The sequence below is a fragment of the Balaenoptera physalus genome (genome assembly GCF_965194825.1).
Source record: "Balaenoptera physalus genome assembly, chromosome: 9".
Classification (NCBI taxonomy): Eukaryota; Metazoa; Chordata; class Mammalia; order Artiodactyla; family Balaenopteridae; genus Balaenoptera; species Balaenoptera physalus.
In genome coordinates, this window is record NC_138888.1 from 43,993,139 (window position 1) to 44,127,051 (window position 133,913).

The 133,913-nt window shown below is 36.9% G+C and overlaps 1 protein-coding gene and 1 long non-coding RNA gene across 2 annotated transcripts; both read right to left on the minus strand.

Annotated features, from left to right (window-relative positions):
* Positions 1 to 41,191: 41,191 nt before the first annotated feature.
* Positions 41,192 to 57,822, minus strand: LOC309667216. Its single transcript, XR_014267630.1, has 2 exons — positions 56,535 to 57,822; positions 41,192 to 56,209 (listed from the first exon to the last, which is right to left on the minus strand). It is a non-coding gene; the product is annotated as an uncharacterized lncRNA (long non-coding RNA).
* Positions 57,823 to 63,567: 5,745 nt separating this feature from the next.
* Positions 63,568 to 119,625, minus strand: RFX6 (regulatory factor X6; the record flags this gene model as incomplete). The annotated part of the gene is made up of 19 exons (XM_082475496.1): positions 63,568 to 64,391; positions 66,773 to 66,985; positions 67,847 to 68,359; positions 69,470 to 69,676; positions 70,339 to 70,461; positions 71,922 to 72,039; positions 72,995 to 73,104; positions 74,407 to 74,551; positions 75,487 to 75,646; positions 78,042 to 78,091; positions 80,247 to 80,360; positions 80,483 to 80,560; positions 84,067 to 84,174; positions 101,064 to 101,091; positions 102,205 to 102,282; positions 114,349 to 114,410; positions 116,111 to 116,234; positions 118,978 to 119,134; positions 119,403 to 119,625. The coding sequence occupies 19 exons, from the start codon at positions 119,623 to 119,625 to the stop codon at positions 64,216 to 64,218; spliced, it is 2,787 nt and encodes a 928-aa protein (XP_082331622.1). The 3' UTR covers positions 63,568 to 64,215.
* Between the last annotated feature and the right edge of the window lie 14,288 nt (positions 119,626 to 133,913).

A 133,913-nucleotide genomic window follows, 5' to 3' on the forward strand; every position in this document is an offset into this window, starting at 1 on the left:
CTAAATCGTGGAGGGATAGAGTTTGTTGAATAATGGATTCAGTGGGGGTGACCATAATCTTTTTATCTGAGCCGGTTCTCTGGATGGATTATTTACCTTTTCATTTTCTTTAAAATTTTATTTTCATCAAAGTTATTTATATGACTAGTTTAAAAGAGCAAATTGCTCTAGAAGGCTTATTACAATAAATTGTACAGCAGTTCCTGGTGCCCCCTTTCCCTACCTTTGATTCCAGCTCCCAGGCCAGTTGCCTTCTACTCTTCATTTATTCTCCTGTCATGTAAGCTTTTATGGCTATAACTTGCTAATTCACCTTTAGACACTGGTAAAGATTGGCTGGTGCTCAAATCATACTAGTTCTTCTCTTCTTCCCGAGTACATGAGAAGACTCCCAGGTCCCTTGAGGTTACATTAGGACCAAGAAAGATCTATTCATATGAGCAAGAAATGACAGAGCAAATAAATCTACTCTTTTAAAAAAATCTTTTCTGCCCCCCTTCAGGCAGGTTCCTGCTCACCAGCCTCTAGCTCCAGGCAGTATTGGCTGCTGTTCTTTAGGCTTGTCGCCTTCATCCTAGGGCTTCCTGCATCATCAGCCTAGGAATTTCCTTCACCTCTTTCCTGTGCTGGATGCCCTGATTTAAGAACCCAGTATTGTCCTCTTGAATCATTCTCTCATTTTACTAGTGAACATGCTCCAGTAGCCTCCTGAGAAAGGGGACCCATTGTCTTGGCCCTTGTAGATTTAAATACATTTTATTCTTTTGTTCTCAGCTTAGGCAGGTTTCAGAAGGAAATAGACAATATGTTTATTTGAACTGTTTTGCTCAAACAGTAAGAAGGAGACCAGTGATTTCTTTGCAATATTAAATTCAACTTTGGATAAATGTCACTTCAGTGTGGAGTGAACAAGGCATACTTAACCCTTTGGGGATATGGCCATGCTGATTTCCTCATAAACTAAGGTTCAATTTAATTCAAAAGTATTTAGCAAAATTAATGTTTTTCTTCATTTTCTTTTTTTTTTTTATTGTTTTCTAACAGCTTTATTGAGGGTTAATTGACATATAATAGCATATATTTACAGCATACACTTTGATGAGTTTTGACATACGTGTGCTCTTGTGAAACCATCAGCACAGCCAAGATAATGAACATATCCATCACCCTGAAAATTTTCTCAGTGCTCCTTTGTAATTCACTTCCCACGCCCCCCTCTCCAGGCAACCATGGATCTGCTTTCTGTCACTACAGAGTAGTTTGCATTTTCTAGAGTTTTATATAAATAGAATAATACAATATGTACTCTTTTGGTCTGGGTTCTTTCACGTAGCATAAATAATTTTTTTAAATTAATTTATTTATTTATTTTTGGCTGCATTGGGTCTTCGTTGCTGGGCGCGCGCTTTCTCTAGTTGCGGTGAGCGGGGGCCACTCTTTGTTGCGGGGCACAGGCTTCTCTCGTTGCAATTCATTTTCTAACTCAACACCAAAATTGTACTCAGCATCCTCTGCCTTCAAACCTATTCCTGCTCTCTTATTCCAATTGAGGCAGATAGCAGTCATGCATACAATCAACCAGACATCTTTGGCTCCTTCTCTCCAACCTTCCATGTTCAGAAATGCAGATTCCTCTCCATCCTACCTTTTTGCATTCGGTCCCACCTTTCTATTCTCATTGCCACCCCTAAGCTTTACTCAACCTCTTCTTGCAGCTCAGCCAGATTTCTGGGCCCTTATGTAAAAGGTAAGATGATTTTGGCATGAATGATGGCCTGAAAGTGGCGTTATCTTAATTAAATTTTTATCTTCCTAATCAAGAAAGAAGTCCAGAGGTAGGGAGTTGCTGGGGTGGTTAGTAGCTCAACAATGTCATCAAGGACCCACAGACTCTTGCTATCTTTCTGCTGTGCCATTCTCAGTGTGTAGTAAATATCTCCCTAGTAGTCACATAATGGTTGCTGCAGCACAAAACATGAATCCTTCCTAGTCTCCTGGTCCCCATTTCACTTATCTCTCCTCTGTGTTCAGAGAACGAACCACATTCTTCCTTCTGTTATATTTAATAATGGATACCTTTACTATTTAGGATCATGAGTTTCTTAGCGGCAGCAACTTATCCCTGTAGGTATCCCCACAGTGTCTTGGTCATAGGAGGTGTTCAGTAAATTTGCTTCGAGTTAAATTAATTTGAATTAAATTGTTGCGCTCAAGGTACTTGAAAAGAACTCTAACTCCAGACATTCCATCAACCTTCAAAGTGTCCTAATGAACTTATCTCTCACTGAAATGAGCTAATCTCATTCTTCTTGGAGGGATTTTACTCTGTGAAGGGTATATTGCTGTTTGGTTGGAATGCAATTTACAGATTTGGAATTCCAAGATGTTCAAAGTAAACAAAATACACCAATTGAAGCAATTTAAAACAAACAATATTAGAGACATGCTCACATTCTGAACAAAGTCAAGTGCTGAAGGAACACTTACAGAAGGTGTTGATTTCTTCCCATTCTTTTCATCCTTAGATAACTTTAACAGCTGAAAATAAGGATTTGTTCTCTCATGCTACTTTACTTTTATTGTCATTCAACTAATTTACTCATTCATTAAAAGGGCACTAAGCATATACTAACTAAAAACAATTTATAATTTTTAGTAGAGTGACATGCATACAAGTGTTGCCTACAAAATTAAAGTAAAGCAGCACTAAATTCATAGAAGATACTGATTGGATTCTGTATTTCTGTCCCATTTGAAGACATAGAGTGATATCATTAAAAACCTAGGAAATAAATAGGCTTTTCCAAACCTTTCTCCTCTCCAAAATTTTGAAGATTCTTTTGGCCGTTAATGATGGATGAAGCAAGTGTACATTATTGCTGTATTTTTAAAGCACTAATGGTATTTTTCTTTTGAAAGCTGTTAGTATTTTATACGTATAAGATCTTATGTCAACTTACCAAAAATGTAGTCAAATTTACTTTTGTTTAATCAATTAAATTTATTTTTCAGAACACCAAACTTCGTTATCAAAAATATTAAATATGCATTATTAACATTTTTGATAACGAAGTTTGGTGTTCTCTTGAAAAATACTAATATTATAATTATTGTAAAAACTCCAAATTACAGAATCCAATAGTTGAAATAATGGTCTTACTATTAGGAATCAATAGTAGAGTTTTACATTGCAAGCATCTCAAGTTTTGATATTTCTTTTCTAATTTTATTCCTGAGTTCTCTGCATTTTGAGTTTTGGTCATTTTAATAGAAACTCTTATAACAGAAGAAAGATTATTGAGCTTGTCCATTAAAAAGGAAGATATCAACTACAAGTGAAATGGAAATTTTGAGCATGAATTTTGTTCACTTAATGCAGAAAAGGGGTAGTTAGTCTTGACCATTGAAAAGAACAGGATTGTCTTTCTAAGCTAATCACATTCTTGTAAAATAGCCACTTTTGTAAACAGAAACATCAGGATTGTTTAGTTTTCTGTGAAGCAGCATGTTTGGTAAACAAATGGAGAGAATGGGAACATTTTTCGGCTTCCTGCAAAACCTTTAGATGCATGACTGCACATCATCTCTCCAAAGAGAAAATACAAATGAAAGCAACAACTTAAAATCTGTCCAAACATACACTTTTGTTATAAACACAAAAATTATGGAAATGATCTCTTGCTACTATGAATTATTATCATTCATTAGACATTGAATTTACTTTAAAGGGTAGATTTTTCTCCGTTGCTTTAAAGCTTTTTGATGTACTAATGGAAAAAATAAAGTTTAAAATTAATTTTTCTGATTTAGAGTTTAAAGATGATGTCTAGGTAACCATCTCCCAATTTTTCAACAAAACACTTATGAATATACAGAGAAAGATTAAAAAAATCATAATCAACCCATTTCCAGAATATGGTCAGAAATTTTACTTCCTTCCATAAGGGTGAAGACATAGGATTAGGAAAAAGTTGGCAACTCAACCAGTCTTCACCCATTAAAAAGAGTCACTTGCAAATAAACATAGGCATTGAAACTTTCATAACACTCCCTGATTATTGGGACCTGCTCTATCCAGTACTGTAGCCACCAGCCACATGTGACTACTGAATAATTAGTTAATATGGCTACTAGAAAATTTAAAATTACATATGTGGCTTGCATTTGTGGCTTTCTTTATATATAGACAGTGTTGGTCTATATCATGGCTCAAAAAGCCATGGTCCATACTAACTGTAAAATTGGACAGTCATATTTTCACCTGGTAGAGTTTCTGTTTGAAGTGGCTAGAGTACTTTTCTTCCCTACTCCCTATCTTCATATATCCACATAGTGACTTGGTCTCAGAAAACAAGGCAGAAATTGAAGGTGGAGTTGGGGTGATGATTAACTATTGATGGCTTATTACATCAGGAAGTTTGTGGGAAGGAATAACAAGGAAAGAGTCCTGATAGTGAAGATGTTGAAAATGGCAGTTATTCATTTATAGCATCATTGCAGCCTGTTAAAGAACAAAGTAGGGTGATAAAATAAGAGCCATACTACATAAAACACTGCTATTCAATGGAAAGTGAAGTAGAGGCTATGCCTTTCAACCTGCCTTTTAACTACAGATCTGAGAAGTGGGTTTATCAGCTCCCACATAGAGAGTAAGAACTAAAGACAGACCATGTCCTCTGCTGACAAATTCTAAGTCTAGATAAATTTCTCCTCATTCAAATATAATTAAAGAGTGGAGAAAAAAGAAAAGAAAAGAAAGAAACTACTTGGACCAATAGGAATAAAAACATGCTGTAGAAAAGGAATCAAAACATCATACCGAAGGTTTGGTGGAGGATCGTAATTAAGAAAAAAATTCAACAAGGTTTCAAATTCTCCTAAAACACTTTAAATTGCACTAGAGAGCTTCAGTAAAAAAGATTATGTGAGGACTTTAAATTTTGACCTGAAGACAAGGTAAAAAAAACTCGGAAGTTTCTACATTGGTCCTCAATGAGACCCTTCCTTCTTGTAGCCACACAGTTGATGTTGCCATGTATAAACATGGACAAATATTTGTGTACAAGGTTACGTGCTGCAGAATTTTTACTAGGGAGGTTATGAACAACTCAAATAGCAAGCCATAGGAAAATTGTTTCATAAATTTTATCCTGGTCATGTGATACAAAAATATATGAGGACATTAAAAACTTAAATTTTTAAATAATATCAATGGCATAGTTTCGATATGCTCATGAGAAAATGTTAAATAAAAAGTCAGTAAGTAATCTGTACATATACAATTTTAATTATGTAATATAGATACAGTAGATAATATATATATAATGGTTGACATGGAACAAAATTTAAAAGTTATCATTGTTTATATCAGATGGTGGTATGCTGTGGATAATTTAATTTTTCTTCTTTATGTTTGTCATATTTTTAATACAGTTGCTATTATTCCCCATAAACAATATAAATTTTAAAATTACATGGACTATTTTATTCACTGTCACGATGTTCTTTATCCTTAATTTTTCCAATATTTTAGAGTACTTTGGGTAATAACTATGGAATGAATGAATACAAAAAGGTGCTTTTCAAGTGTCTTTGGAGAGATCATTGGTGATTTATCTGTTTTTGAAACTTTTTCAGTAGTCATACTATTTTGGCTTATGCAATCTTTCTATTATTTGGTATTTATTTTTAAAATATATAGCAGCTTCTTTTCTAAAATAATTTAAGGTAGTTTACAATACAGAATATGTGCAATGTTACAAAAAGTAAATGGAAAATCAGGAGGGCTGGGGAAAAAAAGAAGCTGCAAGTAAGCTATTAATAGGCATTGCCATAACTTATGTGATTGAGCATTAGACTTGTCTGTGGCTAGCACCAAAAAACAAAACAAAACAAAAAACACACAAAAAACAAAACAACAACAAAAAACCCAAACAGAAAAAACAAACCAATGAGAGTGTCTTATTATCAGGAAGGAAATGGCATGCTTGGAGTAGGGCTTAGGAGTGGGTGGGGAATGGAACACGTATAGTTTGAAATCCTCTTTTCAAGGGTGATTATGGTTAATACTTCTCTGCCAGATGTTCTCTCACAATTAATGTGTGACCATCAGATGGGTGTTGGAAGGAAACTCTCCATGGGTGCACATGTTCCTGCATGTCCTCCAACTAGAGGTGCTTATTACCTTTATCCTTACATGGATGCTTGTGTGGCAGATAGAGGTAGATAACGTCTCCCTCCAGAGCAGAGGACAGGTTCGCTCCTTGTCCAGGATGTTACAAATAATTGCTCCCTCTGGAGCAAAAGTCACATGGGTTTGCTTACTGTCCACTACAAAAACTTAGGGTTCTCTAAGCTTGGGGTTCTTCAGCTGTGATTCAAATTCACTGTATGTGCAGCATCCATCTGACCCCCATGACACTTCCGTGGGACTTGGGAGGCAAGGAGAACCGGCAAACAAGATGCTTTTGCTGTCTGCTGTGCCATGAGTAACACAATCTTCGAGGGCTGACCTAGGACACATGTCTTCTGTTAGCACCCATGAAGCTGTGGCAGGCTAACTCACTAGCTTGCAAATAGAGTAAAAGTGCATACTTTTCAGTTTTTGACAACGATTTGCAAGAGAGGCCTTTTCTTGAAGACCCAGGACTTACAGGGGATAAGACTTTGTCTTTGAATGGATGCATCAACAGACTGATGTGAAAGTAAGAGGAAAGAGGAAATCATCGATAGCTAGTGATAGTCAAAATGGATTTGTTTAAAGCAAACTAATTGGGGCTTCCCTGGTGGCGCAGTGGTTGAGAATCTGCCTGCCAATGCAGGGGACACGGGTTCGAGCACTGGTCTGGGAAGATCCCGCATGCCGTGGAGCAACTAGGCCCGTGAGCCTCAACTAGTGAGCCTGCGCGTCTGGAGCCTGTGCTCCGCAACAAGAGAGGCCGCGACAATGAGAGGCCCGTGCACCGCGATGAAGAGTGGCCCCCGCTCGCCACAACTAGAGAAAGCCCTCACACAGAAACAAAGACCCAACACAGCCAAAAATTTAAAAATATATAAATAAATAAAAATTAAAAAAAAAAAAAACAAACTAATTACAGTGTATAGTATATGAATTAGTCAAACAAGTTAATGAGACGGGTAATAACAAACCCTAGGAATTCCTGAAGATCATTTACTATTAGATCTTAGTTGCTGAAGCAACGGCTCAAAAATTTAACTATTTTAAAATATCTTCTTATTCATGTTGAAGATATCAAGCTAGAAATATGTCTTCTTTTTGTATAGCATTTGTACATAATGACACCCATGCAAGCCATGCTTAAGTCTCCACACTTCAAAGAAATGACCTTTAAAGTCACACTTAGGGAAAGTAAGCTAAAATCAGTGGGGCGTTCCAGTTGCCAAGGACACTTGTAATCATTTCCTTAATTGTCCTTGACAATCTTATCATTAAAGATGTGGGACATTAATTAATGATGGAACATCTATTCCTGGAAAAATAGGCCTTGGAGGCACAATAGAGTGCTTCTTTTCCATACACTCTTTGTGAACGCTGCTTCTGCCATGTGGGTCATCCATGTTGCAAGCGTTGCCTGGACGGCATGTAAACATCTGGAGCACTCGATTGTATGAGGATTGGATTGAATAAAATCAATGCTGATAATGCTGAAAATATGTTCAGAACCAGCGCTCCCTAAGAAAGCTTTTATGCCTAGATTAGTATCAGTGTTTAATTGACGGACTCTTCACTTGGTTAATTACTCAGTCTATTGTGGCAGGGAGAGGGAGGAAACGACAAAAGCATTTGTGTTATGAATAGTTACCAATAAGGGAATCAAATGAGAGAGAGCTGAACACCCTGCTGTAGAATACTATCTTCCAGAAAGTCTTCCTTGTATAGGACATGATTTTATTGAATGACTGTCTTTACAAAAATGGAAATTGTTGAAATAGAGCCTGTCTTTTAAAACGAAAGTTAGAACCTTTGTGTTTTTAAGCGACTGTGGAGGGCAAACTCTGAGGTGAACAGTTTTTTTTTTGCCTTTATGTACCTTTTGCTGTAAATAAAAGGACATAAGACACTGAGATATGAAAACACATTGAGGGACTTCCCTGGTGGCTCGGTGGTTAAGAATCCGCCTGCCAATGCAGGGCACACGGATTCAAGCCCTGGTCCGGGAACATCCCACATGCTGTGGAGCAACTAGGCCTGTGCGCCACAACTACTGAGCCAGCATGCCACAACTACTGAAGCCCGCGCGCCTAGAGCCCGTGCTCCGCAACAAGAAGCCACCACAATGAGAAGCCCTCGCACTGCAACAAAGAGTAACCCCCGCTCGCCACAACTAGAGAAAGCCCGTGCACGGCAATGAAGACCCAACGCGGCCAAAAAATAAATAAATAAAATAAAAATAAATAAATTTATAAAAAACCCCCACACATTGAAGATTTATTCTTTGTACCTTTGAACTTCAGTATAAACTAAACCTTTTACACAAAAGGAAGCAGAAATTGGGATACTATGAAAACACATGCACACATTTATTCTTGATACCTTTAATTGATAATGCTATAATATATAACAGCTTTTTCCTTTCTAGAATGGAAGAATGTTATGGCAATCCATATTTCCTCTGTAATAACGTGATGACATTCAAAAGCATTGAAAACATAAATGAGTTCAGAGAAGGTGTTACTCCTAGTGCGTCTTCTTTTCTGGTACCTCCTCATCAGTCTGACCTCTGAATGTTGTTGCTCCCAAGGCTGAGTCTAATGCTTAGCTCTTGGTCCTCTGATCTTTTCCTTCTGCACATACTTCCTTGGTGACTTCAGTCTCATGGCTTTAAACATCATCTATACACTGTTGACTCCCATGATTGTATTTCCAGCCTGTACCTTCTCCCTGAACTCCACATGGATGTCTATTGGGCATCTTAAACTTAACAATTTCAAAACTAAAACCATCTTGGTCTTCTTCCATTCTGCTCTTCCCACAGTCCTCCTGTTTACTACTCCATTTTCCCCGACCATCCTATCACTCCTTCAACTGAAGAAGAGCCCAGAAACATTGTGGGCTTTTAAAAAAATCTCTCACCACTGCTACTATTACACATTTACCCTTTCTTACTTGTATGTTACTCCAGCCCCTAACTGGGACCTCATTCCCATTCTCTTCTCCTCTTTCATACTATTTTAGTTTCCTTTTTTAAAAACCTAAACACTTTACAGATGCTACATCATTTTAATCCTCATAAAAACATTCTGGCAGGGGCACGATTAGGCCCATTTTATACATACAGAACCTGAGGATCGGAGAGGTGAAGGCATTTATAAGGAGCAGAACCAGCCTTTCTGATTCGTAAGCTTATATTTTTTTCTATTAAACCACATCATGTATTACATTTAGGACTTTAAACACCTGTTAATTTAATGAAAACATTAGTCAGAACAGTCATTTGCTGTCGCCAATGAGACTGATGGACGGAAGGCTTCATTTTCGAGTACTGGTTTTGTTAGAAACAAACCTCATCTAGACTTAAATAAGCCTGTTGCTCCGTGTGGGCTGGAAGCCAAGCAAGTCACTGTCCTTTGTGGGGAGAGCAGCAGGAACATCATAGAGGGAGCCAAGGAAAAGCAGGGGAAAGAGCATGACTTGGCTCTCCAGGCAAAACTTGATCTGTGCCACAGACGCTAATTCAGATGAATTTATGGTTTTTTTAAAAAAGATCACCATTAGTGCCAAAAATCAAAGCCAAAGACTCATGCCATGATGACTGATATGAGTGACACTACAGAACTCAACCATCAGGCAAGTCCTACAGTTTTATCCCAACGTGCGTCATACTTGGATTAATATTTGTTTAGGCAAGATGTTGATACTTATCTTTTTATTTCCTTTGGGAAAAGGAATGTCTCATAAGTCATCTAATTTGTCCTCTTTAATTTAGGCCTGGATTGATGTGTCTAAATCAATGAGTATCTTATGGGGGCTTAAAGATTTCTGGGCCAGAATTATTCCCATTATCATATTCCACCAGAATGGTGGGGAGCATTACATTGATCATGTGTTGATTTTTCTGCATAAAATGATGCTACCAGCCCACTCAAGTCAGGATTAGAAAACATTTAGTGAGCACTTACTGCATGCATAGTAGGTATTATTATTCCCACTTTGCAGATAAGAAAACTGAGACTCGGAAGGGTTAAAAAACTAGCTAACATCAATGCCACTGGTTAGTTGCAAACATTCTCTTTGGGACCTACATCTGCAGCCTAGTGTTCTTTTCCTCTGAGATTATTAACATAAAAATCTAGCACAACAACAACAAAAAGTGAACACCTTGCATTTTAATGGCATTTTATTAATGTAGAAATGTAATTATTCTACTTTTGTGAACACACGATTTAATACGCAGTTGCCATCATATCACAATGTCACTTCTATGGAATCACGCCTGTGACTTTGTCCACAGATAAAATATTATTCAGATGAAACAATAATCAAAGATAATATGCTTACTTTATCTTCTGTGTATCCCCATTCAGAACATTCTTTTTAATCCCTAAAAATAACTTTATTATTACTGAAAATGGAATTTCATATCCATCACATTTAAAGTCCAGCTTAAGGGCTTGAGCCACAAGCCACTTTAATAATAGAGATATCGCAGAATATTATAGGACCAGCTAATTGTCTAAAGAATATGTTGACACCATAAAATACCTTCTTAAAAGCAATAGATGCAAACCAAACTCTTTATCTAATTTGCTGATAACACCTCTGTAATACATCATAATTTGACTCTAGGATATATTCAGATTTAAGACTTACTATGCCAAGATTGCAGTGAGATTTCCTAGATATTTATCACCAATGAGAGAAATGCCTGTAATGTCTATCCCAGAAATTCACACACAGAATTACAGTAACCTGCTGCTTATTACAGGTTAAGAGGCACGTACTTGTGGAATCCAATGCCTCAGTGACAGTTACAGTCATAATTTGACAGACACGACTGCGTTCCTTCCAGAGGCACGGTTCTTTATTTCAAAGCATGCAAAAATGATAAGGTAAAAGAAGAGAAAAAAAGATGTAGGAAAGAAGTCAAGTGAAAAAGTGATTGATAATGTTTGGTCGGTAGCAAAACCAATCACATACCAGTTCTGTAATTATTTCAAGTTACAATTTAAATATCTCAGTGGGTATTTGACTGATATGACTATAGTTGTCTATATACCCATTTGGGACCTTAATTACTTAAAGTCTAGAATTTTAATTCCTACACACACACATATACATATAACAATTAAATAAACTTCTAGACTTTGAGTCTTGAATTTTCACCTCCTGTTCACTCCTCAGTCCTTACAAACAAGCTTATTTTCTCATCTGAGGAACAGAAACTGCTGATGTCAAAATCACTGATGTTGTCCATGTTGTCAGATCCAATTGACACCTCCCTGTCCTCATCTTACTTGGTTTATTAACAGCATTCAGTACAACTGACTACTCCCTCTTGTCTCAAACACTCTCTTCTCTTAACCTGTGTGAAGCCATATGTTTCTGGTTCTAGAGATATTGTATGAGAGGCAATTTAGACTTTGATGCCAGACTGCCTGGGTTTGAATCTCAGCTCATACACTTACAGACTTCATAACCTGAACAGATTTGTTTTACTTTAGCTATAACTCACATTCCTTATATGTGCAAAATGGGATGATAATAGTATCTGTCTGATTTGGTTATAGAGACTAAATAAAGTAGTATTTATAAAGCATTTAGAAAAGTGCCTGGCATATAGTGAGCACTATAAAAATGTTAAATATTTTTAGTGTTAGCTGTTCCTGACTGCTCCTTCTTAGTCATCTTTGCTGACTCAACCCAGCCTATAAACGTTGGCATCCCCTGGTGTTGGCTCTCCACCTGTGCCCTCTTCCAGTCCCATCGCTTCACATTTCACTTATTCGTTGATGACTCTCAAATATGTGTCATCTCTCCTGTGGACTCTAGACTCTCAGATGCAACTGCTTAGCTCAAAATAGCCTAAGCCATAGACAAATATAGTAGTTCATATAACAAGTTTTAAGGTAAAGTGGTTATAAACCACTCAATTGACTGAGCAGCTCAAAGATATCATTATATCCCTAGGGCCTTTCCATTTTTTCACTTGTTCATCAGCTAGCTCTCCTGGTTACAAGATGGCCACAGCAGTCGTGGCCATCACATTTAGACCTAACAATGTCTAATGCAGGGTTTCTCAACCTTGGTAATATGGATATTTGGGACTGGATAATACTTTGCTGTGGGAACTGTCCTATGCATTGCAGGATGTTTAGTAATATCCCTGGCCTATACTCACTGGATACCAGTAGCATTCAGATAGTGCCAAATGTCCCCTGGGATACAAAATTGCTCCCAGATGGGAATCACTAGTCTAAAGTCATCAAAGGAGCTAACTCCTTCTGTGAGTCTTTTATGAACAAGGGAACCTCTCCAAGAAAACTGCCTCTCAGGTCTCATTGTCTATGTCACTTATCCTAAACCAGTCACTAGCAGGGTAAGTAAGATTACTATGATTCATTGATAGTAACCAGCATTTTCTGGGAATAGGAATAGACATTTGAATAGAACTGGCTAGGTCTTCAAGGGAGAGCGGGGTGTTGGTAGGAATACGCAGTGGCTGGGTCCCACCCACTTCATCTTTGCACTGAGACTAAAAGTTAATCCATGCCTTTCTTATCTCAGCTCTCACCACTTTCTTCATCACTCTGTATATTCCAGCCACACTGGTCTTCTTTCTATGCCTCAGGTACACATTTCTCATCCCTATTTTAAGCCCTTTGTATTTGCTAGTTGCTCTTCTTGGAATTCTCTTTCCCCAGAGCTTTTTATTAGTGATACTTTCTTGTCAATTAGGTCTCAGATCAAGTTATCACCTCCTCAGTGACTCCTAACCTAAATTAGCATCCTTCTGCCCAGTCACTTTCTATTAAAGCATCTAATTTATTTTCTACATGGTACTTACTGAAATGTACCTGTTACTTTCTGAAATGTACCTGTTCGATGGTGGCCGCCCTCCAGCAAAATGTAAACTTCTAAAAGCAGGAAATGTGTTCTTTCTTGTTTTTCATTGTATCCTCAGCACCTCTAACAGGACCTGGAATATTAGAAACTCTCAATAAATATCTCTTGTATGAATAAGTGAATCAGTGAATGAATACCTTAGAAATGTGTTCCTGAGCATATGGGAGGAAGCACTTGAAAAACTCTCAGAAACTGAGACTAGTTGGGGGACAACTTAGTGTGATAATTTTCTATACTCAGTCTGGAAAGGGCTCATTTCATAGATTTGGGAATAGAAAAGATGCATAACCTGACTTCCACTTTGGGCCAAGATGGAGTAACAGGGACAGGATTTACCCTCCCACCTTAAACAACTAGAAACCAGGCAAAATATATGAAATAATTGGACACCAGACAACACAGGGCAACAATTCCTGATAGAAGACAAGCCAATTAAAGGAGCCCTCCATGCCCCTGCTTAATTAACACCTGGAGAGTCTCCAGGCCACTTTGCAGGGAACGGGAGTCCAGGCAGATGCTGGTAGTTTCCCATATTTGAAGAGATGATGGGTTGGGAGTTTGGAGATAACAGAGAGAATTTGGGAGGTCTGCAGAAAGCACACCCCCCCCATCTATACCCGAATAGTGATCACATGCATGTAAGGAAACTATCTGAAACTTGTGAGAGAAACAACCTAAAAGGAGCAGGTAGAGCAATCCTAGGAGCTCTCCCTGGGAATAGTATTATGTCCTAACAACCAAAATGTAAAACCTTGTAATATATGTGACACAGGGTAGACTACTCTGAAGGGTATTGCCTCAGTAATGCAGAAAAACTTGCTTGAGTCTAAAGGCTGCTCTAAATGTGCGTAACAAAGCTTAAAGGCTGCATCATTTTACTCTCTCACCAGGAATGTATGAGGGTTCTGATTTCTCCACATCCTCACCAATATTTGTTATTGTTCATCTCACTGATTATAACCATCCTAATGTGTGTGAAATGGTGCTTTTGGTTTCGAATTACACTTCCCTAATGACTAATGATGCTGATGATCTTTTCATGTGCATATTTGCCATTTATAGATCTTATTTGCAGAATTGTCTATGCAAATTCTTTGCATATTTTTATGTTGAGTTGTAAGAGTTCTTTATATATTCTGGATACAGTCCCTTATCAAACATATGATTTACAAATGTTTTCTCCCTTTCTGTGGTTTGTATAAAAACTTTTTCGATGTTGTCCTTTGAAGCACATAAGTTTTTAATTTAAGTTCAGCTTACTTATGTTTTTCTCTTTTGTCACTTATGCTTTTGGTCATATCTAAGAAACCATTGCCTAATCCAAGATAAATCCAAGATCTTTTACACCTATGTTTTCTTCTAAGAGTTTTTTAAAATATAGTTTTAGCTATTATGTTTAAACCTGATCCATTTTTAAATTGTTGTAAAATACACATAACATAACATTTACCATCTTAACCATTTTAAAGTCTACAGTTCAGTAGCATTAAGTATTGATACATTAATATTGTTGTGTAGCCATCCATCTCCACAATTCTTTTCATCTTGCAAAATTGAAACTCAATACCCATTAAGCAATTAACTCCCCATCCTCCCCTCTCCCAGTCCTTGCAATGACCATTCCATTTTATAACAATATCACTTCGGTCTCTTGTGATTTTAGATTACTGTTTTTTCAAAACAGTTTTAATAAAGCTTTTAGGTTCCACTTTGAAATTTAGAAATGTCTCTTTTAGCAGGTTATTTTCTGGGGGTGATTTTAATAGAAAGCTAGTCTCATTCATTTCTGGTTGATTCTTAATGGTATGTATTTAATTTAATTTAATTATTTTTAAACAGCTTTGTTGAGTTATAATAGACATTTAGTTAAGTCATACATATTTAAAGTGCACAATTTGATAGTTTTTATATGTACAGTTGGCCCTCTGTATCTATGGGTTCTGCATCAGTGGATTCTACCAAACATGGATCAAAAATATTTGGAAAAAAACTCCAAAAAGTTTCCAAAAGCCAAACTTAAATTTGCCACACACTGGCAGCTATTTACATATCATTTACGTTTATTCACAACTATTTACATAGCATTTACATTACTTAATTGTAAGTAATTTGAGGTGATTTAAAGTATGAGAGAGGATGTACATAGGTTATATGCAAATACGACGCCATTTTATATGAGGGACTTGAGCATCTGTGGATTTTGGTATCCAAGGAGAGGTTCTAGAGCCAATCCCCTGAGAAGAATGAAACATGACTATATACACCCATAAAAACATCACAAAAATCAAGATAATAAACATATAAAACATATTTAAAAACCAAGATAATGAACATATCCATCATCGCCCAAATTCTTCATGACCTTTGTCATTCCTTCTTCCTGGTCCTCCCTGTCTTCTCATCCCTATACAACAACTGATCTGCTTTCTATTACAATAGACTTATCTGCATTTTGTAGAACTTTATATAAACAAAATAATACAATACTTGCTCTTTATTGTCTGGCTTCTTTCACTCAGTATAATTATTTTGAGATTTATCCATGTTGTTGTACATATAAAAGTTCATTCTTTTTATTGCAGAGAAGTATGCCACTGCATGGATATGCCATAATTTGATTATCCATTCACCCGTTGATGGACGTTTGGGTAGTTTCCAATTATTGGCAAATAAATTTGCAATTTTTGACAAATAAAGCTGCTATGGATACTTGCATCACACAAATCTTTATATAGTCATACGTTTTCACTTCTCTTCGATAAACACCTAGGAGTGGAATGATTGGGTTGTATATTAGATGATTGTTGAACTTTTGAAGAAACTGACAAACTTTTCCAAACTGACTGTATTGTTTTCCATTCCTGCCAGCAGTGCATGGGGTTTCTATTTCTTCCACATCCTCATCAACAGTTTCTATGTTCCATCTTTCAGTATTAGATATTTTAATATGCTGCAGGGGCATGTCATTTCAATTGGCATTTTCTTTGAATCTGTAGGTCTCTCTTCATACATTGCAGCTCTAAATAAAATATTTCAGTGGACAATTTAAAGCTACATGCTAAAGGATAAAAATGGAACTAAGGGCTGGAAACAAAGTCTATGAGAATGGTTATAATGAAGTCATAAAAAATTGATCACCCTGCCCAGTTATCTAATTCTTGAGATATTAGGGATTGTATTGAAACTCTCTTGTTTCTCAGATTATTTTTTTTTAATTTTTATTTTTTTGGGGCTGCGCGGCATGTGGGATCTTCGTTCCCCGACCAGAGATCGAACATGCACCCTTGCACTGGAACGTGAAGTCTTAACCACTGGACCACCAGGGAAGTCCCTGTTTCTCAGATATTCTGATATGAAAAATCAGGATGAAGAAAAACTGGAAACTCTCTCCCGACTTGGTTAACTACAGCATTAACATATTGAAAAGATACATGGTGGGGAGCTTTTGAAAGTTGTCTATGTGTGGGAGGTCTTTCTGACTTTTCTACAGTTTGTTTCTTAAGATTTATCCTTGCTGTAATTAAGATATTCTCTAGGAGTTAGAAAAACAGTAAGATGAATCTAGGCTTTGTGAAATTTCCTTGAGCTTTATCATACAGCATTGACAGCTTATTAGTGGAAATAAAGCAGTTTGCAATTTCAAACAGCTAACACTGTTAATTCAACCCTTTTATTAACCTTTCACTCCTTTCAGTCTCTTCAAACTTCTCTCAAGGATAAACATTTTCAAAGAACAATTAATGTTAAATATATGCTTGTATATTTATTTTTCATGATGATCATTACCAACGAAATTGTAAATCTCCATTAAGCCTGCTCTATCAGGAGTGGTTTTTTTTCTTTTTTTCCCTTTGTTTATTGCAGATTTCAACTGATTTCATTTTTACTTACTCTAATAATATATAGTTCAAATATATAATTTTTGCTCTTGTTCTATGCCGGGCACTATGCTGAGCACTTATAAACGCATTTTAAAATCTTCACAAAAATCCTCTGAATAGATATTAATTTTTTATTTTTTATTATTTGTATTATTATTAATATTATTCTAGAGTTTATCAGTACTAACATTAACAAAATGTTGAAGAAAAAACTGCTTTCACCTTCAATCGTCTTTAGGTAGATAATACGTTACCCCTCAGTATCCGTGGGAGATTGGTTTCCAGGCCCCTTGAGCCGGTGGATACCAAAATCCGCTGATGTTCAAGTCCCTTCCGATAAAGGGGCACGGCACAGTCAGGCCTCCGTTTCAAATGAGAATCGATCTGCGGTTGAGTGAATGTTTGGGTGCAGAACTCGTGGATACGCAGGACCCACTGTGTATGTGTAACTCGTTCTTAAATTCTATAGTGCTTTTCTATATTGTCTTTTTCTTATCTTAGTTTCCAGGAATTTACTTTTATCTTCTATCTTGATAATCTCAACTTTAGGATTATATCCTCCTACTTTCCACTGAAAATAGAAGTCTTTCAGGTTCTGACCTGTACCTATTTCTGTTAGTGTTCATTTCTACTGGTGTCTCTATACTCCATAATTCAGGTTTTTAAAATCCCCTCAATGTCTTGGATCTCATGTATACAAATGAGAGACAATTTTTTAAAATTATATATTTATTTATTTATGGCCGCATTGGGTCTTCGTTGCTGCACGCGGGCTTTCTCTAGTTGCAGCGAGTGGGGGCTACTCTTCATTGTGGTGCACGGGCTTCTCATTGAGGTGGCTTCTCTTGTTGTGGAGCACGGTCTCTAGGTGCGCGGGCTTCAGTAGTTGTGGCACGTGGGCTTCAGTAGTTGTGGCTCGTGGGCTCTAGAGCGCAGGCTCAGTAGTTGTGGCGCACGGGCTTAGTTGCTCCACGGCATGTGGGATCATCCCGGACCAGGGCTCGAACCCACGTCCCCTGCATTGGCAGGCAGATTCTTAACCACTGCACCACCAGGGAAGTACCGAGAGACAATTTTACATGGTCTGATCCTCAATTTCTCTGCTACAGTCTACACCCAAATATGCCATCAGGTATCTTGAACTTTTTCTATTCTTATATACAGAAACATTTCTCTTTGTCTTTCTTCTAAACTGTTCTTATCAGATTGACCACCTCTGTTTTAATCAGGTTTTGTGGGTCTTGAGGTTTATACAATTTGGGGGGAGGGGCTCTTTAAGAGAGAGCATGCAACCTTCTGATTATAAATTAGGCAAATATTCAGAATGAGAAAAGCAATGACAACAAGTTACCAATGTTGAAAAGCTGACAAATATCACAAACACTACAAAACAAAAGAAAAACAACATATTATTTTCTATTACTTTGCCCAGTGTACTTTTATACATTTTCTCCTACTTTTTTTGTCTGTCTACTTATGGATCACCTAATTATATGCCAAGCAATTTAAAAATATATCCTGTAGACAGAGTAGAAAGGTAATTCAGTCTTTCTTCTAACATGGATGATAGAACTTTGTTTTTTATTATGAATTGTTGGGACATATAAAATATGTGAATTCCCACATGTACTATTTGCAGTTTTGACAAAAGTTTATACCCTACCTCTATAATAATTCTGATAAATTCTATTTCATGAGATTCCCATCTAAAAGGAAAAAAATATGTGGTGAATTTGTAATACTCTGTGCTGCATTACTGGGCAGTAATAGCATTGTTTTCTGATGAGGTGTTAATGAGAACTGGATAAGAGGAAAAGCTTTCCATAACTAGATTCTACCTCCAAACAGTTCAAACCTTGCTACTCCTCCATCCCACACTGGGGACTGGCCTTGTAGGACACAGTCAGAGAATTGTCTCTGACAGTAAACGATTTTGATATTTTCTCTATTCCTGTCCCTCTGTGTCACAGCACCAGGTGAGTTGTCATAGTAGCAGAAGGAGTATCTAGGGCTTAGCTACACTCAAAAAGGGCTGAAAACCACATAACTGGATCTCATTAAACTGAAATTATTTCTTCAATTCAGCTTCCTGTTAGCCAGATTCCCAAAAAGCTCACAGCTACTCTACATACAATACCATCCCCAGCATGAAAGTAGGAGTGACTGAGGGAAAGTCAATGTGGAAAAGGATAGTAGTCTTATCTATTGGTGTTCAAATGTCCTCCTTTTGATAATTTTACAAAAATTGATGACATATACACATTGCTAGAGTCACTCCCAGGATCTTGGAAGGGGCCTGTACCAGGGAGGGGCCCTGAAGTTTAAGCTTATGTGGCTTTTTGTAAATCCAGCTCCAGTCCTCAGTCAAGAAGCTTTGGAATAATAATTGTCATTCATCCACGACTGCCATTCCATTGCCAAATGTTGGTGCTCTTTTCTTCAAAGCATCACACAAAACTCTTATCTTCTCCCTCACGTGATCCACCATCTTTACTGAACACTTACTGTACACTAGGCTTTGTGTTCGATTCTGGAAATACAGTGATGGATAAGGTATGCATGGTGCTTCTCACAGAGCTGGACTCAGTGGCAATTACTCACCTATCTCTAGCTAGAACACCTCAGGTTTGCAGTCAGCTGTCAGCCTTCCTAGGCCCTGTCCCACTGTGACTGATTCTTTAGGCTACATTCCACCTAAGCCTTGGACCAGATTACCACACCACAACCCAGTTCATGGGACCATTGTGACTTTCCCATCACACTGGGCTTTAAGGTCAGATTCCTTATCCTCAGTTACAAGGCCCCTATTACACACTCCTGACTGATTCAGTGGGCTCGTATCATTGTGTGTTCCCCATCCCATTACCACTGTTCAGCTCATGAGAGCTTCCTTCCGCTGTTTGCCCTTTGCATCCAAATTATCCCTCTTCTGGGTTTTTATTACCTCACCTGCCATCCTGTGCAGAATGTTCCTCTCACACAATATAACCACTTCACTCAAAGCTGCCCATCATCTGGACAAAATCCTCTCTGAATCAAGTGAGATAGTTTATTTTCTTCACTTAACACATCCTTTGGGGGGAAAAAAACCCATAAATTCCATTTTCTACATAAAATCAAATCTCTAATATTTATTTAGTCGAGCAGGAGCATGATACTATAAATTTGGTATTTTTTTTTTAAATGTGTGGTTTTAGGTAATTCTTTTAATGTTAGCTTTCAGTTAAGAAATCATTACTTTTCTAACTAGAATTTTAGAGGAAAAAGACTTAGAAGTGAAATTTGGTGGTATTCATATGCAACAACAATATTTATTGTCTGATTCAGAGTTAGAGCTCATTCAGGTGGTATTTGGCTGGCTTTGTTAGGCTTGCATCCCAAATTAGCTTTGCTTTCCAATCCAGGTGTGGATATGTGAAATGACCATCAGCCAAATGCAGAAGGATGCACAAGTTGGCTGCATTATATGGTGACCTATCTAGTGGAAAGTTGAAACTTGACAGAGACCTGGAGGTGGGCTCAAACTCCACTCTGAGATGCATAAAAATCTGGTAAGAGGCACATTTAAACCTTGAGGGGAAATGATGAACTTGAAAATGTACTAACTGAAAGGTGCAAAAAGCTCAACCCAACCTTCTTTGGAAAGGCAATCTCTGTCCTGGTGGGTTTCAAGAGTAACTCTAGTATCACTACTACAGCCTTGCTAATGACAGTTGGGGCTCACATGGACTGAGCCATAATCAATCACATGCAAATCAAATATTCCAAGTGTATAAACAATCTCTGTGAATCGATGAAATGTGTAGCCCTGAGGATGAGGGGATAACAGGTGTATAGTCGCTGTTTGCTCAGAGCTGGTCACATGAAGGAGAAAGCAGTGATGTGTGCAGCTGTATTTATATCCCGTGTTCAATCATGGAAAATGCAGCATTCGATTTCATTGTCCACCGTTGAAAGTAAGTCTTGAATAATTCTTTTGGGAATCTCACAATTCATCTGGACACAGAATTCAGCCCTTCACCACTCAGCTCTGTGGGGTTTTAAAATGCAATTCCAGTCGGTAAATGTATTTTGAACTTTGTGAAGTCAAGGTAGTTAAGACACATGTATTTTGTGAGAGTCTCTTGGAAATAGTGGCACCATCCCATCTGAGCAGGCACAATGCCTCTCTTAACAGATGGCTGGGAGAGAAGGCAGCCAAAAGACCATGTATGAACAACAAATGTGCTTGCTAAGGGCGGGAGTCCAAGTGGTGAATGTCGAAATTGTTTTCCATCCGAAGCTTGCAGTCCTGTGGCACAGGGAGTGGGGAGTCAGTTGACTCTTGCCCACTAAAGCAAAATGACCAACAGCTTCCATGACTATAGGAAAAGAGACCAGCAGACTTGGGAGTGGCAAGTACTCATCGTCCTTGTACCCTTCTGTGGAAGTCTCTTCTGTCTGTTAGTACCGGACTTTATCTTGTGTTCATTTACACAAGCTAAAACGTGAGTGTCACATGTACATAGACAGTAAATTTGGCATCTCTCGAGATAAAAAGTATTTCCACTAGAGGCATCAAGTACAAAGTTATATTGCTTAAGAAGACAAGATATTATTTATAAGAAGGAAGCTGCCTTTGATTGTTGCTACGTTTCTTATTGTGCTTTAAACAACTTTCCACCAAATAAATGTGGATATGACTAGTTGATAATCTATCTGTCTAGTTCAAGTGCTGTAGGGATGTAGCAAGACATCTCAAGTCTTGCTGGCATACGTCAAGACTTCTGAAGTAAACAAACTGCAATGTATATGAATTTTGAGGCTATATTGTTAAGTGATCATTTTTACATTAATGAGAGTTTTTCGGTATAGTCTATGGATGGAACTGAAATTTTAATAGAAACATGATTTTATTGAAATCCAATGTCAACGAGTAAAGAGGGTATGGGGGTGTTTATGTACATATGTTTATAGATGAGGATGTTTTCTATATGCAAATAACTACATATGTACAAATATGAATATGAGAAAGTGTTCATGTTACTGGACTTAGCTATATTAATTCTTCACACAACTAGATTTAGTCAGTATTCACCTGAAATGCTACCAAAATGTGATAAAGTACAGAGCACTAAGGCAGATAACAGATTCCATCGTAAAATGAGGCCTTTGATCTTTAGACTTTTATTGTGGGACTCTTTAGTTCTTGGAAGCGAGTCTACTTTTCTAAAATTATTATATATTCACAATGAGTGAAGGTAAGAGGGAAGGAAGACCCATTTGGTGTCATAAAATCTGTGTGTAAGTAAGCCTAATACTACTTCTCAAGCAGAGATGCCCAACACCCCTCCTCCCGAAGAAGATTTAGGGAATAATCACTCTCAACCTAATCTTTATCAGATGGGCTGCACTCTCTACTGCATTATAACTGGGCCCCACTCACACTAAATACAAGGTGGATATAAAGGCCGTTTAAAAATAGCATGTATTGTTATGTTTCAGATAAATGAGAATCTTTATATAAAATAGGGCTGGGTAATTGACTCAAGAATTCTCCCATCTGCTGAATCTAATTAGTGCAGCAAACATTTATTGATTATTCTGACAATAATGCAGCTTTGTGAAATACATTCCTAGGAATTCTTTCCAGATTCTCTTGTCGAGTTTTTTAGTTTGAGCCTTTAGGCTGAAAATCAGTCATGCTGACAACTCATGTTATTTAAATTAAAAAAAAATAATTTACCAAATCCAGAAATATATTCCCTAACTTTTATCAAAACCTAAATGTTATTTATTCTGGCCGCATTTCAAATTTTTTTCATCTGTAGTTTAAAATAATGTAGTTTAAAATGACCTCTCAGTATTGTTGAAATAGCTGAATTCGTTGTTTAATTTCTAAATTAATTTAAATTTTATTCAGTTATAAAATATAGTTAAAGCTTATATAGCTCTGGAACCAAAATCACAGTTTTATGAAAGCAGAATATTTAATTTAAAATGCTGAAAAAAATCTATCGGGCTAGTCCAATGAGACATCAATGAGTTTGGATTATTTAATAATTGGGGCCATGTTGCCCTCTACTGACAGTATTGGAGAACTTGCTTTATTTACTCATTACTCTCATTACCTAGCACAAAACCTGTTAATTTAGGCTTCTGTTTTCAATCCTGGTTGCATATTGGAATCACCTGAGAAGCTTGTAAAAACAATCCCCATTCCCACCACCTGATGAAGATTCTGATTTATTCACCTATGGCCTGGCATGAGTCGTTTTTATAAGCTCCCCAGGAGATTCAAATATACATCATGTTAAGAAATGCTGGTTGAGGCACAGAAATAAAGTATTCCCAATAAAAAAAAGTTGTACCCCTGCCCCAGAGCATTTAGCATACCAGTGATCACTAGTCTCTGTCATCTGTTCTGCAGTGCCATTGTCAGAGACACGGTTTCTAGTCCAAAATTTTCCCTGATTAATCATGGGCTAGGTCACCACATGGGCACAGCAGCATGTGAAACATGCATGCAGAAACACACATACATTCACAGTTGCAGGAGCCGCTCTTCCTGAGAACTTCCAACCAAAACACAGCTTCATTCCTATAACTAAGAAGGCTTTCAAACTGATGCCAACCTTCATGGGAAGAAAGGCAAACAAAACTGGGAGGATGGCGTTGAAACTGAAAACAGGAATGGGAGCTTTTTTATCACGAGGTAGGTGTGTGTGTGTGTGTCTGTGTCTCTCTGTTTGTGTCTGTGTGTCTGTGATTCCTGTCTTCCCCTTTGGAATGTAATTCCAAGAAGAAAGCGATTTTTATATGTTTTAGGGCAATGCCTGGCACGTAGTGGGCCCTTAATGGACATTGTTTAATGGGTGACAAATAAATAAATGAGTGAGTAGGCTTATATATGAGACCGAGAGAGAGTTTGATTATGAATAAATGTTCAAGGATACTCAAAAAAAACAGGCAAACCCAAGCTGGATGAAAGAGGAGACCTATCCAACTAAAAGACTGAAAACTTATATCACTGTAAAAAATGATAGAATGAGAATAATAAAAAAAACAAATTTATAATTAATTTCTGGTAACCTATGAATTGTGTCAAAACCCAACCATTCCAAGACTGGCCTTAGAGGTTATTTAAGAACACATGACTAGAAACAAGACTAATCTGTCACCTTTGGAGCATTTTAGGGAACCCAACTCATTATTTTGATAACTTGCAAATAAAGAGACTCAGTCATTTATTTTGCCTTTCCTATGCAAACTATATCACCAGATAACCAAATACAAGTATACTTCTCTAGAAGTATTCCAGTTAAATGAATAAGAAAGTATATAATTAGAATATCACAGTGAATTAATGTTTTAGGCATTGAGCATCAGTAGCTGCTAACAGGACAAAAGGAGTGACAACCAGACATTAGATGCCTCTGGATGGAAGAACACACCGCCTATGAAGCAGTATTGCTCAAAAAAAAAAAAAAAAAAAAAAAAGAACCTAAATCTGGCAAAGCTCTAGGTCCAATTACCAATATACTGAAGCCCAAACTTATGAAGCTATATCACAGAGATGCAATCAGCAAAATTCAGAATGGAGGAAATTCTATAGGACAAACAACCTGGTTTCATTAAAAATAAACTGCAGGAAAAGGAAGAGTCGGAGGAGGAATCTATTGATTAAAATACCTTAAAAGACATATCAACCAAACACAATGCGGGGACCTTATTTGGAACTTAATTCAAACAAGCAAATTATAAAAAAATTAATGACATTTATGGGCAATTGGAATTTAAACATTTACTGGATATTCAGTATTAAGAATTTATTAATTTTTAGGTGTAATGATGATATTATATGGTCATAAACAGTCCTTATCTTTTAGAACAAATACTGAAGCATTTGTGAATGAATTAAAATGTGTGAAATTTACTTGACAATAATAGGACAAGGGGAAGCTGATGGGGGTGCAGACACTTAGGATTGGCCTTGTGTTGATAATTGTGGAAGCTGTGTGGTAAGTACGTGAAGGCGAGTACTATTTTTTCACTTTTGTATAGGTTTGAAGTTAATCAAAGTTTTTTAAAGTATCCAATAAAGGAAAAGCTTCCTCACTAAGGTGAGATAGACTGGGGAGGGGTGTTCTTCACAAACTATTTAGAAATGGAGAACAAGAAGATAGAAAGAGGGAAATGTTTTTAGTAGATTATGTTGTGTCCGTGGCAAGCTGTTCATTCTTACTGTTTTTCTCTGCAAGTCCTTTTAAATAATGCAATACCTGCTGTTGAAGCCAGTATGCCAATAGTATTTCCATTTGCCATGAGGAGGAAGGGCCCACTTACTATCCTTGCTGCGGGATTGGTGGGAAAGAAAAAGAGGAGAGGAAGTTGCATTCATGTTGCTTCTCTAGCACATGGAGAATATTTATTCATCCTTTCTAGGACTATTTTTATAGCAATACTAAATATTTAGAAGGTGTCTCCACCTGGGGCCCTTTGCTTATATTTTTCTTTCCTGTGGAAAGTAAATTATGCTGCTTTTTTTTTCTTCATCCAGTAACAAACTGTCAGGAAATTGTAAGCTGGCTTTGTTCTCCCCATCCCATTAAAATTTCATTTTGCACTTCAGAGCAGTTGCTCGGTTCACAGAGGGCAGATTGAATGAATGACGGGTTTGGAATTTATAAATCAGGCAATCTACGCTGGTAGTCCAGCAGAGGGAGCAGTGACCATGGATTTGCAGACCCAAAAGAGGACGAAACTGCTTCAATCAGATAGATTGTATTTAGACACACTGTTCCTTTAAGAGCCTGACTGTTTCCTCCTCCACCTTTATTTTACGGACCCTGGAGCTCCAGGTTGATAAGAGAGTATCCATAAACAGATCCTATTTAGTCCTAACCCCAGCGTCATAGAAAGATTCTTGTGGTAATTTGGGACCAGGGGACATGAAGCCAAGATTCTCCTTTTATATGATTTTTACATTATTATTATTATTATTTACATCTTTATTGGGGTATAATTGCTTTACAATGTTGCGTTAGTTTCTGCTGTACAACAAAGTGAATCAACTATACGTATACATATATCTCCATATCCCCTCCCTCTTGCATCTCCCTCCCACCCTCCCTATCCCATCCCTCTAGGTGGACACAAAGCACAGAGCTGATATCCCTGTGCTATGCGGCTGCTTCCTACTAGCTATCTATTTTACATTTGGTAGTGTATATATATCCATGCCACTCTCTCACTTCATCCCAGCTTACCCTTCCCCCTCCCCGTGTCCTCAAGTCCATTCTCTACGTCTGTGTCTTTATTCCTGCCCTGCCACTAGGTTCATCAGTACCATATTTTTAGATTCCATATATATGTGTTAGCATACGGTATTTGTTTTTCTCTTTCTGACTTACTTCACTCTGTATGACAGACTCTAGGTCCATCCACCTCTTCAGAGCTAGAAATTTCCTTTAAATTCTCTCCCTTTATTTAGTTTTCCCATACCATTTTTCCTTCTCTATTTCCATTTTCTCAAAGCCTGGTCAGTGGTGAGGTAGGAGCCATTATACATTTCTGTGCTGCCCACTTTAGGTTAAGGACAGAGCCTCAGACAGGAAAACGGACTCTGCTGTTTCCAACCAGCTATCCCCTTTACACGCCCCCATGACAAAGCTTGAGGATAGAGCAAAGGCAAGGCTACAGTGGGTGCCTTTTGCACAAAGCTGCGGGGCAGTTAGCTCTGGTGGACAGGATGAGGCATTAGTGCCTTTTCCACTTGCTGCCTCTGAAGATGAACCAAACCACAGAAAGAAAGGCTTAAGGGACCATGGTAACAGCTGATCTGCTTTGGCCTCGCTGATGACATTCTAAGAACACACCAGCCCAGCTCTACCAAATCTTCATTCTATAAAAAGCAAGGGAGATGGGCACCAGCTTAGCTTCCCCGGTGAGCGTGAAGGTGGATTAACCCCTCTTGGGCATCAGCTACATCCTCAGTTGGCCATTCTTCCCATAGAACTCGGGAAGAAAATTCTGGACAACGTGTCCCATTAAAAGCATATTGTTGTTATTATTTAGAGCAATGTAAATTAGTCCTCACAGTTTCTTTTGTAGAAAGACTCCCCCCACCCTGCCCACCGCCTTGCATCAGAAACTCTATACTCTAGATTAGCGCATCTCAGGCTTCAGTGTACACAGGAATCACTTGGAGAACTTGTGGAGCTGCAGTTCTAGAGGAGAGCCAGAGGTTCTGAAAGGGTCCAATCTGGTTTCTCAAAGTGTGGTCCATGGAGCAGCCCCATTGGTATCACCTAGGAGTTTGTTAGAAATGCAAAAGTGAAGTCGTGCAACCGTTTTTTTTCCTCTGTATGTTCAGAGGTCCCTGATACTAGAATGATGATGATGATGATGATAATTTTAAATACCACTCATTGAGTACCTATCGCATGCCAGCAACTATATACACATTAACTCTAAGGCAAATAGCGTTGTCTTTATTTTACATCCAAAAAGTGAAGCTCGAAGAGGATAAGTAACCCGTCCAAAGTCAGGTAGCTGGTGAGTGTCCCCATCCAAGTCTACCAGTTCCAAAGCCTGGGCCCTGTTCGCCACTCCACGCTGCAATAATTGAGATCCCTCATCCCACTACCGACCCCCTACAAGATTCCCTGACTGTTTCTCCAGCCTTACCTATTGCTTGCTTTTTCCACTGATTTTTTTTTTTATTACGCTTGCTGGGTCTGCAGCATCTGCACGTGACCTTGGGCAACACAACTGGTTAAGAGCAGTCATTCATTCTTGGGGCAGTTTCTATATACTTGATTCCACTGGGAGAGATCATTATGTCCTCTTGAGGAGCTTATCAACTGTCTAATCTTTATTACAGAGGAAACAAGTTTCTTTCTCTAATGTTTTACTAAAACATTTAACTTGATTTTCTTCATACTCTGATTAATTCCCTCTATTTGTATCCTCCTTATAAATGGAAATTCTCATCTTGCAACATCAGATTCAAGACAGTTTTCCTGTAATCCATTTGCTGAGGAGGTGTTTTGATTTTCTTGCAAAAATAGATGTATTGCTTTACTGAGACTTACAAGTGTTTTTGGACTAGCTGAAACAGTTTTCCTTAGTCTTTCCCCTGATGCCTACATACATTTATCCAATAAATATTTTTTGAGCACATACTATATGCCAGACATTGCACTAGGCTTGAGAATATAGTTTTAGTAAAATATACGTGGTGCTTTGCTTCCATGGGGCTTCCTTCAATTATGGTATCATGGTAAGCTGGCTTCTATTCTTGTGGGCCTTTTTGTATGACAGCAGGATTGTAATCTCAAGTGTAAATCCTGAAAAAAATGTAGATTTACGGTTTTGCATGGCGTATGGTATAGTAAAAAAGAGTAGACTGGGAGTTTAGAGACCTGAACTAGACCTCTCTCTCCTTCCCTTCTTTTCCTCCTTCTCTCCTGCTTCCTCCCTCCCTCTCTCCCTTCTTTTCTTCTTTCCTCCCTTCCTTCCTTCCTTCCTCCCTCCCTCCCTCCCTCCCTTCCTTCCTTCCTTCAATCCATCCATCCATCCATTCATCCATTCATGCATTCATCTCATTCCTCTGCCCTTCCTTTTCTCCTCCTCTCCTTCTCAATAAATATGTGCTCAACAATGTGGATACAGCAGGAATCAGGCATAAGAGATCCCTATCTTTGCAGAGCTGAGTCCAGTGGGGGAGACAGACCTTGGACATTTCAGTTGCTCTGAGCTGGATGAAGAAGTATAAGGCACTGTAGGCACAGGTCATAAGCAGGCCTGACTTGTAGTCTGGGTCTAAGACACAGAAAACATAAAGTGCTGAAAGTTGTGTTACAAGCCATTCAGTTCCTCTAGTCCTTGTTGCTGTTGTTTTTTATGACAGGTATGTGTGTGTGTGTTTGTGATAGAGTTGAATTTAACAGTCCTTTTAATTCTTAAAGTTTCAATATTCTAAACAGGAGTGTTAGCACAAAAATAGATATAGATTTTTCATTATAAAAAATTATAGGTTTTCATTCTTATATAAAAATGCAATTAACATGTAGCAAAACAAAGAGAAACATGCATGCTTGTAGTATAGAACTCTTCAGAATAGATAAAAACCACTACGAAGCTGCATAATTTCTTTCAGAATCAGAAATGTTTTGATACTACAATTCTCTAAGTAATCCTACTTCTCCTCCACCGTCTCCTCAATTACATGACTGGAATATAATCACCTGTCCTGTGAAGGGTAGCAGTCAAATAACTAAAACAATAGAGTTGCATTTCTGAAATTTGAATTACAAATAAAAATTATTTTTATGGACTCCGTCCCCAGTGTTAAATCAATTTTATATATAATAATCTCACATGTATATAGACCTACAAAACTAGATATAAACCTTATTAAACAAAATGAAATTTCAAATTATATATAAACCAAACTACAAAACCAACCCTATTCATATTAATATTCAATTTAATATAACAGATGGTTTTGTTTTGCTGAAACTGCCTATTTGAAACACGAAATGATGCTGACTGCTGGATGTGGGTTTTGTGCTGGGCATTCCCTCACTGCTGAGACTCAATCTCCCATCACTTCTGTTCTTTGTTCTACTGTGATACTGTTATTCAGACAGCAAGCACAGATCATTTGGCCTTCACTTAGCATGAATAAAACATTTGGGTCTGCTTTTGCTCTTTTCTCCTTAAGACTCAGACCATGGAATCATATACATACACTCAGCTGTAGGCACCGAAATCCAGTGACAATTGGATTAGACAATCTTGATTAGAGAGTGAACATCCAGATGATTCAGAATAAATTTTTACTATATTATAAAGGTATTTATAAAATTATACAATTTTAAATTATATATAATATATAATACATATGTGTAAAATTTTATGCATGTAATTATATATATGTATTATTTTTGTACTATATACATATAACTATGGTATAATATGTGACTTATGTGAGTGAGATAATTTGGGATTGAGGATCCTTTCATGATCCTTACCAAGAAGTAGGAAATCAGAGCACTTGAGTCTTCCCAGGCAACCTGGAGCATCTCACACAGTTTTTTGCGCAATCAGCCACTTCCTCTTCCTCACTTGTTGGGTCACAGAAGTGTTCACTTGGTTTTACATGCAAGTTCCTCTGCTCTTACAGCCAACCCAGTCTTGTCTGGACTTGCTGTTCTCCCTAAATCCCATCACAAGCTCCCAGCCTCAGAAGCCCTTGATGGCTCCTGGTTGACCTTGCGATACAGTCCAAACTCCTCCATGTTGTACACAATGCCTTCAACATCTATGTTCTTCCCACCTCTCTAGCCTTATGTTTCGTCCTACACCTTTCCCATGCATACTGACATCCCAGTGTTCTAGCGATATGGGATGACTGGCAAGGATTTTGTGAGTCTCTGTTTTTTTCCCATTGTTTGGCATGTTCTCACTTTTCTTGCCTAGAAAACCCCTAATTAATCTGAAAGATTTAGATTAGTCATCTACTCGAAGGTAGGCAGAATAATGCCTCCACAAAGATGTCTATGTCCTAATCTCCAGAAACTGTAATTATGCTGTTATACTTGCCAAATGTGATTTTACAGATACAATTTACATTACACACTGTACAATAGGGAAGTTATCCTGGATTATCCAGATGGGCCCCCTGTAATCACCAGAATTTAAAAGCGGAGAACTTTCCCTGACTGGAGACAGAAGAGGGATGCAACAGAAGAGGAAGTTGCAGAGACTCGAAGTGTGAGAGATATCTCACGCCCCGTGACTGGAGGCAGGTTACAGGGAAAGCTTGAGAAGAACTGTGAGGAGTTCCTAGGAACAAAGACCAGCCCCTAAATGACAGCCAGCGAGGAAATACTAACCTCCGTCCTACAACCGCAAGAAACTGAATTTGGCCAATTTGAATGAACTGAAAAACCACGTACCCCCAGAGCCTCCAGAAATGAACACTGCCCTGCTGACCTGTGAGACTCTAAGCTGAGACCCAGCTGAGCCCAGTGGGACTTTTGATCTCTAGAACTATAAGATAATAAATAGATGCTGTTTTAAGATGCTAAATTTGTGGTAATTTGCTATGAGAGCAGTAGAAACCTAATACACTCTCTTTCACAAAGTCTTTTCCCAAACCTCCTACAGACACCCCGGGTCTTTGTTGCACACCTCACCTAGATGCTCCTGTGGCTCTCGCTTGTCCCTCAGGGACAGGCCTGTCCCTCATTGTCTCCTCTACTCCTCTTGAAAGCAGGAACCTTAAATTTAAAAAAAAATATATATATATATTTAATTTGGTTGTAGCAGGTCTTAGCTGCAGCAGGTGGGCTCCTTAGTTGCGGCATGCGAACACTTAGTTGCGGCATGCATGCGGGATCTAGTTCCCTGACCAGGGATTGAACCCAGGCCCGAGGCATTGGGAGCGCAGAGTCTAAACCGCCGTGCCACCAGGGAGGTCCCAGGAGCCCTATTTTATCACACTTATATCAGCAGCACATATTCAAGGCCTGTACACAGATGGTGCTAAATGATTGTTTAGTAAATGAATACATGAAGTATATGTTCCGGTCATTCAACAGATATTTGTTGTGTATCCACTATGGTCCAGGCATTATCCTAAACTAGCGTTACAACAGTGAACAAGGATAAATTCCTGATACAAAGAAGGGTTGGTGGAGGCAAACACTAAATGTGAAAATGAGTAAATGAATAATTCCTGACAGTGATAATTTCTAGTAAAACTATAAAATAAAATAATGGGATAGCGGGCTATAGGGTGTGGGGGGCAAGGCTACCATAGTTAGAGTGGTCAGGGAAGGTCACTCCAAGGGCAGTGTTGAGCCAAGACCTGAAAGATGAGGAGGCACCATGCGATGATCTGAGGGAAGAGTGTTCCCAGCAGCTGACGATGAGAGTGCCTTGCAGGACTGGAGTGTTCCAGAGAGAAAGTGCAAGAGATGAGCCGGCAGACTTAGGTGGAGTTCAGAGCCTTGCAGACGATGAAGGAAAAGTTTAGATTATATTCTAATCCAATAGGAAACCTTTGAAGGAGTTTAATTTACATGATGGGACTTAACGCTTTTCAACAGTTTCCTTTGACACCAGTGTGAAGAAAAGACTGTGGGGAAAGGTTGGAAGCTAGAAGACCACTCCATCCAAGCAAGAGGTGATGGAGGCTTGGACTGGCGCTGTAGCAGTGGGGATGGAGAGAAGGGGTCAGATGTGAGGTATGTTTCACAGGTAGAGGTCACCAGCCTTGCTGATGGATTTTTTGTAAGTTTTGAAGGATTGAGAAGAGTGAAAGATGACTCCTAGATTTTTGGCCTAATCAAATTGAAGGAGGTGTGGGGACTGGGGGACTAACCAGACTTGGGAAGGAGTGAAAGAGAATCGAGAATTTTGTACTGTGCATGCTAAATTTAAGATGAAAATCGGTCATCCTAGTGGAACCTCAAAGATAACGGATATATAAGTCCAGAATTCAGGGGAGCCCTCTGAGCTGGAGATATAAACCTGGGATTGATGGCATATCAATGATGTTTATTGGCATCAGACAAGATGATATCATCTGGGGAGAGTTAGTAGAAAGGGTGAAGGATTAAGGACAGAATTCTGGGATGTTCTAGTATTTAGATGTGAACAGAGGAAGGGGAGTCAGAAAATAAATTGGAGAAGTAGTAAAGTGGAAGGAAAAGGAGAGTGTGGTGTCCTAAAAACCGGCAGGAAAATGTGCTTCACAAAAGAAAGTGCTCAGCCATTTCAAATGCTGCCAAGAGGTCCTGAATATGAAGATAAAAAGAATTGGCCACGGAATTTGGCAAGACATGTATTTTGGTCTTAATGTGATAGTATTCCTAGCCAGGTCTCTTCACTAGCCTCATTCAATTGATTCAATTCTTCATGAAACTGTAGTTTTTCAAGCATTATGCTAAGTACTGTGGATGGAGGAAGAAAAGGTAACCAAAAACAGGACTTCTTCCCTCAAATAATTTACAATTTAGGTGAAGAGACAGACTTATCAGAAGCTAACAGTTTAATATAAAATATGGCAAGTAAGCAATTCTGGGAGAACTGGGAAATCTCTAGGGAGGAAAAAGTGTGTCAGTTGAGTCTTCAAGCATCAGTAGTATTTCAGCCAGCAGGAGGAAAGAAAGGGATCTTTTTGTTTTTAACTTTTTTTTCAAATTGACAGAATAGAGATAATGTAGGTAAGGCATAAAAAGTTTCTAAACTAGAGTAACGGCTTTGGGAACGGGAAGGAGGGGGAAAGGTGAGAGATAATGCTGTCAATAGCTGTATCATATTGTGCTTCAAGATATATATCTTTTCCCATTTGTATCTATCATCCATGAAATATATAACCCAGGCATCATTTTCCTCATTTTACAGAGAAGGAAATCAAAGCACCAATTACATAATGAAGACAGAATGAAATTGAATGCAATAACTAGATTGAATTGTCAAAGAATGCCAAAGACTTAAATGTCACCACAACACATGCCATCCATTCACAGAATGGAAAGTAGATGCTTTTGATATGACTATGACTGATAAACCAGTACAACTGCATCAAACTAGGGCCAAGACACATCCTTAAGTCATAATATTGGGGCAGACGTTTGACCATGGGGTTCTACAGTATCTAATGGATAATACAGAGGGCATATTGATACATAGGAAGCAGAAAGAGGACATTTCTTTTTGGAGCTGAGATGAACAATTTCAAGGAACGTTATATATCTGTGGTATGTGGAATTAGAGGCAGTTGCACAGAACAGTTAGCATGGGTGAGGATGACCCACGGTGGTCTCTCTTAAAGCTCAAGATCATCACTGAGTCCATCATTCCATAAACATTCATAGACTGAGGCCTTAAATCTCAAATAGCCAAGCTGGAAGCAGACACATGTCATAGAGGAACTTAAAAATGAAATTTCAGTCCCTTAGATCCCTTGAAGCACCTCTGCAAACATGGTGAATCTCTTTAGTAGAGTATCTTTGTATACGAAGAAAATGGTAATATAGGAGGAGCCGAGAAACCAGAAAACAAGGAAGCCAGGTTCAGTTGCAGAGGGAGGAAGAATGCTTTTGTAGCTTATAGACCATGTTTTATAGAACACCAGGGATGAGTGGTCTTACATCAGGAAAGTCAGTTGTCCTTTCAGTAGAAACATTTTTATGCCTTTATTTGGACTCTGTAAATCTCATGAGACTTCAGGACAAGCACTTGTTCACATGCTTTTTCTGAAAAAGAAGAGCAATCAGTATAGGCTTAACATTCAAGGAAGATGGAGACTTTTTTTGAGGTCCTTTTTTATTTAGCTCCCTGTCCATGAGAAATCTGATGCTGCATTTGGAAATAACCTATAGATGTGAAAGAGGAAGGAGCTGAAATTCTCTCACCTGAATAACGTGATTATACAAACTCTAGCTGCCTTTCTCTCCATTTGCTGCTTTAAGGGCTTCCTCTCACACAGCCAGCTTGAATGTTAAGTGAAGGTTAACCCTTGGCATTTTCTTATTGGCATTTGCCATAAGTAGGTGTTTTTTCTGTCCATGAGAACTGATTGACTCTTACGTTCCACCTAATGCAGTAGTAAAAGATTTAATAGAAGTGGAACGTGACTGCTACAGTATATTTTCAGGCACTAAAGTTTGACCAAAATGGAATAAGGGCCAGGTGGCGGTATCTACAAACTGTGTTAATAGCTCCATCAACAGATGTTTAATGTACTTAGAGTTATTCTTCACATCCTACTGTTGCTAATACATTTCCTCCCATACCTCCTCTCAACACAAAAATTTTGAGAGGAAAGGAACCATTAATAACCCCAAAGTGTTTAATTTTAAAGGATATTTAAATCTTAATACTGGTCATAAGGTGACCTGTTTGACTACTGGATGGCTTATTGCAAGCTCCAATAATTTTGTTGCCATCATTAGCAAAAGTTGTTAACCAAGAGAAGACTTAAAAATGCACAAGTTGTCTCCTTTATTTACCCTTGGATTGCATTCTGCTTTGAAGATATTTTTCAGTGGATCAAAATATAGAAGTGCTATACAATGCTGTTTCAGCCTGGGGTGCAGGTGAAGCTGGCAGCTGCCTTAGTGTGTGTGAGAAGGAAGAGGCCCTCCTTTCTGTCCAGAGTTTTCATTTCTAGTCGGTCCAGTAAGTCAGACAACCAAGGCGGATCAGGCAGTTCTAGAGAGTCAAAGTCAACACCAGGGCATGTTTTGTTTGTTTGTTTAACCATAGTAGGAATAAAGAATGAAGAGGTGACTCCCATCCTGTACAGCACTTTCTTCAATGAACATTTATTTATTTATATGACTGTCCAGCCTCCAGATTGCTAGATGCAAAGAACCGGGGCCTGAGGGGATAAGCTGCATGACAGAAAAGGTGCTGTGAGAGAGAAAGGAAGCAGGCAGGGTAGTTGGGGAGCACGGTGCTTGTGGTCTTTCAAGGGCTCCCCAGAGCACTTCCATATGGATGTGTCAAGGAAGGAGGTGAAAAAATGTGGTACAGCTCATGAGAGAGCCTTCTTCCTCGCCAGCCATGTGGATGGAGCATTCTGGTCCTATCCCTTGTCCTGCTTTCCCCAGTTCATCTCTGTTGTCTCTTTCCCCATCTTATTGGATTTTCAAGCTTTTCAATTTTTAATATTTTTGTACAGAAAAAGGAACCCACAAAGAGAAAAGTGCCTCAGGCTCATGGCAGTCATGATGAAGCCAAATTTAAAGTATTCTCAATGTGGGTTAGGTATAATCATTTAGTTAATAAGTGAACATAAGAAAAGGTTATCACTGGAATTAGATAATCGCTACTGTCCTTTCTAAACTGTAAAAAGTTCTCTGACCCTAAATATTGGGTTTTGTTCCTGCTTGAGAGAATGACCACTGACATTTTTGTTTGTAGCCGAGAACAAAGGACAGTTTGAAGTAGAAGCAAAATTGAGTAACATGAATCCTTGGCGCTAATGTGGGTTAAAATTGTAGAAGGGCCCTGTCTTGTATGAGACCCTGTTTCTATTTAGTAACCCTAACAATTATAATTTAAAATATTCTCAGTGTGGGTTAGATATAATGATTGAGTTAATTAAGAAACAAGTTTGAGAAGAGAAAAGACGTCTTAAAAGATAACTACAGGATGTAGAGTTTTCATAATAACACTCTACTCTATGCAAAATCTCACCTGTTAGCTTTGGGAGGAAGAGGGCTGCTCCCTAGAGAAGAGAGGGATGTGCTGACTTCAGTTGGCCTTTCTAATGAAGAAAGTTGCAGTATAAAAGAAACTAAATAGAGAGGAAAGACAAAGATTTAAAACAAGGTAGTATTTGAAGAGACAACAATAGTAGACTTAGCACAAACTACAGACAATGATTATGAAAACAATGATGTAAAAACAAATGATCAGGATATAAAAAGTAAGAATGTTTTCTAACACTTAACTCATGTAAAAACAGTACTCATATGTTTTATATTTTCTTTTTTACTTACCTTTTCTTGGCTATAATATCCTTGGATAATACAGGAAAAAATTTTTAAAAGCACCCTAGGTCCTATATCATAGTAAACACTATTTATATCAGGTATATTTCCTTTCAGATATATATATTTAAAAATAAAATTTGGGCCATACTTTATAGTTTTATGTCCTTCTTTTCCCGCAGAATCAAATAGTCTTTAAAAACTTGGTTTTCAGTGGGCCTATAGAGTTGTGTTTTTTGGATGAAACTTTTCCCCTGTTGTTAATAAAAATGTCACTATCCATCCTGTGGTAGTGTCTAGTCAGAAGTAACAGACTCGATGTTCACAAGCAGCATGCATGATGTTAAATCCATAATCCTGAGTGGGAAAAAAGTAGGAAACAGAACGAGATGTGTAACAGAAAACCATTTATATGAATAAAAACATTTGCATGCAAAACAATAATTCATACTGTACAAGGACATAGAAGCAAAGGACTCAGCACAAAAGCTCATTGTGGTACAGCTTTGGCCATATTGACTGAAGGTGAATATATTATATTATATATACTGTGAATTACAGTTCCAATCCTAAGCATAAGCCTGACAGAAATATGGACATGTGTTCACCAAAAGATGAAACAGAAGGTTCTTAGCAACCCTATTAGCAAGGGCAAAACTGGAACCTACCCAAATGCCCATCAATAATAGAATGGAAATGAACAGTGGTTGAGTCACAAAATGTGATATCATGCAGTAGTAAGAATGAACAATCTTCAATTTACACAAAAACGTGAATGAATCTTAAAAACACAATGTTGAACTAAAGAAGCCAGACACATACAAGTGCAAATAGTATGGTTCTGTTTATGTAATGTACAAAACCAGCAAAGTTAACCTCTTCTGCTAAAAGTCAGGAAAATGGTCCCCCTGAGCTGTTCGTGACTAGAAGGGGGCACAAGAAAGGCTTGTGGGGTGCTAGCAACATCTGCTTCCTGATCTTGGGACTGACTGCACAGTTGTGTTCAATTTGTGAGAATTCACCAAGCTGTACACTTAGGATAAGTGGAATGGTCTATTCCTCTATGATATTGCAGTACAAAGTGTTTTTTTCAAGTTACACATTAAATGTATTAGAATGGTTGCCTATCAAGAAGGAAATGAGAGTGAATGAATGAATTTCAAATGCGTGATTTTCAAGAACTTACTACTGAGCATTACCAAAGAATTTCTTAATTTTATTAATGACTTTTAGAAGTTGAGAACTTTTGCTTATTTAGGGCTTTTTAGAAAACTTGTGGCAGAGAGTGAAATTCAGTAACCAACTAGATATGTCTTATTACTGTAAATTCAGGTAATTAAATTTTAATACTTCTCCCAAAGTGAAATTAATGTGTGGTAATTATGATTGAGAATGTACTTACTTTGCCTTAATGTCATATTTTAAAAATTGCACCTTTTAAGCCATTTTTATTTTTAGAACATGGTGTTTATTTACCTTTACTTTATCTTTTCTTCACATTTTAACCTCAACACCAAACTTTCTAAATGTTGTTGAATGTAATCCCAGGTACTTTCTGCTGGAATGAGGCATTTTCCCTCCCAGAGCAACCTGAACAGATTAGAAATCACCAAATGCTTCTGATTTTAATTCCCTGCAGAGAGTTGCTGGAAGAGTTGTTTTAGGTTATCCTGGTGACATTTATTAAGATCAGAAGGTACGGAGATAAGACCATCAGAAATGTTTATTTTACTTAACTATTTAGATCCTCCCACACCTGCTCAGCTCAGTGACCCCAACTATCCTGTAATTGCCTATATTAAATGTTTAGTGAATATGAAGCAAGAATACACCAGTTTAAGGAAAATGCATGTGATTTTCTTTTACATAAGTTTTCATGGATGGTTCTAATTCCATTTAATGGGTAAAATGAAAATAATTTCACTAATTGAGTCATTTGTTATGTCTGAATGTGTTGCTAGCATATAGGAAAGCTTTCCCCAATCACTCTGATTTTATTTTTCAATATTATAAATTTAATTAGAATCAAGATTTAACCCACAAATAATATTTTGTGTCCTCCAATTGTTTCTGTTTTGGAAAAAAGATGATAATTTTATAAAGAAAGCCTACTTAAATTTTGCCCTTTTGTGCGATTAAAAAAATAAAAACTAACAACAACTCTACAAACATCTAGCAGTTGAATCGCTTCTTACTGTGTCATTGCTTTTCCTTTGAGTTGTAAGCCAAAACCGACCATTTAATGTTTTGAAAATGACTTACTAACATGTAATTTCAGAATGATGTCCTTTTTAAAATGAATTGCAAACTCATGCCTATGACAAGCTCCTTTTTTGTGTATTCTTAACTTTTCCTAATTGCTCATTTTTGGTGAAATTGAGCCCCATCTCATAATATTGGGTTCCAGTAGGCCTCATCAGACTTGTTTGTGTGTTTACATATATTACACGGTGAAATAGATACTCATGTCTATAACTCTTCGTCCTCTGAGGACATTCAATGAATAGGAACCCAGAATCATGTGTTCCGTAGTTTACTAAAGCCCCATGGAAAACCCTACTGCAGTAGCTATGCAAAGTTCTGGTTAAACATTGCCCTAGCGTTTGCACTGCTCCGTCTGTTGTTTTTACGCTAAAGACTCAGCCCAGGTTGGAGGTAGTATTGACTTTGTAATTAAACCATTTTACCTTCAGAATTTTGTAATCACTGCATTTAAAACCATCTGTTGTGGCGAGAGGGTAAACTCTTTTTTTTTAAAGGTAAGGAAAAAAAACTACAGTGGCCTTTTTTTTTTTTTTTTACTTTCAGAGTTCTGATTTTAGGTCCTTGATTTACTAGCATATCAATAGAAAAAAAGGAGGAAATTATCTGTGAGTGACGGAAAAGGAAGCTTGTCTTAGAATTCAAAATAAATGCAGATGAAAGTACCTTCTTGCCTGCTGCTCTTTTTCAAAGGTATATTGTTTCCTCTTTACGTGTGGAGATATTATTAATTTACTAGAGGCTGAGTGGGGTGATATTAAAGACAGGTTTGGCTATGTTTCATAGTGCTGGAAACTCTTCTTGCTAACTTGCCACGGTATTGTCAGGACCGTAAGCGTGTGCATCTGCTGTGGGTAGCGTGGTGCTTACTGCAGCAAGTAAGGCAACACAAGCAGAATGTTCAGGGAAGGGAAAACAGTTTTAAAATAAGGGGCTTATGAAATATATTGGCTTTGTAGTGATGTAGAATCTGGAGGAGGCCCTGCGTTTCTGTTCCCAGGAAAAAGAGGCAGAAGAGTGGACTAATTTGCACTCTGATAAACCTTTTTAAAGGGCATGGGATCAGTCTCACTCCCCTCCCCCCACACACACAGGGGACATGAGTGATGTCTGAATGACCATAGACTGCCCCTCTGCATTTAGGAAATGTAGCAAAAAGAATTTGAAAATATGAACGCTGGAGTCAGACCAGGGGCCATGTCATGGCCTTGTCACTTTTTAGCTCATGGCTTAGGGAAGTTACTTAACCTCCCTAACCTGAGGTCCCTTCATCTACAAAGTAGTGAAAAGAAAAGTACTCTGTCACAGTGTTATTGTGGTTAGATACTGTGGTAAGGTACCTGGTACGGTGCCTGGCACGTGGGAAGCATAATGAAAATAATGTCTCTATCTCAATTAATTGATCTACCTGAAAACAGATTCTTGAGGCATCTCAGCTTTAAGTTTCAGTGTAGTTTGTCAATAAAAATAACAAGATATGTGGTTTAATAGTGGACTTTTAGAGCAATTTTGTAATTCTCTTTGGCTGACATCTATTATATATATCCATTTAGGGAGAGAAACAAAACAGGGAAATAATTGCCAACTGTCACAAAATTCAATATTCACCTAAAGCTTTTCCTTTTCTTCTTCTTCTTCTTTTTTTTTTTTTTTTCCAAGTAATTTGGAGACTTTGAGCAAAAGGCCCAATTCAGAGATTCCTCCTAAGCATTTCATGGCCAGCCAACAATAGCTGACTATGACCTGGGACAGGGGTGTAATAGGGGTGAGGAGAAGGGAGAGTGGGTGGGATCAGGGCACATGGTCAGTCCTCAGCAGAGCCATATGATCTCAGGATGCAAGCTGTAACCTCAGGGCGCCTAGCTTTAACTCTTAGCTCTGCTGCTTACTCATGTGTCACTTTGGGGGAACCCACTTCATGTCTCCAGGACACAGTTTTCTCATCTAACAAGAGTACCTGCCTCATATAGCTGAGGTGAAGATTTCCAAAGGGAACTCACATAACCTTCTTAGCACAGTGCCTGGCACATAGCAGACACTCAGTAGATTTATTTTTATGGCAAAGGCCCCGTAATTATGTGATGATTGCCTATTGAACATTGGAATCCAACAGAAGAGAGTTGCCATGGAGGTCATGAAGCTTCAGATATAGTTGAGAGCATCCAGTTTCTTTTACAAGTTTACTCATCCTCTGCCAAACTTGAGGACTGTTTTTTAATTTTATGGAGTTGTTGTGACCATATTAATAGGAGCTGTTATTAAAACCATGCTTATGCCAGACAGTCCATAGGTAAATGATCCTTTTTACCATGAAAAGGAAGATGAAGAGTAATTCACCTATTGCAGCACACTGTGCTAGGCACATAAAAATGACTTAAGGAGTGTGCATTCAGTTGAGTTGTATCACTGATGGCATTTTTCCTTGAAACCATGAATGTGAGAGAATGTTTATACAGTGGTTCTGATTAAAAATGATATAAAAAGACCGGCAAATACTTCATAAAATTTGTCCTATTTATGTTTAGGAAAAGAAGATACACATATGCATATGTGTAATTTTATATTTTATTTGTTATGATGAGCTTATAATAAGTATTTATAAGTATATATAATATAAGTATATTTATAATAATCACCCCAAATTCAGGTACCTATAAAAAGTATTGCAGAATTCCCTGGAAGTCCAGTGGTTAGGACTCTGCACTTTCACTGCCAAAGGCCCAGGTTCAGTCCCTGGCGGGGGAACTAAGAGCCCACAAGTTGAGCAGTGCAGCCAAAACAAACAAACAAAAAAGATTATATTTTCAAAAAAAAGTATTGCATAAACTCATAATTCAGGGGCACATTAGGATATGTAACTGTTCTAATTGGTAGAAAATTCATAGAAAATCTATGAAAAAATGTAAAAATATGTAGGCTTGAAAAAGGAACTAAAGCTAACACGAGGAAAATAATTTCAGAGCAATGGAAATTATTGTGGCAACTACGGGGATTTCTAACTGCTTGAACATTCTGCAGAACAAAAAACATCCTATTTCAAATTCCATAATCAGTCCAGAAAGTAATACTTTCTAGAACCCTGAATATCATAGGGAAATTTCTATCTTTCTTAAAACTTGCTCTGGTTTACAATCCCTGTGGGGTAGGCAATCCTCTAGGCTGAGAAATAGGTGCTTTTATGAACCAGCATCTAACCTCCCACCATAGCTTAGCCACAGATCAATGGTGCCCCCTTGAGCTATGGGCAAACTCCTTCTCTCGGAGCATGGGACATAGGAAGAGGTGAGATGGAAAGCCTCAAAATACTCCTGAAAGGAAAACTGTGTGGCCAACAAAAATCACAACCTAAAGATCAATCTGATACTGTTTGGGGAGTTATAAGTAATCCTTTAGATTTTTACGTGAATGTATTAATAATATGCTGTCATTAGCCTTTGTCCAGTTCAGATACTTTTCTTGTTCTTATCAGTGTAGATAAAACGAGGTAAACCAGATGCGAGAGAAAGCACGGGAACCCATCAGCTGTGCATCAGTCACCCAATTGTTCTCTGGCGGTGCTCATCTTGCCGGTCAGCCGGTCACGGAGGCCTCAGCTTTCATGTCAGTCTATCTGACTCTATTTGACAAAGCCAGTTGCACATGCTCTTCATAGAGACAGCAGATTACAGACAATACCACGCTAAAGAAATGCTACCTTCTAGCCACGGATACAATGAAAGCCATCCTGTTAGTCTGGGATATGCTTATTTCAAGGAGTCCCAGAAATGAGCTATGGCATGAAAGGCATCAATTTATCCTAGTTACAAAATCTCCCTGAAAAAGACCAAATTTAGCAGCAACAACTAAGTAACAATTGCATATGTCATAAAATAGTATAGATTCATCTGAAGAAGTAGCGAGAAAGACTTGATAACATGTAAGCAGCTAAATACGCTCCACTGCTTCCTGGAATACGTCCTTCCTGAGTTGTTAAAACTGAGCAAAATAATAGAAATCGGATGACTGAGGGTTAACTTGCTGGAATGTGACACAAATCTTAAAAACCCATTTTGCACTTTGCTATCTTCATGACTTAGGGAAGAGATTCTGATTTCACTTTGGCCTATAGCTATACAAGGAAAGATGCCATTTTAACAACTTAGTAATCTTTACTAAGATGTATGTGGCTTCAAGTTGCCGTAAAGTGCAAAACCTTTTTCTTTGTAATTTGAAATTAAACTATTAGAATCGAGTAAATGCCTTTGTTGATGTCAGAAGAATGGACTTTGAGTTTTATCCTCATGTTTAGGTCAGTGCATTGCACGGTGGTCAAGTCCCTCCCTGGCTGAGCAGCCCCAGAGTATCAGATAAAATGGCATTGTGGTCCAGTCCTATTTCTTTCCTGCTAGACTTAAAAACCTTAGTCTTTAATCTTGTAAAGTTAATGAATAAAACTGAAGCCTTTTCTCAGCTTCACTTCCCTTTAAAAATTGAAAAAAGTTACACTTTTTTTTTTTTTTTTTGGTAAGGATAGTTGATTTACAATATTGTGTTAGTCTCAGGTGGACTTATCTTTAAGACAGGCAATCTCATGCTCAGAGTGATGTCACACTAGGGCTGCTTTGTTGCTTCTCACTCTCTCTCTTCATTCCCACTCCTCTTGTCACTCAAATTTGAAAGCTTTTCATATTCTAAGATTATTTATTTACCTCTGTGAAACACATTCTCTAAAAACTTTTCCATGTCCAAATTAAATAGCTATCATTTTAATTCTGGTTTTAGTTGGAAAGGTACGAATCATCTGCTATATTTTAGTTTTCATCTTGTCGTGGGCAATTGCAGCAATATCTCTAAATTTTCCTGTGTGCGTATCTGTTCTCAGCCAATAGAACGCCTATCATTTCTCCTTGATTTGAAACCAATAAAATGGGATAATGCAAAGAGATTCATTAAAAACAAGGCAAGTATTCAGGGTTTTTCTGTCCACAGATCTGGTTCATCAAGTTCAAGCAGGGCCTGCTCTGTAGCAGAATTCTCCAGAAAACACACATTAGTCCCTGGTCACTAGCAAACTATTCAACACTTTTTGGGATATCTACTGTAACTATAATCACCAACATCTAAATCTTGATAGTGTCTACATTATAGTACCAAATGTTTTATATTTTTTCCCAATTGTAATAGTACTCAACAAAATTTAATTACTAGAGGAAATCATTAAACAGAAAGCCCCCAGTAACTCCCCCACCCTGTCGATTTCCTGGAAAATCCCTCTCAACAATTTGAGGTCTAATCCCCTCCCTAACATGTTCTTTTTTTTTTTTTTTATTAATTTATTTTTTTTTTAAATTTTTGGCTGTGTTGGGTCTTCGTTTCTGTGCGAGGGCTTTCTCTAGTTGTGGCAAGCGGGGGCCACTCTTCATCGCGGTGCACGGGCCTCTCACTATCGCGGCCTCTCTTGTTGCAGAGCACAGGCTCCAGACACGCAGGCTCAGTAGTTGTGGCTCACGGGCCTAGTTGCTCCGCGGCATGTGGGATCTTTCCAGACCAGGGCTCGAACCCGTGTCCCCTGCATTGGCAGGCAGATTCTCAACCACTGTGCCACCAGGGAAGCCCCTGTTCTTATTTATTTTTATACCCCCCAAAATGTGTGTTTTCAAGAGGAATGTGGTATCATGTGTACTAATTTATAATCTGCTTCACCAACCTCTTCCACACCAAGATGTTTCCATGTGTTTCAGAAGAGCACTACGTTTTAAAACTCATTTTGGAGGAAGAAAGAAAACCTCATTTTGTAGAGTGTTTGCCTTCAAAAATATCTAATGTAACTCCAAATATCTACCAAATGTCTGCACCCTACAAGCATTCAATATGAAGTCAGAGGGAATAACGGCTCTCTGCCTCTCTTTCCATATCCCTTCTTTTCAGTCCTCACTCTTTTCTTCTTCACTTCTAACCCAGCATCTCGACTTTTTTTCTAAGTACATGTTACATGACATTTCTTATTTTAAAAGTTCGATTTGTTGCAGGAGATTATCCTTTCCATCACAGCAAGAGTAAATGATTTACTGTGAGCCACTTTCGTTCCATTTAAATGTTTCTTTGAAAAAATGAAGAATTTGGATGCACAAAACATGCTTGTATTCAGATGATATGAAAATTTGTATAAGGATATCTATCTTGTCTCAAGTCTTCTGTTTCTCTCTCTTTCTCTTCTTTCTTTTTCTCACTGTGGTAACCAGGGCATAAGGGCAGCTGGAACATGTGGCTTTTTATTTGATCAAGGGTAATGATCAACCAAGCCCAGAGGAAGGCAGGTCAGCTTTCCTAGTTCACCTGCGACATAGAATCTTTTTACGTGCTCTCCAATTGTGAGTCCATCTGTGCCATCATTAAGAAGGAAAAACCTACAGAAATAAAGGGGCTGAATGTAACAGGAACTGGATATTTAAAGTTGATTTGAATATGCATTTGCAGGGACTGACGCTCTATGAATCGAAGTGTGTCCTTTACTCATTTCTGTGAAGCAAAAGAGCCATAGATTGGTTGCTTTTCTTGTTGGCTTGCTTATCTTACTTATAATTTTCTTCTCTTACATCATCGTTTTTGTCTTTGCATGTATCTTTTTTCTTTGTTGGATTTTAAGCAGAGGACAAAAGTCTCAGGACTACATAAAGAAACAACAAAATATTTGTATGTTCTCTGCAATATATGTTTGCTAATCATAGCTCCCAGAACAAATGATGTTGATTTGTGAAGAATGATAAAGGGGAGAAATTCATTCCAGGGCTCCTTAGGTAGTTGCTATTCTAGTACACTTCTTCCAGCACTTGAGGAAAATTTATACAGTATCTTGTAATTTCTATGGATTCTGACTGTTTTTCAGATACAAGCTATTCAAAGGTGTTGATACATCAGATTTCCCAAGTTTCTGCTGGAAAAACTTATTAAACACTGTGGGATTCCAGGCCATTCTGATGCTACGAGCACCTTTCTTGCCCATATCTGATTCCTTATGCTGTTTCTGGAGCTCAGGACTGAGATGTTAATTATTGGTAGTGTTCTCTGTAAAGACAAGCACAAGAAAATAAAATGAGGTAAGGTACACCTGCCGGTGGTTGCTGGCCCTGGAAGCCTTGTGTTACCACACCTCAGGATAATAATACCTGGAGCTTAACAATAAATGTTGGTTGACACATTGACTGATTACTTCAATAGAAGCTTCTAGAACTGCTGTTGGAAAGTAGTGATAATTGGCTATGGGGTAAAGGGAGTGGATTAAAAAAATTGTCGTATCAGCTATGAAGTTCAGAAGAAAAAGATGGGAAAAGAGAAATAGGAGATGGACATTGATAAAAGGTGAGATTATTAGGAATGAGGAGAAGATAAAGGAAACTAAGGAAGTCACATGACATTCTCACAGGCTGTTTTGATGTTGCTATTTTCACATTATGACCATTTTAAATTTTATATACATTAAAAAGACAAAGAGTTAAAATTTCAGCTTGTAAGAACTACCACATAATAAGCATAGCAGGACATCTTCACCACATGTCTAACCCTCTGTCCTCCAGGTCACACGTGGAGGTGGAGGAGTGAGTCTGAGAGATGGGCCGGGGGTCAGGAACGGAGTAAGAATGCCTACTGTGCATTCTCCTAGGAAATTAAAAAGCCAAAAGTTTAATATCTGCCTTTAGACTAGTTGAACGTGTCTATGGCTTGTTATTGCTATATCAGAGCTTCACCTAAGGGCCAGGAGAACAATATATCTTTGTGTGTTCTCTTTATATGTGTGTGTAATGCAGTGGCTTACAAAGTACTCTAGTTCAATTCAGCCAGTCAGGAAGTCCAGGAGATGTGCTCATTCACTTAGATTTTGTGGACATCTCTACCTTATCATGAAGATTTTGTGGCTGTGTTGCTTTAATAACTGAGCTTGTCTTTTGGACGAGGAAAACCCAATCATGAGGTCACTTTATTGCTGGTGTAGCAATAAAGAAAGAAGTACACAACCAAATAGAGAATTCTTTCTGTTTGGATTCTGCTTTCAGCCACCAATCACCAGGTTCATTTCATTTTTCTTCTGTTGGGATTTTGCTTGAGAACTTGGAAGAGCAAGGCTCACAAATGAATGGGTCGATTGCAGGTCCTGCCAAAGTATGTGAATAGATAATAGCATGTAAATAGAGAGTGTCATGGTAGGTTAGTGAGAAAATAAAAACAGTAATAATCAGTGCATCCCACTAATGCACTCAAGCCTGGATCAGGACACCCCATCCAGTATGTCACTGCATCTGTTGTCTCCATCACTTCTATACCTTCAATGTCTTCCTCTCTGTGGTTTCTCTGTAGTCTGTAAGTATGCTTAAATGTTTCCAAGTCAAAAAGAAGAAAAACAAATAGCCCTCTTTCAATCCTGTAGGAAACGTTTTTAAGGGTGTTCCACACTCATTGTCTTCCTTTTCTCACTTCCTATTTATAACTCAATCCAAACCCATACAAGCTGGCTTTCGCTCAGAACCCTCCACTCAAACAGCCCTTGCAAAGCCCACCAATTTCCATATTGACAAACTCAATAGATATTTTTCAAACCTTTTCTTAATGGAGTGTTTATGCTGTGTTTGCCACTATAGATCATTATATAGTCTTGAAACTCTCCACTTCCTTGACTTTCCCCTTTCTCTGCTCTCAGCTTTGACCATCAGTCTCCTTCATGGATTCTTTCTCTGTGTCTCCTCTTTAAACACAGGATTTTTCTCTGGGATCTTCTTTTGGTCCACTGCTCTGTTTAGTCTATAAATTCTCCCTGAGCAATAATTTTGACACTTAGAGTTTTAACTAACACCTTATCTTAAGACCATCAAGGACATATTTCCAGCCTTTATTGTTCCCCTGAATTTTAGACCAGAAATAGGCCAATCTAGGCATACTCCAAAAGCACCTCAAAATTAATGTGCATATAATGATTATGTTTCTTGTCAGCCTTCAACTTTATATCCCTCACAGAAACACTACAATCCCTTCTATATTTCTTAATTGGTTAATGATATCACCACATACCAAGTCTCCTGGATCAGCCCTTTTCTCTCCCATCACTCTTACCACCACCATCTTCCACATCCAATTAATCAAGCCTTATCTTTTCTTGTTTTTAACCTATTGAATTCATGACAAGAGTTCAGGCCTTAGCTATTTTTTTTAACCTAGAATATTAGTAGTATCTCCCTCACTGATTATACAGATTGTAGTAACCGAAGGAATGCCATGCACAGCTTTTATGTGACACACGGGGCTTCCTCCCATGAGTTACCTGTACTCTAGCAGACCCATGAACACATAGACCTGCCTCAAAAGACCCAGTCCAAGCAAAAGTATTATATATATATATAATATTAATATAATATTATATATATAATATATATATATATATAATAAAAGTACAATAATATAATTTAGAAAAGTCCTTGATTGTTGGACATTGTTGTTTGCACTGACCTTGGGTGGAAAACTGGATTTATTTCTTCACAGGGATGTGCAGAAGATGTGTCGGAATCATTCCTTTTCTATAACGGAATGTGCGATAGATCTATCCATGAAAGCAGAAGGCAGATGAGTTGCTAGGCTATTGAGAGGTGTGTTTGCATGGATAAATAATTTCAAGGGAGGAAGCCATGTGTTTATAACCTCATCAATATTAACTGAACTTGAAAGAGTGAATTGTGATGCTGACATTGACAGGGAATCAAATCATGACCCCACAGTGCCTGAATTTCACTAAGCGCGGCTGCTTAATGGCATTTAGCCTCACTTCAGTTCTACTTGCCTGTGTTCCCCATGGTGCACTGTGTTCACGTCTCTTGCCTAGACTATTGTCATATCCTCATGGATATATGAACATGATGTTTGTGTTTCAGAGGTCTTCTTTGGCAATTAGGAAAACAAGACTATTTTGTGATTGTCTATCTTAAAGGAATCATAAAGCAGTTTCTTCTAACGTTCAGCATGAATGTTAATGTAATATGTTAAAAAATAGTTAAAGACAATTTAGGTGATACAAACAAATTTTATTTAACACCCCATGAAATGGACAGTCTCCATGCTAAGAACTGCAAAATGAGAAGGCAGGAAGCTTTTACAGGATAAAGAATAAGGAACAAAGAAGTATGTCTAGAGCTAAGAGCTGACTTGGTGTTTTAGGATTGGCTGACTGGTTATACTGCATTTCTGGTCAAGCAGAGTATTTACAGGGACACTAAAGTTATCTAAATTTCAGTTTGCTGACATGGCACCCTGGGCAGAAGTGGCTCCATCTTGGGCCTAGAAATTTATTTCAATAAATATATTACATAGGGTTGTTGTGAGGGTTAAAAGAACTCATCCAGTGTCTGTATTATTAATGTTTTGGAAATAATTTCATTTAAGAATATTTAAACAGTTTAGTCATTTCCTAGGAGTCTGATTTTGAGCACTTTTAGTGTGACATTCATTTTCCTCACCTCCAAAGTAGGCAGGTAAAAATCGTTGTGGGGATATAGTCATAGTCTAGGCATGCCAAGTTCCAGACATGCTAAGAGCTGGCCAGGATGCTACAGTGGTTTTGTGTCCTGGATATCAGACATGCTGAAAGTAGCTGGGAAATTTAGTCTGTCAACTGGATGATTCCTTATGCTAGAAAAAAAATCAAATGTATATGTTTACATGTTGGGGTTCGATGAAAACAATGCTGAATTAGAAAACATTCTAGACCATACTATTTCCAGTGAACCAGGAAATCATTATCTTTTTCTTTTTTTTAAGTTTAGCAGCCTCTTAAACATTCAATACTAGGGAATTGGTTAAGTAAGTTATAGCATGTCCATATGAAGAAATTCTACACAGCTACCAAAAATCTTCTGTCAAAGAAAATTAAATAACATAGAAAACATGTTCATCGTATAATAGTAAGTGCAAACCAGTATGCACAGAGAGATGCTTTTAAATCATGTATGCATATAGGCATGTGCATGTGTGAAAAATTGTGTTTATAGATTTTATTTATGAGAGGCAGGATTATGTGTAGATCCCCCTGCCCTTATTTTACATTTCTGAGCATCTTTTGCTTTGGTAATTAAGAAAAATATTTAAATTTCTGCAAAGAAGAAAGACATTCTTTTCCATTCTATCTAACAAAATCATTTATTACTGCCTAACTAACCTCCCTAGAGATATAAATATTTGCTAATGAGACTTAAATAACCCTTTGACTCTCAAAAGCATATATTTTATTCAACTCACTGCTGAACTAACATCTGTGGGTAAAGTTTTAATTTTTAAAACTGAATAGGCGCTCCCCTCTTATGGTTTATTTTTCTCTGTTGTAACTCAAGAAATAATTATGAAATATTTAAATTTACTAAAAAGTACACAGAACAACATAATACACATCAGTGTATCTATCACCAAACTTTAACCAATATATAACATTTTGCCATATTTGTTTCACACCTTTTTTAAAGAAGCAAAGTGCTTAAGGTATTATCAAACCTTTGTCCAGTCTTATTCCTCTGCTTCTCTCACCAAAGGTAATCATTACACTGAAAATAATACATATACCTCCCAACCACATATTTTTACTTTTACCACATATGTATACATAAAAACAAATAGTTTTGTTTTATGGTTTTAAATTTACATAAATATTAAACTTTATTCTTTCGAACTTGCTTTTTTCACTTAACATGATCTTTTCATGACTTATTCCTAATACATGTAGATTTAATACACTAATTTTGCCTGAATATAGTATTCCATTGCATGAATTCTTTTTTTTCTTATCCATCCATCTATTGATGGTCAATTAAGTTGATTCTAATTTTTTTTCCTTTTACAAATAATGCTGTTAAGAACATCTTACCATCTTTCTACTCGAGCAAAAGTGCAAGAGTTTATTTAGGATGTATATCTGGATTGCATGACTTACAAAGGCATCTTCCAAGCCTCCCCAGTCAAGCAATCAATGAATTAATCAATATTTACTGAGGGCTTAGGCTATTAAAATAGATAACTAGATCTTAGTTCTTAGAATCCACTTGTGTTTCAACTCTGATTGAAAATGAAATAAAATCTAAAGACAAAAAAATAGCACAACTTTCTTCTCCAAGAATGCTTCTGATTGGTGACTGTGCCAGGACAAGCCCACCCTCAGTAAATTTTCATACTTTGTGCAGTTCTGGGGCCCTGTTAGATGACCAGCCTGGCTCTGACCTCATTATGTTATTTGATGCACAGCATCTTGAACGGAAAAGTGAGTATTCATTCTGAATTTAAAGGTGTTTATTACATGCACTTTAATTAAACATGTATTTTCTGTGGAAATACATCAAAAAGCCTAACGATCACCTCAGCCAGCCCAGAGTTTATAGCCTAGTTCAGGAGACAGCAACTAACATGATAAGTATCATGTTGGAAAAATATAGAACTTAAAGGGACTGTATAGGAGGGACCTTAACCTGGACTTTGGGGTTTCAAGAGTGATTTCTTAGAGAATGTAAATCTATACAGGAAGGTTGAGTAAGAATCAGTCAAACACAGAAGAGGCAGAAGGAAGAGGAAGAGAGTTTATTGCATTTATTAAATTCCTATATATTAACTTTTTAAAAATCTCAAGCTTAGACTCCGTTAAGCCTCTATCTGCCTGTACGTCATTGAGGTCTATCAAGGTCTATTTCCTCAGTCTTTCAATATCACTTTGTCACACATTAGGAAGACTGATAAATGAGCCAAAAATTTCCATTAAATAAGGCTTCCTTCAATGTTGTTTGTGTCAAATGCTAACATCCTGAAATATCTTAGAGCCATTAAATCTATTGATTTTTATAAGCATTTCATCTCTTTTGATCATTTATTATTCGTATTTCTACACTTTCTACTCTGACCACAAAACATAAAGGAAATCCCAGTACCTACACAGTGATTATTTTCGACATCTAAATATCCTCTGAAGCTTCCAGTTACAGACAAATTTCCAAAGAGCATATACATTATATTGATTAATGTTAGGTCCAAGCAGGAAAAGCGAAAAAGCTTTAGACCCGTGCTGACGAGTTTGGGCCCTGTTCCGAGGTCAGAGAAGAGCCAGAGGAAAATCTTGAGCAGCAGTGCAGTTTGTGTTGAAGGCAGCTCCCTCTGGAAGTGATGGAGAAACTGATCGAGTTGGGGCTAATACCATAATCCTGATAAGAGATGAGAGTCTGCACTGGGATCTTGTCTATGAGGATGAGGAGGAGATGAGAGCTCAGAAAGATAACCAGAGGAATAGAGCGACTGGAAGAGGGGGCAGTGAGGGGGAATTTAGGATGTCTTCCAGGTTTCTGGCTTCCATAGCTCTGTAATGATGAGAGGGAAAACATGGTGAGGACACAATCTGAGAATGAAGCCAATGGCTCCTGCTCCGTACATGCTGAGCTTTGGGTGCCTACAGAACATCTTGGAGGAGATGTTCAATAATTAACAACTGGATGGTCAGCTCAGTAGCTTGGGAGAGTGCTTTTGGCTGGGGTGGTTCTCCGTCCTGGGAAGCAGCAGCATAGCACAGGCAGATCAGCTCGGTGCTTTGCGATGACCTAGAGGGGTGGGATGGGGAGGGTGGGAGGGAGGCTCAAGAGGGAGGGGATATGGGGATGTATGTATGCATATGGCTGATTCACTCTGGTGTACAACAGAAACTAACACAGTACTGTGAAGCAATTATACTCCAATAAAGATCTATTAAAAAATAATAATAAAACAGAGAAGAGAAAGCTTGTCCCTAACTTTGCAGTTATGAAGGTATTAGAAATATCCAACACAATGATAATTTCTGATTATAAATTTAACTATTTACATTTTAAAAATACTAATTTAATTGACTTTTAATGGGGAATACAATTAATCAATGAAAAATATTTTCTTCCTGATAGAAATTTTCATAGAAAAATCTCATATTTTTATGGCTGGGTATTATAGGTCTGAAAACAAAGGCAATCAGACTGAAATAAATATTGACAATTTCCTCCCAGAATTATTGATTCATAGAGGAAGAATCTGCGTCATTGTATGAAACTAGCAAAATATGTATAAACACAAATTATTTTTTTAAATTTTAATATATATTAAAAAAAATTTTTTTTTAATTTTTATTTTCTTTCTTTATTTATTTTTGGCTGTGTTGGGTATTCGTTGCTGCACGCAGGCTTTCTCTAGCTGCGGCAAGCGGGGGCTACTCTTCATTGCGGTGTGTGGGCTTCTCATTGTGGTGGCTTCTCTTGTTGCAGAGCACAGGCTCTAGGCACGCGGCCTCAGTAGTTGTGGCTTGCGGGCTCTAGAGCGCAGGCTCAGTAGTTGTGGCGCACGGGCTTAGTTGCTCCGTGGCATGTGGGATCTTCCCGGACCAGGGATCAAACCCGTGTCCCCTGCATTGGCAGGTAGATTCTTATCCACTGCGCCACCCGGGAAGCCCAGTTATTTTAAAATATTTCTTATAATTATGTTTTTATATCTAACAATCAGATCATACTGTATTCTGTGGATGTCATTTCTATAAAACCATATTGGAGTAGTTAATGATTTACCACGTTTTATTTTTTTCCTTTACTTTTACATAGTAAATTCTTATTTAACTACACTGGCCTAAGTTATCTTGCTAGATAACTCTAGCAATAGAGCCGTCTATATTACACATAAAGACACACAAGAAGAGTTTGCACTGCATGAAAGCAACGCAAACTGATTTCATGGGATTTGAATAATAATTAACAAGAGTCACCATTTATTGAGTCTGTGCAGTGTCAGAAACCACCATGCTAAATATTTCATAAACATTAATTAGCTCCGTTAATCCTCACAAAAACCTTTTATGGTAGATAAAATTATTAAGCCCATTTTACAGATGAGAAAACTGAGTCTCGGAGAAGTTATTTAACTTGTCATACAGCTAATGTGGTTTCAAACATAGATTTGTCTGACTCTGTCATAAATGTTTTAAATTGCTACATATTTTGCCTCTACTTTGAAATCCTATTTTATGTTACTCCTGTTTTCATAATATAACAGAAACTTGAACAACCACATCAATGCTTACTTCAGTATAAAGATAAGTCTGTGGTTCCTGTGATGGTGCCTTTCCTGGGATAACTCAAGTCTATTCTACATCATCCTGATCTTCTTAGTCCCTGCTGCACTCTGAACTTTTGATGGTCACGTGTTCTCAAATGCAAGGAGCCCACGAAACGCTATTCAGGAGTTTCACTAGGGCAAGTCAGTTAGCACTGAAGCATGTGTCAAAGACAAGCTATTCTTTTTGGTTTCCAGAATTCACTAGTCAGTTCTTGGCCACTTTTCCCTTATACTCCCTGGGGAGCATCAGGATGTGAGAGAACCCCCGATATGCCAGGAGGTTCTCTTTCACCCAAGGATCAGTGTTTCCTCAAGGGCTCCCTCTGCTAGTTTGATGTCCCAGTGCCTCTTACCCCTCGGGCAACAGAATACTCAGCTTCCTGTGAAAATACATCAAGGACCATCTTTAGGTACATATTCTAGGTGAAGTTTCTTTCAGTAGTGGAGAGTTGAAATGAATATTATAAATTGTAGAGCTATCCAAATGAGGTGTAGTGAGTGAAAAACAGTACATGTGTTGGGAGAGGGGATGGCAAATAATACAAAATATTACCTCAAAAATTCAAAGGCAAGAAATCTTTCCATTTTATAAACTATGGCAACAGGGTTTCCCTAGTGGCACAGTTAAGAATCTGCCTGCAATGCAGGGGACACGGGTTCGAGCCCTGGTCCAGGAAGATCCCACGTGCCGCGGAGCAACTAAGCCCGTGCGCCACAACTACTGAGCCTGCACTCTAGAGCCCACAAGCCACAACTACTGAGCCCGCGTACCACAACTACTGAAGCCCACGCGCCTATAGCCCGTGCTCCGCAACAAGAGAAGCCACCATAATGAGAAGCCCGCGCACCGCAACGAAGAGTAGCCCCCGCTCGCCGCAACTAGAGAAAGCCCGCGCACAGCAACGAAGGCCCAACACAGCCAAAAAATAAAATAAATGAAATAAATAAATTTATTTTAAAAATATGGAAACAGTTCTGTTTTCCATAGAGGTCATGTATAAGGCATTAATAAGCTAAAGTACTCAAAGCTAAATGACAAATCTTGATTAACAAACTGCCCATGAAGCTCATATTTGCCTCCGTGTGTTTAAAGATGCTTGAGGGCTGTAAATCTCTGACCGTCATTCTATTGATTGGTAAGAACACCACCCTTGTTTTTAACTAATAAAAACAACGGTTTCTCTTTACTTTAGAGCAGGTATCATATTGAGCAGTTAATTTTTCACTTTTGTAAATGTGTTCCTCACCCAGTTTTACCTGAAGACCCTACAACATCTATTTTAAGAAAAGAGGTAAAGTCACCACACCACACTAAGAAACCTTGGTTTTCACCTTCTCTTCACCTTTAGTTCCATTCAACTTTAGGGTTAAAATTAATCACGTCAGCAGTATAGAAAAATGCCACTTAAAAGCATTAACATAGTTTTCCTTTCCATGATATTTAAATATTTCCCTGATAGTTCAAGGGAGGAAGTCTGGGACTGAATTTGTGGAAAAAGAATAGTGAGTTCTATTAAAGCTTATTTTATTGGCTGAAATCATCATTTTTGAAAAGAGACCTTAATTAAGACCCTCATGAAGAAAACCAAAACCTAAAACTAATACAATGTTATATGTCAAATATATCCCAATAACAAAAAAGAAAACCATGAGATTAATTTCTTTAATTATGTGTTGTCATGGAACACATAAAGGGGCTTAAAGGCTATTTTTAATAGCAGATTCTAAGAAAGCAATGCTGTTCTCATGACGAAAATATTTTAGCATTTCAGACTTTATAAACATCTCAGCTTGACATTCTTACCAGCCTCTTCTCATACTTTATAGATCTTTACAATTATATAAGTTTCTCATGTTTTATCAGTAAGTCACCACAATCATGAAAGCCTCAGGAGGGTCTTTCTAGACTCATTCTGGCCACTTTTCCAAGCCCTCCATGCTCTGTCACCTCTTTTCATCTTTTGCTTCCAGTCATAGGTTCCGTACGTGCTGGATTCCTGTCCTGAACTTGTCCTGCCTGCTCATCCCTCCCTCACCACAACTTCCTTCCTCAGCATCCCCTACTTCCTGCTTTTTCCTCAGTCTCAGTATATCACTTCTTTCAAGAAGTTTCCCTGACCAGGTCTCCCACCTTATCCTTGCCCAGTATGCATCTCCAGGAGCTCAATTCTTGTTTTAATTTCTCTGAGATCCTTCACTTCTTTTCACAATTTCAACTAATTACTTCTTAACAGTAACCAGTTGTGTAAGGTCCATGAGGGAGGGACCTTGTCTGTTCTTGTTATCACCAGTGTGAGCGACACATTTGTTAAAATGTGGGATAAAATGGAGTATCTCTTGGCACTTTCAACACATTAACCCATTAACAAAACCTAACCAAGCCTGGGCTTCCCTGGTGGCGCAGTGGTTGAGAATCTGCCTGCCAATGCAGGGGACACGGGTTCGAGCCCTGGTCTGGGAAGATCCCACATGCCACGGAGCAACTGGGCCCGTGAGCCACAATTGCTGAGCCTGTGCGTCTGGAGCCTGTGCTCCGCAACAAGAGAGGCCGCGATGGTGAGAGGCCCGCGCACCGCGATGAAGAGTGGTCCCCACTTGCCACAGCTAGAGAAAGCCCTCACACAGAAACTAAGACCCAACACAGTCATAAATAAATAAATAAATAAAAAGAACGTGAATTTCTTTAAAAAAAAAAACCTAACCAAGCCTGAGAATACTACCCAGACATTTCATTAAGAATACTCAAGCAATAAGTAAATTTTAAGTCTTGAGAGTAAATGAAATATTTGTAAATAATGAGATAAAGTTTTTAATAGGAACAGGAATCTATGTTTTTAGTTGTGCTATTTAGAAATATAACAGTATTACGCTCTTCATGCTTCAATTTTCTTTGATTATTGAGTTGCTTTGTTATTATTTTACAGAGTAATAAATAATACAGTATACACACAGACACAAAGAAAAAGCTTCCCATGCTACTTAATGGGCAGAGAGGCTTTTACTAGATCCTCTGCTGTTGATAAGTAAAAAGGTCAAACTACTGTTAATGAGTGGTGAATTTTATCTTCCTAAACATCTGCATGAATATGATTGAAATTATAGACATTAGAAGAGAAATTTGGGGAAAAATCAGAGATGTCTCCAACTGGATTAGATTCTACAAAAAAACTAAATTATTTTGCTCATTCTGGAAATAGACTTTTTAAAATGGGAAGCATTTCTACCATAGTATTATGTAGCCAATATCAACAAAAATTAAACACTATTTATAAGATTTTGATATTAGAAAACTAATCAAAGACCTTTTTACCAATCAGAACAGAGATAAGACCTTATTTTGTAATCAGATATCTCAAAATTAGCGAATAGATTGTTCACTGGAGTCTACTTAAAACTATCAATCTTTCCCAGCCATTGCTAATGCCTATAATCAAGGAGTAACTGAAATTTATTTTCTTTTCATTTAATCAGTGTGCTTTTGGAACAGACAGGTTGTGTTCTCTGCCATTTACAAACTCAAGGATTTAATTTAGAATTCAATAATTGAGTGAGATAGTGTAATGACCTTTTATATAAATTCATCATTTCTTATCATTCCCAAAGCACAAAATGTCCCGTATGCCATAATCATTATTGTTTACTTTTCTGGAAGGTTTTTGTTTAAATTTCTATAACTCACCTAGGATTGTAAATCTGCCTTCAAAATACTGTATGAACAGTTTATTACTCCAGGCCTTATAAGAGCTCATAGCTGTTATTGTGAGACTTGTATGACAATTAATTTCACTCCCTTTTACTCAGATTTATAAAGAAATCTGAGTACCTGTAATATCCCTTTCCAGGAAGTTTGGACATACTCTCATTTGCCTCCCGCTTTTTTGAAAAGATGAAACTTTGGATTTGGGTTTCAGAATTCATTTATCTCAAAGTCTCTTCCTTTCTTTCTTTCTTTTCTTTCTTTCTTCTTTCTCTCTTTTTTAAAGATTTTTTTGATGTGTACCATTTTTAAAGTCTTTATTGAATTTGTTACAATATTCCTTCTGTTTTATGTTTTGTTTTTTTGGCTGAGAGGCATGTGGGATCTTAACTCCCCCACCAGGGATCGCACCCCATTGGAAGGCGAAGTCTTAACCACTGGACCACCAAAGAATTCTCCCTTCCCTCCCTCCCTCCCTTCCTTCCTTCCTTCCTTCCTTCCTTCCTTCCTTCCTTCCTTCCTTCCTTCTTTCCTTCCTTTCCTTCCTCCCTCCCTCCCTTCCATCTGTCCTTCCTTCCTTTCCTCCCTCCCTCCCTCCTTCCTTCTTTTCTTTTCACTTTCCCTCCTTCCTTCCTTCCTTCTCTTTTTTCTTGGGGGTGAGAGGTGAGGGGAGAGATAATGCACCATCTGAGCTGATTTTCAAGGATTGGCAGTATTCTTTGTCCTATTTTTGTGGACTGCATTTGTATAAGCATAAATCAGTGATCCAAAAACATAATCAGTGAGCCTCTAATTTATTGCTTATCATGTTTTTCTGAAGAAGAGGAAACACATACTATTGTGGACTTGGGGGTGTAGTCAGAGCAGCTCTACTCTGGATGGCTAAACAGAGCCCATGTCCTTCAAGGGCTCCCAGGGCAAATCTGAATGGAAAGAGGAGGATTTGGCATTGTTCCTCACTGGTCAGGATGGCACAGGCACAGCTCTGGGACTGTCTCAGCACCCTGTTAGAGGGGCCCACCCATTGCTGCCTGCTGGACCCCTCTCCCAACTCAGCTTCTTTCTAGCTCTCCTTCTTTTCTTTCTCTCTGCTTCTGGCCTTACTCCTCTGCCTGTTTGTTTCTCTAGGTTGTGTGTGTGAGTTTCTCAGTCACAGTTCCTGAAGAGATGATCTGATTAGTTAAATAACATTTAATACAGATTGCCATTATTGGGCAAAGTTTTGGGGCAATCCCCTCACAGCCTAGTGGTCTACGTCTATTTCTCCATAGAGCATTACTGGCTTTTGAAGGGGGACAGTTCTTCAGATCTCTCCCACACACTGCAGGATATTCACACCCCTGGTCCTGACACTAAATGTCAGTGCACCTGCCCTCTTTAGGCACCATGCCAATGAAAAATATCCCCCTTCCCATTTCCAAAATAAGCTTTTGATCTGGGCAACCTTGAGAGTCCCATGGGCTCTTTTCTCTCAAAGTAGAAACAAAGAGAAAGATTTTACCTCACAACTGTAATTGAAATTTAGCTTAAATTATTTTTTTTTAAAAAAACCCTTTCTTGGAAGAAAGATAAGAAAAGCCCCTTCTTTTTTAACATACTATAACATTTTGCTCAAGAAGCTGAGCTGTAAGAGGGTCAGGGTTTTTCTTTGTATTCTTTGCATTGCATGTTTCCCTCCAGTATTGGTTCATTCTCGTTAATCATGGTTTTTGAAGATAGCTAGTTCATTTGTCTCCAGCAAAGAATCATCAGTAGTTTGTATTGCTTTACCTGTACTGGCTTCTAGAGATGGAAACAAACTGAGGTGTCTCTCAGCAGGCTTCTTTTTTACTGGGGGTGGGGGAATCTATGCAAGGACTAAAATAAAACCGTCCAAAATCAAAGCAGCGACAACACAGTTAAAATTAAAAAAATCAAGCAACATTTTTTTTATCATTGCTCGTGGACATCTGTCCTTCCCATCAGTCATCGTGTTTCGCCTCCTTGTATCCACACCCCTTTTCCTTCGTACATGTTTCCAGTCACTTCCTTTCTGTGAAAGGTTGCTTAGCTTTTTTTAAAAAAAGTTTTAATTTTTGCTTTTGCTGTTCTTTGTATAAAAGTAGCAGATTAGGGCTTCCCTGGTGGCGCAGTGGTTGAGAGTCTGCCTGCCGATGCAGGGGACACGGGTTCGAGCCCTGGTCTGGGAAGATCCCACATGCCGCGGAGCAACTGGGCCCGTGAGCCACAATTACTGAGCCTGCGCGTCTGGAGCCTGTGCTCTGCAACAAGAGAGGCCCGCGCACCGCGATGAAGAGTGGCCCCCGCTTGCCACAACTGGAGAAAGCCCTCGCACAGAAACGAAGACCCAACACAGCCAAAAATAAATAAATAAATAATTTAAAAAAAAAAAAAAAGTAGCAGATTGGATGGATGTGTACACTAGGTGTTTGGAATTCCCTGAAAATCCAGAGTGAAGAAACCAGGTGTGCAGGAAGCTCTCCAGCCTCTCTTGAGTAGAGCTTTGAGCTGACGGAAGTGCTTAATCTGGACCATCATTTTCACAGTATTTTCAAAGGAGAGTTAAACACTGTGCTTATTGGGAAATCTCTGTCAGTTGGTGGTTGCTCCGACAGGTAGCCAAACAAGTTGATTACCTTTTGGATTTTAGCATAGAAATCAAAGTAGAACACATCAGCAAGAGCCTCTTCCATTCCGTCTTTAGAACCAAAACATTCAGTAGTTGAAGCAAGAGCTCTCCCTGACTCAGGGGCAAAATGTCTATATTTTTAGATGCCACTGCTTTTTCCTCGGATGCTCATTTTGTGAATTTCATTTCCAATTTCATATCAGACCAGTGGTTGAGATTGGTAGGTGGGTCACTAGACATGTTTTTGGTTTTGCAGGCATTATTTCCATTTTGTTTCTCTCTGTACTGTATGCAAACTGTGTGATACAAGAGGTTTCTGCCTTATTTCCACATGCAGAGTAGCTGGGTGTCCTCTGCCTGAGCATTTGGTTGGTCAAGCTCTGTCTACCTCCTAAACCGGCTACTGAGAAAATCAACTTCAGCCCTGTCAAAGAGTCTCTGGCAGCAGTTCCTAATAATTATTTATGCTTTTGGAATGTTTTTCAGCTCCTAAAACCTTCTGTCTATTTCAGTTTGATTTTCTCAATTTGTACAATATATGCATATTCTCTTTTTCCCTTTTGTCATCTCCCCACTCCCCCGGGTTTTGCTTTTTAATGTTCTGTAGTTTTGTATGAGATGAGACTTGGGTACTTCTTGCTCAAGCTTTAATGCTTTGTAAATAAAATTGGGTGTTTATTAAAAAACAAACAAACAAAAAACACTTTCTGACCTGAAAGTGGACTTGGGAACATATAACTGAGGATAGCTCTAATTTTTCTTAATGCAATTCTACCTGGAGAGAAGAAAATAAACTAGATCCATTCTGATCTGTGTGTGATTCTAGGTTAATGACGTAGCTGGGTTTTAGTTTTTCTTCAAGTTGTTACAAAATAGGCTCTTGGTCTCTGAATTGTATTAAGAATCCACCAAATTAATTGAAACATTCATTTTTCATGTCTTTTATATTTAGTAACCACCATACCGTAAGATTTGAAAGAAAGTACCCCAAGAATTGAGTTATAATAAACCTAGCATTTAAAAAATTTTAACCTTAATTTTGCAATTCACATAAGCATTAGCTTGAACAGGTCACTTCTTTATAATTGATACTCCACAACTTCTAACAGTTACTTGAAGAATGATTTATTTACTTTTAAAAACATAAAAACCTAGGCAAGATCCTCTTAACTATATCAAAGTTAACCTAAAGAATAACAGAAAATGCCTTAAGCAGCCAAGTTTTAGATCCATGAAGGAAACAGTTCTTAAACGATGAGTGTAGCTGATGGGCAGAAAGGTATTAAATGTCTCAAGCTCCTTTTGGTAAAATTAAAGATGCTGTCACCGTCAATTCGTGCTGGAATAGCACTGCCTCTCCAGGGGCATTTGGATGCTGGTTGTCACAAGGCTGTGTCGGGAGTACATTGGTATCTAGTGTTGAGGCCAGGAATACTAAATCTTGTTCAATATGCAGAATAGTCCTGCAAAACAAAGAACTGTCCTGCCTAAAAGCCAATGGTGCCTGCACTGAGAAATACTGTGCTACCTCTAATTGCAATAAACTCAAGTTCACTACCTGGGGAAAAGAGCAAGTTAGCCTCCTTGTCGTCAAAATTTGGCACCTTGTTACAATGCACATGACACCCAGACACTGCTCACTTGTCTGCTGAACTTCTCCCTGCTCCAATCATTTTCCCTCACCTTAAAAGGGCAGGAGGGAGTACCAATATAGGGTTAGCTATTTACACTGAATTACTTTGCAAATAGTGTTAAGGAAAACTTTAGAGCTGCCAGTGACATATTCCTTTTTTTCCTCTTCTATCTAGTCAGTCACCAATCCTTCAATGTAGTCTTTGAAATGATCCTCATGTTTCTTTAAAATGATGCTTGTGCTTCTTTCTCTCTCCTCTCCTCATTCACTCTTCTTCCCCATAAGTCTCTGCACTTAACCGCTGAGCATCTGGATGAAAGAAACAGCCTTCAGAGTGGCCCATTCTTAGGCTAATTCCTCTCCTAACAAGCCCACCTCCTCCCTCCAACTGCTGCTAGATGTTCCCTAAACATCTTTTCCTCACCTTGCTTTTTACTCAAAAATCTTCAGTTGAGCTTCTACATCCTATCACCCCTTCATCATTACATCAAAACTTTTTAAAGGTATTGGCACTTTTTCATCTTTTTCATCTTCGTATTTTCCATTGTGTCGGACATGAAACAGATGCCGAATATATACTTAATTACCGTAAAATGGAGATTTGGTTCTCAATTTTTTTTTTTTTTTAAAGGAAGGTTTTACTTTATTTATTTATTTCTTTATGGCTGTGTTGGGTCTTCGTTTCTGTGCGAGGGCTTTCTCCAGTTGTGACAAGCAGGGGACACTATTCATCGCGGTGCGCGGGCCTCTCACCATCGCGGCCTCTCTTGTTGCGGAGCACAGGCACCAGACGCGCAGGCTCAGTAATTGTGGCTCACGGGCCCAGTTGCTCCGCGGCATGTGGGATCCTCCCAGACCAGGGCTCGAACTCGTGTCCCCTGCATTGGCAGGCAGATTCTCAACCACTGCGCCACCAGGGAACCTCTGGTTCTCAATTTTTAATATTTATGTCCAATCACTTCTTAAAGCTGTTTTGTTTTCTTCTTCAGTCCAAGCCCTTATTAATTTCATTTCCTTTGCACTCTTATGATATTACCATAGCAAAGAATAGAACACTTAGTTTTCTATTACTCATGATTTGTTATTGTTGCAAAATATTTCTGCTAATTAATTAGCTCATAAACTACATACTACTGAGCAAATGGCAGCAACACTCCAACAAGTCCACAGATAATTGTTTATTGCTTGCTGAATAACAATTCCACAGTTTGTCTCTACCAAATTACATCATGATGTAAAATGGGTGTTTGGGGCTTACAGATCCTTTTATAATGTACCCGGGGCTTACAGTATAACCCAATCCTTAATACAAATAATAGAAGACCTGTCATAAGACTAAAGGAGAAGCCTGTAAAGTTAATGGAAGTTTCCCATTATATACCATGAGTCTTACAACAGACCTTTCAGTTAAGACATATGAAAAAGAAAAAGAAACAGAGCTAGATAAATGGTGTATCAAATTGTATTAATTTATATGTAATGAATCTTTCACTTCTGAGTTTGTTTTTGCATCCAGATGACCCTTGAACACTCATTCACTCTCAGTTTCTAAGCAAAGTTCTCAATTAAAGACTGCTTCCACATCTGCAGAAGTTCAAGCAGTCTACAAATCACAATTTCTTTATATTTATATGCATGGATCTGTTATGCAAATGTTCTAGAATTATTGTTTGACCAACCAACTTTACTCTTTAATTTGATATACAAAGGAGCTTTGCCTGTAAATCCCCAGGATTCTTTAGAAACAGAACCAGCCCTGAGAACAACCAAGCCTTTAAAAATATTTCCATACTTTATTTCTTCCTATCGTTTTTAAATAAAGAAGGAAAGCATTTTTAATCTCCATTCAGTTACATAGAATTGGAACACTGCTATGTAACAGAAATCATCATACTAATGCACAGAAACTGAAAGTCAAGCAACTTTGGTCGAGGCTGAATTGAATTAAGTGTTGATCTTGTAAACATTTCCATAGGAGGTAGCCATACACATTTGACTTTTTGTCAAATAAGGGATAGTAAACAATGATTCTGAGATTCTAATAAATTAAAGGTATTTTAAAAGCATTAAATAAATGTTTCTCTTTTTTAAAAACCAAAAGTGAAACAGCACACAGATTTTCAATAAATTAAGAAGTGAAATATTAAATCTTCAGAGTTGAAATGTCTGCATCTTCAAAGCTCCACTGGTTCCATTTGATAATGTTTGAAACTATGATTAATAACGGGACCACATTCTAAACAACTTGTGTGCAAGGCAAACTCTGCGAATATTTCCATTCACTATGGTGTTGTCCATAGCTTTACACCAGTGACCTGAAAAACAATACCGTGCCACTGGATATTCCACTTTCTTTTTCTGACGGCGGTCTGAGCGCTGGAGACTTTTCAGGTTTCAACCCCTACCCAACAGTGCTGGTTTAAGTGCCTCCAGCTGCTGTTCCCATGAACACAGTGTTGATTGGTGGTAGAGAGGATGCCATTTCTCTACCATTTGCTCCATGGGAGTCCAGGGTTTCTTGAGCTGGATATTGACTGGAAGTTCCATACATACACTGGGATGAGGAGGAAGGAATTGGGGTTTGCAAGCTGGATGCTGTAAGAGAAAATATAATCAGCAATTGAAAATTGACTGACAGTTTCTTTTTTCTGTGCCACTCACTTTACGACTTGTGCATTGAGCACATATATCTGTACTAAATTTGAGTGTGTATGATTTCTCAGAGCAATGCTCATCTTTTCTTCCATTTTCCCCCCTGCTATTCTCCCACAAATTTTCCTTCAATACATTTCACAAAGAAAATTCAATTTCAAACATAAATTCAGACAACTGTATCACCAAAATATATCCCCAGTCTACGTCCTTTTTCCAGCTGCACCTCCACAACTGTAGTTCAAACCACCATCTTCTCTTACCTGGACCAACACAGCAGCCTCCTAACTAGTCTCATGACCCTCACCCTGCAGAGAGCAGCCAGGATAATCTTGCTGATGTGTATATCAAATTGTCCCTCTTCTCAAATGCTACAATGACTTCCCATTACTCTTAGAACAAAATCCAAGCTCCTTGCCCTGGTTCCTAACACCCTAGATGAATTGGTCTCTGCCTTCTGATTTATTTTACTCCCCTCTCTTCATTCACTGTACTCAAAACACACGAGCCTTCTTTCTGCCCATTGAATTTTCCCAAAATGTTCCCATTTCAGAAACTATGCAGATTTCCATTTCTTCTGCCTGGAACTCCATCATCAAATCTTCACATCATTGCCTCCTTCTTATCACTCAACTTGCAACTCAAATATTTCTGCCTCAGGAATCCTCTCCGAGCTACCTAACCTAAAGCAGCTCCTCCATTACTATTTGTCATTTTACCCTATTTAATTGACCTGAGAGTAACTGAAATTATCTTTTTAATGCATTTGTTTATATTTTCATTGCCTTATCTCTTCCTACTGGAATGTAAACTTCTTACAAGCAGGAACTCTGACCTGATTACCACCATAACCTCACACCTAAAATGAGGTTCAGCACATAATAGTAGGTTCTCAAATTTTTTTACTAACTGGCTCACTAGCACTACCTTTCCTGCATTTTTGGTTCCTGCCTTCTCAGTGCTATTTTTCTTCTTTTTCTAAGTACCATCATCTCTGTCACTAAAAACCAGGCTTTATAATTAAGGAAATATAATTATAGGCCCTAACTCCCCTTGTGCTACTCATTCACTCACTCTATTCCCTATTATCACCCTGAAGCCCTCTTTGCAATTTACTTGTAAGCCAGCTCTGACAACTAAAGCTTAGAATCTATCCTACACCCAAACTGTGTTCCATCAAAGCATCCACCATCACTACAAGTAAACAGAACTAATAGTAACAATAGCAACTCCGTACATTTCAGTCTCACAGTGAGGAAACTTCCTGAAGTGGAATTTTCTGCTTCATTAGAGTAACCCAGAAGCAATGACCATCTGCAGATAGCATAAGATGATAGCAGACTCTGCTCAGGGAGCGTCTGTGATGGTCATAGGAAGGGAAGAAGTGCTTCCTATTGAATTATTGGAAAAATACACTGAGTGAGGAGAGATGCAATTTATTTCATTTTCCCTTATGCTCTGTTTGGGTGTCAATGCCCTCTACTTATGCTAATCTGAAATCAGTTCCATTGGAAGATTTCAATCATCTCATATAAACATTAACACTCCGCCTTGATACTTACGTGGATATAATACTTGCCCTGTGATACCTTATTAGCAGGATTAGAAACTAAATCTATGCATTTGTTTCTGCCCCTTTTTCCAACTCAGTAATGTAATGAGTTCCTACTATGCGGCAGACTCTCTGCTGGGTGTCGGTGACGCATCTAGTACAAGTTGCCGTATTTTCTTAGGGACAGCAACCTGGCTGGAATAAGAAGCTAGGGGACTTCATGGCAAACATACAGTTTTGTTCATTTTTGCTTAAAATGTATGTTATAGAATAAGAAAGCAACATTTTCTACAGAGGTATCTAATCACATTTTACATACAATTGAGAAAGTTATGGTAACCTTCATCACAAGTCACCATTTTCTAAAACTTGGAGTGGTTTTAGGATACTGATGGAGATTATGGGGTCCAAAGACAGCTCTTGGCACTGGCCCTGCTTCCAACAGTGAATAAGAGAAAGTGAGAAAAAGATATCATTATTGCCCTTGTAAAACTTAACAGATTTTTGGACTGCATTTGACAGGTTACATGAATTTTCTGCATACATAATAGATTCCAGAGATTTGTTTTGGAAAGAATACCAGATCTAGCAGTAGGTTGCATGGTGACATGTATATAGAGAAATAGCAAGGCTTTTACTAACAGATTCAGAAACATAACTTCAGATCCGAAGTGATAAACCAACTGTGGGAACGTGAGTGCCCAGTTAACACTGCATAGCTGAGGTTAACAACTTTTAAAGAATGTTTTCAAGAAATGTTAATATAATTTACCTACTACAGGAGTTCGACATGCAACTGCAGGTGGTGTGTCTGCATAAAACGAGCTGGTCTGCTTTCTACTACCATCATCTAAAATGTTGAGCGGATCATGGATGTCACCATAGGGAGGCAGGGAGCGAACACTGCTGATGACAGAAACATGTTGATTCACCATCGATCCAAGTCTGTGAGACTCTGGGTAGTTTACGTTGCTTCCATAGTACCCTACAACAGAAAATGTTGAGAATGTACAGTTAACTTATTACAAGTAATATTCCAGGAAGATAAAAAAAGGACAAGGTAATAGGATAGAGCCCTAGAGATATCATACTGTAAATATTACATTTACATCTACATTTACAATATGGTTGGATTCGTGCTTATATATGGATATGGTTCATTATGTTGTTTTTTATTTTAAAAAATACATAGGCATTATCGTATTATCAATTTTGAGATGTAAGACAACACCTCTCTCATATTTCCCTTATTTAAATTAACAAGATCTTACAATGCTTATGAAGAAAAAAAAAGGCACTATCAGCCTCTCACAAAGATTACTTGTCAAATACCAATTTTATTTACAGATTCATGTTTCTGGGAGAAGGACTGGCCTACACTGAGGAGAGGAGCATCCGAGCAGCCTCTACACAGAGCTTACTTTGGTGGCTGACTAAGTCCACAGATTTTTCCAACTCAGTAACCTCAAGGTACTTCAACAGGAGGCACTGCTTGGGTCCTAATCTTTAAGATCTGCTGCTAGTTCTCCGGAAGAAACATTATTCACTAAATTTTCAAAGGACAGAACATTCTTCTTTTGGGCTATTAAGGTTGGTCTCAAACATATGGTTTGACATAATATTTTTGCATCATGCAGGACATTTAGAAGGGCAACTTTAATAAAGTCACAAGAATTAGGGATATGTTTGTATGTGGCAGAAATTGGCTCCAAATATCTAAGATTCCATGATTTTGAGAAAGCTCTACATGGGATGACATGCTATTCACCGGAGGTAGAACTCAATGTCTGATTTTGCCTTACTGCCAACTCAAAAGCCAGGAAAAATTCTTTAAAAATGTCAATACCATTAGGTGAATTAGGAGGCAATGTTGCTCCTTGGCAGCTGGCAGCTCCTGCATTGCTCAGGAAATTGAAGCTTCCTGTATTTAAAAACTGCATATTGTGTGAATCTTGGCCATGTGGGGATGGTCCATAGCTGGAAGATGGCCGAGAATTATACGGGGACCCAGCACAGCTGCCACTGAAGAAGTCTCTAGAAAGCTGCTGTTCACTCCAGACCATGCATCGACTGTGCTCGGGGCGATGAGGATAGAGTCCTGGTGGGGTGTGAGGCTGTGCCCTAAACACAGTCTGATAGTTAGAGTTGGTCCCATAGAAGTCATGGTTGGCTTGAGGGAGAGTAGGATAAACAGGCTCTGAGTATGCTGAGCAGTGTGGTGGGGCTGACAGTACTGGGCCCACACTCGGGGGTCTCCCTGCCATTGGCCCCTGATTAATGACGCTTCCTCGGCTCGCCATGGCTGGAGAAATGGGTGGTGTCATCAGATGACCAGAGCTCTGGGAAAGCTCCATTTGACCTGGAAAAAAGTTACCAGAGCATTCACTAGTGGCAAATTAAAAATAGATGGCTTCACATCTTTTAAAATTATGCACGATTTATTACTATACCTTTTTTCCAGCTTAGTTCATTTCTAACCTCCAAAAATAACAGGACTAGGGACCTATAAAACTCTAGGTTTAAAAAGCATCATCACAGCAGTGTATTTCACAACAGTGGCAACTTTTGGAGTTAGTGACTATGGAGGAAAGTTTGGGATGGCTTCATCCTTCCGTGGGTATAAAGATGATTAGAGATCAAGCTTGGGAAGGGCAAGGGGTCTGCTGTTCACATTTCTCTGTAATTAAAAAACAAGCTGAAGGCTAAATGGTTTGAAGTTTAGGGTAAAAGAAAAGGGCAATAATGTCAAAATGACCATGGCTTCAAAGCGGTCAATTCAAAACTTCATGCAGACCCCACTGATGAGCAATGAGTTATGAAAGCCACCAAATCCCTGGGTCTCCAATTTTCCATTGGTGGAATTACGCCCCTAAACTACCCATGCCAGGTTTAAAATTCTGTGTGTCCAATGAAGTAAGGTATATAGAAGGATTTCAAAGAACACATAAGGCAATAAGCAGACTTAAAGTATTATCTAGTAGCTAGTTTAAGCCATAAACATTCAGATTGACAGAAATGGGACCCTAGACCAAAGAGGAAAATTATTATAATGGTAATCCTAAAATAGCTGAATCTACTTTTTAATGGAGGAGAAATAAAGTCTCCTCAAAATCCGAAAATAAATAAGAAGCTCACATTTTTCGACTTTCAAAGTATTTTAATGATTTTGTGAACACCTAATCTATTTTTTTCTTCCACTAAATGAAAATAACCAATTATTGGGACCTCTGATATAACTAAGAGAGTATGTTAAAATGTGATACCTATCTTAAAAATGGTATTGATAATAATGTGAATGACAAATGTTGAAAATCACAAAAATATTATAAAGCTTTGTTATAAGTCAGTGAAGATAAGCCTTTTTATTTTTGAAATGCCTGGAGTTTACCAGCTTTAAGAAAACAAAGGAATAGGTTCCTGTGAGACATACTGAAGCCTATGTGGTTTTCTGGGTTGTTTCACAGCCTACCAGTGAGCGGCATGTTGTCTGTATTCCCAGCTGGGAATGGGTGCAGAGCAGAGGTTAAGCCTCCAGGTTGACTGGATGATAGAGGAAGATAGGCTGTTTCCACATGGCTTTCATTCTTCACGGTATCGCTGGGAACAGTGCTCCCTTTATTACGGTTGGCCAGAAAGCATGAACTCGGAGAAGCAGTGAAGGCAGCTTTACTTGCATCTGGAAAGATTTTTTTAAATAGGAAAGCTAATATCATTGCCACATTCGTAGTGGATAAGCCCAAGTTAAAAGAAAAACTGAAAATGTTCTAGGGTTGTGTCATAAATCTGGAAATTCCTGAGAAGTGTTTTCCATGGGAAATAAGACTGGCAGATCTTTGGTGTTGGCAGTGGTGCTGGTTTTTGTTAACTGTATATTTGTGGATGTAGGTGTGTTCTTCAGGGCACTAAATAATCCACTCTGTAGTGAACAGCCTTCAAAATGCAAGTCATCACATCCCAAATATATTGTGTCCCTCTTTCTTTAAATTCCTATAGAACTCATCTCTACACCATTTATAAGGTGGTATACCACATGCGCAGTCTTAAATTCTAGTTATTTTTGTATTATCGTCACTTCTCCAATTTTACCTAAGTTCTCAGAAGTTAAGAATATTGATTTGTATTCTTCAGAGTTTCCAATAAAGTACCTTGACTACTCTATATACCAATGGAGGAAAGAAAAAATAGGGCTCTCTTAGTGTTAGTATCCTGTGTTAGTAGTGACATTTTGGGGGTAAAATCTGAGACTGTTATAAATCCATTTAACATGTGGGCTTACAAATTCTCCAACTTAGATTTCAACAAAGAAATATGCAAAACAAGATATACATTTTAAATTACCTGAGTTCTTCATGTACTTGTCCAGTAAATTCTGTAACTCCTGCTCTTTGTCATTATTAAACTGGGTCTCCATGGCCAGCAGAATGTATTCATCAAGAAGCATTCGGATCAAATGGAAAGAACCTTGTTTATGGATAGGGAATGGGGAGAGGGCATTGTGAGATGAAATGAGGGAGAGAAAGAGAAGGAAGGAGAAAGAGAGAAGTCAAGTTATCTTTGTGACCATCTCGCAACACTTTACAAGGAGCAACTGAAATAAACAAATACTTGTTGGACTTTAAATGACCTGCTAAGACCAACATGCTTAACTTGGGTCTCTAATCTTTTTGTGTACCGCCTGCCCAGCTCACTGTGTGTACTGTCCTGCCAGCTCTTTGGCCACTAATTACATCAAAGGAAAATTCGGATGAAAGTGAGACATGCTTTATGCTTTAAGAGGGCACACATTGGAGTGTGATAAGCTTTAACCTGGGGAGAATGAGCTCTACTCTGCTCTATTTCTGTTTACTTTGTACTAAATAATTAGACAATAGCCAACATGGTCTGAAAAAAGTATCAAGTAAGGAGATGTCTTTCTAGCCTGAAACAAAATGCTCTTTCATTTGAAAAAAAAGGAGAAAAGTAATTTTCATGTGGAAGATGTCCTGGAAAACCTTAAACTTCTTTTAACTATTCAACAGATTTTCCAACAAAAGTCTTTTTTCATAATAAGGTCAGGTTTAAATATTGTATAATTTAAGAAACCTTAAATATAAGCAACATATTTCAAATAATAGACAATATATTTTGTTCATCCCTCAATACAAGTTCACTGATTTTATCTAATTCTGTTAAAAATTAAATGAACAAATTTAGTTAATTGTAACCTATTTTATAATGCGAGGATTCTCAAAATGCAACTACTAAATGTGGAGGTACTGTCCAGGAGATAGCATTATAACTACAAACTAAGAATCTCAGAAATTTTAGGAAAAAGAAGGTATTCAATTTTTGAAAAAGCTAACGACTCAATTTTTTCATAAGTTGTATAGATCAGGATAGATGGTTCAAAAACATATGACAGTATGTCTTCCAAGCTGGTCTTTGATTCTTGGAATACAGCTATGAGGGCAGGTTCCTGGAAAAGATGCAAACATTTGCCATATTTCAATGAATAGTGGCTTTGGAAAATAATGTATTAATTATTGTTTATTTGCTTGTTTAACAAAGAAAATTTATCTAAGCACTGATGGAGTGTAATGGTTATAGCTGCTATTTATTGTGTTTACCAGGTTCTGGCAATGTATTTTTATACATATCACGTCACTCAAGTGCCTATATAACCCAATGAAAGAAATATTCTCCCATTTCTACAGTGAGCAGCCTAACTTGGGTTAAGCCAAGCCAAAGAGAAGCAGTGTTAGGATTTAACTCTGCAAGTGGTCTGACTACAAAACCCAGGCTAAAACCAACCATTCTCTACCGGCTCAAGAGTCTGATTTGAGGAATGACAGTGCCATATGTTTAAAAATTGATAGGAAATGTGACTGAGGAATGAATGATGTAATTCATCTAAGAAGAGTTTTATAAAGCACATAAGATACCAAAGCTAGATGCATTGTTCAAGGTGAGATTATGCATTACTCGAGCACCAAAAAAGCTCCACTTTAGCAGAAAGTCTTGAGCCCTCTTCTTTAATGATCTTCCATTTTGTTTGCTGGTCTAAAAGTAAAGGAACAAAATGAAACTATAAAATCTGTCATTTCATTATTACATGCTTCCTACGTAAGATCAAGAGGTAGAAAAACTGTCTGACAAATGGACAGATTGACAGGGCATGCCATTTATTTTATCAAATACAATGATTTGTCTAGGGATTTTAATTTTCATCTGGCTTTGCCATCATTTTTCAGGCTAACAGATCTTTATTCTATGTGGTTTTGTTACCTAATAAATTGGACAACGAAATGAAATAATTTACAAAATATTTTCTCTCTTAATTTTCCTTTGACAGAGCTTTAAAAAGAGAAGGCGAAATGTGAAGGAAGGGTTATATATTTCTGTGAATGATTAACTCTGACTTCTCTGGTCCTGAATGATAATCTGTTTTCCTTCCAGGAGAAAAAAAGTCCCTACACTATAACTAGTTTCCTTGATATGGAATGGCTAACACCAACTGGTGATGGATATATTTGTTCTTATGGCCTTGTTTCATGATGGATGACTTGAAGGTTAACTGAAAGAGTTGAAGAAACCACATGAAAACACAAAATACTGAGCTCCTGGAATTAAAAAATGTAAATACTTAAAACCATATCTTCTGTCAGCTTTTATGAAAACGTGCTTTTTAAGAAAAGGGCCAGCTCTTTCCAGTTTCTAAGTTTATCTTTCACTACTGATGTTACACAGCTGTACACTTATTGACTGATAGGGAAGGAATAGTGTCTTGTAGTCTGTCAGAAAACGATGAATAGAATTGAAACTGTGCCCAGTGCTCTCAAATCTGCCATATTTCTAATCTTGATATTTGACTTCCCTTATTGGTAGGGTTTCAAAAGCTTTTCAAAGCATTATTACACACAGCCTATCACCACTCCCCGCCATTCAAGAAATTACAGCCAGTTTAGCATTTACTATTAACAAAATTTTATTTTCTGAATATGTCATTGAAAAATACCTTAATAACTCTCTGCTCTACCACAGTATCCAACCATTCAATAAAAGCCTCCACAGTGGCATTCTTCTTAAGGAGATCTTTCAGTTCTTGGAACACTGTGATAGAGTCATCTACCATGTAAAAAGGAAAAAAAAAAAAAAGCAGAATATTGCACACTACTTTGAACCCAAGAGGAAACCTAAAAGTAGAAATCATTAATAATTTTATAGAATAAAAGGGCAAGACAGGTAGATTAAATTAAATGTGTTAAAGAAATTAATTTCATATCCTGGAAACCAACAAAAAAATCCTTAGTTCTTTACTCTTCAAAATTTTAATCATAAGTGTATATGTTTTGGTATATATTGAAATGCAGGTTTATATACTATATACTAGGGAAGAATTGTTGTCAGTAGAGATGATTATTCATTTTGAATGCAGTGCTTTCATTAAATGCAACAGATTAGTTGAAACCTAATGACTGAACTAAGCTAGACTTGTTGATTTCCTGCTTTCTGAAATATCCTTTATCTTTAGCAAAAATTAAATTCTGCCCTGCAGAATTGAGCCACTTAAATAAATAATCTTTTATCATGTAAAAGTTAAAGGGGCAGTTAAGGACTATCATTTTATTAAAGAGTTTGAGGTTTACTGAATCCCAAAGGGTAATATAATTTTATGTTAAGAAACAGAAAGCAGGACTGAGGTTGGACTGTCCCCAGAGAGCAGTGTGCTATAGCCTATAGGAGGCTGCATTTTTTGGTGTTTTCAGAGAGAAACGATGGGAGAAATAGTGGGTTGCTATCCCTGGGAAATGGAACCTGGTTGTCCGGTCACATGTACTGGCTTGGTAAATTCTGTCAGACTGTCCAAACCTAAGCAGGGCATTTCGGCTTTGAAAAACAGTATTGCATTGAGATATCATTTTGGTATGCACTATACGCCATATGATGCCAAGAGTGCAAAACGCATGGAAATGCATATGCATGTAATATAGAACTGGAAGAAAACTCACAAAACTCAAAACTGTTTTGATTATGCCCAGGTGTTTTCTATTTGGATTATTTCTAGGCAATGAGATTATAGATGACTTTTATTTTCCTCTTAATATTTTCTATATTTTCCAGGTTTTTCACAATCAGTAAGTACAACTGTTTTAAAATAGAGAACAATTTTTAAAATTAAAAGTATTTCTCTAAACCAGACTCTCTCAAACAGATATGATTTTGTAGTCCAAGGGGACATTTGGGAATGTCTGGAAACAGATTTGGTTGTCACAACTCGGAGGAGGCTGCTGCTGGCATGTAGGGGAGAGCGGCCAGGGATGCTGCTGGACAGCCCCACTGCCCTATCAAACAGGTAGGCATCCGGCCCAAGACATCGGTAGTGCTGAGGTTGGGAGACCCTGCCCTAAACAAAAAGAGAAGACTTACATTCAGTGTAGATATCAGATTCAGTGTCTGTGCTGCCCGAAATGGTGAGAAGGGCCTGAGATCCAATACTATTCAAGTCAACCTTTTCAATGTCAGATACCATAGAATTCACGACATGCTGGTCAAAGAGAGCTGGTCTGGCAATCTCCATAAAGAAAGTAAAAAAGACACTAAATTATATCACTGATCCTCCATCGAAAGAAAATTTTAGCTTCTAGAGAAATAGTTCCTTGAGAGAAGAGTATCATAAATAACTCTTTTTTTATTTTAAAACTAAAAGCTGTAGCTGAGATTCATGATCATCTCTGTTAAAGGTTTGAAAACTACTTTTGGAATAAGAAAATAATTTTTTTTACCCGTGGTCATAAAATAAGAATTTCACAACGTTAAATTTCTTATCTGGAACTATCCCAAGCTAGTCTTTCAAAATTTAGGGGGCTAGAAACCTTCATAAAGCAAAGGATCATTTGAGGAGAGGGCAAGTATATGTTAACAATATACAAACATGTAACTCTAATTTAAGAATTACTTTTTCCTCCCTATTTAAGAGAACTAAATTAGAGGTAGTTTAAAATGTGTTGTGGCTTTCACAACATCACACGGGCTCATTCCCCATAACCTATTAATTTTATTAATTGGATTCATTTATTAATTGAATTCATCTGGCAAATAAGAGTTTTACATTTTACGTTTCATTCAAAAGTATTTTTTTCTTTTTTTACTTTCTATTTTGAAATAATTTAAAATTTACAAAAAAGTTGCAAAAGTAGTGCAGAGTATTTTCACATACTCTCTATCCAGCTTCTCCTAATGTCATCATCTTACATAACCTTTGTATATTATCAAAATCAGGTACAATACTAGTAACGCTGGTACAATATTAGTAACTAAACTAAACTACCGAATTTCATCAGTTTTCCCACTAATGTCCTTTTTCTGTTCTAGCATTCACTCTAGGATCTCATGTTGCATTTAATTGCTGTCTACTTAGTCTCCAATCTCTGAAAGTTCCCCAATCTTTGCTATCAGATGATTCATTTTTGATTTGGTGACTCAAATACCCTCGGCTTACCAACGTACCTGTGCAAGATGTAAGAAAGATGTTTGTCGTTTCAGAGATGATACAAATCTTCGCACAATAGGTATTTTCTTGTCAGTTAGAGCTTCTGGCAAATTTTCCAAGGATGAAACAACCCATTGTTCCCAATTTTTAGCAAAATTTCTTATGTCTGCTAATAAGCTACAAAAAAACCCCAAAGAACAAAAAACTCTGTATTAAATGCTAAGAAGTTCAAAATGCATTAAATAAATGCAGTTTAATGGAGGTATATTATTACTCTTTGATTCCAAGAACATGACTGAAGTCAGCCTAGGTCTGCCATTTATCATCTTGGTCAAAATACTGAGTCTCCTGAAGGTCCAATTTCCTCATCTGTTAATAGGAATAAGAATAGTATCCAGGGACTTCCCTGGCGGTCCAGTGGTTAAGACTTCACCTTCCAATGCAGGGGGTGCGGGTTCAATCCCTGGTCGGGGAGCTAAGATCCCACATGCCTCGCGGCCAAAAAACCAAAACATAAAACAGAAGCAATATTGTAACAAGTTCAATAAAGACTTTAAAAGTGGTCCACATGAAAAAAAAAAAATTAAAAAAAAAGAAAGAATAGTATCCATGTCACAGGATTATTATGAGGATTACATGAAATAATTCATGGAAAGTGTTCAGGTTAAAACTTGGCAGGCAGAAAGTGATCAATAAGACATAATTTATTATTAATATTAATTCATAATTCAATCATTTTCTATAAAATATTTCTGGGAAAAGGTAAGTGTGCACTTAATTTTGCATATCTTGGCTTACTGAGAGACACGCATAGGGATCATAATGCCATTTCAGGTATTTAATATTTGTTTCTAGTAACATATTCTTATAATCCAAATATAACTAATTACCACAAACATACTAAATTACCAAAAATTACCACAAACATACTAATTAGAGGACCCCATTTAGGAAGTTGCAAAGGTTGGTTGTGTATATATTATGAAAACATACAAAAATTTATAAATCCATCAACAATCTACATATTATATCTCAACAAAACAGATCTAAATATATTTAGGATGGGGCATATGTTGGGGAGCAGTGACATGGTACAGGAAAAACACAGGCAGAGTGTGGAGTTAAACAGACGTCAATTAAAATCTAGGTTCTGCTTCTTAAAAATCAGCTGACTCTGGGCAAATAAATTAATTTCTTTGTACTCCCAGGTTCCTCTTTGTGAATTTGGATCATAACAGTTACTTTCGAATAGTCTGACAAGTTGTTTTAAAAAAATCCAACTGTTCAATGACAAGGAATTGGTTAAATAAAGTATAGTATTTTTCGGATGCTGGATTTCTATGCAATTAATCATTTAAAAAAATGCTAATCTATATTTGTTGACATGGAAAGATTTTCATAGTATACTGCAATAATATGTGTACTATAATTCCATTTTTAACATTCCTAGAAAAAAGTCTGTGAGATACAATAATAACCTAAGACATTAAAAATGTGGTAAGACAATGAGTGATTTTTTTTTTAGTTTTATTTTATATGAGTGATTTTTTAAATGCATTTATGGGTGTTTTTCATTTTCTAAATGAATATGAACTACTTGCATACTTAAGAGATAAATACATAAATAGTACTTCTCAGGCTAAGTGAAATAATTTATGTAAGTCTCAAATCCCACACTGTGTTTAATAAAAGTCAGCTATTATTATTATTAGTTACACGGCTGAATGCTTGTCACTATGTAAGCATAGCCATTTTGCTGTGACACAGAAGTGTTAAGTGTACCTAATTCAGAGCTCAGGCTAGATGTTTAAAGACAATGTATTAATAATTAAAAGAAACTATTGACCAGGTCAATATCAATTATTATTTAAATAAATAAGCCAGTCTAGAGGAAAAGGTAAATCAAAAATAAAGATTGTTCTATCAATCATCATATATTTATTGAGAACCAACTATGCCCAACCTATATGTATTTGTGCCCCAAAATACTAAAATAAATTTCATTACTTTATTAGAATTCGTTTTTTAAAAATTGGCTTTTATTTCAAGTTCCTATTGTTCTCACATCAGAACAATAGGAAGACTTTGTGGAAAAATCTTCAGGCATCATTTCAATTTGAGATCTTATTCCTTTGTTAAAAGAAGGTGATAATTCCATTATGCTACTTTTTGATTTTGGCAATTAAGACCAAAGTTATAATAAATATAAAATAATTTTCCTTATAGTTTTGTTATTGTGATTATTTTCCATCAATTATCCCCATTCATCTCCCTCTAGCCAGTTTCCATTGAAGAGCTTCCTCAGTAACCTAAAGGTCAACTACACTTAAATATTTGTTTTTCATGTGGGCAGCTCTCAAATTAAAGGGATTTCAGGATTGTTCCATCGATTTTGTTCATTGAGGTTTGAATATAAAAATTGAGGCACATCTCTTATAGCTCATACAAAGGGATGGGAATAGGAAAATAATATTGGTAAATGAATGAATTTCTACTTAATGTTTTGCTTTACCATAATGTATAAGGTTAAACCCTATACAAGCAACTATCATATTTTGTTAACTGAACCTACCTTTCAGGCATTTCTTGCATTGTTGCAGGAATGAGTACATCTGTTAGAACCTTAATCACAGCAAAAGAGAGTTAACATAAATCCTTAATATTTCTAAAGAAACACACTTACTCCTTGTCAATTACTTTTTATTCCTAGCTTTCTAGAGAATAATATGTTAACTCATTTCTGAAAGTTATACTTTTATCTCTAAAATGAATGTATATATGTAAGTTGTGTATGTGTGTTTGTGTGTGTGTGTGTGTGTGTGTAAAAGGCAAGGGGAGCAGGGGTATATAGAAGCACTGCAGCGCTAGTTAAGCAGGTGACACGAATGTACCGGGTACAGAGAGCTAATTATTGGAACATAAAGAACACTGAAAATAAAGGGCTAGACTGAACCTTAAATGTGGGTGATATGGTGAGTAGGACCTTGATGAGAACTAGTAAAAAGAAAAAAAGAAAAAATTAGTGCCGACTGATCCCAGCTCAGGAAAAACTATGATAAATAAAGGAGATGGGGAACCAGATAGGATATGAACAGTACAGACCCCCTAGGCTGCTCATAAACTGAGTGCGCCAGCCTGGAGAAGAGGACCAAGAGGTCCTCTTGGATATTTCAAAGATATTTCAAAACGTGAGTAGATAGTCATCTACAAAGGCCTGTGCAGCTTACCAGCAAAATGCACATGTAGTCTGTGTATGTGAAACACTAAAACAAGAGACAGTATTGTATATGCCCAGTATGCTAGTTACCAATGAACTGGCCTTGGCAATCATGTACAGTTTTATGGACTAAAAGCTGACCACTTTCTAGGGATGGGATGAAGATCTTACAGAAGCTCGTATTACACTGCTCTATTTACAGTGTTCACTGTGCCTCCCTGGGTCCACCAGGAGGAGGAAAAACTCTGTGCACGTAATGGTACTTAAACTCTGGACTTTTGTGTTGGACTCAAAGAAATAGACCATTTGGGTGGGGGGGGGGAAGTTATGCTTTAAGGATATTTTTTGGAGGTGTTGAATGACAGTCCAAAACAGCTTTACCTTGATGCTGGTAAATGTGTGTGCACGAGTCCAGGTCTTTTCTTATACCTACTCTTAGAACCACCTTCTTTCCCCTTTCTGGTTACTTCCTCATGTCTTAAACACTTCAGACGATCTGTCAGTGCAAACTAAACCCTTTCTCTCTAAATGATGATATTCTTATTTGACCCAGAAAAATGAGACAATCCTTGCTCTCCTTTGTCCTTCTTCAGCTTTAGCTTGAACTAAAGGTAGAGACTCTATTTTCTTATACTGCGATGAGGAAGAACGGAACAGAGGATGAAAATATGGGCTCCCTCATCCTGGTTCAAGCCCACCTACAGTTCTTGATGTGCAAAGTTGCTTCTGGACTGAGTTTATCTAGCTTCTGCTTCACTTCTCTGCAAAGTTGAGAACGTAACAGCAGCAACTAACTTAGAAGGATTTTACTTCCTAAACACTTAACAGGACTCCAGCTTGGGTTTTCTTGCTCACTCAAATTATGTTCTAAAAGGAAAACTTTTGTTTTTCCTTCTGACAATTTAGGAGGTTAATGTAGACAAACTCACTTTAAAATACCCAGATTGCAATACAGTTTTCTTCCTTAGCTTGGACTTGTGTCTGCTCTAACTAGGGAACAGACTGTTGGGGGAATTAGCTTCACCCTCTTCCCCGCTGAATGCCTGGCTAGATGGCCAACCAGCTCCTATTTGTTTACGATATCCTCGTGATCCTTCTGTAGACACTTAGGGACTCTTATCTGGCTTAAGAACAGAATTGGTCATGAATGCATTAACGCTAGAGATTTCCAAATTTTTCAAGTTATTAGTCCCATAAGAGTGCTTAATTCTGCTTTCCCCAAAACACTGATACTGTGAAAAAGCCACTAAGTTATTTACTCTAAAAACACCTTAAACAGTTAATAAAAATTAACTAAGTTTTTATGGAAGTATGTCACATTTAGAATCATTCTTAGCTGTAAACAGAAACTGATTTTGTTTTACTTAATGAAAATTTATATTAAAATACATTCACTATTAAATATACACTATTAAACTGTTTGCTTTCTCATCAGAAGAAAAATTAATCATGTATCTCCAGCCAGGAATAACAAATTTATTGAAAATATATTGCAAAAATTTAGATGGAATGTTTTTTAAAGAAATATATGGTTCATGTTTGACATCCTAAGGAGCTTACCTTATAAAGAATTGAGTCACAAACACAGAAAATGTCAATGATAACAGGGTTTTCAAGCAGGGGAAGAAGATGATCAGGCATTCCTTGCCAAAAGTGTAATAAGAAATGCTGGATCTAGTTGAGAGTAAAGCGTATATACATTAATATTAACATTTTCCTCAACATGAACTCATATGAAGAACAGGACAAGAACGTTTACATAATATAGTCAGCAAAGCATTCTTTGTCACTCTTACCTCCTCAAAGTTTCCATTTATTGCATTGTCCAGGATGCACTGGCAGTGAGTTTTGTACATCATTATTAGGGTATCAACCTATTTCAAGGAAGAAAAATCTTAACAAAAGCACCCTTTCAGTGCTGCCTTCATTTTGTTCATGCATTCATTTGTTCATATATTCAAACACATTTTTAAAGTTCCTGTTATGTACCAAGCATTGTGCTCAATCCGAGGAATCAAAAATAAAAGCACAATTCTTATTTTAAGGAGCACACAGCCTTGTGAAGGGAGAAAGGCAAGCAAATGGACAATTGCAGGACAGTGTGATAAGAATGATGAAAAAGCTGATTGTTCAGGGAACTATGGGCCAAAGCAACATTGTAGTTTTCTGCTTAACAAAAAAATTACCTTTGATTGGAGAAATAAATGTAAAATGGTAAAATACATCAACTCTTCACACAGTTTTATTAAGTAGGTGCTTGGGCAGTGTGGTCCAGTGGTTTCCAGTTTCGGCTGTGGGGTCAGCTAACACTGAGCATCAGCTCCACTGCACTGTTTTGCACGGGTTGCTTTGTCTCTGACCCCAAGCTTTATATCTTCAAGTAAGGTAGTAATAACATATCATTCATAAGGTGTTAAAGAAGATAAAATGAGACATGATGCACCTGGAACAATTTTCCTGGTATGAAGTATAAGACTTTACTACATTACCTAAAATTAGTAATAATATCAAATGACTTGTTGACCAAAAAAAGATTTGAACATTAAATGTCTGTTATGAAAATTCTTTATTTCTATGTTACACTGATATTTGTATTGCAGGGATAGAAAGTTTTAAACATATTTTAAAATATGCGATGGATTAGAACTTGATAATATTCTGGAAAACTAACAATATTCATATTCACAACATCTTTATTTCATAAGCTAGAAATATTCCTACCTGTTACAGGTTGTGTGTTCTATGTGAACAGGAACAGGCTTAGAGGTTAGAGGTGTGAGCTTTGCCTGCAGGATACTTGGATTTGAATGCTAGCTCTAATCTGCTACATGATGCTGGGCAAACTACTTTACATTTATGTGTTTTAATTTCCTCATCCATAAAATGGAGATCATAATAACAGTAAATATCTAGTCAGGTTGTTATGAGGACTAAATAAATTAACACATGAAAGTGGTTGGAGTAATCCATAATTCATGTTAAGAAACTTACAGTTGTTAGCTACTTTTACCTTCATAGTATCTAGGGTGGTCATGATGATGGGGGTGTCCTACCCCAACTCTTTGCTCTCCAACCTTTGTCCCTGCAGCCCAGCACATATCTTTGTGGTTTAGCGCAAAGCTGTATAACGATGACATGCAGATTACCAATCTACTTCCAAGGAGGTATGCTGACTACACACCTCTGGCAGGACATGTCACCATTGATGCAAATGAGACGTGCTCTTTATTTTAAGCAACGATTTTATATTTTTAGATAGGTTGCCAAGACATATTTCTAAAATGAGGATAAGGACAGCATGAAAGATAGAAAGGAATTCATAATTGTTGTCCAAAATTAACCCTTTGATCCCTGAAACCTACTAAAGTACAAGTAAACTTTTATCTTCACAAATATTTCCATTTATTTGTGTCAAAATTTTTTCTCCTATACACAAATCATCAAAAAATTTAAATCTTATAACTGATACTTTATTTAATATTTACATAGTCTTAGGACAATAAATTTTCACTGTAGCATACTCTGCAGTCTTTATAAACATACTTTTGCTCAATTTTCTGAGAATAGACATCACATTACAGAGGGTAGGAGCAGAGGCAAGGCTTAGCTCTAGTAAGGTCAGTGAGCAAGTGGGGGGAGGGTGGCAACTGCCTTGAGTGACACTGTGATGGGGGCAGAAAGTAGGCCTCTCAGCTTCAGCCAGCACCCCTCACTGGGGTCAGCTTCTCCCTAGGAAATCTCCATCCTTCCTGCCTCAAGAAAGTAGGTGCTTAAAGTGCTTAGCCTCAGCCCCACCTGTCTTTCTAGGAACTGACAACTTACCTGGGGAACCTGGCTACTGGCTAAGAAGGTAAAAGGCAGGGCCCAGATGTCCCCAAGGGACAAAGAGTATTAGTCCCTGGAGCTCATGATGGGGACGACTGGGAATGAATTTAGAAACCAGGGGTTATTTAAGCATCTTGAATACTGAATGAGAAATGACCTACAGACCAGTTTTTCAAGTTGGCAGGTAAGGAAGTCCTTGGAAGCTAGCAGAGAAGCTGAAATAAACTATTGGAACATATTCTTCACTTCTCTTTTTTTTCTTTGTTACTCTCTCCATCTACCCTCCTCACCTGGTATATTTACACAGTAAACATCTTCTTGATATGTTTGTACGTAAGCTATCCTCTCCACAAAGGTGAGCCAACAATACCCTCCCCCAAAGAACGTGTGTTCCCCGAGGTCCCGCAGACTTCCACAAGTTCCCCCACAAAGTGCCACATGTTAACATCTACTGGAGGTGTCTCAGATCTGAAGTCATAATATCACATTATTTCTATATGGTTAAAAAAATGATGTGATAACCTTGAGGAATGTGATGGGAGAGGAGAATAGTAGGAAGTGGACATACTCCAGGAGACTTGAATCAGCATCTGAGAATTATCTTCAGTATTTTGCCTGTTCTTAACTGGGAGAGTAAGTCTGTCATTAGAATGAACACTGGAAGTTGCTGTGCATCTCTACTTATCTATCAATAGACCTTTTTATCAATGTGTCATTTTTATTTCTAGTTTCTACAAAAGCCCATTACTAAAGTAATACAGGTGGACATTGTTAATAATATTCCTCTAACTTTGCACCTCAAAATATGAACTGACTTAAACTTACTAAGAAAGATGTTTTCCTCAAATGCTAATAAAAAATGAACGTTAATTGAAAGAAGAATGTAGAAATCTTTATGCCCTGATTTAATAATGGATCTTACTATTGGTCAGCAGATAGCCAGCAAATGACTCTAGAAGTTCAGAAATAGAGGAGGATTTAGCTTTAGACTTTACTACATAAGCACTGAAAGTTTATTTATAAACTGAATTTTATGAAACTGTTTCTACCTTAATTTTCAACAAATTTTGCAACAGAGCACAGAGTTTTACAATGGAGAGGAATCTTTGGAATCTTCGAGTGGGGTCCTTGCATTCATCTAGGCATTTCCCCCTCAGTGTTAGGAACAAATTCTGTCCTAGAGAAGTGCTTGATGACCAGTTACTGAAATTAAATGGAGCTAATAGAAAATATAACGCTTATAATTAAAGAAATTGCATGTGATAGACACATTCTAGTATTTTCTTCCTTGATACTGAGTTTTAAATAAAAATAATCTTTAGTCTTTAGAGGTTTATTTTACCACCTTCTGATTATATACTATCATGGAGATGGTAAATAATTAATTGGAAAGTCTTTAATCGATGTTAGTAAATGTTTGTCCCTCCTATAAATCAGTCAATTATGTTTGATTATGTAGATTTCTATTTCCTGCGAGTGCCATGAGATTCCCAGCAAATTGAGATATGGAGCCAACATATCAGAAAATCAATAGAGAAGTATCTTTAATTGATACCTTGTCCTTAGAAATGCATCCTTGGTACACAAGGTGTTGAGCACTGGGGAATTCTGGAAGAAGTGTTCCAGTTTTTGAGCTAAGCGAATATTTACGAGTGAAGCCACCCTATAATTTAGAAAAATGAAAAGAAATAAATCATTATCAATTGTTTGGCTCCAAAATACAATTCTAACAGAATAGAAACTTACAAAATTTCATTCTTTTTCATCCTGCAAACCATGACAAGTTAGGAGATTTGGGTAACTGTTTATTAGATCAAATAACTGAATAAACTAGACATTTCAGCAGAATTACTGTTGCCAAATCATAAATAGTTTCACAGTCTGGATATTTTTCTTATACTTTGGATTTTAGTTTAGACACTTGCCATTTTTCACAACTTTTAGAAATTTAATTTTAGTTCACAAGTTTACATTTGTTAGTGACATAAGTTTTGAAAGATCTATTTTTAGACTACTGAAATTATTTTAATATGAAAGGATCAGAAATTGCCAAATTTACTTATGGATTACCAAGTCATTTATGGATTAAATAAATGCGATGATAATAAGTTAATTAATTTATCCAACCTCAGAGATAATTAATGGTAAAATTGTGATTGGAGTCCCAAACTAGTACTCTGGATTTTCCCACCTCAATCTTCTTCCCCCTGCCAAATTCAGATATTTGTTCTTCTTTTGAATCCTTTGGGGAAACCATACCTCTGGTAGTTTTCAGAAAATTAGAAAAAATGACAAATAAGTAACATATAATAATGCAGTGCTAATGTACCTACAAGAAACACACACAGAAAGAGAGAACGCATATTCATGACGGAACCAGAGCCTTGGCGAATCAGTCTCCCAGGTCACAACTGATTGTTCCTTCTCCACAAACAAAACTTTAACAAATTGGATTCTAGTAAAAAGATTGGCAAAGAATAAAATTGTGAATATGGTAAAGGAAGTAGTGTTCCTGGCAAGGACCAAATTTCATTCTTTCTCATAGTTTTCCTACATTTGCTTCTCGAGTTTTTGTGTTTCTTTGTGTGTCTTTGTCATATTGAAGATGTTTACTAGACAAAAGCTTCATTACTTACATAGGTAGATTGGGTCCCTACCCTGTCTTATCATTCCCAACATTTGTAGACTCTTACAGAATTATCATGATAAATCAGAAAGAAGTTGGGGGGACTTTTGAGTCCTTAAACACCAATTTCTTACTGACTGATTTGATATATGCTTTCACACAAATTTTATACTAAAAGTGCAGTAGAATTTCATTACTTTCAGGTTAGGTTTTAGTTTTTAGCCTTGTTAATCTTTATTTTCAAGCATGGATAGAAAAGGATTATTCTGATTAACTAATTTTTAAGAAATTAATAAAGAACTACTACATAAATATCATAAACTGAGATAATAGCATGGTTGATCCAAATTAAATCAGTCTTAATTCAAGATATGCTTCAAAGATTTTTAATTGCTTTGGGTTGTCATTTATGAGCACCAATTATCATTGTGCTGACAAAGAATGGTATTGTCAATGAATAGGGAAAAATAATAAAATGCAAGAAAATAAAGAATTTAATCTGGAAGGAAATGATATGGCAAAATATGAAACTAACATTTGATAAACATAAAAAAATGCACCTAAATTCTAACTTTAGGAAAGCTTACACTTTTTTCTTATACCTTTTCTCTTGGGTGGAATATCATGTTTATTCATCTCCAAAGCATAATTTGGTGAGATTTAAAAGAGAGACAAAGAAATAGAAACCAAAAATGACAATACATAATGTACATGGTGTATTAAATTTAAGTTAGGAATATGAGAATAGTCTCATTTCCATGAAACAAATATAATTAGTAATCAAAAATCTTTCTACAAAGGAAAAAAAAAAAACTGGCCCAGGAGATTTAACAGATGAATTTTCTCAAGCATTCAGGAAACAAATCATTTCAAACTGAAAAGATTTTTTCCATACAGTGAAAAAGAAGAACCACTTCCCAATTCATTTAAAAACTTTTATGCCAGAATTGGACAAGGACAGAAAAGGAAAGAAAAATTATAGGCCAATCTTGCTTAGTATCATACTTGAAACAGTACCAGACAAAATATTAGCAAACCGGGGCTTCCCTGGTGGCGCAGTGGTTGGGAGTCCGCCTGCCGATGCAGGGGACACGGGTTCGTGCCCCGGTCCAGGAAGATCCCACATGCCGCGGAGCAGCTGGGCCCGTGAGCCACAACTACTGAGCCTGTGCGTCTGGAGCCTGTGCTCCGCAACGGGAGAGGCCGCGACAGTGAGAGGCCCGCGCACCGTGATGAGGAGTGGCCCCCGCTCGCCGCAACTGGAGAAGGCCCTTTCACAGAAACGAAGACCCAACGCAGCCAAAAATAAATAAATAAATTTTAAAAAAATAAAAAATATTAGCAAACCAAATCCAGCAATCTATAAGAGTGATCATAGCCACCTTAGGTTTAAATTGATCACATTAACAGAAAAAAAATGAGAATTATATATATTACATAACCATCTCAATGGATGCAGAAAAAGCATTTGTTTAAAATCCATCTACCAGGGAAGAGATATGGGAACATATGTATATGTATAACTGATTCACTCTGTTTTAAAGCAGAAACTAACACACCATTGTAAAGCAATTATACTTCAATAAAGATGTTAAAAAAAAAAATCCATCTACCATTCACTACTTTCTCTCCCTCTCCCCCTCTCTTTCTCTCTCCCCTCCTCCATGCTAGAAACAGAGGAAAACTCCTTAATCATTCAATAAATATTTATCAAAAACCCACAGCAAATATCATCCTCGATGGTAAAATACTATAAACATTCTCTTAAAAAACACGAATAAGATAAAGTTGCCTACTCTCCTATCTTTTATTCAACATTGTACGAGTTATAGCCTGAGCAGTAAGACCAGAGAAAGTGATGAAAGATTAAATATTGAAAAGGAAGAAACAAAACTAGCATTATTTGCAACTGAGTTGGTTGATTACATCGAAAACTAAAGCAAACTGCACAAAAATTGTTACAGTTAACAAGAGAGATTTTCAGCAACGTTGCTGAATACAAAATCAATGAAAAAGTCAATTGAATTTCTAAAATCAAGAAACAAATATTAAGAACATGCAATAAAAAGATACTGTATAAAATAACAACAAATATTAAAATAAAGTTGAAATATCAATAAAGGGATAGAAAATCTAAAAAGAAACCAAAAAGAAATTCTAGAGCTGAAAAGTACAATAACTTAAATTAAAAACTTATCAGAGGGATTCAAAGGTATATTTGAGTAGGCAGAAGAATCAGAGAACTTGAAAAAAGGATAATGGAAATTATTGAATCTGAGAAACAGAAAGAAAAAATGTAAGAAAAGTAAACCGAATCTAAGGGACCCATGGGAGATTATCAAGCAGACCAACATACACATTGTGGGAATCCCAGAGGAAAAGGAGGGGCAGCAGAGAGATTATTTGAAAAAATAATGGCTCTAAACATCCCAAGTTTGATGAAAAACATGAATATAAACATCCAAGAATCTTAACAAGGTCCAGATAGGATGAACTCAAAAAGATGTACAGCAAGACACATTATAATCAAATTTTCAGAAGACAAAGACAAAGAGAGAATCTTGAAAGAAGCAAAAGAGAAGTAACTCATCACCTACAAGGAATACTCAATAAGATTATCAGCAGATTTCTCAGCAGAAACTTTGAATTCCAGAATGACATATTCCAACTGCTACGAGAAATAAATTGTCAACCAAAATTCCTATACTTGACATAACTGTTTTTCAGAAGTGAAGTAGGAATTAAGACATTTGCAGATAAACAAAAGCTGAGTGAGTTTGTTACTACTAGACTTGTTCTACAGGAAATGCTGAAGGGAGTCCTATGGGTTAAAATGAAAGGACACTAGACAGTAGCTTGAAGTCATACAAAAAATTAAAGATCTCAGTAAAGGAAAATACATGGGCAATTATAAAAGCTAGTATTATTGTAACAACAGTTGTAAGTCTACTTTCTGTTTTCTACATAATTTAAGAGACATTTTTTTAAAACAATTATTAGTATAAAAGCTAATATTATTGTAACTTTGGTTTGTAACTCCACATTTTGTTTTCTACAAAATTTAAAGACTAATGCATTATTTTAAAAAACTATTATTGTATATTTTTGGACACAATTTATAAAAATCTAATTTTGTGATATCAATAACTGAAAGAGAGACATTTCCATGCAAATGAAACCAACCAAAAGAAAATGGGGTGGTGGGGGGCTACTCTAATATCATATAAAATAGACTTTAAGTCACAAAATATTATAGAAGATAAAGAAGGACATTATATACTAACAAAAGGTTCAATAAATCAAGAAGATATAATAATTATAAATATTTACACACCTATAACAGACCATCAAAATATATGAAGGAAAAAAATGACAGTATTAAAGGGAGAAATAGTTCTACAATAACAGTTGGAGATGTTGATACCCCACCCTCAGTTATGCACAGAACAACAAGACTGAAGATAAGTAAGGAAATAGAGGACTTGAGCAGCACAATAAACCAACTAGATCTACAGACATAAGCAGAACACTCTACTGAACAACAGAATACACATTTTTCACAAGTGAACATATAACATCTTCCAGGAGAGACCATGTATATTGGCCATAAATTAAATTTCAATAAATTTTAAAAGATAGAGATCATACAAATTATCTTCTCTGATCACAGTGGGATGACAGAAGGAAAACTGGAAAAATTAACAAATTTGACAAAATTAAACATACTCTTAAGCAACCAATAGATCAAAGGAAAAATCATAAAGGCAATTAAAAAATATTTAGAGATGAATGAAAATGGAAACATGACACAAGAAAACTTACAGGATGCAGCAAAAGTAGTACTAAGGGAAAAAATAAGAAAGATGTCAAATCAACAACCTACATTTACAACTTAAGTAATTAGAAAAAGAACACAGTAAACCCAAATGGGTAGAGAGAAGGAAATAATAAAATTTGAGCAGAGATAGATGAAATAGAGAATAGAAAAACAATAAAGAAAATCAATGAAACCAAAAGTTTGTTCTTCAAAAAGATTGAAATTGACAAACCCATAGGCAGACTGACTTTAAAAAAGAAGAGAGAAGACTCAAATGACTAAGACAAAAAATAAAAGATAACCGAGTCTACTAAAATAAAAGGATTTTAAAAGAGTACTATGAAGAATTGTACATCAACAAATTGGATAACTTAGATGAAGTGGATAAATTCACAGATACACAAATCCTACCAAGACTGAATCACAAAGAAACAGAATATCTGAATCAGTCTACAACTAGTAAGGAAACTGAATCAGTAATCAAAAATCTCCTGAAAAAAGAATGGATCTGGACCTGATGGCCTCACTGGTGAATTGTACCAAACATATAAAGAAGAAATAACACCAATATTTCTTACAGTTTTCAAAAAAATTGAAGAGGAAGAAACACTTCTTAATTCATTCTATGAGGGCAGCATTACCGTGATACCAAAGTCAGACAAAGACACTTCAAGAAAAGGAAACTACAGACCAAAATATCTTATGAACATTGACACAAAAATCCTCAGCAAAATACTAGCAAACTGAATTCAGCAAGATATTAAAAGGATTATACAATATGACCAAGTGAGATTTACTCCTGTAATGTAGGGATGGTTCGGAACACAAAAATCAATCAATGTAATACACTACATCAACAGAATGAAGAAAAACTAAACACATGATTATCTCATTTGATGCATTTGACAAAGTTTGACACCCTTTCATAATAAAAACACTCAACAAACTAAGAATAGAAGGAAACTACCTCAACATATTAAAAGTCATAAGCCCACAGCAAACATCTTACTCAATGGTGAAAGCTTGAAAGCATTTCCTTTAAGACAAGGATAAGGCACAGCTGCTCATTTTCACCAATTCTATTCAACTAGAAGTTCTAGCCAGAAAAATTAGGTAAGAAAAAAAACCATCCAATTGGAAAGGAAGAAGTAAAATGATCTCTGTTTGTAGATGATATGATCTTATATGTAGGAAACTTTAAAGATTCCACAAAAAAAAAACAAAAAACTGTGAGAACTGATAAATGAATTCAGCAAAGTAGCAGGATACAAAGTCAACACACAAAAATCAGTTGCATTTCTATAATATAATAATGAACAATCTTAAAAAGAAATTAAGAAAACAATTCCATTTACAATAGCATCAAAAATAGATAAAAATTAACTTAACCAAGGAGGTGAAAGACTTGTACAATGAAAACTTCAAAACATTGCTCAAAGAAATTAAAGAAAACATAAATAAAAGACATCCTGTGTTCACAAATTGAAAAACTTATTGTTAAGATGCCAATACTACCCAAAGCAATCTATAGATTCAATGCAAAATCCCAATGATGTTTTTCGCACAAATAGAAAAATCCATCCTAAAATTCATATGGAACCTCAAGATACACCAAGGAGTAAAAACAATCTTGAAAAAGGACAAAGTTGGAGGATTCACACTTCCTGATTTCAAAACTTACTATTGATACAAAGCTACAGCAATCAAAACTGTGGTGTTGACACAAAGACAGGCATGTAGATCAATGGACTAGGATAGAGAGCTCAGAAATAAACCCTTGCAAAAAATGCTCAAAAGATTTTGACAAGGACGCCAAGAATATTCAATGGGGACAGCGCAGTCTTTTCAACAAATGGTGATGGTAAAACTTGACATCCATGTATAAAAGAATAAAGACAGACCTTTACCTAATACCACATACAAAATTAACTCAAAATAGATATATGGACTTGGCAAAGATTTCTTGGATATGATACCAAAGGCACAGGCAACAAAAACAAAATTAGACAAATTGGACTTCATAAAAATTACAAATGTTTGTGCATCAAAGGACACTATCAACAGAGTAAAAAGGCAATTTATGAAATGAGAAAAAATATTCACAAATTGCATATCTCAGAAGGGATTAATATTCAGAATATATAGAGAACTTGTAAAACTTAACAAAAAACCAACCAACCTGATTCAAAAATGAACAAAGGACTTGAATAGACATTTGTCCAAAGAAGATATACCAATAGTCAATAAGCACATGAAAGATATTCAACACTACCAATCATTAGGGAAAATCAAATCAAAATCAAAATGAGATACCACTTCATCCCCATTAGGATGACTAGTATTTAAAAAAAGAACAAAAAACAACCAAAAACCAGAACATAACAAGTATTAGCCAGTAGGTAGAGAAACTGGAACCCTTGTACACTGTTGGTGGGAATGTAAAATGGTATACTGCTGTGTAAAACAGTATGATGGTTCCTCAAAAAATAAAAAATATAATTATTATATGAGCAGTAATTCCTCTTCTGGGTGTATCTCCCAAAGAATTGAAAGCAGGGTCTCAAAGAAATATTTGTACACCCATGTTCATAGCAGCATTATTCACAACAGCTAAACCATGGAAGCAATCCAAATATCCACTAAGAGATGAATGGATAATCAAAATGTTGTATATACATACAATGGAATATCATTCAGCCTTAAAAAAGAAGGAAATTCTGAAATATGCTACAACATGGATGAACCTTGAGGACATTATGCTAAGTGAAATACAAATACTGTATGATTACACATATATGATGTACCTAGAGTAGTCATAATCATAGAGACAAAAAATAGAATGTTAGTTTCCAAGGGCCAGGGGGAAGGGGAGATGGGGAGTTATTTTTTAATATGTATAGCATTTCAGTTTTGCAAGAGTAAAAGTTCTGGAGATAGGTGGTGGTGATGGTTGCCCAACAATATGAATGTACTTAATACCACTGAACTATATGTGTACTTAAAATGATTAAGACAGTAAATTTTATGTTAATTATATTTTGCCACAATAAAAATAATCAAAAAATTAATTACAGGTGAAATAAAGACTTAAGTGTTAGAAGAATAAATAGAAAAATATTTTTATGATCTAGATTATACACAAATTTTTTTAAAAGATACAAAAATGCTAATTATAAAGTTTAAAATGATCTTCATCAAAAGATACTATAGAATGTTGAGCCATGCCACTAGCAGAGAGAAGTAATTTACAGCACATAACTTACAGGATGTTAGTATCCAGAATACATAAAGTCTTTGAACCAAAGTTTTAAATAGAAAAAGTATATGATCTGAACAAACGTTTCATAGAATAGAATTGACCGATAAAAATCCCAAAAGATATTCAAGCTCATAATTTTGATGTAGTTATCAAAAACAATTTTCAAGTGAAAACCACAGATACCATTTTACACCTATTGGACTGGCAAAAACTCAAATGTCATTCAATGCCAAGTGTTCCTGAGAATGCGGAGCAAAAGGAATGCTCACACATAGCTGGAGCAACATAAACTGATACAACCATTTTGGAAAACACCTTGATCTTAACTAGTAAAGTTAAACATGAGTACGTATATCCTAAGACCCGAAATTCCACTCCTGCACATGTGCACCTGGACAACATTCAGAGTAATAATGTTTTTCAGGCAAAAAGGAAAAAATTCTCCCAAACTGGAATGAATAAATGTGCTGTGATATTTTCATACTATGGAATATTAGCAGTACAAAAAAGGTACTAGAACTACATATATTAACATTGATGAATTACAAAACCTAATGTTGAACGAAACCAGAAAGTCATAGGGAAAAATGAATCCATTTTTATGTAGGGAAAATAATAAATAATATATTGGTGATAACAAACTGGGCAATAATAAATGATACATAATATTTACTATTTTAATCATTTTTAAATATATAGTTCAGTGGTACTAAGTACATTCATATTGTTGTGTAATCATCACGACAGTGTTTAATATTCATGGTATACATTCAAAAGTGATAAACTTTAAGGAAAGACAAAGGAGTAATTAACACCAAATTCTGGAGCGCAGTAATTTCTGGTAGGGAGGGGGAAGTGATGGGGTGAGGGCACACAGAGGACTTATCTCTTTTCAGCTATGAGGTAGGTCGTGAGTTTCCATCTTACGCTTATTTTTAAAACTCTGTGTGTGTGTGTGTGTGTGTGTGTGTGTGTATGCATGTGTTACAAATAATGCATTACCAAATAAAAATGTTAGAGTGCTATGGAAACACACTTAAGGAACAGAGTATATGTCTTTAATTCTTATTTAAAACTCTCATGTTGATAAATTATAGTTTTGTGTAATAGAAGCTAGCAACACGTGTGGAACATCAACAGGGGGCAAGAGTACCTAAAGAAAAAATTCAAAAATTAAATTTGTTTGGATATGTTAACAAATGTGTACATGGTATAAATCAAATAATAATATTCTGTCTAGAACATGTAACACAAAAAGAAAGGAGAGATTGATAAGCTGGGGAAAATTAGAATATGATCATTTTAATTCCACTAGTAGATTTTCTATTTTAATTACACTAAACGAGGTGCCAGATCTTAGACCAGCTATGGAGGTCTGGGTTTTTTTTTTTTTTTTCTCTCTCAACTGATGACTTCACTACTCTTGGTTGAACTATTAAGAATCTTATTTCCAAAAGAAAACAAGAAGGAACCTACAGAAAAGAAACAATATGATTAGAAGACAAGAGGGTCTGATTTATGAGGAAAGATTAAAGGATTTAAGCTGCACAGTTTGGCTAAGTGATGACTAAAAGAGAGCATGATAACAGTCTACAAATATTTGAAAAGCATATACCAAGGAGGGAGGATTTGCTGTTTATCTTGGTACAAAGTTGTTAAACTGGCCATGAATGGTTGATGTTAAGGAGAAGGAAACTCAAGCTATCAGGGAAACTTCCTGATTGAAATGTATGAAATCAAGGGACTTATTCCCTAGGAAATAATGGCAACTTCATTACTAGAGCTACTTAAAACAAAATTGACCCACACTAAAAGATTCACAGGAAAAGAAAGGCTTCCTTTGACCAGGACAAAGTATTAAAACTAGGTTTCATTTGTTTTGTTTTTTTTTATTCCTGGGAATTAAAGTATTCTGAGACTTTCTCTAAGACATTTTTGAAATCTGAACCACTATATTTATGAATAAAAAATTTAAAACAATCAAAATTCATACCACTGACTGATAATTACTCTTAATTTCCTCTACATGTTTTGTTTTGCTTTCGTTGCTGTTGATTTTGTTTGCTTTTATATTATGAACTATTTAAAACTTATAAAAAGGTATAGGTAAAAAGTAATAAATACTCATGTACTTACCATCCCAATTAATATATTAGACATTTGAAATATTAAAGCAGCCTCTGTAGCCCTCCCTAATCTCATTTCCTTCCCTCCCCATAAGGAATAATTAATGTTCATAATTTGGTTTATATCATTATTATTCAAACCTTTAAAAATTTACCTCATATGTAAATATTCTTAAATAACATATACTATTGCTTTAAAACTGGTACCACGCAGTAGGTATCTTTCTACATTCAATGAGCTTTTTTCATACAACTTTAGGTATTTGAGATGAACCTAATTTGATTCTTATAGCTACAGTTCACTCATTTCCAAAGCAGTATAGTATTTTCCTGTATTAAATATATAAAAATTTATTTTCCCACTATATCATAAGAGACTTTCATTTTTTGGTATTCTGAAATTATAAACAGTACTGCAATGAACATCCTCATACATGCCTCCTTGTGCACGGTGTAAAGTTTTCTCTAGGAATGCAGTCATAACGTGCGTGAACTTTCAACTTTCCGAGATATTGCCCCTCCTACCATTTATGAGAGTCCCTCTGCTCCACATTCTTAACAATATTCAAAACACATATTTTGATACTTTTTAATTGCTGTTATTCCAATAATGGTAAAATAATTACTTTTAGGTTCTAATTTGCATTTCCCTGATTAAAAATTAGATATGTTTATTGGCAGGGATAGTATTCAAAATATTTATTGAATATATGTTATAGAACCTGGTCAATCAGAATGGACACCACGAGCACCAACACTATTTATCAATCATTCTTTTTCATCTTGTGTGAATTGCCTGTTCATATACTTTGCTACATTTCTATTGAGTTATCTTTTTATTACTAAATTGAACACATATTCTAAAACGGTGCCATCTGATAGAAATTTCTGTAATGATGAAAATGTTCTATTTTTTTAAAAATGTTCTATTACCTGCACTGTTCAAATACAGTATTCACTAGCCAGCACTTGAAATGTAAATAATGTGCAGAGAAACTGAATATTTTATTTTACGTAATTAGCAGCCAAGTGTGGCTAGTGGCTACCATACTGCATAGCATGCATAGCATAGTATTTATACATATTAATCCTCTATCATTTATATATGGTATATATATATCCAATTTTATTTTACACATTTACACATTTGAAGCCATATAAACATATATTTGTTTTTGCATCCTGTTTTTCTTCCTAATTAACATTTCTCCATGTCATTAAAAGAGCCCTTTAATAAATGATATAATATTCAGTCCCATAAAAGTCTTATAAATTATGTAATCTTTTTTTTTTGTAAAAAGACTTTATTTTTATTGCTGAATAATATTTCATTGTATGGATATACCAGCTTTTGGTGTTTTTTTTTGTTTGTTTGTTTTTTAACATCTTTATTGGAGTATAATTGCTTTACAATGGTGTGTTAGTTTCTGCTTTATAACAAAGTGAATCAGCTATACATATACATATATCCTGATATGTCTTCCCTCTTGCGTCTCCCTCCCTCCCACCCTCCCTATCCCACCCCCCTAGGTGGTCACAAAGCACTGAGCTGATCTCCCTGTGCTATGCGGCTGCTTCCCCCTAGCTATCAGTTTTTATGTAATCATTTTTATTATTAGTCATTTAGATTGAATACAGTTTTTCACTGTAGTCAATAACAATTTTGTCCATAATATTTTGTCTGCATTTTCTATTATTTCTTTATGTGAGACTCATACAAAAGTGAAATTAGTGGGAGAAAGAGGATGAACACTTTAAAGACTTGAACAAAGATCTTGCAATTATTTTCCAGAAAGTTTGTTCTGTCTTCACCATCAGGGTATGAAAGAACTTATCTCACCATACTTTCACCAGCTTCATAGTAATTTCTTAATATTTGATAATTTTATTATTTAAAATGTTAATTTTAATTTATTTGGTAGTTCATTTTTCATGCATTTATTGGTCTTTTCTTCCTTATGCATATTGTCTATTCATATCTTTTTTTTTTTTACTATTTATTGAGGTCTTCATATTTTTTTAAATTGATAGGATTTCTTCATATAGTAAAGATATTATCCCATTGTCATATTTGCATGTGACAATGGAATAATATCTTGCTACTGTCTTTCTTCTGACTTTAGATTTTGTATATGATGCTTTGATTTAAAGGAGTTTTCCATTTCCGTTTTGATTTTTTTCCTTTGAAATTTCTTAAATTGTTTTCATGGTAGAAAGTCATTCCCTGTGCCCCCCCGCCCAGAAATGAGGTAGATAACATGTTTCCTTCTAATTATTATTTTTGTATTTAATAATTTATATGAACTTGATAAAGGTATGAGGTATAGAAATTTTTTTCCAAAAAATTTTTTTTCTAACATTATGCCCGAAGAATTTTATTTATTTATTTATTTGGTACTCTATATTCCTTCATAAAGGACTTATGACAATTCACTGAAAGATATTTCTTCCTTCATTGGTTGTAATGTCTCCTTGATCACACACTAAATTATTACACACACTATGGCCTTTTTTCAGGTAACTAATTTCTGCTGTAGATTTGCTCTACCTACATTTGAGTCAGTATCAGTGTCATAATATTTTGATATCTGCCAGACAAGTCTCTTTTGACTATTCTTGTTTATACTTCTCTCAACTATTACTTCCTATATATCCTTCTAGATCAAGTTAATCATTTCCAAAAAAAACTTCCCACTCAAAATTTTAAGAGAGTATTAAATGTCTAAATCAATTTAAGGAAGAATTGACATATTTATAGTATCTAGCATTCCTATCCAGACATGTGGTATGTCCTTTCATTTAAAATTTTCTTTTATACCTGTATTTTTTTTCAAATAGGTAGTATGCTTCTCTTATTATGATTACTCCCAAATATTTTGCATTTCTGCTGGTTCCTGCAATTTACATTTTATAATGTTCTACCTTTCTTGTCTTCCACAGAGACTCTTCCCACCTCTCTCAATAGGGAATCTGTGAGAAAAGTAAGTCCTGTAGGAAAAGATTTGAGTGACCATTTTCTCAGTTCTTCCAAGGATGGCACTTAGCTAGTATCATTCCAGATGCACAAAAGAGCCCATTCCCTACATACAACGGATGCCTTGGGGCATTAGGGCTACATACTTTCTGGGAATCCTGACTGAGAAGAGCTGGGACTTTTTTTAAGTTCTTCAAACTCCTACTACTCCCTACCAAGATTTCACTCACAGAAAATGACCTAACTGACTGCTGATACCTCAGAGAGAAATCCCAAACCACCAAACTATCTCAATTTCCTGCCACAAATTCCACAAATCCACTTGCATCCGAACTAACCCATTTCTTTTTCCAGTTTTAATGAAGTAAGTGTTCCTTCTCTCCAGGGCCACATTCTCCACTCGGAAGCTCTTCCCTGCCCACGCCTTCAGTGACCCTATACTCTCAACTTTCCCCTCTCTTTCATATCTTTGGTCTCTACTCTTTACTGAATCTGTTTTACCAACATTAGAACCATAGTCTAATCTTCCTTCAAAACTAAATGTCAGGCTTCCCTGGTGGCGCAATGGTTAAGAATCCGCCTGCCAATGCAGGGGACACAGGTTCGAGCCCAGGTAGGGGAAGATCCCACATGCCGTGGGGCAACTAAGCCCGTGCGCCACAACTACTGAGCCTGCGCTCTAGAGCCCACGAGCCACAACTACTGAGCCTGCATGCTGCAACTACTGAAGCCTGCGCGTCTAGAGCCCGTGCTCCGCAACAAGAGAAGCCACCGCAATGAGAAGCCCACGCACCGCAACGAAGAGAAGCCACCGCAATGAGAAGCCCACGCACCGCAACGAAGAGTAGCCCCTGCTCGCCGCAATTAGAGACAGCCCGCGCACAGCAACAAAGACCCAATGCAGCCAAAAATAAATAAACTTATAAAAACAAACACTAAAAAACTAAACGTCAAGCCCTCCTCCAACTATCACCCTTGACTTGACTAAATTTTCTATATTCAATACCACTGCCCATTCGTTTCACAAACCAAACCCCGGCTCTCCCCTGAAAATGCTCTTGCTGCAGTCATTAATTATCTCCACTTAACTAATTTAATAGATCTTTTCCAGTTCTTATCTTGATGACCTTTTAGCACCATTTGATAGTAGCCACCATTCCCTCCTGTTGGAAGCACTCTTTTCTCTTGGCTTCTGTGCCACTGTGTTCTCCTTCCTCTTACCTCTCTGGATTCTCTTCAGTTATCTTGCTGACCCTATTTTTCTTTCCCACTTTTCACAACTCTTTTCTCGTAATGTCTTCTCTTCTTATTTATTTATTTTTTCCTAGACATTTTTATTCATTACCCTGACTTCAATCACCATCAAGCTAAATACCTAAACCCTCTTGTCCAGCCACATATATCCAACTGCTCACTTCAAGTCTACACTGGATGTTTTACAAGCACATCAAATATGACAAGTTCCAAATTGAACCCCTTATCTTTCTGTTCTTTCTATCTGCTTCTCTTCCAGTGTTTCCTAGCTAAAATCAGTCACTTCTCTCCATCCCTAGGGCTATTATCCTCATTCAGATATTTTCTTATCCAGACTAGCCATACATCTATAACATGATGCTCCTCTTGTTTGCCTTCCCGTATGCCAGTGTTTGATATTTGGCAATGTCAAAGACACTTTTGGTTTTCACAACGAGGGGGAGGGAAGGCTATTGGATTCTAGTGGATAGAAACCAGAGACAGTGTGATGTTGCTGAATATCCTACAATGCACAGCACATCTCCCACTACACAGAATTATCTGGCCTAAAATGTCAGTGGTACCAAGGCTAAGAAACCCTAATCTATGTTGTTCCATCTGTCTGGACCACTCTTCTTCCCTCTGCCCCTACTCCTCCTCTAAACTCCTTCTTATTCTCAGTTCTTTCTTTAAATGTCACTTCCTGTAGGAAATGTCCTTAACCACTTAAACCAGGTTAACTCTCAAGACACCCTTTATAATTAGTTATGATTACGTGCTCAAGATAGGTTTTTCTGCTACACTGTAAAGGATCAAATCTATCCATTCACTATTTTGCCCCCTCATACCTGTATCATCACATATCTACTGATTAACATTTCAACCATGGGTTAAAAAAATAGAACTTTATTGTGAATTTTTAAGAAAACAAATACATCTCAGCCTCAGTTTCCCTAGCTGTAAATTGGCAATATTATCACCTATTTTCCCTACCTCTCCGTTCTTCATGTTCAAATGACCTGAAGTATATGAAGGTTTGCACTGAAAGTCTCACACCCTGAGCAAACTGTGATGGCTGGTCACTCTAGGTACAAAATAGTTTTTTAAAATTTCAACTTTGTTAAACAAATATTTTATCATAATTTAAAAAAAGTATTTAAAGTATTTTTGAGCCTTTAGAAAGCCCTTAACTGTGCTCATTTATATAATCATCACAAGAATGATACTCTATTATTGCTTCCGGTAGCTTTAGAAAAATAGGTTGTATAGCCTAACCAAAATATTTTAGTTTTACTTGATTAACAAAACCTACACCTGAGTTTTGATTGCGCTCTTCTAAGGAGGAAGCAGTAGACTTGCGGGAGATTTTTCTTTTATCCGATAAAGTGAGGCTTGCCATCTGCATGCTGTACCAGCTAATGGACCGCTGGTACCACCAGCCTCTTCAAAGTGGTAGAAAGAACACCTGAGAGAAAATGACTTAAATTCCCTATTGACATAAACTTCAGTCAACTGAAGTGTATTTCTAAGTCAATATTTTTGCACTTTCACAACTGTTTATCTAATAAAGAGCTATTATTTCATTGATAAAAAGAGCAATCTGGAGGATTTTATTATGTAATTAGCCATTAACTGTATTAAAAGCACTGGTGGAAAGAAACTGGTCATTTCAGAGGGTTGGGGGCTTTATATTATTTCTTCATATGCCTGCATCATTTCACCAAACTAATGGAGTTACAATTTACCTCAGGTCCAAATTTACCACACAACACATTGTCATGTGCCCTCAGCTCTGTGGCACCTCCTTTAATGATTAGTTAACTTGAGGATAATGAAGGCCTTATCATGTGCCTAATTAGCCATGCAGTCCCTAATGGTAGTTTAACTCATTTAGATAAAGTCAGTTTGCTGATCTGTTCTTTGGTTGGGAGTGGGAAGGAGGAGGGGAGTCTAGGGAGAAAGTGTGTGCTGTGCATGTGGTGGACCCTTTCTCCTTAGCTCCCACCTCTGCCACCCCTATCCCCACCCCCAGTGCAGAAGAGATCAGCAAACTGACTAATACACACACACACACACACACACACACACACACACACACAGTGAAACAATCAAGCATAACATTTGGGTTTCTTGATAACTATCAAACGTTTTGTCTAGATAGGTATATTCCAAATACTAATTCTTTCCATATCCTCAGCTGTAGGCTTTTTGTTTATATTTAAAAATTTCTTGGATCAATAGTGGTTTTTTTTTTTTTATAATCTTTTCAGTATCTGATATTAGGTAAGGGTAATTGAAAAATTACCCCTCCTAGGTTAATTGCAGGTGGTTCAGTAGGTCCATGTAAAGAATCATTAGTTGCCCCAAATCTAACTTAGCTCTGTCTAAAGTCCTCAGCCATTCAAGGGACTCAATAAATAATATTTATTTCTATATTTGCCAATAAGGATGAATAACTCCTATTGTTAAACTTGTAATACATAACAGATGTAAAATAGAAATGAAACTAATTCTTACCTCATTCTTCAGCTTGCTTCCAGAAAACCTTAAAAATCAGAACATTTTTCATTAGGTAAAAAATACATATACAGTTATATCTATCAAGGAAATGCAGAGGACCTACAAAAGTTGTAACTTTATATCACAATCAGTGAAATAAATCTGGAGAAATCTGTTTGATTTTCAAAGGGACCCAAGCATCTTTCTCAACTTACTAACAAAATAAGTCTATTACGGGAAAGTTAAATAAAGGATATTTAGAGAAGTCAGGTAAGATCTGAGGCAATCAAAGCACACTTGATATTAAATATTTGTGTGTTCTGGCCTGTATTTTCACTTCACAGTGAGTAGTGGTTAGTAAGCTGCCGTTATGTTCTTTGTAATATCTGAGTTCATCTTAGTATGACTCGGGTGACTAAAATTTTTTTTTTCCACAAGATACCTTACTTTTAAAGTTAATTCATTCTTTTGAGAGCAGTTCTTGGGAAATCGTGCAATAAAGCAATCTCAGATGCAGATTTAATCATTTGGAGCTCCAGTATTTTAAAAAATAATAATTGCATATTATCACTGGTTTCATTAGATGTCACCTTACTTGTCAATAACCTCCTCCTGATAGTTGATGACAGATTAGAGCAATATGTTCTTTATATTCATATGCGTTTTTTCTTTCACAGAGACTCAGTAGCTTAGGTCAGTAGCTTTATCTTACTAAGGTAAGCTGGTATATCAAAGTATATGTGATTCGAGATGATTATAATAAACTTTTCATCTTTATAAGATACTGGCCAAGCACAGAGATCCTTAAAACAGGTTATCTCTTAGGAAAAAAAATTACATTTTCTGCCTTTATTTTGTTGAATCTACCTTGAAAACAGACTCAGCCTTATAAGTAAATACTAATTTAAAAGCAATTCTGCTTCCCTGATTTCTCTTTTACATCTCTCTGGGATCCCTGGTTCACCATTAATTTCTTATTAATGATTGCAAAGTATATTAATTGCCCAGTCACTGTAAATGTCCATACAAAGTTAAAATTAAGGTATGATGCTTAAAGGAAAACATCTCAATAAGCAAAATTAGTAAGTCATTTTATTCAATAAATATTATACATATTTAAAGACATACAGAACTTATCTTGAAGATAGTGGAACTCTACCTTGTCAGGCCTTTTCCAGAATAAACGGAGTGGTAATATGCACTGCTCTCTTTTATGCCAATCCCATAATAATGATACCTAGAGCAAGAACAGGAACCAGCTCTGCATTAATGTAGTTTTTTGAAGGGGAAAAAAGAGACTAAAGTAGAATTGAAGTAAACCGCAAGTAAGAACTGCAACCTCTTGGTCTGCATCTTCCTTTCCTGATTTTTTCCTGATTAAGTAACATCTTAATGTGTTTAATCCTTCTTTAATGGTAACTAATTCTACTTATGGTCATATTTCTGGCTCTAAGCTTGAAAAAGACAGGAGAATTGCCTACTGCTAATCCCCCTCAAACCTCTAAAAAATTAGGTTTCAAAAACCAAAACCAAAAAAAAATTATAATTGCAGGCATTTAACTGCAGGCACTTAAATTTGTAAATGTAGACATTGGCTCTAAGTATATCAAGCGTATCTATCTGCAGACTGCTTGGTTCAATTTGAATGTGGTCAACTGAAGAAGGAAATGGTGGGTTTTCTTTGTAGTACATCTATTGAATGGAGAAAAGAGTATGACATTATGTGTGGGAAAGACGTTGATGTCATGCATAGGAATATGTACGAAGCATCTGACCCTTTGAAAGTTATTTTCCTCATGAGGAATGAGAAGCCCAAGTCACTGTCATTTTCACTTCAAACTTCTGTGCAACAATGGGGAAAAAAACATCTCTGTGATGAATCAATGGAAATATGAAACATGGACTGCAACAGTGTCATGAATAATTTGTTATAAATGTATCTATGGGGCTTCCCTGGTGGTGCAGTGGTTGAGAGTCTGCCTGCCAGTGCAGGGGACGCGGGTTCGAGCCCTGGTCTGGGAAGATCCCACATGCCGTGGAGCAACTGGGCCCGTGAGCCACAACTACTGAGCCTGCGCTTCTGGAGCCTGTGCTCTGCAACAAGAGAGGCCACGATAGTGAGAGGCCCGCGCACCGCGATGAAGAGTGGCCCCCGCTTGCTGCAACTAGAGAAAGCCCTCTCACAGAAACGAAAACCCAACACAGTCAAATAAATAAATAAATAAATAATTTAAGAAAAAAACAAAAAACAACTTTACTTCTAAAAACAACTCTTTAAAAAAATAAATAAATAAATAAATAAATGTATCTATGGATCCTGAGCCACAGGCAAATGTAGCATCTCTCACGTTGTACCTCATTCTCCTAAACTGCACTCCCCAGACTTACTCCACGCCCAAGTACAAATGCTACACATGTGACACAACCGCTAGTCAAAGACTGGGTATTTAGTGAGGGTGACCAAAGCCTGCTAATTTCTGCCTTTACTCTTCTTTCCCCTCTCTGCCCACCACGCAGCACCATTACCTATTTGGTTATTTACCATTTCAATCTGCGTTCATCTAAGATCAGGGAAGGAATGAAATAAAAGAATAAGGGGGTTTCCAGTAGACTTCAGTGTAACCATATTTAAAACTTCATTTCTTAGCATCACCATCTGAGTTTAAAGTGAACAGGACAATGAAGGATCTACACTTCAAGGCCCCTCTGCTGACCTCAGTAATAAAGGAGGGACTTGTCAGAGCAACTCTACCCCTAAACGTTTTCAAGGCTCAGGACGAGAGTACAAATGGAGGCCCACATACCTTACGCCTAATTACTTAAAATATATAAATCAAGCGAGCACATTGTGAAATAAAATGTCCCTGTCCTCCTATCTTGACAATGTACCTCCATAATGATCTAGTAGGTAATTCTGAGCTTAGAATGCCTAGACTCCTGGAGTTCCATGAGGAAACATGGTGGTGGGAGAAGAGCCACCCCAGCTCCCTTATCTGCCCAGCCTCTGCTCCTTTGTTCACTGTGAGGAGCCTCTTGAGAACACTCCAGCCCCCATGTCCAAGACGCACTCTCACACACACCCCAGACAGCTGCCCGCTGGGGGAGGCACCCATCTGCTCTATGTCTCCTGAGGATGGATGAGGGAAGAGGCCCACTCAGGCCCAGGAGGCAGGCCTGAGACTGTTTGGAATTCTTGGGCCCCACGGACCTGAAATGTGAGCTTGAAGGGGGATGCAGTCTCGGGGGACACAATCACTCAGGCTGTGGACTCCTGGTCTCCTGGGAAGGAGATCAGCTGGAGGAGGAGAGGAACAGACCCTCTATAAGCATGAGTCCCAGAGATGGCTTCTCTCCCGTTAGGTTCTAAGGGCAGAGAAGTTGCTTCTAATGACCCTGGGCCATTTGAGATGGAGAAGAAAGAGTTTTTAAATATGAGAAAATTACATATATTACAATAAGAAATGTTTCAGAAAGGGCTGCTATGTTTGAGAAACAGTAATGGAGGGTGATCACGGTAGTGAAGGTATTTGATGAGTGTGGCAGACTGGGAACAAGTTTTCAAATCCTCAGTTTTGGTAGAAGGACAATAGCAGTCTGTTAACCTGAACAGAAGAAACTCCATTTTTACAGTAAGAAAATACTCCTCCGGTAGCTAAGGGAAAAGAACCTCTACAGTATATTGGAAGAAAGGGAGAAATGAAGGAAATATGAAACTTAAGCAAAGGACATTACAAAAAGCAGCTATAGTAATAGAAATTGATAAGGTAAATACCTAAAACCATAACAAATGAACAGATTTAGATGATATTCAGCCAAGCATATTAGGATTAGTGAGTGAACATGAGTCTGAAATAAGTATAACTATTTTTCTTTATTAGATTTTGGAACTAAGATACCAAAGAAAATGTCTTTGTATTAGAAGAAATAAAGCAAGAGATGCTTGAGAACAAGAGAATCTATTACAATGGAAATATATTGCAATTTCATGGTCTTTTGCAAAGCTTGCTGTTTGTTCTATAGATGCTACAGTTTAAATAACTTCATTCTAGCCACTTGCTAAAGCAATACATGTTAAGCATTGCTTTAAAAGTTGATAAATCTTCTTTTACTATAACTTTGATCTTCTTGTTTCTCATCTATAATCCTTGTCTCAACGTGTAAATAATATTACACCATGGTAAAGTGGTTTGCCATGCAGATTGAGAAGAAACTACATTGCCTTCACGGGTGGTAGACAAAAATCACAAGACAAATCAAAGGGATAACCATGAGTTCAACAAATATTAGATGACACACTAATCCTGACCACTGTGAGAGCTGTCAATACAATGATTAAAAACCGACATGGATAACTGAGTCAGGAACATATATGCTTCTGAATTCCACCCTAGAGTCCATGGTTTCCTGAGCCAGACCGCCTGCCAGTCACAGAACAGTGACCGCATTGAGCAGCCCTGAGGCAAATTTTACTTCTATTTAAAAAAAATCACTTGATGAACACTTTTTGTAAAAATGGCAACATCCTTTAGGACCCAATAAATGCTGAGTAACATGGATTTGTAATTCTTTTCTTACTTAGGATTTTTAAGGAAAGGATATTTTTATTACACAATTCATTTGTTCCTTATTTTTATAAAACAACTGTATTATTTTGCTTCCTCCTTTCTAATCATTAGGTCAGAATATCTTTAAAAATAGAAGTACTTAATACCTCCAGTTACATTTAGAGTCAAGATTTTACATCTAAAAAAAAAATCTTTTAAGTAATGTATTTTATTCGTAGGTCAAATGTAAATGACACCATCAATCAGACACACATTGACACCCAAGGAAGGTAACTTGGTCAGCTACATTCCACTCTACAAATGAGAAGCAGCATGTCCTTTTCTCATTAGCAATGCCTCATAATTTAGACATGTTGATTTAGCTGAGCATGTTATATCAATACAATCTTATAATTATGCTGGCCCACAGGGAACGAGTGAAAAAGTGAACTCTTTCCTTCAAACATGTATTTAATGCTTATTGTGTGCTACGTGCTGAGGATTCAAAAAGAGACAGATGAGGGTTTCTGCCCTGGAGGAGTTGATAGTTTTGCGGGGGAAAAAAGCATGCAAAGAAAGAACTGCAATACAAAATTAATATGTGCTAAAATTGAAGCAGGTGATAGTAGGTACTAATATAAATAGTTACCATTTATTGATCAACTATTACATGTAAAGAACTTTATGTATACTTCATCTCAAATTTCCACAGCAGCCTGCAAGTGAAGTAATATCTCCATTTCAAAGCAAAGTTCAAAAAAGTTTATGTGATTTGTTTGGAAAAAACATGTGAAAAGTTATGGGTTTGAAGACAAAATTCAAACCCAAAGCTCCACAGAGCACTCTTTGTTTCAATAGACTATACTCAAGATGCAAAATATGTATGTATATATAATTTTGTATCTCAGTTTTATTTATAATTAGAAATTCTTAAATGAAATATAGTTTGAATATGCTTGCACTCAACATATACACTCTCTCTTCAACCTCAGCATGAATCTTTAAGAACTGATAACTAACTTGAATCATTAAGAACTATACCATTGATCTGAATGTTTCATACTTGAAATTCCATATATAAACAAAGACTCCCTCTAGAATATAAGCTCCCTATAAGAGGAACTCAACAAACATTTGTTGAATGAATAAATTCATAATATGAAAAAAGTTAAAAATAACAATATGTCATAAAGAAAATTTTATAAGCAGGAATTTTTAATAAAGGGCATGCATATAGTGTCATATACTTAAACATAGCACAATTTAAAATCTGGTAGAGATTAAAAAGCCTCTTGTCTAATGTGATGTAAGGAAATCTACTAATTCCTTTAACTCTACCACTAGTACTGTATAAACTTATCTATTTCTATCAGAGTTACTTGCCCTCCACAAATAACACGTGCTTTCCTCACTTTGTGCCTTTACTTTGTTGAGCTCTTCATTGGGAATGCCCTTCTTCCTGCATGTCCCCATTTCTTATCCGTGCCTCAAGGCATAGCTTCAACACATGAAGCTTTGCCTGGTCTCTTAGGCAAAATTAATTTCTCTGTCCTTTGAACTCCTCTCTTGGTCAGTTATCCCATGGAGCTTTGCATCTCGTACTAACGGTATATGTATACACGGCTTACCTCCCCTACTAACCTATAAGATTTGGAGGAAGGGAATTTCATTGTCCCCTTCATTGTGTTCCCCCTTAGAAATTACTGTAAAGAGAAATCCTCATTTATTGGACCAGTCAATGTGTTCTGCTAGAAATCTGGAAACTGATAAAACACAAATTCTCTTAAAGCCAATAGTTTTCAATAACTGCTTCCTAGGACTGTGCCTTTCCAGGTTACTGGTAAAATATTGGCGTTGAACAAAAGTTGTATCCCTAAACAATGTATATAAAGGACATGCAATCAGCGTATTTAGGTGGAAAGACTAGAAATTGCTAGAAATACAAATCTCAATATTTTGCAATGACCATTGTAATGCTTTAGCACATTTCATATCCAGTTTCTTCTGGAGCCAATAAAATAATATTCCCCTTTAATCTTCCTTTTAGTCTATACTAGGAACATGTTATCGTCTGAGTGATGATTTAGTGTCTTTGAGAAGAGATAATAAACGAGCAGCTCTCTGTCTTCCTAACAGCTGAAGATAAACCTCATAAAACCGGGGAGAGTAATTTCATACAAAGTATACGTGGATTTTTCATCTCACTTGCAACATTTTATATCACTATTTTGTTGTTAATATATTACCCTAAAATAAATCTTGCTAGGAAATATTTGCCAGAAATGTTCTAGCATAACAAGAATATATACAGGTAAATGTTGAATAAAAAGTGAGGTTTGCCTCATTGTGGGCTAACTAGTTTTTAAAATTTATATACCAATAGCCAATGCCTATCCTGTAGGTTACTCTGAATATAGATTCCCAAACATTTCACAGTTCTTTCTCCCTATATGATTTTTATTTTAAAAGAAATATGATAACTGCTTAAAAATCCTAGATATGATTAGCTAATTTCTCTAAGAAAATGTTTGCATAATACAAGTAGTCTTTGTGATTATCTAACAAAATTGTCTTCATTCATTAGCATCAACTGTCCTTAGCCTTGTATCAAGTGACAGATATCATTTACATTTTAGGAATAAAGAAGAATAATTAATTAATTTTTATGCCCACATTTTAAAGTGAATGTGTTATATTTTAATAGGACAAATGAAATTATTGCTCCTCTTTTTAGTACTAAAGTATTTACCTTGTGTCTAATACTTTTCTTCATTTGCTGATCAATTTATACCTGCACCTGTATTTCTTCTTTTCCATTTTGTCATTATATAGAATTCCTGAAACATATGTTCCCACTGAGCTAGTAGCCCTGATGTTAGTTTACATTACACAAATGATAACTGATAAGGAAATGATGGGATTAAGTTGTTCAGGGACTTGCAATAACTTACTATGATAAGAGCAGCTGCCATATCAGTTTTATTAACCCACTAAATCACTACTAATAAATAAGATAATAGCTTTTATCCGTCATGTCTGAAAACCAAGATTTGACTGATCAAAGTCTACAAGAAATTAAAATGTAACTTCAAATCAAACAGTTTACTGTGTGCATGAAATTTCATGAAATCTAATTGGTGGGCTCAACTGTGTTCTCCCTTACACTGCTGAGCCATTTTGAGCAAGGGTGGGACACGGCCTCTTTTGCTAATCATTGTATCTTTAGGGCCTAGTCAGCACCAGGACAGACGTAAAATGTTTACTAAATAAATGAATATTAATAGTGAAATTTTTTTGACAGCATGTACCCTATCTTACTATTGTTTGCACCTCAAAAACTCTTTGGCACCATGCTTTGTCATCAATATAAACATGAATGGATTGATTATCCTTGCTATAATAGATTCATAACATAAAATAGGCAAGAATTACTTTTCATTAGATACTCTTTGTACCTATAGAATTTTGATTCATTTTTATTTATTCAAAATCTAAATTTAAAAATTTTGGGACTTCCCTGGTGGCCCAGTGGTTAAGAATCTGCCTGCCAATGCAGGGGACACGGGTTCAAGCCCTGATCCAGAAAGATCCCACGTGCCGCAGAGCAACTAAGCCCGTGCGCCACAACTACAGAGCCTGTGCTCTACAGCCCATGAGCCACAACTACTGAACCCGGGTGCCACAACTACTGAAGCCCACGCACCTAGAGCCCTTGCTCCGCAACAAAGAAAAGCCACAGCAATGAGAAGCCCAAGCACTGCAATGGCCCCCGCAATGCAACTAGAGAAAGCCCGCGCGCAGCAACGAAGACCCAACACAGCCAAAAATAAAAAAATAAATAAATAAATTTATTTTAAAAAAAAATTTTGCACAGGAAAAAAATCAGGGTATATTATTAGCATTGGTGGTAAATCAAAGAGAAGAAAAGAAAAACACAAAAGCAAAGTCAGTTTTTATCTTGATTTTGAGAACATGCAGAATCTGCCATTGGGATTGTTGGTTTTCTTGGCAGGGAGGGGACGGTAAGAGAAAATGAAGGGATGGAGTGCAGAGCTTGTTATTTATTTATAAATTAATTAATACCAAATTTATTCATATATTAGAAATAATTCAATAGATATTTAGTGATAGTATGTTTTGGGCACTACAACAATACAAAGTTTTACAAAATTACTAGTAAAATTGGGAGAAATTATAAATTCCTGTTTCTCCAAAATATGCTTACTTCTTCATTTATATTTCTATATCATCAATTGTTCATATTTCCATATACATAAAAATGTTTTTCATCAAATGTAAATTTTTGAAATATTAAACATCCAATAGAAATGATGATTGTGAAGATAACAGACCAACACAGAGAACATTTTGGACAAAAATTAAAAGCAGAAAGCAAAATTGTGTTTGTGCTACAAATTTGCTTTTATAGAAGACATAAATATCTCTAAACAAATATAAAATAATTTAAAATGCCTTATGATTGATGCTGAGAAATGTTGTTAGCTCTTTGAAGAAGAATCTAATATACTAATTAACATTTAAAACCGTTAGATCAGAAAAAATAAATAAGGAACCTCCATACTGTTCTCCATAGTAGCTGTATCAATTTACATTCCCACCAACAGTGCAAGAGGGTTCCCTTTTCTCCACACCCTCTCCAGTGTTTATTGTTTGTAGATTTTTTGATGATGGCCATTCTGACTGGTGTGAGATGATATCTCATTGTAGTTTTGATTTGCATTTCTCTAATGATTAGTGATGTTGAGCATTCTTTCATGTGTTTGCTGGCAATCTGTATATCTTCTTTGGAGAAATGTCTGTTTAGGTCTTCTGCCCATTTTTGGATTGGGTTGTTTGTTTTTTTGATATTGAGCTGCATGTGTTGCTTGTATGTTTTGGAGATTAATGGAACGAAACAGAGTTATTTGTAGTGAGGTGGATGGATCTAGAGACTGTCATACAGAGTGAAGTAAGTCAGAAAGAGAAAAACAAATACTGTATGCTAACACATATATATGGAATCTAAAAAAAAAAAAGAAAAAAGAAAATGGTCAGAAGAACCTAGGGGCAAGATGGGAATAAAGATGCAGACCTACTAGAGAATGGACTTGATAGGGGGAGGGGGAAGGGTAAGCTGGGACAAAGTGAGAGGGTGGAATGGACATATATACACTACCAAACGTAAAATAGATAGCTAGTGGGAAGAAGCCGCATAGCACAGGGAGATCAGCTTGGTGCTTTGTGACCACCTGGAGGGGTGGGATAGGGAGGGTGGGAGGGAGGGAGATGCCAGAGGGAGGAGATATAGGGACATATGTATATGTATAACTGATTCACTTTGTTATAAAGCAGAAACTGACACACCATTGTAAAGCAATTATACTCTAATAAAGATGTGAAAAAAAAAGAAAAAATAAATAAAATTTACACCTCAAAAACTCAAAAGTTCAATTAAACAATATTTTGTTGATATGACTGATATAGGAAAGAAGACGCTTTATCAGTTGACAAAGCACAAACTTTAGAGCCAGATAAACCTTGATCTAAATGCCAACATTGTTATTTTATAGTATCTGTGTGGCCTTGAGCAAGTCAGTGATCTTTGAACTGCAGTTTCCTCCTTTGCAAAACACAGTAATTCCAATCTTGTCATTGTGAGGATTAGAGAGAGTGTGTGTGTGTGTGTGTGTGTGCGTGTGTGTGCTGCTCAGTAAATAATAACTTTTAATTGCATTGCTGATTTTTGGATGCGCTGTGAATATCATATTATTAATTTTATATTATTATTATTATTAATAATTTCATTACTATTAAGGATAGTGAGGTTGAAAGCATATTCATGTCTCCATTCATTCCTATACTTTTTCATTTAGTTCTCACACTACACCTGTAGATAATGGCATATCCAACTTATTGATGAAAAGCTGAACTGCTCATCTAGTTGTATATGGGAATATGGGATTAAAGCTCAGATTTGTCCAATTTTAAACCTCATGCTCCTAACCACTAGGCAACTCTGCCTTTTGATATATTATCTTCCAAGATAAAAAAAATCTAAGGGTATTTCTTGGAAATAAATAAAGTCAGAAAAAGTATCTTGCTAAGAATAATTACATCAGAATATTACCAATGATAAAATACACAAACTCTACATCTTGCCGTATCTTTCAAAATACTTAGTTTACATATAGAAAAAAATTTTCCCCATGATATGAAAATACCAAAAATATAATATGCAAGTTATAAAAAGCAAATGGCACATCAGGTAAGTAGGAAAAAATTCAAATTGTTAATGCTATGCTCTTGGGCATCTGTTCTCAGATATCAAACAAATTGCCTGAAGTCACTACATACTGTTACAACATAAACCTACACACTGGAGCCTCATTGTGTCACAATGGACAAGGTTAATGATTCATCCCTAATCCTAAAGGCTCCTTCTAGGATTAATTGACTTTCTCTGCAGCCTGCCTGCCTGTCCTCTTGTAGATCCTGCGAAGAGGATTTCTCTGCATTGCTTTGCCTCTTTTTCCACTATCTATCTATCTCAAACATTATCTAATCTTTACCTACCCAAATCAGTAGGAATCAGTTCAGTAGAAATTAGGCAGTTAAACTGATTCGACTTGGAAAAAAAGCTGACTTGGTTAGAAGGAATGAGCCCATTTTGTCTTTTTCAATCTGGCATTTCATTTCTCAGGCCACAATAATATTAACATTAATAGGAATCAATTAAATAGATATAAATTGATAATCTATTATGTAGCAGACCACAGAAATAGTATGAAAATGGGTGAGACAAAGTCTCTGTCCTCAAAATACCACCTTTTGAGGGGAGGAGATAAGTTAATTTTGCATTAGGGTAGGTAAGTTAATTTCGCATTAGGGTAGGTATCAAAAACTGCTACGAGGGTGCAAAGAAAAGCCTACAAAACATCAAGAGGCTAAGAAAAGATTCAAAAGAAGAGGAAGTTCAGGAGACATTCTTTTAAATGGATAGGATTTCAACACACCTCTAGGGGAAAGGGCATTTTTTGTGGAGGAAGACAGCATGAACAAAACAGTGGTGGTTGAGAGGGAAGCAAAGGGGACTGGGCAATAAATTGGTGACAGCGTAGGCTGCGTGCTGAAAAGTGAGAAGTAGGCGATAAGGTAAGAAAATGTTTTGGGACTAAATCATAATGGACCTTGAATGTCAAGGTGAGAAAAGTTGGTCATGAGCAGGTGAAAATGAGGATGACGGAGAAATGATTGAATCTGAACTTCAGAAGGTCAGTTTGGAAGAATGGTATTGAACGGACTAAAAAGACAGAGTCAAGGCCAGTTTTTGAAAGTGAGAATGGAGAGAGAGATTCAAGAGAATTCATAATAAAGTAGGATCTATTCTTTTGGCAAGTGACTGAGCCAAAAGACTGAGCTAGCCAGTAGAATAGCCGCACGTTACATGTGGGTATTAAGCATCTGAAATGTGACTAGTCTGAATTGTGATGTGCTGTAGGTATAAAATACACACGGGATCTCAGACACTTGGTAGGAAAGAAAGAATGTAAAATATCTCATTAATAATTTTAATTTTTATTATATGGTTAAACGATCATGGTTTGGATATGTTGGATTAAATAAAACATAGTAAAATCAGTTTCATCTGTTCCATCTTACTTTTTTAATGTGGCTAATAGAAATTTTTGATTTAAATATGTGGTCACATTATATTTCTTTGGACAATGCTGAACTGGATGTTAGAGCCGAAGGAGACACTGGACAAACTAGAAAATAAGCGGCAGAAGAGGGAAGAGGACTTGGCAGTGTTGCAACAGAGAAGCGGTAGGGGAAGTTTTATGCATTTATTTATTTTAAGAAGACATTATCAGCAGGTTCAAATGCTAGACAGGTGCCTAGGAAAATCAGTAACAGTAAAAACGAGCCATTGAGTTTTTGCCCAGGTAAAGAAATGGACAGGACAGAGGCATGTGATCAGTGGTAAGGCAAGTGAGCAGATAGCTACTCTCAAGAAATAGCAGAGAGAAGAAAAATAACAGAGCAATAACAAAGAGTATAGCAGGTTTGAGACGATTTCATTTTATCAACACAGAAGAGATCTGGATATGTTTGTAGACAGAAGGAAAGGAACAACTAAAAACACGGTGGACAGAAGAAATAATGAATGAACATGAACCTGTAACTGGGAGTTCTACAGAGGTTGCCACAAGAGATAAGTAAAGCTAAATTTATCAAGAGAGAGAATACATGACTGTTTATTTTATATTTATATTTCCATTGAGTCATATGGGCATGTCATTTGTCTTGAAGGGAAAAGAGGGGAATATAAAGAAATTATTATCTGGGAAAGAAAACCAGAGGAAGAACCTGGACCATGTTCAACCCCTGGCTTTGGCCTTGCTCTTTGGAAGTGTTGTGGACTCCATTTGGTCACTTATGTAGCCATATGTATTTCCCTTTCATGACACTGGTACCTTCAGTCGTGGCTTTAAGATTATAAAAATGATTCATTTAGATTATTTCATTAGAAAAAATAATATATTATGATTTTTCTATGTAAATTTTGCTTTTTAAACATTATTCTAAAATCCACTTATTTTTCTTTTTAGGTCTTAGAGTTGGTAAAAGTCTGCTTTATCAAGAAGAGAATACCTAGTTCTATTCACTGATAAAGACAATACTTGTTTCACATTGCATTAGTCCTCATATACAATGCATCATATGTACAGATCTGAAATGTGCTCATCCATGCGTCTTACTTTGAATGGCCTCTTGTTCCAAGCCGCCGAGTCGTCAACAGGGGAAATTTTTGACGAATTGTCTAAAAAGAAAGTCAATTACTTTAGTTTTTAGAAAGTGCGTGGTTCTGTTGCAAGCCTCTCATATTCAATTAATTCTAGAAAGCAAAGGCTGAACTTTGAGTAAATATTTAGTCTGGAAAAAATAATATCATACACATATTGATACATAATGACACATCAGCAAAGGGAGGGAGGTGCTTTTTTGATGACATTGTTCTACTGCCCTTTTCTCAATGTCCAAAGCAGATCATACCAATATCTGCTCTTGCTTGATGTTACTGCCAAAGCAATTATTACATCATGTATGTGCTTTGTGGGAAGATTTGGGTTTCTTTATAGTAATTCTTTGCAGAGATTTACCCACAATTAAGTATCTATCTCCAACCCTGAAAGGACATGGAAATTTTCTTTGCCTTACCAGATCTTCACAGCCGTGTTTGAATCTTTCTCTTTTCTACGTTCCTTTCTTTAAATTGGCTAAAAGTTAGCATTTGATTAAAGAACAAAAATCTCTTCTACATAAAACAGGGTTTTTAACCTGAATCTTAGGAGATCCATACATGATCTTCTAAAGGCTCCATGGCAAACTCTGTGTATTAATATGCGTTAATTTCTTGGGGACTGGTTCTGTAGTTTTTATCAGATTCTCAAGGTGTTTCATGGCTCCCCAAACAGTTAAGAATGACTGCCATAAGGGGGACTAATAAAATATTAAAGCTAAAATGGATATTAGAAGTTGTCTTATGCAGCCTCCTCATTTTACAGAATGAGTGAACTGAGTTTTGAGGAAGTTTAGTGCTTTTCAGGTCTCGCAGCAAATTAGAGTCCAGGCTAGCACCTAAATCACTGGATTAGCATGCCCTTATCACACTGTCTCCTGTAAACGATAGGTTTTCAAAATAAATTAGTAAATTATTTTAGTTAAAAAAAACCGGGAAGCCAGACCATAGTAATCATTATTTTCTAGACAACGAGTCCCTCTACAGGTTAGAATTTGGATTTCAGTTTATAAGAGATGCAATATTTGAGATCTAAGCTTCTTACAATTTTTCTGGGATATCCTTGGTTCTTAGATAATAGAGCAAGACAAGAATCTCAAAGAACAAGGCTTTCCCAAGAGATGGATATTGTTTCCTGATTCTTAAAATGAGATCAACATATGTAAGTACAGTAATGTCAGCTATATAGATTCCCATCCTAACCACACAGGTTGGGTAAAAAGGAATGTTTTTAAATGAGAGAAATTTAACCAATCCCATCACGACAACTTGGAGTTTGATGTGTAAATATACTTAGAGCAAATGGAGAATTAGGAGAACTATTTATGAAATAGAATAAACACAGTCACCAATTACATTAACAAGATACTTGTCACCTCCACTTAATTCTGCTTCTCAATACAGGCCATACCATACTCTTTAATGTATCCATCTTTGAAAGGAAATATTATTGCTCAAATAGAGCTTCCTTTAAGGTCACATTAAATCTTCTAATAGCCAGGGTTCTAATATTCAAAGCATATAGTAATTCAAGGTAAAACAAATAGTAGGTAAAATCTAGGTTAAACATATAATAGTTCCAAATACAGCCAAGAGATTTCATTTACAAAACAGATTTCTTAATATTCTATAAGAAAATTTGAACAGATAAGTTTGTTTCCATACTGTCTGCCTGACATGACTTCAGTTGTAAGGTAGTATAGCCAATATATGTTATTTACCTTTCCAAAGGTGGCCGCGCAGGCTGGCTCCAGTTTCTCTTTCCGGCAGAAATCTAAATAGTGTGCATAAAGGATGCACCGTGGTAAGCAAACTCCTTCACATACAATGTAATTCTCTTCAAGCCTAAGAAAAAGGGCAAAGAATTAGGTCAAACCTTTTCTTTATTTCTTCTTTCCTTTCCCCTCTCACGTTGATTTAATGCTCCTTTTGAATACAGACTCTATACAAATGAGTTCTTGAGCAGACATGAGTAGACTTCTTTTATTCTGGATAATATTAAAAATATGATCACAAGGATTAAAGTTAGAAGAGCAAGAACCCCAATGAACACTTGCTAGTGCAGTTAAAATACCATGGCTAAGACAAAACCATTCCTGCCTGGTCCACATCCCAAAGAATAGGTCTTACTTCTGTGTAAGTCTTCCCTGTTCATCATGCTTTGCTCTGTGATAATCAAATATGAATAGTGAAATTGAAGGTGATGGTTTTTAAAAATAACATTCTCAACACTAAAGGGCTGCCAGGCTTCAGGTTGGCAAATGTCTATAATCTCTTACTTTCATTCACAAACTAGTTCCAAACACTGAATAGTTAGGGAAGCATGGTGATACATTTATTTGCAAAATACATAAGAGTAAATTAATTTCACTTAAGTTCGAAATGGTACTGATCTATTTCTATCTCTACACTTTTTACTGTAATCAGTACTTACAATTACCTAAAAGATCCTGTACACTCGAAACATACTGTTATTCTCTATAGATGGCCCCAAACATGACATATAAATTCAGATCCATATTATAAACATAATTATATAAACTTTGAAAATTTAGAAGTAATTCCATTTAATTTGGATGCCTGCAATTGCAATTACACACAATTTATATAAATGTAATAACATATTTAAGTGTTATAAATATCTGAACAGCAATCAGGAAATCAGAACTTGTAGATTCTACTCTCAATTTTTCTAACCTTTCAGTAGATGATATTGGCTAAAGTTTACTTATACTCTTTTTATGTATAGTAAAATCATAATTACTACTATACAAGAGCAATGCAATATAGAATATGCATTCAGATTAAAATTGAGTGAAACTCTTCTAAACTCTTTAGATTTCTGATTTAACACGTTCCTAAGGTGCATGAGATAAAAGCTACAGTACGTGTTTCCTAAGCAGGTAAAGCATCAGACATCCATTTTTCTATGACAAAGGAAAAAAAAGAATCAAAACCCAATAAAATTTGCATATATAAAACCAAACACCTAGTTGACAGTGAAAATTGAAGTTAGGCAGATTTTTCACTTTAATTTTCAATTCTACTGTTTAACATCCCTGCTATAATCTATAACCTTAAGGAAAAAATTATCAGAAGGTAAATAACTCACCTAGGCTATTTTTTTTTAATTATGTAACACTTTTTAAAGAGAGAGTATGGAGAATTCAAACAAAATGACAACATTTTATAGTTTCAAAAAATATGAAAACTACTGAGAAATATTCAACTATTTAAAACTATATTTTAATGACACGCATATAATGCCCACTTTTTCACCTGGCTATTTTGATGGTGTAGGCATTATTTTTGTCTTCAAAATACTGAAAAATCCTAGACATAAGTATAATGTTAATTTGGGGTATGACTTTTTTCTTTAATTGTAATGCATTTATATTTATAAAATAAAAACCCAAGTTTGTTTCCATTCATTCAAGTTGAACTGAATAATGCAAGTGATCATTCAAAAGACCTTCATAACATATCTGAAGTCAAAATCTTTTAGCTCCAATTATCCTAAAGAAAATAGTTGTGTCCTAAATATTTCAGATAATTAGCTCAACTATTTACTGCTCTAGTATATTCTTAACCAGTAAATGTGATATCAACTTCAATAGTTAAACCGTAATTTTAGAAAGATATTTAGTTTATATTTCAAATATTTGAAAGAGTTAAGGATATAATTACAAAAATTTACTACATGCAAATTGTAATTCAGTGTTTAAATAAAATAAGATGTACTAGTTTTTTTAAGATACTGTTTTTTCTATTGTATTTTTCTAAGATTTAGATCACACTTTACATATAAACAGATTATGTAACTTATCAGCAAATAGACATTTTTACTTATTTGCGTCTTATTTGGAATTTGGGAGGAAATTTATAGCTCTATTTCTTCACACTACATAGGGAAGATTAATGTTATGTTTTTACTTTAAATTTCTCTTCCTTTTAGAATATTATAAAATGTTCTGTATATGTAGAGAGCCTACTGATAAACTCTTGGTTTTAAAAGATTTTCCACAAAATCCAATTAGTGATATTTCACTGTAATAAATCATATGTGAAAGGTAGTTGAACATTTATTTAAGTTAATAGCATCATCTTAACTGATTTTTCTATGTCTTCTAGTTCAAACACATTTCATCTTATGGCCAATACACAATTTTGAATTTGCCCTCTACGGATAAAGGCACCGTTAAAATCCTTCCTCCTTTTAAGTTGTTTTTAAGAATCATGTTTTATAAACATAAAAATAACAAATATATAAGGACTGAATTGATTGCATGTTAAGCAAACAAGTACGACAAAATTCATTATTGCTTACATTCGAAGAAATTATAGTTTTAGTCAATAATGAACAGAGTGATGGTTTTTATTTGTATTGCAGATCATTTTTCACCAGTACCAGAGTATGTCTCTATACCAAATATTCAGTGAAAACAATTTTTGGATGAATTTCTAATCGGTCTTTTAAACTTCTCCAAGAAAATCTGAGGGAGAAGCAAATTGAGAAAAGCAAAGAATCTGAATATACTGACTTCAAAAATTCAACAGGTGCTTAAGGGTATCCTTGGGCGAGTCTTACCACTGAAGGGTGAGCTGAGTCTGCTTCTTTTTATCCTTCATAATCTGCGTGATGGTTTTCTTCTGAGAGAGGTGTGGATCGGTTGCTTTGGTTTTGCTGTCTTGATTGTCTGCTACCTCTTCTTCAGAGGAAAAGTTACCATTGCTTAAATGCATTTCTGATTGCAAGTTGAAAAGATGATAAATAAAATCAGAATATAAAATCAATTAATTAGCCTCTAAATGTATCTTGGCGTCAAACAGGGTGGCCTATGGGGCGTTCAGAGGAGAGCTATGAAAAATCCTTTCGACTTAATTTCTATCTAACAATCATTTTCCTAGGGGAAATATATGCGCGTTTGCGGTATGTTTATTTTTATTATCGGATGCCCTGTAAAAAATACATCCGCGTCCCAATCACGTCCCGGGAGGGGGCAGAGCACTCACCGGCTTTAACTCCCACCGGCAGCTCCGGGTCGACCCCTTTCTCCCCGCTGCCCAGCGCACCCCCGGGCTGCGCTTCAGCCGCCAGGTACACCCTTTCTTCGGGGAAAACGAGCAAACCCTTGCTCAGGAGCTGCACACAACACTCCTCCTGGACTTCGGGGGAAACCTGGGGAGAAGCCTGCACCTGCAGGAAGGCGTCTTCCAGCTCCGGGACCTTGGCCATCCTCCTGGCCACGGAGACTCGGGCACCCGCCGCTCGACCGGCTCCCAGCGGAGCCCCGAGGCCGGGGCGGGGCGGGGCGGGGCGGGGCTGGGGACCCGGGGCCGCTGGGGCGGGGACGGAGGCTGCGGCTCGGGATCCCCCGGGCGTCGCGGAGAAGGAAGGCCGCGCACAGGTACAGCTCGGACCGCCCTGGGAACTGGGTGGGCCGAGGCGGGACTGCCTCTCTCCACCTGTCTGCCATCCTGGCAGATGCTCAGCTTGGAACTCACTTCCTCACCTGCGCTCGTCGAGCCTGAGCGATGGAGTCCCATTCCCCACATCTCCTTTCCCCTCTTTCCTCTTTTTCTCTCATCTTGCCCTGGGACCGAGCACTCTTTCCACACCCAAAGCTCCCAAAAAGAACCAAGAAAGCGCCACTGTCATCTTCGGGGGAAAAGCGACTGTCCCCATCCCTACTCTAAGGAGAAAACAAGGATGCTTCCGCGGACAGCCTTGACTCTCTGCAGGCCCAGGCCAGGAGAGGAGGACCCCAGAGCACCGCTCAGTCTTTGCACAACATGTCCTCGGTGGATTTATTCCTGGAGTAATCCTAGGGGGTGGTGAGGGCCCTTCTCAGTGACTTGGGACAGACGCCATCGCATCCCACGAGTGTCCAGAGGGCCCTGCTCCCGGGCGCAGAATGCCGGGCCTCTCTGCCCTCCAGGATCTGGCCCTGAGCTTGGAGGAAAAGATGCATTCACTCCCTACATGTTTTGTAATTTAAACCCGTCCCTGACGATTCCTCACCTCTTATACCTAGTAGTAGTGCAATGGACGTTTGTTGAAATGAAAAATGAAAGAAATCGCCATATTTCATTTCCAATCCAAAATGGCAAGAAAGTCATGTGGTGGAAAATATCTTGTTCTCTCTTTAAGAAGGAAAAGTCAATAGACTTGGGGTCTCTGTTGCCTGACTGCCACATAATCAGTCCTTCATTCCTTTCATCTTCTGTTCTTTTGACAGATAATGCCCTGTGCTTGCTATCTATATGCTTAGTGCTCTCCAGAAAGAGCAAGAATCCTGCTTTGGTTCACATCGCCTCACCACAACCTGCAACCTGTCACCCTCATTTGGAGCATTAGAAAGATAAATCACCCCTGAAGTTTAATTTAATATTAAACTATATTACATCAAAATATAACATAGGAAAAACAAAATGGGACCCAAGGTGATAGATGGCTGAAGGGTGGATTTGGGGGAGGAGTAATACAATCTAAGAGCATTAACTTGCCTAGGTGGCCAAGATTATGAGTGTATTTGACCCTTACCCATTTTTTTTAGCACTACTTATGGGAAAGGCACCACCTCTCTGTCAAAGGTTTTCTCCTTAGCTGTACCTCCAGAAGCTGGGTCCAGGCTGGGGCCATCCACCCATCCAGGCACCCAAAGTTCTGAGGCTATACCACCACCTTTCCCCACAACCTTGCAAATCAATCTCCTCTACCCAGTCCCCCCACCCCCAAAGCCTCAGAGTTTTCTCAGTCCATGGGGCTTAGCTCTACAATACTAAACTTTAGAATCTTCCTTCTTTACAGAGACACCCTCAGACTCATTTTGTAAAGGAAGTCGTAGTGGTTAACTGTACACAACAGGACTCTGCCCACTTATATCACATAATCAGAAGAAAAACATTCAGGAAAATTACTGGGATTAAAAAAAAATTTTTTTAATAGCGCTTGATATCCAGGTTGATTGTGTGTGTGTGTGTGTGTGTGTGTGTGTAAGTCATACAGACACTAAGTGAATATCTGGCACTTATCCAGAATTGATCAGTGAAAACACAAACCATTTAAGGCTCTAAATGAACTTTTTGCCTTAATTTTAAGTAAACTCTCTGCCTAACAAAATAACATGTAAGTTCTTTGTACTACTGGTCAGAAATAGAAATCTGAAAGACTTACAATAAGTAAAGAAATTGAACTAGTAATAAAAACACTTCCAACATATAAAAGCCTAGGACAAGATGGCTGCAATGCTGAGTTATACCAAATGTTTAAAAAAGAGTTAATGCCAATCCCTCCCAAACTTATGTGATGCAGTAAAAGTGGTGTTGTGAGCAGGGGAAAAAAACCTTCTATCATCCTAAATTGCCATTTGTGACAATTATAATTTGACCTCATGAGAACAATGTTTTAGAGACATAATAGTGATAAGCAAGTCATAAAAACCTAGGCAGGAAAATAGGTAAATATAGAGAATGATCTTTTAAAATAGTGATTCTAAACATTTTGTTTTTTATATTCCCATTAAGAAATTTGTGTAAGCCATAGATTCTCTCCCCAGAAGAAAGAAAGCACACACATACACTCACATACACACATACAAAATTCTGCATGCAATTTGACAGATCCCAAAAAAGAATATCTAAAAAAGTTTATTCTGTTTGAAGAAAATAACACAACGATATACAAAAAAGGAGATTCTTGGAAGTTCCCAAATGACATTATCTTCCTGACTGGAGGCACCACATTAAAGGGGAAAGGAATTTGGAGTCCGATACATTAGCATTCATTCTCTTTGTGACTCTGCGCACTTAACCCTTCTGTTTCTTTCTCTCTAAATTGGAAAAAATAGTACGTTATCTGTAGCAGACTCATGGGTGCTTGCCCAGATCCTCTTGGATCCCCCTCACATTTTCAAACCACCCTTTCTCCAGCTTCAACTTCCTTTTGTTTCCAGTAACCAGCTCCACCACGAACACCACCTGAAAGCACCTGAGACTCTTCTTTGGAGGAGCTGCCCTTGGCTCCTGGACCACCATTGCCCATAGGCAGAGCGAGCAAGCACCTCAGTGTTTATACATCCCCTGGGTAGCCCTTAGCCAATGACTGATGATTAAGGAGAATAAAAGTCCAGCTCATTAACTTCATGGTAGATAAATCTGAGTTGCAGTTTACAATCCAGAGCTCCTCTGTGGGATCAGGCTGAAGCATTCTCTGCTGGATAATTCCTGGAATCCCATCCTTGTCTGGCTACTTCCCCTTCTCTGTCCTGCTATCCCTACTCCTTTACCTGTTTCTCCTAGAAACACTTTCTTAAAAATCACATTTGTAGATGACTGTTTGACTCATGTTCTGCTGACATAAGACACCACATTATAGTGCTGATGTAAGAATTAAATAAAACATTATTAAAAAACCCTAATACAGTGCCTGGAACAGTAAGCATTCAATAAAAGGTACCTAATATTTTTATTCTGAAACTTTAGATCCCTTTCAGTGCTCATAGGCAAAAAAAAAGAAAATTTTTTCTTTCATTGCAGAATGATTCTGAGAAACATCTTGCTCCTTGTCTAGACTCTTTCTGAGTGTAGTTAGATCTGCAGTGACCATATATTATGAAACTTTCTTCTGTGAAAGTTCCTACCTCACCTAATTTTTTTTATGTTCACCAAGATTACATTTTAAATATAGAAACTACTTATTTTGCCTTCAGGTAAAAAATTTCAGGTTGTTGCTACATTCAAATAAAAGTAAGATCAGTTGTGAACCTAACAACAGATCCCCCAAATACATGAAGCACATACTGATTTTGCAAAGATGCTAAGACCATTCAATGAAAAAAGAATAGCCTTTTCAACAAATGCTGCTGAAACAACTGGATATCCACATGCAAAAGAAATCCTTTCCACATGAATCTGAAACTCTTCTTCACACTATGTACAAAAATTAACTCAAAATGGATGAGACCTAAATATAAGAGCTAAAACTGTACAACTCTTTTATTTTATTTATTTTATTTTTAAAATATTTATTTATTTATTTATTTAGGCTGTGCCGGATCTTAGTTGTGGCATGCGGGATCTTTTAGTTGCAGCATGCCAACTCTTAGTTGCGGTATGCATGTGGGATCTACTTCCCTGACCAGGGATCGAACCCAGGCCCCCTGCATTGGGAGTGCGGAGTCGTACTCACTCAACCACCAGGGAAGTCCCTAAAACTGTACAGCTCTTAAAAGGAAACCTAAGTGTAAACCTTCATGACCTGAGACTAAGCAAATATTTCTTAAATATGACACCAAAAGCACAGCAACAAGCAAAAAAGATAAATTGAACTCCACTAAAATGTGTGCATCAAAGAACACTAACAAGAAAGTGAAAAGGAAACACCCAGAACGGCAGAACATTTAAAAATCATTTGCCTGATAAGGGTCTAGAATCCAAAATATATAAAGAGTTGTTATAATTCATCAAAAGATAGCAGCCCAATTTATAAATGGACCAAAGATTTGAATAGACATTTCTCCAAAGAAGAAAAGCAAATGTTCCATAAGCACATGAAAAGATGCTCAATATCATTTTTCTTAGGGAAATGGAAATCAAAACCACTATGAAATAGCACTTTACTCCCACTAGGATGGTTATAATTTTTTAAAAGGAAAAAGAAAATAAGATGTGGAGAAATTGAAAGTCTCATACATTGCTGGTGAGCATGTAGAATGCAGCCACTGTGGAAAACAGTTTGGCAGTTCCTCAAATAATTAAACATGGAGCTACTATATGACCCAGTAATTCCATTCCAATATATTTACCCAGGAGAATTGAAAACATATGTTCCCATCAAAACTTGAATACAACTGTTTATAGCATAATTATGCGTAATAGTCAAAGCAGATACAACCCAATGTCCATCACTATTGAGTAGATTAATAAACTGTGGTATATTCATAAAAAGGAATATTTTTCAGCTATAAAAAATAAAGAAGAACTGATATATGCTACAATATGGGTGAAACTTGAAAATATAATGGTAAGTGAATGAAGTCAAATATAAAGGCCACATATTGTATGAGTCCATCCATATGAAATGTGCAGAATAAGCAAATCCATAAAGACAGAAAGTAGATTAGTGATTGTGAGAGGCTGGAGGTGGGGGTAATGGGAAGTGACTGCTTAATGAATATGGGGTTTCTTTTTTGGGTAATGAAAACGTTCTGGAATTAGTGGTGATGGTTGCACAACATTGAGAATATGCTAAAAGCCACTGAATCGTACACTTCAAAATGGTTTAAATGGTGGATTTTATCTCAATAAAGAAAAAATATTTAAATAGGCAAGTTCAGGTTATAAGGATATCTTACCAGGTAAGAATGACTACTTAGTCCAAGACTTTGCTATGAAGAAAATTTACAAAGTTTGGACAAACTTCCCAGGCTTATTCTTAAAATATGAGCTATTAGTTTTGCAATTTTCCTATAAATTTCAGCTAATTATGTCTACATTCCTTCTTCAAGTCTAATTTCTTCCTCCTTCAGTCTTGAGTGTGCCATGTTATTTTTTCCTTCCTTCCCTCCTTTCTCCCTCCCCCCCTTCCACCCCTTTCTTCCTTGTTCTTACTGCATGTAAAATGAGAAAGAAGTACTAGAAAACAAAGAACAAAGAGGAGATAAAGAAAGAAAAAGAATCAAGAAATGGTTGAGAGGATTGAGGGAGTCAATAAAAATAAAGATAAAATATGTCCAGTTGGTTAGAATTTAGTTGATGGCTCCAGTTTAGATGCAGGCAGAACCATTTTTTCCCCCATAACTGCAAATCAATGTAAAACGTCAATTAATTTGGGGAAAAGCCAGGAACACGGGTTTCAAGGAAGCTATGGCTGGATTCCACCCGGGCAGTGATCAGGACCAGGAAAGGGAACGTGCCCTTGGAAATGGGATAAATGGCACGTATTAATGTTATTTAAAGGGAAGATCAACATTGCCTGGTGACAAATGGACAAGTCTTGCATGAAAAAGAAAAGTTATTTCCCAGGTTGCAGTTTTTAGGAACTATGAAATAAAATAAAATAATTGCTATGTAAAATAATCACTCAGCTCCTTGCTTGACACTGAGCCAGAACTCACTGTAGCCATTGCCAAATACAGTTACCAGACAATTTCATCAATAACAGTTACCTTTTTTACCACCATCATTCCAAAGATAGACAGAAGCTTAAGCCTGAACTGAAGTCAAGAGCTAATAACTCAGTCCTGAACCAGAAGTGACTCTACTGAGAGAGTGCTGCTCAGCCCCATTCAGGTGTCTAGACATTTCATCAGATTTTCCGAAGGGCTGTGATAAGATACTCTTCTTGCCTTGTAACTCTCCATACTATAAAGCCTGCTGAGTGACTGATGCTAATATGTTTATTTCTTATTTGATATGTTGTTTAGAAAAGTAAAAATACCAGGATAGAGAGTACATATGTGCGTGTTATGTTACTCACTTTATTTTTCTCTAGATCAAAACTGTTTCAAAACAAAATTTAAAAAGCAGGATAAATCTTATCTTTAGTAAAATTTTGACCTCTGGTTGTTTATAAATAAAATATATTTATATAATTCTAGGGGTGCATATATACACGTAAAATATATTAAAGCTTGAGAAATATATATATATTTATTACAAAGTTACTGTTAAAAATGGAGAGAGAGTATATTTCAAATATTTGAATATTCACTTATTTAGTTAAAATAAAATCACTCTACTCTTATTGAAAGTTACTTTGCTCAACCTTAACATCCAGTGTCTCCGGTAACCTTTATCCTTCACATGTAAATAACCACTTACTTCTCTCTCCGTTTCAAATACAAGATAGTCTAACAGTCTTTTTTTAATATAAGACCAATTGTATGTTTGCAACAGTGAAGAAAATAGATTAGATTAGTCCATATATAATAGTAAATTATGTACTACTTTATGTGTATTTGAGAATTACTTCTCACATAGTGTTGTAATAAATACATATAGTAAAAAGGAAAAATATAACATGCAAATCAAATATTAGATGTATATGTTAAACCATAGCTGGTACATAGTAGATACCTACAAATATTTATTACAAAAATGAATGGAAAGTGGTAGCAGTTCTCCAACTTCTCTTCATTCACAAATAAATAAGACATGATTTCTCTCTTTCAATATTCTCAGTGAATTTGAGGAGGCAGACAAATTAGAATATAACAAGATAAATACTATAATGGTTACATGCACAAAGTGCTCTAAGAGCACAAAGGCAAGAGTGACCATCTCAGGCAAGAGCAGCCTCAGTCCAAGGAGGACAGTCAGAAAGCTTCACAGAGAACATCTGAACTAATTTTGAAGGATTGGTATGCATTCACAGGTGGAAGACAGAATAGAATGTACAGAGGCACAAAGGCAAGAAAGGGCTAGTTGGTGGAGTCAGTAGTTGGGTGTAGCTGGAGTATAAGGAGCATCATGGGACACGGAGGATCATGAACTGAGGTCAGATCTTGAAGGGTCTTGTTCAAGCTAAGAAATGTATAGTTTATTATAACTAAAAACAACAAGTCACGTTGAGAGATTTAGGGAGAAAAGTATAAAGCACGAGTGAATTGTGGATGAGGAAGGTTAGGAAGACCAAGTGATAAAACAAAGACTTAGACTAGAGCAATGGCAGTGAAAATGGAAAAGAAAGGAGTGATTCAAGAACATATTGAGGATGCATACATGGTGATGGTGATAGATTTTTACAGTATTGGCTCCTAATGATTCATGCATTCTCCACTCACACTTTTGGGTAATTCCTTCCTATGTTGACTCTGAACTTGTCTATTAGCAAACATGCAAGCAGAGGCTTGAAAAGACTTATGCACTGGGCTCCACTTCTCTTGCTGATGCTGGAAACCCTGAGATACCACCATGTGGCCAAGGCCAGGCTAGCTTGCTGGAGACATGTCAGACCCATCACTCCAGCTGACACCCAGAATTAATTAATAGCAAGAACCAACTGCCAGACACATGAGTGATTTAAATGAAGCCATTCTAAAGTAACCAGCCTCCAGCTGACTTGCCAGTGAGTGCAGCTTCGTGAGTGAGTCTCAGTGAAGCCCAGTCCAGCTGAGCTCAACCCAAATTGCTGACCCATAAAATTATGCACTAATAAATGATTGTGGCTTTAAGCCAGTAAAGTTTGGGGTGGTTTGTTACACATCAAAAACTCACTGATTGAGTGATGGATTGGTTATAGCCTTGCATATCACAAAAAGTTGGTTGAACTTTGAGACACTGAAGTAGCAGTAGCTCTTGGGAAAAGCAATTTGGCAAGTATGTGTAGAGCAATTTTTTTTGTTTGTTTTTCATTGGGTTTTTGGTTTGTGTTCTTTTTTTTAGATGAGGAAGAATAGAACTCAAAGGTGAGGGAGATTTTTGCATAATTAACCTACTTCAAAGGGTTCAAATAAAGATCAAATGCAATAATATACACAGAAACACCAAATGAAAAATAATTGTTACCTTATACGTCTGTATATATGCAGACTATATGTACTTTATTTTTTACTTGACTTTTTAAGAAATTCACACTAGTGGGTATACACACACACACAGATCTACATCTGCAACCCATTTTTGGGAGAAACAACATGGAGTGCCCAGTACACTCTAAAACAGCTCTCTCTAAAGTTTCTGGCTACAGGTGGAATGTAATTTTTGTAGGCACATCTCTTTTTCTATCCCCAAACCCAGCAAATTCTGCACTTGCTTCTTCAAGATAAAGAGTCCACACAGAGTCACACTCTGTGGGTATAAACAGAACAAGATCTTCCAAGTGTGAACACTAAACCCTCTGAATAAATTAAGCATGTTTGAGGGCTAAGCAAACTCTATTCATTTTCAAACTTTTTAGTTACAGTATTATATTTACCACATAGTGGCCTTGGTGCTGAAGTAACTATTATTTCAGATAAATAATTTATGTAAAAAGATATGCTATTTTATCAACATTTAATTTCAAAACATAATGTGTAGTGTATAAGATGAAGACAGTATAGTGTCCCAAGGCAAAAGAAATAAAAGCAAAAATAAACAAATGGGACCTAATCAAACTTAAAAGCTTTTGCACAGCCAAGGAAACCATAAACAAAATGAAAAGACAACCTACAGAATGGGAGAAAATATTTACAAATGACGTGACCATCAAGGGCTTAATTTCCAAAATATACCAACATCTCATACAGCTCAATAACAAAAAACAAACAACCCAATCAAAAAAAATGGGCAGAAAACCTAAACAGACATTTCTTCAAAGAAGATACACAGATGGCCAACAGGCACATGAAAAGATGCTCAGCATTGCTAATTATTGAAGAAATGCAAATCAGAACTACAAGGAGGTATCACCTCACACCAGTCAGAATAGCCATTATCAAAACGTCTACAAATAATGAGGGTGGAGTCAAGATGGCGGTGTGGGAAGACATTGAGTTAGCGTCTCCCTGCAACTAAGGCGCCTGCTGGCCGCTGGTGGGGGACCCTGACACCCAAGGAGATGGGAGGAACCCCTAAGTGAACCAGTAGGATGTGCGGGGACAGAGGAGGAAGGAGAAGTGGAGGCCAGACAGGATCAGCATCCCTGAGGCCAGGGAGATCAGGAGAGGTAGGTGGGAGGGGCCCTCCAGAAGGAGTGGGAGAGGAGCAGAGGGAAATCGCCTGGCCCACTCAGCCCGGGGAGCCTGCAGAGCTCCCAGGCCAGCCCCCTGCCCTCCAAGTTCCCCTCCTCCCCCTGGGTGCATTGGTCCTGGGGCTATAGGAAGAAGGACAAGGGGAGAACAGCAGAGGCAGGTGGGGGGGGGCCCTCTGGGACAGGAGAAGCAGGAGGAGCAGGAGAGGAGAGGAGGGCATTTGCCCTGCCCACTCGAGCCCAGGAAGCCTGCTGGACTCCCAGGTGACGTCCCCCGCCCTCTGAGACCTGGGGTGAGGGGCACGTCTGGGCCCCTTCTGTTCCTTGAGCCTAAGCGCCACCCCCCACAGCCCCCAAGGCCTTTTCCAGTCCTGTGGGTCCTGAGCATTGGCCCCGCCCACCCCCCAAACCTTTCCCTTGCTTAGGCCCTGCCCTCCACAGCCAAAGCTTTTTCCCTGTTTTTCTTTTTTCCCCTCTTTTCCCTCCTCCTTTTTTTACTACTCTGGTACTACTGTACCTTCCAGTTGTTGATTCATCTATATTTTTATATTCTTTACAACATATCTGTTAGTTTCCTAGTCTAATTTTACTTTTTACTTTGTTATTGTTCTCTCTTTTTTTTTTTTTTGCCACTACACATGGCTTGCAGGATCTTGGTTCATAAGCTGGGGGTTAGGCCAAAGCTCCTGTGGTGGGAGCTCCGTGTCGGAACCACTGGACTAACAGAGAACCTCAGACCCCAAGGAATATTCATCGGAGTGAGGTTTCACGGAGGTCCTCATCTCAGCACCAAGACCCAGCTCTACCAAACAGCCTACAAACTCCAGTGTTGGAAGCCTCAGGACAAACAACAAGTAAGACAGGAACACAATCCCACTCCAAAAAAAAAAAAAAAACATAAGATGGCAAAAAAATATGTCACAGATGAAGGAGCAACGTAAAAACCTACAAGACCAAATAAATGAAGAGGAAATAGGCAATCTACCTGAAAAAGAATTCAGAGTAATGACAGTAAAGATGACCCAGAATCTCAGAAATAGAATGGAGGCACGGGTTGAGAAAATACAAGAAATGTTTAACAAAGATCTAGAAGAACTAATGAACAAACAAACAGAGATGAACTACACAATAACTGAAATGAAAAATACACTAGAAGGAATCAATAATAGAGTAACTGAGGCAGAAGAACGAATAAGTGAGCTGGAAGACAAAATGGTGGAAATAACTGCCAAGGAGCAGAATAAAGATAAAAGAATGAAAAGAATTGAAGACAATCTCAGAGACCTCTGGGACAACACTAAACACACTAAAATTCGAATTATAGGGGTCCCAGAAGAAGAAGAGAAAAAGAAAGGGTCTGAGAAAATATTTGAAGAGATTATAGTTGAAAATTTCCCTAACATGGGAAAGGAAATAGTCACCGAAGTCCAGAAAGCACAGAGAGTCCCATACAGGATAAATCCTAGGAAAAACACACCAAGACACATATTAATCAAACAAAAATTAAATTCAAAGAAAAAATATTAAAAGCAACAAGGGAAAACCAAAAAATAACATATAAAGGAATCCCCATAAGGTTATCAGCTGATTTTTCATCAGAAACTCTGCAGGCTAGAAGGGAGTGGCAGGATATACTTAAAGTGATGAAAGAGGAAAACCTACAACCAAGATGACTCTACCCAGCAAGGATCTCATTCAGATTCGATGGAGAAATCAAAAGCTTTTCAGACAAGCAAAAGCCAAGAGAATTCAGCACCACCAAACCAGCTTTACAACAAATGCTAAAGAAACTTCTCTAGGTGGGAAACATAAGAGAAGAAAAAGACCCACAAATAAAACCCCAAAACAATTAATAAAATGGTAATAGGAACATACATATCGATAATAACCTTGAATGTAAATGGATAAAATGCCCCAACCAAAAGACACAGACTGGCTGAATGGATACAAAAACAAGACCCATATATATGCTGTCTACAAGAGACCCAATTCAGAGCTAGGGACACATACAGACTGAAGGTGGAGGGATGGAAAAAGATATTCCATGCAAATGGAAATCAAAAGAAAGCAGGAGTAGCAATACTGGTATCAGATAAAATAGACTTTAAAATAAAGACTATTACAAGAGACAAAGAAGGACACTACATAATGATCAAAGGATCAATCCAAGAAGATATAACAATTATAAATGTTTATGCACCCAACATAGGAGCACCTCGATACATAAGGCAAATGCTAACAACCATGAAAGGAGAAATCGACAGTAACACAATTATAGTGAGAGACTTTAACATCTCACTTACACCAATGGACAGATCAATAAACAATGTAACCCTACACTTAAAACAACTAGAAAAGAAGAACAAAGAAAACCCAAAGTCAGTAGAAGGAAAGAAATCATAAAAATTAGAGCAGAAATAAATGAAATAGAAACGAAGAAAACAATAGCAAAGATCAATAAACCTAAAAGGTGGTTCTTTGAGAAGATAAACAAAATTGATAAACCATTAGCCAGACTCATCAAGAAAAAAAGGGAGAGGACAGAAATCAATAAAACTAGAAATGAAAAAGGAGAAATCACAACTGACACTGCAGAATTGCAAAGGATTATAAGAGACTACTACAAACAACTGTTTGCCAATAAAATGGACAACCATGAAGAAATGGACAAATTCTTGGAAAGGTATGATTTTCCAAAACTGAACCAGGAAGAATTAGAAAATATAAACAGACTTATCACAAGTAATGAAATTGAAACTGTAATTAAATATCTTCCAACAAACAAAAGTCCAGGACCAGATGACTTCACAGGTGAATTCTGCCACACATTTAGAGAAAAGCTAACACCCATCCTTCTCAAACTCTTCCAAAAAACTGCAGAGGGAGAAACACTCCCAAATTCATTCTACAAAGCCACCATCACCCTGATACCAAAACCAGAAAAAGGTATCACAAAAAAAGAAAATTATAGACCAATATCACTGATGAACATAGATGCAAAAATCCTGAACAAAATACCAGCAAACAGAAACCAGCAACACATTAAAAGGATCCTACACCATGATCAAGTGGGATTTATCCCAGGTATGCAAGGATTCTTCAATATACGCAAATCAATGTGATATACCACATTAACAAATTAAGGAATAAAAACCATATGATCTTCTCAATAGATGCAGAAAAAGCTTTTAACAAAATTCAACACCAACTTATGATAAGAACTCTCCAGAAAATGGGCATAGAGTGAAGCTACCTCAACATAATAAAGGCCATATATGACAAACCCACAGCAAGCATCATACTCAATGGTGAAAAACTGAAACCATTTCCACTAAGATCAGGAACAAGACAAGGATGTCCACTCTCACCACTCTTACTCAACATAGTTTTGGAAGTCCTAGTCACAGAAATCAGAGAAGAAAAAGAAATAAAGGAATACAAATTGGAGAAGAAGAAGTAAAACTGTCACTGTGGATGACATGATACTATACATAGAAAATCTTAAATATGTCACCAGAAAACTACTAGAACTAATAAATGAATTTGGTAAGGTTGCAGGATACCAAATTAATGCACAGAAATTTCTGGCATTCCTATACACCAACGACGAAAAATCAGAAAGAGAAATTAAAGAAACAATCTCAGTTACTGCAACAAAAAGAATAAAATACCTAGGAATAAACCTGCCTAAGGAGGCAAAAGACTTGTACTCAGAAAACTATAAAACGATGAAAGAAATCAAAGATGACATAAACAGATGGAGAAACATACCATGTTCTTGGATTGGAAGAATCAATATTGTGAAAATCACTATACTACCCAAAGCAATCTACAGATTCAATACAATCCCTATCAAACTATCAATGGCATTCTTCACAGAATTAGAGCAAAAAATTTTACAATTTGTATGGAAACAAAAAAGACCTCAAATAGCCAAAGCAATCTTGAGAAAGAAAAATGGAGTTGGAGGAATCAGGCTCCCCGACTTCAAACTATACCACAAAGCTACAGTAATCAAGACAGTACAGTACTGGCACAAAAACAGGAATATAGATCAATGGTACAGGATAGAATGCCCAGAGATAAACCCACGCACATATGGTCACCTAATTTATGACAAGGGAGGCAAGAGCATAATGGAGAAAGGACAGACTCTTCAGTAAGTGGTGCTGGGAAAACTGAACAGCTACATGTAAAAGAATGAAATTAGAACACCACCTAACACATACACAAAAATAAACTCCAAATGGATTAAAGACTTAAATGTAAAACCAGACACTATAAAACTCTTAGAGGAAAACATAGAAAAAACACCCTTTGACATAAACCACAGCAAGATCTTTTTTGACCCACCTCCTAGAGTAACAGAAATAAAAACAAAAATAAACAAATGGGACTTAATTAAACTTTAAAGCTTTTGCACAGCAAAGGAAACTATAAACAAGACAAAAAGACAACCCTCAGAATGGGAGAAAATATTTGCAAATGAAACAACAGACAAAGGATTAATCTCCAAAATATACAAACAGCTCATGGAGCTCAATATCAAAAAAAAAAAAAAATCCAATTAAGAAATGGGCAGAAGACCTAAATAGACATTTCACCAAGGAAGACATACAGATGGCCAAGAGGCACATGAAAAGATGCTCAACATCTCTAATTATTAGAGAAATGCAAATCAAAACTACAATGAGGTATCACCTCATGCCGGTCAGAATGGCTATTATCAAAAAATCTAGAAATAATAAATGCTGGAAAGGGTGTGGTGAAAAGGAGACCCTCCTGCACTGTTGCTGGTAATGTAAATTGATACAACCACTATGGAAAACAGTATGGAGGTTCCTTAAAAA